At 40.8% G+C, this 139,649-nt stretch overlaps 25 protein-coding genes and 1 pseudogene across 27 annotated transcripts; 16 read left to right on the top strand and 10 right to left on the bottom strand.

Moving 5' to 3' along the window:
• Nucleotides 1-1,050: 1,050 nt before the first annotated feature.
• On the top strand, nt 1,051-4,877 carry LOC116164918 (carbonic anhydrase 2-like). The gene is made up of 5 exons (XM_031479180.1): nt 1,051-1,150; nt 1,200-1,379; nt 3,717-3,964; nt 4,050-4,274; nt 4,556-4,877. The coding sequence occupies exons 1-5, from the start codon at nt 1,123-1,125 to the stop codon at nt 4,748-4,750; spliced, it is 876 nt and encodes a 291-aa protein (XP_031335040.1). The 5' UTR covers nt 1,051-1,122; the 3' UTR covers nt 4,751-4,877.
• Nucleotides 4,878-11,842: 6,965 nt separating this feature from the next.
• On the bottom strand, nt 11,843-17,582 carry LOC116164244 (pre-mRNA-processing factor 17). Its single transcript, XM_031478388.1, has 8 exons — nt 17,336-17,582; nt 16,746-17,283; nt 16,480-16,694; nt 16,322-16,430; nt 13,217-13,371; nt 13,027-13,160; nt 12,758-12,979; nt 11,843-12,084 (listed from the first exon to the last, which is right to left on the bottom strand). Exons 1-8 carry the CDS (start codon nt 17,480-17,482, stop codon nt 11,907-11,909), a joined length of 1,698 nt encoding a protein of 565 aa, XP_031334248.1. The 5' UTR covers nt 17,483-17,582; the 3' UTR covers nt 11,843-11,906.
• Nucleotides 17,583-23,545: 5,963 nt separating this feature from the next.
• Nucleotides 23,546-34,380, top strand: LOC116164180 (G kinase-anchoring protein 1-like). 3 transcript variants are annotated; one of them, XM_031478320.1, is made up of 8 exons: nt 23,546-23,701; nt 23,751-24,001; nt 24,058-24,346; nt 24,402-24,571; nt 24,623-24,749; nt 33,641-33,798; nt 33,877-33,925; nt 34,098-34,380. In XM_031478320.1, exons 2-7 carry the CDS (start codon nt 23,819-23,821, stop codon nt 33,898-33,900), a joined length of 951 nt encoding a protein of 316 aa, XP_031334180.1. In that variant the 5' UTR covers nt 23,546-23,701; nt 23,751-23,818; the 3' UTR covers nt 33,901-33,925; nt 34,098-34,380. The 3 variants fall into 3 exon arrangements, with proteins under 3 accessions (XP_031334180.1, XP_031334181.1, XP_031334179.1); XM_031478321.1 differs by lacking the exon at nt 33,877-33,925; XM_031478319.1 differs by having other exon boundaries at nt 33,877-34,380.
• A 631-nt stretch (nt 34,381-35,011) lies between these two features.
• On the bottom strand, nt 35,012-36,198 carry LOC116163759. Its single transcript, XM_031477862.1, has 3 exons — nt 36,083-36,198; nt 35,572-35,760; nt 35,012-35,398 (listed from the first exon to the last, which is right to left on the bottom strand). Exons 1-3 carry the CDS (start codon nt 36,147-36,149, stop codon nt 35,061-35,063), a joined length of 594 nt encoding a protein of 197 aa, XP_031333722.1. The 5' UTR covers nt 36,150-36,198; the 3' UTR covers nt 35,012-35,060.
• Nucleotides 36,199-36,333: 135 nt separating this feature from the next.
• LOC116163183 lies at nt 36,334-43,936 on the top strand. Its single transcript, XM_031477032.1, has 3 exons — nt 36,334-36,418; nt 38,803-41,302; nt 43,398-43,936. Exons 2-3 carry the CDS (start codon nt 38,806-38,808, stop codon nt 43,934-43,936), a joined length of 3,036 nt encoding a protein of 1,011 aa, XP_031332892.1. The 5' UTR covers nt 36,334-36,418; nt 38,803-38,805.
• A 7,455-nt stretch (nt 43,937-51,391) lies between these two features.
• Nucleotides 51,392-51,966, bottom strand: LOC116162832 (histone H3-like). Its single transcript, XM_031476557.1, has one exon. The coding sequence runs from the start codon at nt 51,964-51,966 to the stop codon at nt 51,457-51,459; it is 510 nt and encodes a 169-aa protein (XP_031332417.1). The 3' UTR covers nt 51,392-51,456.
• Nucleotides 51,967-56,692: 4,726 nt separating this feature from the next.
• LOC116162842 (histone H4) lies at nt 56,693-57,207 on the top strand. The gene has a single exon (XM_031476567.1). It carries the CDS (start codon nt 56,828-56,830, stop codon nt 57,137-57,139), a length of 312 nt encoding a protein of 103 aa, XP_031332427.1. The 5' UTR covers nt 56,693-56,827; the 3' UTR covers nt 57,140-57,207.
• Nucleotides 57,208-57,603: 396 nt separating this feature from the next.
• Nucleotides 57,604-58,187, bottom strand: LOC116162835 (histone H2A-like). The gene has a single exon (XM_031476560.1). It carries the CDS (start codon nt 58,022-58,024, stop codon nt 57,650-57,652), a length of 375 nt encoding a protein of 124 aa, XP_031332420.1. The 5' UTR covers nt 58,025-58,187; the 3' UTR covers nt 57,604-57,649.
• Nucleotides 58,188-58,224: 37 nt separating this feature from the next.
• LOC116162839 (histone H2B) lies at nt 58,225-58,737 on the top strand. The gene has a single exon (XM_031476563.1). It carries the CDS (start codon nt 58,311-58,313, stop codon nt 58,680-58,682), a length of 372 nt encoding a protein of 123 aa, XP_031332423.1. The 5' UTR covers nt 58,225-58,310; the 3' UTR covers nt 58,683-58,737.
• Nucleotides 58,738-61,114: 2,377 nt separating this feature from the next.
• Nucleotides 61,115-62,059, top strand: LOC116162828 (late histone H1-like). The gene has a single exon (XM_031476551.1). The coding sequence runs from the start codon at nt 61,199-61,201 to the stop codon at nt 61,982-61,984; it is 786 nt and encodes a 261-aa protein (XP_031332411.1). The 5' UTR covers nt 61,115-61,198; the 3' UTR covers nt 61,985-62,059.
• A 385-nt stretch (nt 62,060-62,444) lies between these two features.
• On the bottom strand, nt 62,445-63,213 carry LOC116162831 (histone H3-like). The gene has a single exon (XM_031476556.1). The coding sequence runs from the start codon at nt 63,179-63,181 to the stop codon at nt 62,516-62,518; it is 666 nt and encodes a 221-aa protein (XP_031332416.1). The 5' UTR covers nt 63,182-63,213; the 3' UTR covers nt 62,445-62,515.
• LOC116162843 (histone H4) lies at nt 63,123-63,912 on the top strand. Its single transcript, XM_031476568.1, has one exon. It carries the CDS (start codon nt 63,226-63,228, stop codon nt 63,535-63,537), a length of 312 nt encoding a protein of 103 aa, XP_031332428.1. The 5' UTR covers nt 63,123-63,225; the 3' UTR covers nt 63,538-63,912.
• An 85-nt stretch (nt 63,913-63,997) lies between these two features.
• LOC116162833 (histone H2A-like) lies at nt 63,998-64,582 on the bottom strand. The gene has a single exon (XM_031476558.1). The coding sequence runs from the start codon at nt 64,416-64,418 to the stop codon at nt 64,044-64,046; it is 375 nt and encodes a 124-aa protein (XP_031332418.1). The 5' UTR covers nt 64,419-64,582; the 3' UTR covers nt 63,998-64,043.
• A 36-nt stretch (nt 64,583-64,618) lies between these two features.
• Nucleotides 64,619-65,131, top strand: LOC116162838 (histone H2B). The gene has a single exon (XM_031476562.1). The coding sequence runs from the start codon at nt 64,705-64,707 to the stop codon at nt 65,074-65,076; it is 372 nt and encodes a 123-aa protein (XP_031332422.1). The 5' UTR covers nt 64,619-64,704; the 3' UTR covers nt 65,077-65,131.
• A 2,377-nt stretch (nt 65,132-67,508) lies between these two features.
• On the top strand, nt 67,509-68,453 carry LOC116162829 (late histone H1-like). The gene has a single exon (XM_031476552.1). It carries the CDS (start codon nt 67,593-67,595, stop codon nt 68,376-68,378), a length of 786 nt encoding a protein of 261 aa, XP_031332412.1. The 5' UTR covers nt 67,509-67,592; the 3' UTR covers nt 68,379-68,453.
• A 256-nt stretch (nt 68,454-68,709) lies between these two features.
• On the bottom strand, nt 68,710-75,669 carry LOC116163181 (annotated as a pseudogene).
• On the top strand, nt 69,514-70,335 carry LOC116162844 (histone H4). Its single transcript, XM_031476569.1, has one exon. It carries the CDS (start codon nt 69,617-69,619, stop codon nt 69,926-69,928), a length of 312 nt encoding a protein of 103 aa, XP_031332429.1. The 5' UTR covers nt 69,514-69,616; the 3' UTR covers nt 69,929-70,335.
• LOC116162840 (histone H2B) lies at nt 71,026-71,537 on the top strand. The gene has a single exon (XM_031476564.1). It carries the CDS (start codon nt 71,107-71,109, stop codon nt 71,476-71,478), a length of 372 nt encoding a protein of 123 aa, XP_031332424.1. The 5' UTR covers nt 71,026-71,106; the 3' UTR covers nt 71,479-71,537.
• Nucleotides 73,571-74,515, top strand: LOC116162830 (late histone H1-like). Its single transcript, XM_031476555.1, has one exon. The coding sequence runs from the start codon at nt 73,655-73,657 to the stop codon at nt 74,438-74,440; it is 786 nt and encodes a 261-aa protein (XP_031332415.1). The 5' UTR covers nt 73,571-73,654; the 3' UTR covers nt 74,441-74,515.
• LOC116162841 (histone H4) lies at nt 75,579-76,368 on the top strand. Its single transcript, XM_031476566.1, has one exon. The coding sequence runs from the start codon at nt 75,682-75,684 to the stop codon at nt 75,991-75,993; it is 312 nt and encodes a 103-aa protein (XP_031332426.1). The 5' UTR covers nt 75,579-75,681; the 3' UTR covers nt 75,994-76,368.
• An 85-nt stretch (nt 76,369-76,453) lies between these two features.
• On the bottom strand, nt 76,454-76,989 carry LOC116162834 (histone H2A). The gene has a single exon (XM_031476559.1). It carries the CDS (start codon nt 76,872-76,874, stop codon nt 76,500-76,502), a length of 375 nt encoding a protein of 124 aa, XP_031332419.1. The 5' UTR covers nt 76,875-76,989; the 3' UTR covers nt 76,454-76,499.
• A 90-nt stretch (nt 76,990-77,079) lies between these two features.
• On the top strand, nt 77,080-77,591 carry LOC116162836 (histone H2B). Its single transcript, XM_031476561.1, has one exon. The coding sequence runs from the start codon at nt 77,161-77,163 to the stop codon at nt 77,530-77,532; it is 372 nt and encodes a 123-aa protein (XP_031332421.1). The 5' UTR covers nt 77,080-77,160; the 3' UTR covers nt 77,533-77,591.
• A 2,034-nt stretch (nt 77,592-79,625) lies between these two features.
• LOC116164294 (histone H1.3-like) lies at nt 79,626-80,594 on the top strand. Its single transcript, XM_031478443.1, is given in 2 exon segments — nt 79,626-80,182; nt 80,184-80,594. Coding segments are annotated over 2 exon segments (810 nt in total). The 5' UTR covers nt 79,626-79,708; the 3' UTR covers nt 80,520-80,594.
• A 7,175-nt stretch (nt 80,595-87,769) lies between these two features.
• LOC116164435 (D-beta-hydroxybutyrate dehydrogenase, mitochondrial) lies at nt 87,770-109,910 on the bottom strand. Its single transcript, XM_031478618.1, has 4 exons — nt 109,532-109,910; nt 88,625-88,948; nt 88,173-88,568; nt 87,770-88,114 (listed from the first exon to the last, which is right to left on the bottom strand). Exons 1-4 carry the CDS (start codon nt 109,835-109,837, stop codon nt 87,959-87,961), a joined length of 1,182 nt encoding a protein of 393 aa, XP_031334478.1. The 5' UTR covers nt 109,838-109,910; the 3' UTR covers nt 87,770-87,958.
• An 11,523-nt stretch (nt 109,911-121,433) lies between these two features.
• On the bottom strand, nt 121,434-122,639 carry LOC116164513 (DNA fragmentation factor subunit alpha-like). The gene has a single exon (XM_031478707.1). The coding sequence runs from the start codon at nt 122,447-122,449 to the stop codon at nt 121,889-121,891; it is 561 nt and encodes a 186-aa protein (XP_031334567.1). The 5' UTR covers nt 122,450-122,639; the 3' UTR covers nt 121,434-121,888.
• A 5,803-nt stretch (nt 122,640-128,442) lies between these two features.
• Nucleotides 128,443-129,955, top strand: LOC116165069 (protein downstream neighbor of son homolog). Its single transcript, XM_031479347.1, has 2 exons — nt 128,443-129,778; nt 129,828-129,955. The coding sequence occupies exons 1-2, from the start codon at nt 128,546-128,548 to the stop codon at nt 129,831-129,833; spliced, it is 1,239 nt and encodes a 412-aa protein (XP_031335207.1). The 5' UTR covers nt 128,443-128,545; the 3' UTR covers nt 129,834-129,955.
• The last annotated feature ends 9,694 nt before the right edge of the window (nt 129,956-139,649 follow it).

The raw sequence follows: 139,649 nt of genomic DNA, 5'->3' as shown, positions 1-139,649 counted from the left end.
GTATTTTAATATGAAATTTCATTTTTCATACGAGATTTTTGATTTATGCCAATCTGTCAATGATGACATGAGTCATTATAGACATTTAGCAATGTGACGGTGCGGCAGGAAAAGTGACAGGTGCGGCCGGTAATTTGACAGGCGGCAGGAAAAGTAGTCGGGTCTACCTGCGTCATGGAAACTAACATTTTCCTCGCATTTTCCTGACAGAAAGCATGCAAGAAAATAAAGGTTTCATGACGATTTTGGGTAAATGAATAAAATATATGTACAATTGTAAGCTACCTATGTATCTTTCTTCGGTATTAAAACCACCAAGGCGAAACACAGAAAAGAGGAAAAATAAGAGGGACAAGACGCCATTAAAGCTTTCACCATATATATGCTTTCAGCGGCCCTCCGATTGACTTTCGGACAACGTTGCCAAACTTCTCAGCATGGCTTGTAATTATCTTATACTGTATTCATTTTAAGAAGGTAGCGGTAGAAAGCATCGGGACACTTTGACTTTCAGTGTGATTGGTTAAAACACGAGTCAGTATTACACTGAAACATAAAACGAGTAGCGAATTGTCCAAGCTGGTAGTTTCTGTTGCGAACTAATCTGCTGAAATGTCATTAGCTGTTAATGTCAAAGATTTATTTCTGTTTGCAGTGCTGGATATTTCTACGTCTTTACAATAATTTGGGGCCGTTTTATATTTTTCCTGTGTGTGCTCATCTCCAAACACAGCGCCATCTACTACCTTCTTATAATGAATGCAGTATAGATCATACGTATTACCAATAGGCGTTTACGAAAATTGAACCGGTTTAATCGGGTTGGTAAAAATTACCATGGAAACAATTGTCGCAATAATTGTTACCATAGCAAAATCTACCAACTTGGTTAAACCGGTTGAATTTTCGTAAACGCCTAATATTAATTTAAGGTAATGATCTAAGGTAGTGGTAGGTATCCATTATATCATGACATGTGACAAACAAAAATGGACAGACGCTTACTCGTGACTTATAGTGAACGTCTAAAAATGACAGATACCAATTTCTAATGACAATACTATATCGAATATATTATTGTGAAGAATTTGAAAGTTGAAAGTCGAAAACCCTATTTTAGAAATGGAAGATGAGCAAGTGATGGAAGAAGGTAAACAAAGCCTTGTTAACTAAATCTAACGCTCATGCTCCATATACAGAGGAAAATATCGAAGACAAAGCGGAGTGGTTTCAAAAATTAGTAGACAAGGAAGGTCTTCTGGAATCACCAATAAATATATGCCTCTCAATTTGCACACCGCTGGATCTACCATCAATTGATTGGTATTATTTAGACGTTATACCAAAAAAAGTGAAACTGACTAACACAGGTCGAACATGTAAATTTTATTTTGTCACAATGTTTAAACTTCATGTCATTCAAGTGTCCATACTAGTTTGCTAACTTCGGAACCTTATTGATGCAAACTTGACTCACTCACTGCCTGTTATTTAAACCATATATTAACCCATGAGGTCTTGGACGCCTGATGCGAATTATTTGACAAAGATGTGTGTACGCATTTAACATCATATTATATACTATAGCGATATACTTATAAGCAGTAGCAAATTAGCAATCATACAAGAAGCAATAATGTTATTGTCTCTATGTTCAGAATACAGAATCACTCAGCACCCTGGACATTATCATATACCTACTAATTTTCTAATCCACTTTTGTCAAATTATTTCAATTGGGCGAGGCCCACTTCACATACGAGGGTTGTCCGTCAATTAAGGTCTGTAATGCTTTTCCACATAGTAAATATCACATTATTGCAAAACCAATTAGATCCTGAAAGCTTTGACTTTTAGGTTTTTTCAACATAGTCCCCGTCATGTACAATCCATTTTTTTAATCTCTCCGGAAGTAATACCCCGGTCGTACCACTCTCCCACCGACCTACGCAGTAAGAAATAGACAGTTGCCTCTTTGGCGCCGAGATCCGTCGTGGTGTGGGCGTTGTCATGGTGAAACGATCTCCCTTTGTCAGCCGACCCCACTGAACTATGATTATAACATTGAATTTAGTTATAAATTCAATGATTATAATACTGGAACGCGCGCTCCGTCCGCCAGCGCGATTCGAAAGGAAAAGGTCAACGTGTTTATACCGGAGGCGGGCTGCCCAGGATTTTCGGACCCTCTTCAGCCAGAGAACGGAAATGCAAGGATGGGTAAAGTTAAGGATAGGAACGGAGTTAGAGTGCTGCGAGGGAAGAGTATTGCTCCAGCATTCGCATCGTAGGTTTCAACATAATGCTAGCATTATGCGAAGCGGCCGGCGTACGTCTGAGGAAAACTCTCTGAGAAACCCCAGACAGAGCAGTCGGCAGCAGCGTTCGAACCCACAACCTCACAAATAGCAGTCGGCCACCAGCTTTGGTCACGATTCGAAAGAGACGGCCACAAGGGGATCTAGCGCATGCAGGGGTGCGTTTCATCCTACTGTTAAAACTTAAGTACCCGTCAAATTTTAAACCGAGCAAAAAATGCCACAAATAGTTACCAATGTAAATTCTGAACGCCCCAGGCGCGCCCGGTGTGCATCGGGCGTATAACCGAAACTTTAATCTCAACGCATCCCAGACAGTGGCGTCGCTAGAGTACGATGCGCCGGGTAGCAAAACAATTAATGCGCCTTTCTCCAAAAATAAAAAATAAAGATAACTCGCATACACATGCAGGTGCAGGGCAATAATGATAACGTTCAATACTTCGCATCGCATCCTTGCACGTGCACCTCGCATGACTTCATTTAGTTGAAATGTGATATTGTCAAGTTTCGAGATACAATAGGCCTTTATGTTAAATAAAGGTCTTTCTTTTATACATAAGCTTACAGGTTTACTGTATCACAGTTGGATAATTAAATTTAAATCTTGTAAGATTATTTTTGTTGAATTTTTGCTACTCTGATTAATCCCAACCGCGATGTAAATGTAAGTAATATAATAAATAAACCAATAAACGATACTAACCGCGGCGCCTTTCGGTACTTGGCGCCGGGTAGCAATTGCAACCCCTACTACCCCGATAGCTACGCCACTGATCCCAGAGCAGCCTATTGGATACGTTTTGAAAATATTAATGATCAGTTTCTCAATAAGTGAGAGTGACAGAAATCCCCCTTGCACGCTATCTCTCTCGGTGAGCTGTTTCTATGGCAGAGACCGCCCGCGTTTCAGCATAAATATACTTCAGTGACCCACCCCTTTTAAATCTGCAAACAAGAAAGATCCTCAATATTCGAAACTGTGTTGATTGAAACTGAAGGACGCTCCCGGTCGGCCCGTCGTGCACGCTTGTACGACCTTCTGTGAACTTCCTACACCACTTACGCATATATCTTATGCCTATACACTTTTCTCCATACGATACATCGGTCAACTGCCGATGGAATTCAATACGAGTTGACCTCTTAAACCACAGATCACAATTCACACTTGGCGGAAGCGTCTATTTTCCCTCCCATGGTTAAAGGCTGGTGAGCCAAGCCTGTACGTCACACAGAGGTGCGCACTGGCCAGAATAGTGGTGGGGGAAACAAAGAATATGACACTGATGTTCTCTCTCTATCGCGACGGGAGCTCGTAGGAGACCTTAGTTTACGGACAGCCTTCACAGGTTTGTAACTGGCAGGTAGTACTACAAAAAATGTTTTCCTTTACAGTATTAATGAGCATAAACTACATTCATGCACGACCATTTGTATCTAGTGGTCCCTTTTGTGGCAACTTCGAATTCTCACAACTTCATTTCCATTGGGGAGCTAATGATATGAAAGGTAGCGAACATTCCGCAGATGGGGTAACATACCCCTTAGAAATGCACGTTGTATATTTTCGAAGCATGTATGTAACCCACGAAGCTGCTTTAAGACAGAAGGATGGTGTTGCCGTTTTCGTATATTTATTTAAAGTAAGTCTGTATACTAGATATAAACATACTGTGATAATAGGAACCTACAGTAAGTACGTGTCCATCATCAGTATATTTGCATTAGTTACAGGCAGCGATAAATCCTATAATGCAGTTGCTTGTGGAAGCGATACCACGTGTTCAGAAACCTCGTACATCTACACGCTTCAAAAATATCCCGCTTCAATTCTTATTGAAAAAGTTTCAAATGGATTATTTTTTGTATTGGGGTTCTGTGAGGACCAATGCATTCATTCATTTCATTTTCTGGCTAATATGTCGAGAGCCCATTGGAATTACAAGAGAACAGGTATGCACCTAAATCTATCTTAAGTTCAACCATAATGGGACATGTTTAAATGTTTTACCATTTTTAAAATTCTGCTCCAAAATTTGAGTTCTACACACGTAAACGTTGCTGAACTGAAAGCAGTTTAGATAGGGATTTTACCATACCTTTAAATTTACGTACTGTAAGGCTTGCAATTAAAGCAAGTTCTCAAGTATGATGCACAACTCCATTTTTATATGTGTACTCCCTTCTTGTATATCAACTTGCAATTAACAAATAAATCTTTTGTATATTTTTAGATGGAAGCTTTCAGAATGCTTTTAGACAACGATGAAAAGCCACTACTGAGTAACTATAGGCCAATTCAAGAAAAAGGAAAGCGACGTTTGTTTCACGTTTCTTCTGGTACAGTTAAATATGCAACATTACTTCCTATATCACAAGAAAGTGAAGAGTTTTGTCTTCAGCGTGAGATTACTCTTACAAGCGAGTGAATTTCACAATCACAAAAGAACTTGTTAGGATAATAAAGCAGCCCAGTATCAAAAAGCGTTTTAAATTCTATCGTTATTGTATCAGGTACCTAGCTACCTTACTTAGCCTAACCCAATACTGTTATAGTCCAGCATACCGATACGCTGCCAGTATTGAACACGAACACTGATCTGACTACTGCATATGTGATGCGGCACAAGTGGTGAACCAAGTAAATATCAGAATGAAATTTGGTAGATACATTATTATAGTAAATGTTGTGTTTGCTTTGATGGTTTTTAAGAGATTTTAGTTTCCAGGTTGACGATTACAAAAATATAAGGTTCGATATCTTTTTTTCAAAGGCCAACCCAGATAAGTAGTAACAAAAAAATAAGTGTAACAATTAAAAGTGGAGTACTGTGAAATATGAAAATAAAGTTAATGTATGAATAGTATTTTTCTTGTGTTAATATTGCTGCACAATGGCTAATTCAGCAAATTTCAGTAATAGACAAATGACTGACAATTTTCCTCTAAAGATATCTCAGTTTACCGGTAAATAAAAGATATCAAACCCCATATTTTGTAATTGCAAAATATTCTAGGTACTTATATTTTTCTGCTTAAGGGCGGCATACTATTCATGAGAATCAATAGAGGTCGCCACTGACAAATTGCATTGTAAAAATATATCGAACTTTGAGAATGACTCCTGGGCTTATACAATCATTTTTTAGGGTGGTTTTTGAAAATATAAATTCTACATACATTACTCTAGAGCGACTGTATTAAGGTTTTACGAGAAAGACAGTAATTACTACAATATTGCTAAAATAAGACGACACATTTTATTTTTTATTTTAAGCAATTGTTGAATTTTAAAGTACAGTCGCTGTAAAACTGCTCCTCTTCTTGCAATATTGAAAGTTTTGTCATTTAAAATCCAATATTGCGACCAGGAGTCATTCTCAAAGATTTCATTTTTAAAAAGTTACATCAACCGCAATGGCGGCAAGCAGTAGTAGTGCAGCTATTTATTTCTAGATGTCGCTAAGGTACAAGTTAAACTTGGCGCGCGTCTTTAAAAAATATAAGGAACTGCATCCGATTATGATGTCATTAAGGCTGGGATTGCCTGAAAAGAGAAGTACCCATAGTAAAGGACAAAGTTTTTTTCGTTAGAATGTGCTGGTACCTAATAATGAATAGTGTAACTACAGCAGTTTTCTATACAAATATTTAAATCATTATACTCTCTTTAAGTGGGCCCCAAACAACACAGAGGGAACTTTAAAAAAAATGCAATTTGATTTGCATAACCACACGACAAGAAAATACAAAACACAAACGCAAGGTCGTTCACGGCTCCTTACAGACTGCTAGCATAGACAAAATACTATTTTATTTTCCGATATCGGACGCTAAATCGCACCTATGTCGAAACAAAAACCGATTTTTTTGTCAAGTTTCGCGGTCTTTTTCCACTTCCGGTCTGGCCGGAAGTTGTCACTGGCACTTGCAAAAAATAGCAAAAGATAGCCTGGTTACTAACCTTTAATTTAAGCCCTCCCGTGACTCTGGGACTTGTTCCATTCGTCCGCTAGGCTATATAGTGGCGTCGTGCTGATTTCAAGAGTTCGGACTTTCGAAAGCCCAAACTTCAAGGAAGCCGACATGGGAACTCTTGGGACTTTTTATATGTTGTTCAGGGCATCAAATAAAACAACTGTGCCAATTTTCAGATTTACGTTATTTTTCGTAGGGTCAAAACCTAAAATGCCTGGGCTATTATTATAATAGACCGAGAGCCCGCGTACAAAATACCTCGTCATAGGTTACAAAAGGTTTGATGTAACTAGGCCGTAGAATGTCACCGTGTGTTTCCAAAATCGCCCGTCTGCCGGCCCGCGGCGGTCAACTTAGCGTGGGGGCGAATTTTGAAAACTGTTCCAAATCACATAATCAGTCCAATTCTGTAACTAACAAGTTTGCAATATTGCTAACTATAGCAAGATTGCTCACACAAAATTCTAGCAATATTATGAGCAATCATAACAAATTTGCCATTCTCAAACTACCAACTTGAGCAATATTGCTAATATTCCTACACTTCGTCAAATTGCTACGAACTAGTCAGAACTTAGTGACAAAGTGTTGTCATAGGGCCTAAAATTAGACGCATTAGGACCCACTTAACTCTTTATCACCTAACTTCACAACTGTTTAAACTTTTTAATTGTAAGCTTAGGTTTATTTTTGATTTAAGTTTAACCGATTAGGCGCGTTGTGCTTTAAAAGTGACGTGCGATTTGTAATTTGTATTTGCTCGCCATGGAAAATACAGATACCAAACAGCGTGGCGCTAGAACAACATAGGAGCAGCATTCCATAATTGTGGACAATTTAGAAAACACGTAAAAAAGTTTTCGCCCTAAGGGTATTAACTTTAGCGCATTTTCCATGCATTGATCAGTACTCAGTAGTTCCTAAAAGGTCACTGAATGGACATAATGCCGATGCGCAGTGTAATTGTTACGATTTTTCTTGGTTCAGGTGCCCAATACGATTATCTTTCCTAGAAGCATCTGTTATTAAAATTTCTCTAGAAATAAGAAATGCAAATGCGCACATCTGATGTTTACAATATGCGATATGCTTATCTTTACTAGAGACATCTATGTTTAAAATTTCAAAAAAATATCTCTATAAATAGGTAAGTTGACATTGCGCCGTTTAATCGTCAGGATTTTGCTTGACTCAGATGCCAGAGTTATACGCTACCGAATGCAAAAAGAACGAACTAAATATCTTGATCTGTAGGAGTAGTTAAGGCGCCGGACAGACGGACAGAGAAAGTGGCTGCAATAGCGCACCCAACTTCTTTGGAAAATGTGCTAAAAATGTCGTGTTAGTTCATGAAAGAACTGCTCCAAACGATATTAAAAACTAGATGAATAATGGGAAGAATTGAATCTTCAACAGCGTTTAAAAATTCGTATTTAAACCATCCACCTGCCATATTTGAACGGGTGAAATACATTCTTGCTAAGACTTAACAACAGCACTTTACCAACATTGCTAAGTTTGTCAGTACAGAATACCACTTTTAACAAATATTGCTCATCTAGCAATTACCTTCACTATTAGCAAGTTGCTAAGATTATTTTAAGTTACAGAATTGGACTGAATACCTCGTCACTGGTACACGTATGATTTTTTGCAATCTGATTCGGAAATGTGCACCAAATTCATAGTTGCAGCGGCAGACGATTTATTTGGGCGACTTTCCCGAGCAGACGCGTTTAAAAACATTCAAAAATTGTTAAATAGCTCGTCGTAAGGTACACGCTCGAATTATAGCTTAAAATAAAGCTCTTTGAATGTAGAATTTGGGAAAACCATGAAAAACGCGGCAGACGGTCGCATAACTATAACAGACGCCTTTGAAATTTGTAGTTCCATCTTCGTTTAACGCATTACTCTCCGTGCGGTAAAGCGAGAGCGCTGTCACTCAAGCACGCTCTGCTTGTAAAAACAGATCTACAGCTGGAAGTAGGTACCTACACCTAAATTAAATGTAGGCATTCCACAAATAATAAGATTTATGTCACAAAACATAAACACAAATATTAAAAAATATTTCTACACTATACTACACTACATTATTAATGTAAATAACGACTAACACAACATACAAATTACAAAACGCTATAAGAAGAGTTTAGAATGGCAATATAACAAAAAAAACGAATACGCTAGGGGTGCGGGGGTATACAGGGTGATTCCTATAGTACCTGCCACCGTTTGGGAGCGTGTAGGTGGTGCGTAGGGGAGTATTTTGATATAGGATACTTGGGGTCGGAAATCTAAAATAAGGGTGCCAGAGCCAAATTTACCTTCTGGAATTTCGCGCCTGTAGGTAGGCAACCCAACCGGCCGGCGGTGCACACGGAGCGATCTCAGGCGGCGATGTGTGGCTGACACTTGATCAGAATTTTGTTTAAACCCACGAAATCCCGTCTGCAACGACGCGTATCAAGTGAATAAACACTATGGCAATAGTATAATAATAGTTGGCTAGATGTAGGAAGTGCATTGAGAACAACGGTGGCCACGTTGAACACTTGTAAACGTTATTGCTTTTGACTGTCGTTTTCCCTCCTTCCCTCCCATGTCGCTTCCTCGCGCTAACTCGCTCTGCATCGCTCCGCGCGAAACGTCGGTCGGTTGGGTTGCCTACATACAGGCGTGAAATTCCAGAAAATAAATTTGGTTCTGGCGCCCTTATTTTAGATTTCCGACCCCAAGTGTCCTATATCAAAATACTCCCCTAGGCACCCCCTATACGCTCCCAAACTGTGGCAGGTACTATAGGAATCACCCTGTATACTAAAAATCTTCCATTAAATATCCCCATCACTATCTAAATGAAGTTGTTTTTAAAACTTCGTTGTTTCATTTTACCAAAATTGCAAATTACAACCGATGGCTCGTTTTGAAATGAAAGTCTTGTATAAGTATATCGTTACGGCATTTGACATTGTTTTATTATTTTGAATTTTGGCACCATCAATGATTTTTGTAATGTGATTTCATATAATGTCATTAATTTTTATTTTAATATCTAAACAAAATTCACCAGGTGATATTGACTGAAAATTCAGTTTTCATGTTTACCATAGAATAACACATATCTTACGTACTTTATTAGATGTGAAATAAATTAAATGAGATACCTATATTAAATCAAGGGAGTGTGCCAACACCCTCAAACGGACGGTGATACAGACACCGTATAAACGAAGCGTAGCTCAAACTAAAGCGTTTCTCAATTAAAGGTCCCAAATCTAACTTTTTTTCAGATCAAGGAGTGATCGAGTTAAAGAAACCCAATTATTATTCTTAAAACCTTAGCAAGATAAGATCTACGTTCTTTGCAACTGCCATTTACGATAAACGGAAAATAATTCTTGTGTCACCCTCTGCATACGTATACAGTTGAGGCTTTTTGAACTTCCCTATGTATATATATAGCCATCTAAACTATAAAATTTGTAACATACATCTTCTTCTTCACAATTTACCTCGCAATTTACATACCGGGTTGATTTTCCCAAACCGCAGGTCCGTATACTAAAATCGAACATGCAGAATTAACATAAAGCTTTTTGTAGATCGTTGCTCCCCATGTTAACTTGGAGGGTTTATAATGACTCCAATCGAAAGAAGATTTTTTTCTCATCTAATGATGTATGAAATAGTTCATTTTGAGGTGTATTTCTCATTATTTTAGCACAAATTCGGCAATAAATCCAATTATCAAAATCATGGTTAGCCATGACTAGTAAGACAAAAAGCAGATTCCAACGTTATTCAAATCCAAACCAATATTAGTTTCTGATAACTGGCATTAATTTTTTTTGTAAAATGCAGTTCACTGAGGAAAAAGTATTTATAATAAACAACGTTTACAGCGGAAATATTTACTCTTGTACGCGATATTTGTTTTCCGTACATTTTAATGAACGTCCATGGTATAGTTGAGTGTCCCATTCCGTCTGTGTCAAAAGCCACTATGCGATAAAAAATGAGTTGCTGTCGAGTTATCGAGTTACCTTTGGAATTTTTGTTTACATGGGAAATCGTACCTACTTAACTTGAACTTCCAAAGGCGACTCGACAGCAACTCATTTATGATCGCACGTTGTTTCAATTCCTCAGAAAATTTCCATGGCGTAACATGATTTTGTTAATTGGATTTATTTACGGATTTTTGATAAAATAATGAGAAATACACATTGATGGTGCCAAAATTCAAAATAGTAAAATAATGTCAAATGCCGTAACGATACCTATACAAGCTTTCATTTCAAAACGAACCATTGCAATTTTGATAAAATGAATAGATGAAGTTTTAAAAACACCTTCATTTAGATAGTTATGGGGATATTTAATGGAAGATTTCCCTCAGTTTTGGCATTTACCCCCACACCCCTAGCGTACCTATTCTTTTTTTTGTTATATTGCCATTCTAAACACTTTTATAACGGTTTGTATTTCATAAATCCTATTATTTGTGGAATGCCTACATTTAATTTAGGTGGTAGGTACCTACTTCCAGCTGTAGATCCGTTTTTACAAGCAGAGCGTGCTTGAGTGACAGCGCTCTCGCTTTACCGCACGGGGAGTAATGCGTTAAACGAAGATGGAACTACAAATTTCAAAGGCGTCTGCTATAGTTATACGACCGTCTGCCGCGTTTTTCATGGTTTTCCCAAATTCTACATTCAAAGAGCTATAATTCGAGCGTGTACCTTATGACGAGGTATTTAACAATTTTTGAATGTTTTTAAACGCGTCTGCTCGGGAAAGTTGCCCAGATAAATCGTCTGCCGCTGCAACTATGAATTTGGTGCACATTTCCAAATCAGATTGCAAAAAGTCATACGTGTACCAGTGACGAGGTATTATGTGATTTGGAACAGTTTTCAAAATTCGCCCCCACGCTAAGTTGACCGCCGCGGGCCGGCAGACGGGCGATTTTGGAATCACACGGTGACATTCTACGACCTAGTTACATCAAACCTTTTGTACCCTATGACGAGGTATTTTCTATGCGGGCTCTCGGTCTATAAGAATAATAACTCAATAACTCTGGTAATAGTGCATATCGTTTTTTGCGTGTACCTTTAAATGTAATTTAATCTATGTCAACCACCTGTTTTTTATCTCGTTAAAATAAGCAAAGGAATGTGGACAAGGTCATGGAAGCCAACATATAAAAGTAATTTAATTTTGAGTATACACAAACCAATTGTGTAAGTAGATAGTACCACCTACTTGACACGATGTGGCAGCACAATTTATTTACTACAAAGATAATACTTCACTATCTTTCGATTTTAAAACATGCTGCGACCTCTGATATTTAATAGCTGAATCATGGTTGCCTCATTTCATAAATGATTCAATTTTTCAATTCGTATGCCGTCCTTAAACACAAGTCATATAATCAAAACACACACAATTTACTACCTACCAAGTTTCATTTTGATATCTATTAAAACTCGTAGAGACATTTACCTGGTTATTCAATCATAATGTTCAAATGTTTAAAAAAAGTTAAATCTATTTAAACAAATATGTACATAAACATGTTTTTCAATTAAGAACTTAATCCCAATACTTAATTAATCCATCCCAGCCTGCAGTGACAAGTTTGCTCGATTCATGCGGATGCCACAACACACTAATACACACATTGTCATGAGCTTTCCATTTTTTGTACAATTTTGTAGTTTTCCAATCCCATATGTAGCATTTCCCGTCTGCATCTCCAGATACAAGATAACTAAAAATAGGAAACTACAGTTAGGTACATTCCTATGAAAATGATAGGGTTGCCACACTGACCAGGTTAATTCTGGGAACCATCCCTCCATCAACCAATATTGTGACCAGATAAAAATACACCGAATTCAAAAATTTATTCGGTGCCTTGTTTGTAATTTTTGATAATTTTGGTAAAAAATGTTGTTTTTTGTTAGTTTTTTATTGTTATTATATTTAATTCTATTTCATGTGATACCAATTAATCCCATTACATTTTTTTAACGCACAAAATAAAAATAACGCAACAGAAAATTTTTTAATAAAAATACAAAGATACTTTAAATATGTATATCAATCAAATTTAACAAAAGCATGTTTTTCTGGAACAAAAACCAACATATCAAAAAAAAACTGGAGCGTGAATGTTGAATTAGTTTACTGTAACATACGTATTAACGTAGTGGTCATGATCCCACAATTGACGTTTGTAGCTATTTCTTTTGGTTCATGCAGTTTCACCACTAGGTATTTGGGTTTGGTTGGGCAAGTGTACATTTTCAATTTTTATTAAAGACGTTGGGTTATTTTTTCCGGAATTTATATATGAAAAACTGGGATCCGGAACAGTGCAGCTAATTCCGGGACAATCCCGGAAAATCCCAGCCATGTGGCAACCCTAGATATTACACTACCTCATATCTGGAGAAAAATCTAAAGTACACGCATAACCAGCCACCATATGCCCAGTAAAGGCTTTTTTCCTGTTCATTTTGAATCGATTTAAAGCAGAAAAGATAACAATTTTGTTATCCATACTTTGACATGCTAACCATTTGCCATTAGGGGCAGGTGTTACAGCTGGCATCGAGTGCATTGTAGGATCAGCAATATACTTCATGTCAACAGGAATGTCCCTACAGACACCTATTTAACATTGATAGAAAAGTTACAAGATACATACCATTCCCAAACACGCAAACTCTTGTCATCTGAGGTTGTTACGAACCTGCGGCTCTCGTCCACGAATGTAATTGTGTTTACTGCGCCTAAGTGTCGATCATATTCTTGAACTATATCGCCAGACCTTGTATCCCACTAGAACATGTACCTAGTATTAAAAAAACAAAAACGATTTCAACACAAAAACATACGCATATAATTTTTTTATCGGAAGTGCCTGCTACAAATAGATGCTGTTTATTCCGGTCTGGATTAAATTTGACACAGTAAGGAATTTTTCTACTTGTGAATCGAGCCACAACCTGTCCTGTTTCTGTGTCCCACATTTTTATGTAGCGATCATATGCTGTAATTAAATGTAACATTAATCATGAAAAATTGCTTCAATTAAACGAAATCAATGTTTTAAAACATCACCCCCATTATACTCATCCTTAATAAGTGTTCATCATTTGATTCTTTCAAGAATTCCTTAATCGGAATGACAAACAAAAAAACTAGTGTTAATAGAAAATAAGCTAAAAAGGAATACTTATGGCAAAATAGTACATGAAATATAGGGTTAAGTGGTAGAACAGATTGTAGTTTGCACTACATATCTGAACTTCGCCCTTTTGGTATAACGTAATAAATTTAGTTTAATATTCCCTAGAATTATGTATTGTTTCTTTTGTACGTTATCCAATAAATAACTATTATTATTATTATTAAAAGGCACATGTGATCTATTGTAATATTGCTATCTTATGGCGGAACAAAGCAGAATCGCAGGTGTTTACAAGATAATAATATGGTAATAGAGTATTATAAAACATGTTTTTCTATGTAATTCATTATATTTTTTAAATTTTGGGAGTGGTTTTATGCAAAATGAAAATACGAGTTCTTGTTAGTTTTTATACATTGACAGCAGACTGCAGAGTAGATTGATAGCAACCACATCATATTTATTGAAATTCGAATGTTACATAATTTATTTCAATAAAATTGTGAATTTCAAGTTGCTACCCTTTTCTAAGCAATTAGAAGGGAATAATGTGGCTCTTGCAATTTGATTTGAAATTAGCGTATTAGCGAGAATAATCTTCTTTTGGTATTATTTATCAAAATTCCTGTATTGATACATACTGTCTTACTGCTTACCAATGCAAACTATCAAATATATATCACTGATATGACAAAATTTAGGCCTTGCAGTATGACAAAAATGCAAATAATTTATGTCTCAGACGGATATATGAATTTTCGAGATATTGATTTTTCAACCCATGCTTTCTGTCGAAACCGAAACTTGGCATGGCCTTCTCTTAAAAAGACTTGCTACATATTTCATTCAACCGATTCATAGCTTTTACAGGTAAGTATGCAAAACAAGTTCTAAATCAGCATATGCATGATGAAAGTGCGTTTTTGGTAATACAGATCGGTATTTTATTAGCAAAGTTCAAAATTATCGATCTAACTCAAAATAGACCACAGCTTGCTATAGCAGAAAGTAAAAATTTGAAATCTCTGTCTATTGTAATTGCAGAGATCTCAGCCAGACAGCCAGCAATAACGAATATAGTAGCGTTTTTTCAAAAACGCGTTAAAAATGGATGGCAGAGTACAAAACCAAACAAACCGTAAGGTCCAAAATGATTGGTTTAAGAGCTGCAATTCCAAAAGTCTCTAATTTTGCGCTTCTTTTTCAATCTTTTTTTGGCCCACAAAACAGATAGGATGAAAGCTTTGATCTGGACTGCAGTTGGCGTCGTATAATATCTTGTATAAAACTTGTAGCCAACATCTGCAGCGCCATCGCTGGCTATGACTAAAATCTGAACTAAATCTAAGGCGCTAAATATGAAAGGACAAGTATACCTACGCAGAATATTTATACAATAACGATTTAACTTTATACCTGACGAATTAATTTATATAATACATAAATTTGAAGTAGATAAAAAATTTGGATAATGATAACAATAGATAGTGGGATAACTTTTTATTTAACAAATGTTCTAAACAATCTGTTTTAAAGTGTCTTGAACAAAATGTTGAATACTTCTTACAATAACTGCAGGGTTGATTGACCAAAGCAATTTCCCATTGAGCACACAAATTTATATCTGAAGGAAATCTATAAAATAAAATTAGATATTCACAATTATATGTTTTTAAGGTTATAAGCTGCATCACAATTTTTTACAAAACAATTTGTGCGTTCCATTTTTAATGAACTATATAAAAGTAACACAACTAACCAACACAAAATTACATAAAACCCGAGATAAAACCACTATAAAATACTTAAAAGTAAATCTCGTTAAATGTATGTGTGTCACACTTCGTTTCACAAAATGCACAACCGCCTTGTGATGGCGCTGTTGATGTTGGCTTCATAAATTTTGATTTGGCAACCAGTCCAGTTATTTTTTCATCCAAGGATGAAAGTAATATCTTTATACTATGAACCACGTACATTTGTGTACGACTCATTTTTAAAATTGAGTGGTTTAATATTTAGGTGACGTCAGTCGATGGTTAATCAGCGTTTTGTTATAACAATTACCTGTCGATGTCTCCACTGTAATCTTTCAAATTTTTGAAAACTAAAGGCGAATGTCATTATGTTGACAGAACAGTAATAATTTGAGGTGTTATAGTCCAGTCAAATTACGGTTTGGGCTGGATGTTGTCGTTTCACTCAACGAAATGTATTGTATGTAAAAAAATGGTAATGTTTTTCGTGAAAAAATATAAAAAAGTAATGCCAAAAATTAACAATCTATTATTAACTATATAAGTGAAATTCATCCGATCTTTTTAAAAATCCGTATTTGGTCGCTTCTTTTGATAACAAAACAATATGACAAATCCGATCACTATAGGTTTCAGTGATTGATTAATTAAATAAACAGAATTAAAAAAACGATGCTTTGTCTTTTAAACTGGGTGACCCTTAACATAACTTTATCCAAAAATTTTCCTGATGATTCTTGCAAATTGAACGTAATCAATGGCAACAAAGACTTTTTGTACGCTGCCAATGCCAACACACGACGTCTAAAAATGTCATGTTCATGTATTCACTTTTGAAGAAAAAAGGACAAAATGCCTCTAGTACTAGCTTTCATGTACCTATAACATTATTTTGTGGTTGGTGTCTGTAATACTGTGTGTGCATGTCCACGTATTAAAAAATGGTAGGTACAGTCATTTATCTGTAAAATAAGATTGGAAAGAGAACATTGCTTCCTCATATGCGTCATATTATATCTAGAGAGTTGAACATGTCCATAATGCTTACTTACCAGCTGATAAAAATACTTTTCCCGAATTGTTGAAGTTTATATCTCTAACAGCCTGACGATGTCCATGATACGTTCTAATTAATTGCCTATCATTGTAAACATGCCACAACTAAAAAAATAATATCAAATCATCTGTTTGAGACAACTTGGATTTTAACCTTTATCCTACAATCCATACTGGCAGATAACATTAGATGAGCTGTTCTTGGAAACCAACGGATAGCCGCAATCCCCTTCGTATGCCCAGACCATGTGTGAATATGGGCCTTCGGGAGGAAACATCTTTCAGGAGGATTATCAGATTTCAAATTAACCCCCACATCTTGAGGAGGGTGCAAGAATGATCGCCCTTGATAATCCAAAGCGTCTTCAACTAAGCACAATTTTAAGCACACACGATCGTTTAAGTTAACATGAAACTTACTATGCAATATTGTCTTTTCCTCAATCGGAGCTTCATCTGTCGTCTTACCCTTCTTGTTTCTCTTTGCTACCAATTCCTCAAGCTCCACCGCTTCTACATCTGAAGGTTTCACCACTCTCTGCTCATTTTCGTACCCACCCCAAGGACCTAAAAAGTTATCAATATCGCTAGGATCATTGTTTTTTTTTCGTTTCCTTTTATCCGTAGGTCGTAGCTTTGTGCTTTCAAATACTGTTTTACCATACATCTCTTGTGCCAATTCCACAGATCCAATGATCTTATTGCCTTCATCGTTATCATTAACAGCAGGATCTAATGCATATCCGAAACTATTAAATGTGCGTCTCTGATTTTCAAATTGAAATTCGTTGATAAATGCAGGTTCTATATAGCCAGATAACATATTTTTTTCTGCCATCATTTGCTTCGTTTTAAACGGGTTTTCAGGTCCAACAACAGGAGCAAACAAATCTTCATATTTGGGATTGTGTAGCACTTCCGTAGCCATTTGGGGAACGTGTACGCGATCTTCTAAATTCTAAAGAAAGGACACGGTTTCAATGTAACACTAAAAAGAAATGAATACATACTGCGGAAGCAATGATAGGTGCTGCACAGACAGTTAACTGGTTTTTTACAGAAAACTTTTCATTTGTTTCTGTTTGTAAATGCAAAGGTATTGTTTCACTTTTTTCTTTTTCTTCGTCGCTACTACCATAATCTTGTATTGCTAACATTTTCCTCAACAACAAAAACCTAATTAACACAACTTTTAACTTTTACGCATTTGTAAAATTTATTTTAGGTTAAAAATTAAAATAGTAACTGTCGCAGAGACACAGATCTCAGAGTAAAGGTGCGATTCCACGATGAGATTTTTTCATGCGATTTTTGTGTGGATACAAAAATCTCAGCAGCCATGAAATTTATAGTGGAAACGATCGTGAGACACACGAGATGCTAGAGAAATGTCTCATGATACAATTTGCCTCACGCAATTTTATTTTGTCTTTTTTTGTCTCAACGTGTAAACGTGATAGGTATATGACTTCACTCATGACTTTTATATCATCAGCAGCACGTGAGAGTTTTGTTGTACAATCAGCAATTATAGGTATCTCATATCTGTATTAGTAGCTTTTCTGAGGTAATATTGGTCAGCCCAGAATCGAAGTGTCACACCAAGGCCCTCTGCGGCAGGAATTGAATTTGGCATCAATGTAGGCGCTTTCTTTCGGCTACTTCGCGATCATGATTTCAAAATCGTGATTCGTAGGATCACGTTTTACGAAAGAACGCGCGAATTTAAATCAAAGTATGGTTAAGTACATATTTGCACTCGAATTACGTATTTTTGATTGGATTATGAAAATAACTTAAATATAAGTGGAAGTACTTGCACGATTATGCTCCTCTTCAGTTATAAATATTGACTAACCTAACAAATTGATCAAAAATATCCTTGCATTTATAGGTTAGGAATTCGGGATCATAAAACTTTTATGTTCAGTTTGTTCACGATTTTAGCAATCATGATTATAAGATCACACTTCGAAAGAACGTGATTTGACAATCCAAACGCGTTTGGATCAACGAAAGAAAGCGCCTTGTATCAATTCGATTTTTTTGAAAAAGTTACATACAGGGTGACAATTTGAAAACTTACCACCCCCCATATCTTAGTAAATAAACGAGATATTTAAAAAAATCAAAATCCGTTTCGGTAATTCGGAGAGGGAATCACAATGACATAGTTGGCGACGCACCCCCTCACACCCCCTGCGCCCCAGCCACCCCAACTTTTAAATCTTAAATAGTGACCCCCCCATGTGTGATACGTCGTTGGAAAGCTCTGAAAAAATGCTTTCCAACCATACCAAATAGCATTACATTTAGGTTAGTAATTATCGTGCAAATCAAAAAATAAACTAATATGATACATTTGAAATCTGTCGTATTTAAAATTGGAAAGCATTTTTTCAGAGCTTTCCAACGACATATCACACATGGGGGGTCACTATTTAAGATTTAAAAGTTGGGGTGGCTGGGGCGCAGGGGGTTGGAGGGGGTGCGTCGCCAAGTATGTCATTGTGATTCCCCCTCCGAATTACCGAAACGGATTTTGATTTTTTTAAATATCTCGTTTATTTACTAAGATATGGGGGGGTGGTAAGTTTTCAAATTGTCACCCTGTATGCATAAACAGCAGCTTTCCGCTTTTTTGGTCACGGACAAACAATGGACATCCGAATTTGGTTCATGATGATAGTTACTTACGTTCATGTACATAACATGAGCATACATTAACATAACCGCTTCCGTACATAATAACGGCGTGTAGTTCTTGCACACACTGAACATCCATTGGCCGTCCATTATAGGTATGAAAATATATATATATATGTATCTCAAATCTTCTTCCCTTTTAAAGTCGCGATGGCCAAATGGTTAAGAAGGGCAAAAGAAAGAAAAGACAAAAATTAAATTTTTGTGTATTTTGTATATATACTATACACTATATGTATTTTCTTTTCATTATGTATTGTTTCTTTTTGTATACGTATTTAATAATAGATGTTCCTTTTAAATCGATAGTGTATAATTTTTTTGGTACATATTTGGTCCCAGAGTACGTTAGCTTTTGCCCGTTGAACGTACAATGGACGCTCATATCTATGTATAATTCGCAACCCTAAATGGTGCATTACGGATGGTACCTTGGACAGCCAATGTCCAGTAATACTCCATTCTTGTGCCAAATGTATAATCCACTGGATGTCCCCTGGATGATTAGCAGACTAGGTACGTAATTTGGACGTACAGTGGATGTTCAAATTATCCAAATAAGGACATACACTGCATGTCCATTGTATATATAGCTTTGTGTTACTAATTCTCTACTCTATTCACATTAAAGTCTCACGAGACAGGCAATTGAATGACATTTGTCCAAATTTGCCTCGTAGTGGAAACACACCACGAGATAATTGTTTCATGAGACCAAAATCTCAGAGATTTTCGTATCATCGTGGACACTTGCCTTAAGAAATACTCTGAGACACAGACCAGAGACCATCAACAGTTAAAACCAAATGAATAAAGTTAAAACCTTAGACTATGAAGTCTTTCCTTCTCTAAGGATAAAACCTTTGATTATTATAATAATAATCAAATGACAAAACTGAAGACAAGCCATTGATTTTAGGTTCGGTGATTGTATCTACCTGGTAATCAGAAATGATTGCAGTCGGATGGAATAGGGCGCGACCATTGAATTAATAAATTATAAATTCAAAGAGTCTATTAACTGTAACTATTGTTACCAAAAATCCAGTGCCCTAAGAAATTCAAAGATTTACGGCCTATAAGCATACTTCCTACAATGTCTAAAATAGTGGAAACGGTAATTAATTCGCAGCTGAGGTCATATGATGTTCAGTAAAAATATTATTCCCCACCATCAGTCTGGTTTTAGACCGCATCATAGTTGCACTACATCTTTAATAGACATCACGGATGAAATTATCTCCGCCACCGATTCGAAGATGGTATCTGTCCTAGGGCTTTTAGATTTCAGTAAAGCTTTCGATACACTCAATCATGACGTTCTTCACAGTATCCTTGGAAGTGTTGGATTATCAACAGCTGCGGTTAATTTGTTTAGTAGCTATTTAAGTGGACGGAGCCAATGCGTTAAAATTATGTCACGCCGATCTCGTTTCTTACCAACTCTTAGGGGTGTTCCCCAAGGGTCTATTTTAGGCCCTCTTATGTTTATTCTTTACACATCCCGTTTTAGTGAATACATTTCGCATTGCAAAATGAAAATGTTCGCCGATGATACCCAAATCCTACATTCATTTCGCATGGATGAGTCCATAGCTGCTGTTCGTAATATAAATGATGATCTACGTTCAATCGAAGCTGTCTCACGTATGCATTCACTGTTCATAAATCCGGCGAAGTCTTCAATAATATTTTTTGGAAATACTGATAATATCCGAGCCATCAACCAGCATGCAAATTTTTTTTGAACGACACATACCGATTAAAACCGAAGTGAAAAACTTAGGTTTGCACATGGACAATTCGTTTAGATACGATACTCAAATCAATATGTACCTCAAGAAAAGTTTAATCAATTTAAAGTTAATATATCCACATAGGAAATCTTTACCAATAAAAACAAAAGCTTTGTTGTGTAACTCTCTTGTATTATCGCATTTCAATTACTGCTCCGAGCTATATTGGTCGTCTATAAAGCAAGATACGGTACGGTACGACGCATTCAGCGAGTACAGAACAGTTGCATGCGAATGATTTATGGTATACTTAAATTCGAACGCATTTCGCATAAACTGCGTGATTTGAACTGGCTGAATATGAGCAATAGAAGAAGACTTCAGTTTGCAACACTCTGCCACAAAGTACTGACCACAAAGACACCAGCTTATCTCTTTAATAAAATCCGCTTCAGAACAGATGTTCATAATATAAATTTAAGATACCGCGGTTTAATTTCTCCACCAAAGCATTCCACTGGTCTATACGAACGCACCTTTCAGTACCTACCAAATTTATAAAGTCTATAATAACTTATCAGCTGAACTCAAAGCTTCATCTCTTTCTCTCTTCAAAAAAAAAAACTGTTCCGTTCTTTATTACATCTTCAAAATGACGCATAATACCATCATCAATTCATCAGTCACAAAAAGATAAATTACAAATAATTGTTGCAAATTAGTTCCGACGCCGACCTAACATCTAAGAATTTTAGTTTAAGTTAGGTACAATAGGCATAATTTCACCTTGCTATTCTTATCTTTTTTCACGGCTCCAATGGAAGACCAATGGTAGTTTAACTACTAATTTGAATTGGCACCGTGTGATTCCTCATAATACTATACGTACTACTAAATTTCTTCTTCTTCTTTTCCTTTTCTATGTAGTTCTTATCTTGCAATTTGATCATTAATTTAGAAGTTTTTCTTTATTGTTTATGAATAACTATAATCGTTTTTTTATATTTTGATATGTGAAATTTTGATGTGAGACCTATGGGGAATAAAGGCTATTATTATTATTAGTGGAGACGTGACGTCATAATCGACAGCGTAATTCGAATTGCAGGACTTGGTTGTTTTACTGTTAAAGATATTGACCCCTCTTAATTCTTATACTGACCTTATGCGAATGAAATAATCACATCGGCCCCATTATATCAAAACAGTAAACACTGATTACTTAGCTTTAAAACAGTAATAAGTGTGAAATAAAATCAATTGTGTATTTTGGATTGGTTTTAAGTAGTTTTTTATTATACCTAAATCACAATCTCCGTTTTAAACACTCAAATGCGTGCGAAAAAAGACCTTTAAAACACACGTGCTTTAAAGTTGCTAAGTAATGATACCTACTTCAAGTATGACTTTTGAAACTGTCATCTGGGTGAAATAAAAAATCCTCTTAAATTAATAAATTAATCTCGTAATATTGACCTGTGTCAAATTTCGTTTCACAAAACGGACAACTGCCCTGTGATGGCGCTGTAGGTGTTGGCTTCATAAATTTGACTTTGCTAGCAATCCAGTTATTTTTTCATCCAAGCAGTGCCGGATTTACGGCTAGGCCCACAAGGCCCGGGCCTAGGGGCCCCAGTGTGTAACGGACCTTGATATAAATAAACCAGCAAACGGCTGGGCTTGTCTCATCAAAACAGTCGCCAATATTATCCAATCCTAGAGGTTTAAAGCGAAACGAGTGAAACGACGATATTATTCGAGCCTACTGTGATCAAGTGCGACAGAACGATGTCGAATTGGGTGCAGTTATGATTATTAGAGTAATTAAATTCTTTTTTAAAATATACATTTTGTACTGTGTCTTTAATTCCCTGAATTTCTAAAATGACTGCGGGATAAGGGCCAGGGGGCCCCCAAATTTCAAGTGCCTAGGGGTCCTGGATCTTTAAGTCCGGCACTGCATCCAAGACCTTAATACGTTCCGCCGTTCCGTCAACGGTTGCGGGAGGTTGTAATTTGTTTATTATTTCAAACACGGCATTGTTCATCCATCTTATATTTAGGTCAGTCAGTGGCGACTTTAGTATACGGACCGTGAGTGGCGACGACCTGCGCGAAGTGTGAAATGGCCGTGGCTGCTATTTTGACTAGATTATAGTATAGAATACGTGTATTTTACAAATCTTAGGTTAGAAGCATTGTATATTTATTAACAAACTAACTTAGGAGTTTTGTTTCCCATCCAAAGTACTTGTAATCAAGTTTTAACTGCATTAACTAATGTCGCAAACAATACCTACATCCGCAAAATACGCAAATTATAACCATTGTACCGGGTGATTCATTAGAAGTGATGATCGCTTGAATTTCGCGCGTAAGGTTTTAGTATTTTTTGCATTATTAGATTGACGGTTTGAATTTCGTTAGTAATTTTTTTCTGTCATGACTGTCATTTAAGAAACCAGTGTCGCCGTTAATTGTTGTGTGCCATTTGCGGTTTATTACTTTTTCCATTTTGAACAATTTTTAGAGTTGATGCACTAAAATATGTAAGAAACGGGACTGTGTCTAGTGTTAGTTTATAATTTGTGGTAAAACAGAAGCAGTATTTGTAGATTATAAATAAGTAAACGATTTACTGAAAGCATGATGATACACCACTGCAATTAAATAAATGATCATCAGTTAGTGCCAACTTCATAATTTTTTTGATTTGCGGGAAATTCAAATTCTCCTCACTTCTAATGAATCACCCGGTATATGTTATAACGCAAAATGTCCTGAATCACTTCCGATCACCGGGTATACCTTTTAAAAAGCCATGTACTGTAGACACAGTAAGTTGTGTTGTTCCTGTTCACTTTCACTTGACGCTTTGTATTCCACAGTCAACTCCATATTCATTCAATTCAATTCAATTGGTCGACAGCGGTGGTATGTTTTGGGTGGTCGATTCTCCGTTAAATTAATTCTAAACTTTAAGGTGAAATTCAACACCCGTGCGTAAAGTTTAAAACATTTTAGCAATATTCCTACGCTAAGGCATTTGCGATGGACATTGGGGTACCTTCTAGATTTGCTTGCCTAAGAATAGAAGACGATGACCACAGGCAAACTGTTAAATCCAAAGATACAAAAAAGAAAATGGATCCAAAATTATCATCTAAAAAGTCCAGTCCACATACTAAAAGTGATAAGAATGCAAAAAACAAAAAAATTTCCAATAACAAACAGGTACCACCACAAAATGTTCTTTCATAGTTGTATGGTCAGTTTGTGCTTGCTTGTAGGTTGTTCAATCTTCTAAAACTAAAAGTAAGAAAAACGGAAATTCTTTTCAATGGGATGAATGGAAGATAAAGGATGATCAGATTGTCAATGGCAATTATGAACAGGATTTACAAGATGCCATTTTGCTCTCTAAGTTAGATTATGAACATAATAAAGAGATGTACAAGAACGTTAAAGAAATAAATGGTAACGCGACTCAACAACCACCTAATAAGAAAAAGAAAAATAAAACTATGAGTATTAACGAATTTCTTACTTCCGGTAATGAAAAAAAATCCATAGTCAGTGGTAAGTTAATATGCATTGCTTACTGTCTGTTATTGACGTTGAAATCTGCAATTAGATGGCGACACGGATACCCATGCCAAGCCTGAAAATGTGTTAAAGGATGATCGTTTCTTTGACGATGTAAAGAATGCTGCCAAGGAAGAATTTAATAAAGAATTGATCACAGAAAAACGTAAAAAGCGGGAAGCAAGTTTTGATAAAATTACCACCTTAGCTCAGTGTCAGGTAGACCGGTTTGTTTTTTTTCTGTACAATATTGTTGAAATAAATTTACAGGAGAAATTAAAAGAAGAAAAGGCCAAAAATGTTACTCTTCAAGTGGAATTACGTAACGCACGAGCGGAAATTATTATAGTAAAAGAACGGAATAGGGCACTTTGCGGGATTCTTGGCCAAGGTGAAAGTAAGTACACTTTCTTAGAATCTCTTCTATTTATATTCTTGAAAAAAATTTTTATGGGCATGTCTGTCGATGGATGTCCTAAACTTCTTTATAGGGGCTGTAATTTAAAAAGGCTTGTAGCATCGAAATTTCTGGCCCAAATCATATTAATGGAATTTTTTTAATGAATCTGAAACAACCGATTTTTGAAGATTCTCTAATCAGTATTTTAGAAACAAGACAGTTTTCGTTGATGAGTTCACGCAAGCGACTTCTGTAATAATTTCGAGAATAATTTCAAGTATACTATTACTGTTTACCAAATTGTAAACTTCAATTAGTTAAGCTGAGTTTAAACAATGGGTACGTTCAACGAACATAGCAAAAGTTAGCAGCTGATTTAATTTTGCGGTCAGCAAATCAAAATGTAGTGTGTTTAACGCTTAGAGAAGGAAGAGTGAGGAGTGATAATAATGATCATAAAGTGAAGCCCAAATTTGTTTGTTATTTCACCGAAAACTAACCTATAATTTATACCTGTGAAACCATATACTTTCGTGTGTTTTTTGGCACACTCCGTGCACTACAATGTGCCATTGTCCATTAATGTTTTTAATCGCACATTTCGAGACTTAAGCATCGCATAATCACGAAAATGAAAAATTAAACAAACTTTGGCTCCGAAAATATGGCCACCCCAGGTTTCAACACGCAGCATTGCTACATCATGATTTCCTCTGGTTTTTTCCCTCCAAGAAACCTCATCGTAACTGCATAAAGGAGAGGTAGTCATTCGAAAGTGGATCATGCTTTATACAATGTGTAACAGATATTAGAAAACACTAATTTTCGCTGTCCGAAAAAGCGAATGTGTCGATGTTGTCTTCTTCATCGCCGTCCTCGAGGACCTGTGGGCCGTTAAAGTACGCACTTTCACATCTACAAGCTGAAGTGCAGTTGATGCCCGTCTTACGGCACCCACACCTCGGGCCGCATCGAGTTCGAGTTGTGCAGCGGCAGAAGTTAGGAGTTTGGCCGATGCTGGCGAGTCGCTAGTCTTGATGGGGTGGAGCATTGGATCCTCTCCTCTCACCCAACCCCACCGCTGTTGAGGGTAAATCCCGCTTTGCGGATCGAGTTGGCTAGTACGGTCATGTGTATAATTCACATATTTAATCTTGGTGGGTCAAAAACTTAAAAACCGTGGGTTTTTTTAAGAAAGTGTGTAGAATCAAAGTTGTAGCAAATTTAATGAGCTTGTATTTATATGAAAAGAATGTCTTTCTAAGACGCACCGTTTTCCAATTGTAAGTAAAAAAACTTTAAAATGTGACCATCAAAATCGCGGTTTCCCCCCCTCACCCCTCTAGCACACCCGGTAGTCGAGGGACTTTATTATATGTTGATCAGGGAACCTTCTTCTACACATTTCCGAAGGAATTAGTAATACATGATTTAGTTCCCCTATTTGCCATTTTTTGATCTATTCTTACTGGACTATTATAGCGTTTTCGATTGGCAAAACTCATGCTGTATGAGTGCAATTTTTACATTCTATTGGTAATTTTAGGGTAATTTTCTGTGTTCCATTGGCAAATGTGATGCAACAATTACGCACTCAGTGCAAATTTCGACGCATGAGGTCCCAGAGCTCGTAGAACTGTTAGTTAAAATTGTTCAAAACAAATGTGCCACAATTTGAATTTGTTTCTTGCGTTTGCGAGTTTTTTGTCGTCATCTAGCGATAGCGAAGATGATGAACTAGCCATAAAAATTAAATCTCTGCTGGTACACTTACTAATAATTTATTCAATTTTCAGACACATTTTTCGTTGTACTCATAATAAATGTTTTTTTTTAAAATTTTATCCATCTTTTTATCATATGACGGTAATTATAAAATCAGTTCAATGTTACATCATATACATTTACAAATATTTTTAGCTACGCCTGATGATGGCCTGTTAGGCCGAAATCGATTGCGATAAACAGAAAATAAAGTGTTGAATTTCACCCAACCCGCTGGTCTTTTATTAGCCATAACTTCTACTTTACAAAAAGTTGCACTTTCTCATTAAACTAAACGCCAAAAATTGGTCCTTTACAGAAATTTCAAATTTATATTCCTCATCGTTTATCATAAATAATACTAAAATCGTTTCAGTCATTTTTTAGAATAGAGATTTGTTGGTTACCTACTCAGAGTAAGAAATACCTCAGAGTAAGAAATAAAGATAGAGATGCCTTGATGCTTATCTATGCGTGCCATCATCTCGTTTGTCTACTAAAATTGCAGGAGGCTAAGTTGTCACATTTCACGAGATAGTTTTTAAGGGAATAATAATAACATATGCATCTGGAGTAATCTAAATGGATTTTTAGATGCTTATAAGAGTTCAGTACCCCAAACAATTTTAACTTACAATTAAACGGCGTAACAAGAAAAGAAAAGTTATGGTGATTAGTGCACCACATCGGCAACGCTGTAACTTTGTTTTCCGTTGAGAGGTATTTTGTTTATTTCGTTAAAACGTGATTCCTTAATTTTTAGGCGTTTTTATAGTGCAAGACTAATTCGATTTATGGTGTATTAATTTATGGGAGCGCTTTGAAATGGGGAAAAGCTGTATTTGTGGAATTATTGAATTACCTAACATAACCTCTCATCGGTATTTGTTTTGATGTCATAGACGTGCATACGGGAATTTTCGCATTTTAATGTGTTTAGATTTCCTTCTAAGTTCCCACTTTGAAGTATCACCATACCTTATCATAGATCAATAGGGACCTTTCAAACACATACAGCTTTTGATCATAAATATTTAGTGATACGTTATTACCTTTGCACATGTAAACAAAACATAAACTTTGTTGCCCATAAAGATAAATAAACCCTACGCCACTGACTAATGTTTACTTTCGTCCTCTCAAAGGTCAAATTATCTGAGATGTTGGTTCAAAACAAACGTTCACGTTGTTATAGCGTACGCGTACTCTATACTTTTGCGCTCTTGATGTCTGTCTCTGTCTGTCTGAGTCACAAAGGCTCCAGAACTACACCACTTACAGACGTGGTACTGGTGTCATTCGATCAGAAATTAAAAATTATTTCATGTTTGTATTCTCGTTAAAGGCATGAAATGAGTGCACTCTTCGCGCCTTGCTCCCAAGCGGCTTTACGAATTTTTTGTTACATTTCATGGAAATTTGCATGATATTGAATCATTGTGCAAAAATCAAGAATTTTTTGCCTACGCTAAATCCCTTAATGCTGAGATCCTTCAATCGCGGAGATTTTTTAGGGCGTGTAAGATACATATTGAACTTAGGTCTGGGTATACATTAAAACTGAAGTATTTACTTCAAACTTGTAAAAAAAAATTAATTTTGCGTGTCGTGTAAACTCGACTTTGTGAGGCTGTAAAGTATTTATTTGTAATAATTTAGTAATGTAATAGGTATCTACACCTAAGTTGGGGTCTTCTTCAATGATAACTGAAGAAATCATCTAAATTAATGCATTCGTTTGGGCACTGGCCTTTAAAACACATTCTCCGCAAGATGGTGTCATAATTTCAAAGTTAGGTATATTTATTAGACACATTACTCTCGTATTACTGAAAATCATGCAAATATGAGGATAAATTCTGATTCTACTAGTCAAGGAGTCGGTAATAAGCTTTTTTGGGATTTCAATTTTCATTATTAACCATAAAAACAAGGTTGAAACTTGAAACACTTAACACTTACTTTGAAGTAGTAGATAATTTTTGAGATACTTAATACCTTCCCAACTACATGCGAAATTAATTGCCCAAATATCATCTCACAAAAATTGATAATAAATGAGTAAAGTGGTTAAAACTACAGTGACTTTATAGAGACAGTGGCGACAACCAAGGTTAGTAGAGAAAGTAGGTTGCCTCGTAACTTTAGAGAGACGCGTCATCGAGAATCCGGAAGTCCCATTTGATTGGTATTTAAATTTTCGTTGACTTTGACAGTTATATTTGAACTTATGAGCTTACGTTAGTAGATCTGCATCACATCGAAATATTAGCAACAGCGGTCTCTACACTTTCCTTATCATACACTGTTATTACAAGTTATTGACTGCCTTAAGTAATCTGATCTGCATTTCAAGATAAACTGGCTTAAGATCCGTTCCTATACATTTCTTATTTATAAATACCTATGATGGATCGACGGATACAGCGTGTTTAGCCAATACCAATATCGCCCGTTGTTATACTTGAAGGCCGATACCGATAAAATATCGGCGTATCTGCCATTTTTTTCAAAATTTAATATTTTGATTTCAATTGCGTTTCTTACTTCACGACTGGGAACTTGCGAACGGAGCGTCCCCTTTGGCGGCGGGTGTTATCAAGGCTACACATTTTTCATTAACACATGTTGCTATTTCTTTGCTTTGCGAATTTTCGTGTCCTAAACTGCTCAGTTGTGCAGTACTCCTCATCAGGGAATATTTGTTCAAAATGGCTTCAAGTGTTGTGTGAAAGTATTTCACAAAAAATAAACCCCTAAAGCGGATCCAAAAAAAAGCGGCAGAGCACCTCGGCTTGACCCTACGTGGTCATTGGATTTGACCCATTTTCAATAGGCTTGTTGCATGTGGTATATGTGTTAACTGTGCAAAGTTTGAATCGAACCGGTCCAAGCGTCTGGCAGTTATATAGTGTTCACGGACGGACACCATCGACTCCCCTATAAAGCTTACATCGCGTTGCTCTGCCGCTTAATAAAATTTGGAAAGACTGGAAAATCGTCGGGTTCAGTTGGCTGTCCCTCTTATAATAAATATAGTCCTCCACCTGACCCAGACTCTTACTCTTCCCTTGTAATCCCAAGGTTCTTGTATGTTCCTGTCTGCTTTACAGCAAGTTGACGACCCATTAAACAGGGTCGCCTCCTTACTGTGCTGTAAATTGCTCTGTAAGAAGGTTACTTTGTCCATCACTGATGTACTAGGTTCCCTCCTCCTTCAGCGATGGCGACGGTTCCGACCAGAACCGCCACACGAGCCAAAAGCTCGCTGACATCTTTCTCGATCTCTGAGGGCGCCGGAAGCAATCCCGCCGCCTCTTCGAGGTCGATACTGCAGGGTTGAGCCCCCTCCGTCGTAACGGCACTAGGTCCCGCTGCTTCGGTGGAGCGCTCTCCTAGCGCAGCCGGAGCACTCGCTTTCGTCACAAAAGTGACGCGCGAGACCCCCGCGTGCGCCTGAAAGTTCTGCCGCTGAAGTGCCTGATAGGACGTCTCATCGATACCAAACACGAGGGGAACCTTACCAGGCTCCTCCCTGCGGAAGAACGTCCTCCATAGACTCGTCCTGAAACCAGGATTTTGCCCCTGGAGGCGCTTCACGACGGTGGCCGTGTCATCAGGGAGCCCGTACAACACAGCTATCACCTTGGTTACCCTCGGGACGTGCCTCTGAACTTTCAGCGACGCGCCATCCCAGGGCTGGTCCTAGCATTCGGTCACGATGTGGATGTGATACCTTGACTTGGGAGGTTGGTCCGCGGCCGACAAGGCGCTTATAATCGTCACTACCCACACCGAAGCACAAGTCACGTACGATCTGTCTGTATGAGCTTCCCCCTATCCGCCACCCGGGGACGCGGTCGATGGGTGCCTAGCCACAAATGGTGCATTTCTCATTAAATTCCTTGACAATTTCCCGTTCATGAAATTTCTGAAAATTTTTTCGATTATCCCACCTTTTTTTTCATTTATTTATTTATTACTTGTTGGCACCTTGTAATTAAATTAAATGCTGCGAAAATATCTGCCATTGGTGGTATCGGCCGATACATCGGTATCGGTCAGGCGGCCGATATTATTATCAATATCGGTCGATCCCCGATAAATTGTAACATCAGAAGACGTCAGAACAGAATTTTAAAACTTCTGACATGGTGGCTAGGAATCAAGTTAAAATTGTCTCAACAAAATTGGTGCATAAATAACGATTTTGGCATTGTTTGGGTAAAAATATTTTCGTTGCTAGAAGTACACACTTTTTGTGCTTCAAGCAATCGACTTTGGTCCCTTTCCCAAGAAATGGATGCATAAATAACGACATCTTTTGAATAAATATTTTGGTCGTCAAAAATTCGCATTTGTCATTTTCGGCAACAACGTGGTGGGTGTCAAATTAAATTTTTGATAGTTGCACATCTGGAACGCATAACCAAATCGATACGAGGTCTAGAGTGAGGTATAGCGCGGAACGACGGACAAACGGGAGGAAACGTGAGGACATAAGCGCTCTACTTTCGTAGGTTGCGCTATATATGGAAATAATAGGGATATGTGGACTTTTGATCTTGTGGAAACGAAACTTGTGTTTATCGCAACACAATATATTGACCTGGAAAAGCTCTCACATTGGAGCAACTAGCAACTGTCGATAAGCAATAGGCAACCATTGAACCAGTAGCGTACGCAGGATTTTTTTTCGAGAGGGGCTGAAACTCGAGAATTAAGACCAAAGTATGTAAATTTTCACGTATGTCGTACACATTCGCAAGATCAAGTAAGCGAAGGAAAAAGTAAAGTAGTTTTCCAGCAACTGCAACATTTTTATTGTCGCTTGGCATTTAAATAATTATACCATGACTGACAACTTACGGGATGTGTCGCTGAGTAGTTAAGTCGATTATTTCGGGGGGGGGGGGGCTGTAGCCCCTTCAGCCCCCCCTTTGCGTACGCCGGTGCATTGAACCATAAACAATGTAACTGGAAGGGAAACCGGTATAGGCGACAAATGCCTACCATTGAAACTGTGCGTTAGAATGAGTTGGTGGTATTTCAGTCGCTCTCATCGCGCCCAGTTTGTTTATTAGCACGACAGGACTGTATGAATTTAGGTGAAATAGAAAAATTATGGCAATGAATTTAATGTTACGAGTGTGAAAGAGATAAAAATACTACCACTCCTCTGGCTTCACTAATAATATGCTTGTTTTCCTTCCAGTTACGAGTATATAGTTCAATCTACGCAACAACATTTTGACATTATCTGTCACCGAAACAAATATTATAGACTACGCAATATTTATGTCTTTTCAACGTGCTTATCGTTTTACATTTGACGTTGTCATGTATATAAGTTACTCTTGCAGAGACGGAAGCGCGAAAAAGCTATTCTATTTAGTTTGGTGGATTTTTTTAGTGTGAGCATGCCACTGCAATTTTGAATCAATTTGAATTGACATTGAGGAAGGAGTTTAAAGAAATTCTTTGTAAACACGTTTTGTATTTGTCTTGTGCGGGTATCGATTTCGACCTAACTGGTCATCTTCAGGCCGAGCTATAATATATAAGTTATACGATACAAATTATATGTGGTGATATCTTCTTACCGTCATTGATGAAGTGAAAATGACAACATTTTAACGATGTTATATAGCAGTGGTCAGGAATGCTGTAAATGTGGTTAATTAATAAAATGGGAGAGATCAAATACATAAATATAAATAAATAAATATTAAAACTTACAAAAATTAATGTACAAAAGAGTGAGGTTTTGTATTAGAATTTTTAAAATACGCGTGTAACCTGTATAATTGACATCTTTTAGGGATGGTGGCAACTGTGGGTCTTCGAACCATAGAAATTCATATTTGTCATCAGTTAAACTCCATCCTGATGTTTCGGGACTAAATACAATTGGATCCCTATTCCACAAGTGTGCAGTATAATGTGCCCTTCTCATTTGCTCTAAGAAGCTTGGTGTTGCAAGGTGGCAAGCAGGAGGCGTCAGAGTTTTTCAAATTTGTTTTTAAAACGGCGTTAATCAGTATTATAATTGTAATTTGATAATTTCACAAATATCTGACGTTATGGATATTTTTTTTTATGTCTCATGTACATATTATCTGCAAACGAATGCCTCTATTTTTGCAAAAGTACTGTCTATACTTTATATTTTATAAACTAGTGGACTCTTGCTGAAACTCTTCATTTTTTAAGAGTATTTGTAATGAGGGCTGCTTATCTTACCTAAAAACTGTAGGATTGTAATCACGGTAACAGTCAATTTTGACAGTCAAGTCTATTGGTGACGTCAGATGCGACTTAACGAGAACATAGATGTTATATCGGGCGATCCAAAATGAGTGACTGTCGAGTCGCCTTTGGAAGTACAAGTTAAGTACGATTTCCCTTGTAAACAAAATTTCCAAAGGTGACTCGACGGTCACTCATTTTTGATCGCTTTGTATTATATATTACTCTCGCCAGGAAAAATTGCGGGTCACAGCACACCTTGTGTCGATCTACAATCTATGTTTTCCTTAAGACGCGAGCGACTTCCGGAATAGGATCGTGCCAATGTTGAACGAAAAGTCTTTTCGTTTAACATTGATACGATACTATCCCGGAAGTCGCTCACATCTTTAGAAAAACATAGATTGTAGACCAGGATCATGTGTTCTGTGACCGGCAATCTTTTCTGTTGAGAGGTTTAGCATCCTTGGGCGTCACCCTGTTTTAAGGTTACATGTTTAAAAACGTAACAATTGAGTTGAATGAAATAACATCAGATCGTAAAACTCAAACCATAACTGAAATGCGAGAAAGCAGAAAAACGTTCGACAAACCTCGTTAATTTTGTCATGGCGCATTTACCGATTTAATATAGGATGAAAAGTTATCAAAAGAAAAATATTTTAAATATTCTCAACCTTTTTTAAGATCTGAGAAAACACATCCATACACTAGCAGACACACAGAGCGATTGCTAAAAATTCATTTCATGTCCCTATAAAAAAAATCTAATGAGGAGAAAAGATTGTTTTTGGGCTACTAAGAAATTATATATATATAAATAATTTTACACTTTTGTATATAGTGGTCTTATCCATAGTGACTTTTCCTTTCAGTGAAAGATAAGGCGGACGTGTTACTAGAATTGGAAAAGTTATATTCCGAAAAAAATGACTTGACTGAGGAAGTAACAAGGTTACATGTTCAATTGGAACAGGAACGATCTAAAGTAGCAGCCTTAACTTCAGATTCTCACAAGCATACCAAGGATAAAGTATGTATACAAAAGTAATTTGATTTTCTGCATGTGTGTTATTTTTCTTTTATTTGCATTTTTTACCATTAATTTCAGAAACGCAAGCAAAAAGGCACTTAAGGCAGTATAAACCTACATTTTCTAGGTAGTTATTTGTAGTTTATTTTTTGTTCCTTGCAACTTTTCTTTTTGTATCCTTACTTTTTGATTACGATGCTTGAATTTTGAATTTGAGTAATAGTTTGGAATGAAGTTTGAATAGTTGTTTACTCGTCCTCCTAATAGCATATGTATTCACAAACGTGTATATTTTTCAGATCAAGAAGTAACTGGTTTGCGACAATGTTTTCCAATTTATATTTCTTTTCATTGTATCTGTATTTAGTTTTATATTTCTATAGTATGTCTGTTTTTCATGTATTATAAACATGTGATAATGGTTTTTGCCATGCACTCGCCCTAAATACGGCATGGTTTACAAATGACTGATAATGTACTAAACTCTCTTAGTTTATTTAAACATTATGCTTTCTTTATGTAAGAATAACTTTTTATTTAAACTTTATGTATGATGTCAATAAAATTTTCATAAACTAATAATTCTTGACCTCAGTTTGTACCTCTAGTTGCACTAGAGGGGCACAAGATGCAGAAGTGCTGTACATATTTATAGATAACACCAAAGAATTCGCACAGTGGATATTCTTTGTTCAAAATAGATAAGTACCTACCTTGGTTGCTCTTGAGAACTTTTATCACAGTTATTAAGGGGGGGGGTAGTGTTTTACTTGTACTTGATTTTCTAAAATTAAAGGTTCTGGTATGGTACTGTTCAATTTTAATACATTTCGAATGAGAATGAGAAATTCACTAAAAATTATTTATTTATTGTTTGGCCTATCAGAGGTTCTGGTACGTACTGTCGTAAGTCTAGGGCTGATTCTAGTTGTTGGGGTATGCCATGGATTAGTAAATCAAATAGGAGGAATTTTCTTCTCTCCTGTTACAAAATCTAAATTCACGAATAGATCTATTTACCGATATTTGATTATTTAACATCAAGACCACCAATCACGTATGAAGTACCAGTTGACCAGTTGAAATTATAGACTTATGAGATTTATGCCTGTGGTTGAAATAGATGAATAGGTGGTTTAAATCGTTTCAATAAAAATTGGCTATTACATCCATTTTACCGATTTATATCCATATATGTGTAAGTAAAATAATATTCATTGCAGTAAACATCATTTTATCTTTGTATATAAGAGTATAAATATCTAAAAGTTATACTGCAGTTGTATTGCAAACTGTGTCATGTTAAAGGAGATTGACCTAGGTTTCTGAGCAGGAGGTTGAACCATACGCATATTGTTGCTAGTTGTAGCTTCAATTCCATCAGTGGTCGTGGGCTCCTGGGTAGTAGCGTGTTCAGCACTTACTTGCACATTTATGGCTTGTGAAGATTCTTCTGTTGACATTCCTAAGAGACATTCATCACAAGTGCATGAGGATAGTTTTGTATTAGTGTCGTAATCCAAGTAGAGACTAGGCTCACACGTTGCGATATTGCAAAGTAGATGAGTGCACAAGCTTGTACATTCGTCATTCGAACAGTCTGGAAAATGAATCAAAACGTATTAGGTGTGCATTAGGTTGTGGTTAAAATATTTTAGTATCAAACCGAACTATCAAAACTTTCCAAAATTCACACTTATACCTTAGAGCTTGTAAATTTAAGGTTTAGCAATTTTATGTATCTAAGGTCGATTGCACATCACACACTCATACCTGTTAACAGTCTTTCACATTGTTCTTTGCTGAAAACCTGGTCACATACACGTTGATTTTTGTAGTCTAATACTGAGGCTATTGTTTGTCCACATTTGCCACAGAGACAGTAAAGATCCTTGCATTTTGCATACAGACACCCATACTCTTGGCATTTGTTGACACATTGGTCATGGTGACAAACTCCCCCTAGAAAATGCAAATATATGGTGAGTGGTGACAAAGCAATTTACATATAATTGCTATTATCTTCCATGTGAACTACATAGATGGAACCCCTAAAACCGTCATACCTACAGGCAACTAGATAGAAACAGCATCTCATGTTTTTTTAGCAAGTGAAATAGTTTTACTTACATTACGCCATTGAGGGTGTAGTTTCTGCATACGTCATAGGAAGAATGCTATGTTAAGAAGAAAGATATAACTGGAGTAGGTAAGTAATGATTGTAACTACAGAAGTACCATACATCTATGTAGAACGTTTAAATGAGGAGCATCACATACATACAGCTTTCTGTTGAAGCAGCTGGGTATTGCAGAACGATACCAAGAGCAAAAAGGATTAAAGTCACCATGAGCGTGCTTCTTAAGGTAAGTACTTAGTTTGAGTGCAACTGATTTTAGCTTTTATTGTTTCAAAAGTGATAAAATATAATTACCCATAATTATCACGCTTCATTTTGCTCGGTTTTATTACCTGCACATTTGTTGTTACGTTACGGCATCCAGAATTGCCAACACGGACCACTTTAGTATGAACTTGGTGAGTAATTGAAAGTCAACTAAAGGCACACTCATCTTGAAGAACGCGACAAACAGCTCATACGGAATATATGATTCAGAGGTAATACACAAATTATTATTAAGGGTGTTGTCAGAGTTTTGAACTTTTTGAAAATTGTATTACTGTTTCGATCATGTCATAGCACGGGAAAAGGTATAAGCGATAGAAATAATGTGTAAACCTGATTAATGAAAATTTTTTACATGATGTATATAATGATATTTATAGCTTCAATACACCCAACCACAATTACCTAAGAACGGACATAGGAGTACCACTGATATTTGTTTTAAATTGATTGAACTACAGTGGACATTAACGACATTGTATAGGTCTTTCTCTTTGATTTAGAAATTTTTAACCACATTGAAGTTTCCGAATTTGCTAGAAGTTTAATAGATGAGAATTATTTCCACACCAAAAAACCTTATATAGGGATTTCCCAAATTAGAAAAGAATGGCTGCTAAACATCTTATTGATGTGTGCTGTATAATTAGAATCATTTTGATTATACATATAGTGCCTATATTCACACAGCTATTAAAAAATATGTGCTACCTTGCGACTTTCATTCTGACCACAGTCTCTGAAATTATCCATAATCATCAGGGATACAGATTTGGATTTAGTAGAAAAAATACACAATTTTGATAACTAAAAGAGTTACAAGAGTTCTATTAATTGCAAACATTAATACATTCCTTATAGGCTTATACCTCGTCAGAATTAAAACAAATTATAAAATTTTTTATGCGAACAAAAAAATGTGTATGCAGGGTGTTATGACCGCATGTAAAAAAAATTGAGTGATAGGGGCGATCAAGACAAGCACTTTTTCCAAACGTGTTTCGTTTGGGAGCCACCCTCAAAGAAGTGGTGAAATTTGGATTTCTTCTTTCATTCTTTTCTCAGCAACCATAAGAGTTACAAAGATGGGTGGCACGCCTTTGAATAGGTTTTCGGGTATGCCCTATCCGATTTTGAAAATTTTTTTCCAAAATTCCTACCACGAAAGGGCGCACCCCTACTTGGGAGTGAGAAAAAAATTCTGATTTCGACGAAATTTGGTATCTGGGGGTTTTCGGATATGCCCTGTAGTGTACTTAACCCCCAGGTTCTACGCTAACTTCACACTACAACAACACGGAAATAAAATAAACCCGGCAACGTTTAAAAATGGCCACCCGAATGACTATTCCCTCTAAAACTAAACAAGATCCCGCTTAAATTTAAAAAGTGGCACATGAGAAAACATCTAAGGCAGGGCCCCCTTACGTTAGTTGTAGACAACGCTTTGACCTGAAGCACAGTAGGGAAGGAACTTTAAATGAAACACTGAAATTGTGAAAAGTTTGTTTAATAATGATCGTAATTATTATGATTGTGAACACCCGGAAATTTAGTTGATGTACATTAATATAAACAAAACAAACAAAGCCAAAAGGTGTCGTACTCTCGCAAAAGTCACTGCCAAGGATAAAAAGAGTACGACGTAAGAAAAACCTTGCAGTTTGATTAAAACAGTCCAAAAGTTAATTAACAAAATATTTTGTAAAAGTTTTAGCAGTAGTTAACAAAGATAGTAAATGCATATACGCAATGTTGGTTACACTCAAGGTTAAAAACAAGTTTTTGGTGACAATGGGTCAGGTAGGAACAGGTACCAAGATTCTGAGAAAGGGTGAAATACACAGGATGTGATTCATCTTTGGTGCAATAAAATCCTTTTGTTGAAAGCAAGATAGAAAATTACATGGCCTTGTAGGCAAATTTGACTAAAAAAACAAGATATGTGGAAATTATTGAATCGCCACTCATTTAACGCACATAGATTCTAAACTGAAGAGCTTTGATTAGCGTAATCTCGCTCCTGCAAGATGGGTAGTCCGCCCCTGGTTTCGGGGTTTCGAACCTACAGTTGGATGTCGAAGACAGTGCACGGAATTAGGTGCCCTAACACATAATTAGGTATATACTACAGTTTCTTTTTCCACCTTCCCGAGACTGCTTCATTCACGGAGAAAATTGTTAGTAACATACAACAAGTCAGTACATACATCAAACGAATCAGCAATTTCCACATATTAAAATAAAATGAAAACTTACTGTTAGAAATGCAGTATAAAATGTGGGTGGCTTAGTTAAAAAATAATAGACAGTATTCAAATTTTGTAAAAGTCAATCAAATATATTTTATCTATTACTTCTTATTTTCTTTGTTTGCGAAACATTGTGGCGACCGTGACAGGACGTGTGTAAATCTATTGGTGGTTTTGCTGTGTAGTACCGGACTTTGACCGTTTGCACAGTAGTAACAAGATTACATACGCCTAACATCCGACAAGAGATTTGCTGGACAGTTAGTCAGTAATAGTGAGCTTTACGTTGAATTCGTGTTGAACATTCATTGGGTACCAAGTTTAATAGTCATTTCTATTTTTAGAAAATGGAAAGTCTTAGAAATAAACGTGCGGCGTGTCGGAGTGTATTCACACGCGTAGCTAATAATTTGACATCTCTATTAGCAGATTCAAATAGGGACCCAGTAGAGACAGAAGCTGCATGGGAACAACTTCATGTAAAGATGGACTATTTAAGAGAATCTGATGATGAGATAATGGATAAATTATTGGAAGAGGAAACATCAGAAGAAACCATGCTGCAGGAGTTGGAAGGTACCGAAAAATATGTAGCTACATTTACACAGTTAAAGGTGAGATATAGTAGATTTGTTATTAAGCCATCAGAAGAGGTTAATAGCGATGCTAATAGCGATTTTACTAAACGACAACGCAAAATAATGAAACTACCCAAAATTGAATTAAAAAAGTTTGACGGGTCAATACGAGATTGGCTGCCCTTTTGGAGTCAGTTTGAAAAAATTCATACTGATGAGACGATTGCGTTAGAGGATAAGTTTCAATATTTAATTTTCGCGACTGTGCCGAATTCTAAAGCTAGAGACGTCATCGAAGGTTTTCCTCCAACTGCAGGAAATTATTCTGAAGCAGTTAACCGATTGAAAACGCGTTTCGGCAGAGACGATTTACTCATAGAATTTTACGTTCGAGAGTTGTTGAAACTAGTTTTGCGTAATGACGGTACACATTCTAAAAATGAGATCGCCAGTTTGTATGATAAACTAGAGACTCAAATCCGTTCCTTGCAGACTTTAGGCGTGAATATTGATATGTGTGCGGCCATGTTGTATCCGTTGGTAGAATCGTCTCTGCAAGAAGAATTCTTGCGTGCCTGGCAGCGATCGTCAGATTTTGCAGCAGCGTCTAGCAATTCTATGAATTCTAGATTAGATAAGTTAATGAAATTCTTACGTTCAGAAGTGGAGAATGAAGAGAGGATCACTCTAGCCATCGAAGGTTTTTCATTAAGCAATGATGAAAAATTTAAGAAACCCAGAAGTAAAGTCGAAACTAAGACTAGTACAGCCTCCGGTCTTGTTAATTCAGGTATAACCTCTTTTTCTAAGTGCACATTTTGCGATGGGAATCATGCAGCTGAACAATGTTTTAAGTCGCAAAAAATGACATTAGATGAGAGAAAGCAATGTTTAATTGATAAGCGTGCATGTTTTCGTTGTGCAAAAATTGGTCATCAGGGACATAGATGTAAGATCAAGTTAAAATGTGTCTTATGTGGGTCTAGACATATTGTCAATTTGTGCCCTGATCTAGAAAAGCCGAAAAATGAATGTCCAAATACTGTGGTTGAGCCAAAAGTTACTTCTGAAGGTAAAATCATACCTACTCTAGCGAATTGTACAGACACATGTGTATTTCTCCAAACATTAGTGGTTAAAATTTATGGGGATTGCGGAGAAAAATGCGTTCGTGCTCTGATTGATACGGGGTCTCAAAGATCGTATGTGTTGAAATCAGTGGTCAACACATTAAAATATACGCCCAAGAGAATTGAGGCTATTGTACATGCTCTTTTTGGTGGAACCGTTTCAGAAGAACAGGAGCACTGCGTGTATCACTTAAAAGTCGGTAGTTTAGATGACAGTTATATATGTCGTTTTGAGGCACTTGATCAGCAGACGATTTGTAAGAATATCGCTCCGGTCTCTGCAGGCATATGGAATAAAGAGGTAAATCGTCGAAAAATTACTTTAACCGACATCGATAATTATGAACCGATTTCGTTATTAATCGGGGCAGACATAGCGGGCAAGATTTTTACTGGGAAAAACCATATCTTGAAATGTGGGCTTGTAGCTATGCAAACGTTATTGGGATGGGTATTGATGGGTAAAACGCCGATAAGAACGAAGGTACCTAACGTTTCCATGATGGTTACTAATTTGTTAAACGCATCAGCGTCTGTTACTGCTTTATGGCAGCTTGACGTTTTGGGAATCGCAGATTCACGTGAAGCTGACGGCAAGTTACAACAACAAGCTGCTGCACAAGAGTTTTTTAAAGAAACAGTAACCATAAATGAAGAAGGACGTTATGAAATTAAATTTCCTTGGATCGAAGGGCATCCGCCGTTGCCACATAACTACAATATGGCCAAACGACGTTTGAAATTTACTGAAAAGAAACTCAAAACTACGGGGTATCTTAAAGAGTATGACCAAGTATTTTCTGAATGGCAATCTGAAAATATTATAGAACGCGTGCCTGATGTAGAACTAAATATTCAGTCACATTACTTACCTCATCGTCCGGTAATCAAAGATACAAACAGTACGACAAAGATTAGACCCGTTTTTGATGCTTCGGCTAAGGAAAAGAATCAACCATCATTAAACGATTGTTTAGAAAAAGGCGTTAACTTGATTGAACAGATACCCGACCTGTTGTTGAATTTTCGGAAGGAAAAAATTGGGGTTACTTCGGATATAAAAAAGGCCTTCTTACAAATTAGTGTACACCGAAACGATCGAGATTTTCTACGGTTCTTGTGGAAATCAGAAGATGGTAAGGAAATAGTATTTCGACATAGAAGGGTTGTATTTGGAGTGAACAGTAGTCCGTTTCTTTTAGGAGCGACCATTAATTTTCATTTGAATCGGTTATTAACCTGTAAGGATTAAGTTCGCTCAGAGTCCGTCATTCACAAATTACAAGATAGTTTCTATGTAGACAACTGTGTGACAAGTGTAGCTGACAAAGTGACATTAGTACATTTTATACGCGAAGCTACTGATATAATGGCTGACGCAAAATTTGAACTGAGAGGATAGTCTTATACTGGATCAGAAGAGAGCGTAGATGTACCGTTGCTCGGATTAAAGTGGTATACGACGCAGGATGAACTTACGGTGTACGAGATAAAACCACTTACTGATCAGTTGATCACAAAACGAATAATCCTTTCTTGTGCGCAAAGGATATTTGATCCTATTGGATTTTCATCTCCAGCAACGCTGGTTCCCAAATTACTGCTTCAAAAATTGTGGGAAAGTAAGATAGGCTGGGATGCAGAAGTAGACGAAGAAAACAGTTGTGCATTTTTGAAATGGCAGAACGGAGCGTCTTTGTTAGCGGAAATTCGGATTCCTCGATGGATAAATGCGGGATTAGGAGAAGCACAGTGTTTGAGTCTTCACATTTTTAGTGATGCGAGTCAAACTGCTTACAGTGCTGTCGTTTTTCTTAGAGCTGAAGTAGAAAGCAAAGTACGGGTACACTTCATTCAAGCCAAATCGCGTGTAGCGCCGATCAAGAAGTTGTCAATACCTCGATTGGAGTTATTAGGAGCTACAATTGGAGCTCGGTTGTACAGTAGAATTAAGAGCCATTTTGAAGAGAACATGCCGTGCTATTTTTGGACAGATTCGACAACTGTACTTGAATGGATTAAACGACAAGACAATTGGACAACATTCGTATGGAACCGAGTACACGAAATTAGGAATCTCACTAACACTGTCAGTTGGAGACATGTACCGGGAGATTTAAATCCAGGCGATTTACCTTCAAGAGGATGTTCTCCAAAGCAATTAATTACTTCAAAATGGTGGGAGGGACCTGATTGGCTTTTTGAAGCTCCAGAAGTTTGGCCTAAAAATTATCATCGAGTCGACGAAGAAGAAATCTTGAAAGAAATGAGAAAAGGAATAGTTTCCTCCACATTACATGTATTAAATAATGGCAAATTCTATCGATATTTTTCAAAATACAACAGAATCATTCGAATTTCGAATGATTGCCTGGATTTGTAAGTTTTCTTCGAATTGCAAGGATAAAGATAACCGAAGGTTTGGAGAATTGACAACCGAGGAGATTGAACAAGCCGAAAGAAAATTAATCAAAAATGTCCAGGAGGAATCGTTTGTGGAAGATGATAAAAAGCTGTGAACATTGAAGATAATGAGAAATATGGAAGGTATTTTAGTCTTAGAAAGTAAGATTGCCAGAAGAGACGATACAGAAACGTTCAGATATTCTTATGTGTTACCAGGGAAACATCCAGTTGTCAGAGCGTTAATTTATGACACCCATGTCAACAATTGTCATGTGAAGAATGAAGGACTCATTTCAATTTTGAGAGAAAAGTATTGGGTACTCGGTGGGCGTAGATCTGTTAGGTCCGTTACTTCACGTTGTGTACATTGCAGAAGATATGATTCCAAGAAGATGTGTGTAGAAGCACCATTGCTCCCTCCAGATCGAATCCGTGATGCAATCGCTTTCGAAGTGACGGGCATAGATATGGCTGGGCCAGTATTTCTGAGAGATAACCAGAAGGCATGGATTTGCCTGTTTACATGCGCCATATATCGGGCGGTACACTTAGATTTAGTAACATCGCTCTCAACAGCAGTATTTTTACAAGTTTTCCGCAGGTTTGTTGCGCGTAGGGGCAGACCACGTGTTGTGTATACAGATAATGGCACCAACTTCCGTGGCGCTGAGAACATTTTCGCAGACCTAGACTGGGATGAAGTAACAAGGTATGGAACAGAATAACGAATTTGTTGGCGATTCAATCCTCCTTCGGCTCCCTGGTGGGGAGGATGGTGGGAGCGACTGATTGGTATTTTGAAAGTTCTGTTACGTAAAGTGTTAGGTAAAGCCCGTTTAAGCGGCGAAGAGCTTTATACCACATTGTGTGATTGCGAATCTGTAATCAATTCGAGGCCGTTAACGTATGTGTCCAATGACGCCAGTGAATTGATTCCATTGACTCCGGTCATGTTCTTACGCGAACTTGCGAGTAGCGGCGTGCCTGATTGTGACTTTGCAGATAGTGTAGCATTAAATCGTCGAGTAAAGTATGTACAACGATTACGCGAGAATTTGCGTAAGCAGTTTCGTGCAGAGTATTTAGGGCAATTAAGCCAAAAGTTTTTGAACATTTCGTCGCGTGATATTATCGTAGGTGAGATTGTGTTAATCGGTAATGATCACAGTAAACGTCTTGATTGGCCATTAGGAAAAGTCGTTGAAGTAATGAGAGGTCAAGATGCGGGAAGTTGGTGCAGCTTAAAACCCAACACGGATTATTGCTACGACCTATTCAACGCATTTATCCCTTGGAGGCTACGTCAGAAGAGTTTCATATGCAAAAAGCAAAACAAGAAACGAATTCCTCCAGCTGCGAATTAAAAGCGGAACTTTCTCAAGAAGGCGAAGAAGGCAACACGACGGTTACGAAAGCGGAGAATTATACAACGCGTTTCGGACGTAAAATTTGTATTCCTGTTCGTTTTCATGAATGAATGGGCAATTATGTGTGTTCTTTGTTAATGTTTAGTTAGAGACTCTTCGTTTTAGTCTCAAAGGTGGGAGAATGTTAGAAATGCAGTATAAAATGTGGGTGGCTTAGTTAAAAAATAATAGACAGTATTCAAATTTTGTAAAAGTCAATCAAATATATTTTATCTATTACTGAATAAGAACCTGATTTTCTTTGTTTGCGAAACACTTACATGAATGTAACTTCAAGGACAAGACCAAGTAATCAACATCTATAAACATAAATTAAGCAAACATTACACCAAAAACGTAAACAATTACAAACAATAGCATAACGGTATCACACATATGATTGCATTGCGGTTAAACCAAGTAAATTTCAAAAACAAATATTGAAACACACAAAAAAAATATAAAATGCGGCAAACAAAACACAAATACGATATAAAGAAATGCAAAAATTACTACCTGCATTAAATAACACAAAATAACAACAAACATTTATGGAGCGAAACGTTCACGACCGCCATTCGAGACAAGATGCCAAAAACAACCTAGTTCGTGCTTTTTAGGTGGCGCCAGCAGCTTTTTCTCCCCTAGAAATTGCATGGTTGCCAACTCTCAAAAATGTATGTATCGTTGTAAGCTGTATATACAGGGTGGAACCTCTCAGCCCTATCCGATTTTGAAAAAATTTTCCCAAAATTCATGTCCAGATATGATATCACGCGCACGATCTCTTCTGTCTCCGTTCCTCTGCAGACGCCAGCGCGTGACAAACTTTTGGCGCGACTATTATAGTACTAGCGGTATACCAAAAGATACTGCATTTTCTTATACCAAGGTGCCACTTGGTACAGCTGTTCCTTAGAGCCATTTAGACGATTTGGCCCGAAGAACACGTTCATTTTCCGTGTGGGTAGATTTTAGAGGGGTTGGGGGTGATTTACTGTAACATTTAAAAAAAAAACTAAATATGGCCTAGAGACGAGATCTGGGTGTCGATTTCGTATGATTTTAACCCGAGGAATCCAATGGTAGCGCCAGAAATGTAATCCGGATACAGGAAGTCCGTGAAAAGCCGCCATTTTTAGAAAAGACAGACTTTTGATCGAATTATATTACTAAGGCACACCGGGTCGTGTAAGGTGTCTAGAGTTATGTTTTTGGGGTCAGGGAATTCATTTATGATAACAAAAATAACCTACTGGCATCGGAACTGCATGAGAGGCTTCCCTACTGCACTTTTTGAAGACGTCGCACGCGGTGAAATCCAAGATATTCCAAAGTTTTAATACCTATATAAATTTGTAATATTTTATTTAATAAAAATACACATTAACAAAACATAAAATATATTAAAACATGGGGTAAAAAATGTATAAGCCTATGAAGGATCACCAAGTACATCGCTGACCTCCTCTGAGATTGCGTTATCCCCGGTGGTGAAAGAATTTCACATACCGGGTGAATATTTTAAAACCGAACGTAGGAAATTAACATGCGAAAAACGTTTTTTGCCGATCGTTGCTCCCCATGTTAACTTAGAGGATTTGTATTGACACCAATCAAAAGAAGATTTTTTTCTCATCTAATGATATACGAATTAGCTTATTTTCAGGTGCATTTCTCATTATTTTATCCAAAATTCGACAATAAATCCAATTAGCAAAATCATGTTAAGCCATGGAAATTTCCTAACGAATTGAAATAGGTTTTCACATGCACGGAAAACAAAATACTGTTTTTCACTTCTAGCGTCTGATGACATGATTATTAACCTTTTTTCCACTTGTAAAGTAGGCTTTCTTGGCATTTGTTCAAAGTGGTTAATAATGTGGACATTATTAACTAGTAGTCAATAATGAGAACTGTCACGCTGTCACTTTTAGAAAATACAACCCGAAATTTCGCTCAATAAACGTTTAGACAAGTTCTCTAAAATGAATAATTGCCACCATCCGCCATTTCCAGAGAAATTACATACCTAAAATTATCACATTTTGAAAAAGTTCGAACGAAATTACTGTTTGAAAATATCTCAATGACAGAACAAGATCCGGCCTGTTTGACTTGTACTTCGCTACACACTTGATTGTCATGTTAAATTAATAAACAAAAAATTCTGTCCAACCCCGTTCACTTTCCTATCAATATAATATGTTAAGTTAGAGGACTTCAAGTGCTAGTAGTGAAAAAAATAGTATATATACCACGGTAGAGAAGTCTATTATTGCCTTCGCACCTTACACCCCTCGGCGCAAGCGTCTCGTGATGTAATCTTGGTGCTTAGGCAATAATACTGTACTTCTCTACCTTGATATACAGGGTGTCCCTAAAAGGTCTGTACAACGCGCTACCAGGGGTTCTTGGTATCAAAATAGGACGATTTAACCCTACTTACCTCTATCCAAAAGTGCTTCGTTAAGGCGCTGTCTACCGCCAAAGATTCAAAAAACAAATCGATATTTTTATTTTATCGGAAAATGGTTTTGCCGATTAAAATGAAAGTTCGGGATGTGAATGTCTAATGTAAAAAGGGTCTTTGTGATATCATCGTTTTGATTGTAGTTGCTATGTAGGTGGTAAAATACTGACCATCCACATCTGAAGAGGTCTAAAACTTTTTAACTACTATTTTGACGGTTCTGAATTTTTAGACACTGATAGACAGTTTACTTGCAAGCATTTTTTGTCTCTTGATGAATATCGCTATCTGTGATGGTTTACGAAAAAAAAATAAATTTAGGCATGATGAATGGCATGCACCATACATGCGATTGTTCCTCAAAAACCATAAGTGCAAGCAAGAAGTAGGCTATGAAACCGTAGTGCAAGCAAGTAATGTAGAATAAACGAACACATCAGAGTAAGTCAATGTAATGTATTAATTTAAACGTACTAAATGTTCAAAGTAACCACCATTTTCACGCATACAAAGCATTATACGACGTAATAAATTAAACTGTGCCCTTTGCAACATTGGTACGTTATTTTTTAAAGTTTTAAGTCTTCAAGCAAAACGTAAATTGTTAAAGTTTAAGAAACAACAAACAAACGTTACGCCACTCTAAGGTTTAACAGCCGACATCTTCCGATTTTTTGAGGAACAATCGCATGTATGGTGCATGCCATTCATCATGCCTAAATTTATTTTTTTTTCGTAAACCATCACAGATAGCGATATTCATCAAGAGACAAAAAATGCTTGCAAGTAAACTGTTTTTCAGTATCTAAAAATTCAGAACCGTCAAAATAGTAGTTAAAAAGTTTTAGACCTCTTCAGATGTGGATGGTCAGTATTTTACCACCTACATAGCAACTACAATCAAAACGATGATATATCACAAAGACCCTTTTTACATTAGACATTCACATCCCGACTTTCATTTTAATCGGCAAAACCATTTTCCGATAAAATAAAAATAACGATTTGTTTTTTGAATCTTTGGCGGTCGATAGCGCCTTACCGAAGCACTTTTGGATAGAGGTAAGTTGGGTTAAATCGTCCTATTTTCATACCAAGAACACCTGGTAGCGCGTTGTACAGACCTTTTAGGGACACCCTGTATAATGTACATTTCCTCAGTGAACCGCATTTTACAAATTTTAAAATGGCAGGCGTAAACTGATATTGATTTCGATGTTTGAATCTTTTTGTCTTAGTCATGGCTTAACATGATTTTGGTAAGTGGATTTCTCGAGTTTTTGATAATATAGTGAGAAATACACCTGAAAATGAACTAATTCGTATATCATTAGACGAGGAAAAAAATCTTCTTTCGATTGGTGTCATGATCAACCCTCTAAGTTAACATGGGGAGCAACTATCTACAAAAACCCCTTTTCCCATGTTAATTCCCTATGTTCGTTTTGGGAATATTCACTCGGTATAAATATTAAAGGTTCGGTAGTAAATTAGGTATATCGCGATGGCACCACTGATTTGCTTACAAGCGCCAGTTTTTAGTTATCCAATTTCTTGGCTTTAAAGTTCAAAAAATTAAAAGCCATAGTATGCATGGATTCATAATTTTTTTCTCTACAAAAAACCTAAATAGACTTTATCTCTAACATAATTAGGGAAGCCCATAATCAGAAATGAAAAAATTACTATTGAATTTCCTATACAGGGTGTTTTTTTGGGAGCTTTAGTTAAAAGTTTCTGGAAAAGTAAAATAGGTAGGTTTTTGAAAATTTGTACTTAGGGGTTACTCTGAAGGCCGAATCGATGTAAAATATTTTCAAAATGGCCGCATTTCCGGAAACACCGGAAGTAGATAGTAACTTCGTTATTTTAAATGGCAACCCCTATTTTTTATTGCATTTTTGGATTCTACGTGAAATTTCAGTTCTTTTGATACTCACCATGTCGATATTTACCACGTATGGTTTTTAAGTTATTTTGACTTTAAGAAAAAAAATGGCGGATGCAGATGGTACCTTGATAATTGATTACTTGAAAAAGGTTATAGTCATGGCAACCCATTTTTATCAGTGCATAGAGAATGAATGGGGCTTTCTTTTACTGTACTTAAAACAAAGTTAAGTTGCGTACAACCGCACCTATGGAGATCCAAATTTAAGAAACTTCAAAGTCTATAAACTCAGTTTTTTAAATGGAATGACCATGTTCTTAATATTGCATGAGATAGAGAATCGAAATTGGCATATTTTGATATTACACGTTTCTATAGCTATCTTTAACAGTTTCTGATTTATTCCCATTTCATTGAATTGATCTCGGAATTGATGCCATTTTTTTTCGCATTTTTTTTTAGTAGTTGGCCATGATTTTATAACAATCGAATTTTAAACAAATCAAGGAATGGATTCTTTAATACCATTGATTCTAGTTCTAGTCTAAATAATTCATGAATAAATAACTCATTTATTAAGGATATAGGACGGAAAATTTTTGAAAAATCTAAACAGAGTCGTTCAACTGAATTTCTTAAACAACTTATAAGTCTGGAAATTCAGAAAGGTAATGCGATATCTGTTCTAGCAACAATTCCATACCAAAAATGTTTCAACGAAGTTTTTTATATTTTGCATTGAATTTATTTTGTTAATCTTGTATTTGCAATTCAATTCATTTTCTTAAATATTCTCTTGTAGAGCTTATTTGTATCACTGGTGCTTCAACGGTTTGTAGTGCATTTGGGGGTACAAAATTTCCAAAAATTCATACAATTTCGTTCCAGTTTTCGAATGAATGTACGGAAAGCACGCGCCGCGATTCTGCCCATTTCACCATAAATAACAATTAAATTCCAAAATAGGTGAAACCACTGCGAGTCATTTTTCGATTTTTGAAAAACTTATGTTAACCTATAAACAGTGGGTGATGGATTAGTGTCACTAGATTTGTTTAAAATTCAATTGTTATAGAATCATGGCCGACTACTAAAAAGAAAATCCTAAAAAAATAGTGTCAATTCAATAAAATGGGAATAAGTCAGATACTGTTAAAGATAGCTATAGGAACATGTATTGTCAAAATATGCCCATTTCGATTCTCTATCTCATGGAATAGTAAGAACATGGTCATTCCATTAAAAAAAAACTGAGTTTTTAGTCTTTGAAGTTTCATAAATTTGGATATCCATAGGGGCGGTCGTACGCAACTTAACTTTTTTTAAGTGCACTAAAAGAAAGCCCTATTCATTCTCTATGCACTGATAAAAATGGGTTGCCATGACTATAACCTTTTTCAAGTAATCAATTATCAAGGTCCCATCTGCATCCGCCATTTTTTTTCTTAAAGTCAAAATAACTTAAAAACCATAAATGGCAGATATCGACATATGGGTATCAAAAGAACTGAAATTTCACATAGAATCGAAAAATGCAAAAATAGGGGTTGCCATTTAAGATAACGAAGTTACTATCTACTTCCGGTGTTTCCGGAAGTGCGGCCATTTTGAAAATATTTTACATCGATTCAGCCTTCAGAGTAACTCCTAAGTACAAATTTTCAAAAACCTACCTATTTTACTTTCCCAGAAACTTTTAACTAAAGCTCCCAAAAAAACACCCTGTAGTGCGTTGTTCAAGTCACCCACCACCCGGTATAATATGCCTGCGATCCTGCACTCTGCTCCGAACAAAATTACCGAAAAAGTTCTTAAAATAGCAATTTTCCTATTTTAAAGATAGTTGCAAATCTTTTATCACAAGAAAACTTTAGTGCCATTGAAGGGACACCCCACATTTTACACAGAACTTAAATTCTCCGTGAACTAAGTATACGTCTCTACATAAGGATTTTTTTTGTATTCCTCAGTTTCAAAAGGAAAAATTTTCCATAGCTTTCTAATTATGTATGTTCCTGACCTTACGAATGCGGGAAAACCTAATTCGAAGTAGCCGGCAGAATACTCGAAACTGATCTAAGGAAATTCTTACCTCGGCCCAGGTTCGAACACCCGACCTCCGTCTGTATAAGCCCAACGCTCTACCTCTGAGCAAAGGAAACGACATAAGTTTTGCAGTGGGCGGCTACCTGCGAATGGTTTTATACTAGAAGACCTATACCTAGTTATAAGAATCAAATGATAACAAATCTTGATGCGAACAGTTTTAGAACGATTGCGGCGTTCTCCAAAACCGGCAAAGATCCTAATCTTTACAAGAAAAAATAGTTATATTTGTCAACTCCAACTTCCAAGAGCTATACCAGAGGCAGTAGGTTTTTGAGCCTATTTTTTGGAGAAATTTTCTAGTTCTTATTAGAGTTTGGGATACTCCTGAAAATATCAAATCTAAAGTGCAGTTTACTTTATGTGATTTTGCTTACGATTTCCCGTACGATGTTTCATACGATAATTCTTTCGAGTTTTGTTAGGAGGGGTTGCTTTGGTGGTTTTCTGTTTACATTATCGGGTTTGCTACCAACAGTTACGAATAAGTATAATGGGACCCGAAAACATTGCAACTCGCAAGAGAAATCCTAAGCAAAATCACATAACGTAAATTGCACTTAAATGTAAATGCCTAAAATTGTTTTGATAGGCAATTTTCGCGCCATCAGTTCGGAGAGGTGAGGTTAGGTTGGGTTAGGTGTGGGTACAAACCGAACAGGGGGTGAGAGAGTGAGTTTAGATATTGAACGGGATAAGTATTAATGTTCTCGAAATATCACCGACACGGTGTCTACTCCTACACGTAGATCGTTTCACGGGAGCGATAATCGCAATCGGCTCGGACCGTCGAAAAAAAAACGGCGCGGGGGATTTAGTTACCACGCCAAACGAGACGGCTGCCCCTCCTAACGGAATAAGGAAAATCAAAAGTCAACATGCGGATCAGGGGATGCAAGTATACGAGTAGGTTCTCTTTTTTCTTATCGCATCAAGTCGGTGGTTCTTAAAAGAACCGTTTTTTTTGTTTTCTGAAATATCGTCCGGGAAGACCTTTCCTCCTATTTAGGCGCGCTCGCCGCGAATGCGTCTCGCCAGTTGGATGTCCTTGGGCATGATGGTGACTCGTTTCGCGTGAATGGCGCAAAGGTTGTTGTCTTCGAAAAGACCCACCAAGTACGCCTCGCTCGCCTCCTGTAACGCCATCACCGCGGAACTCTGGAAACGAAGGTCGGTTTTGAAGTCCTGGGCGATCTCGCGCACCAATCTCTGGAAGGGGAGCTTGCGAATGAGCAACTCGGTGCTCTTCTGATAACGGCGAATTTCGCGTAGCGCCACCGTACCGGGACGGTACCTATGGGGCTTCTTGACGCCGCCCGTGGCGGTAGCGCTTTTGCGGGCGGCCTTGGTCGCCAACTGCTTACGGGGCGCCTTGCCGCCGGTGGACTTGCGAGCGGTCTGCTTTGTTCTGGCCATGGCCGATAATAATAGTACAGAAACGGCGAATGAAGGAAAGTAGTGCGACGCGACTAACGAAAGGCGGCTAGTGCACTGACGGGGGAAGCGTCGGTGCATCGGGCTGGGTTGTCACCCTGATTTCAGCGTGAGCCTGTTATTGGCTTTGGCTGTTGCAGCTGATTAATTCTTCACATTCTTTTCGTTAATTCAGGATGCTCCTGGGCCGCTTTTTGATGATTTGTTGAGTGCCGGCTATAGGGGCGACTGCTTGGATGTGGTCTACGTCGGAATTGTCAATGTCGCTGTACGTTTTTTTCCGCCAGCTGTCTCACGTGGTCTCTCAAGGTGGAGATGGCCAGGTCCGCCCTTAGCGTCTCGTTCCGCACGAACCAGGGTGCTTTGACTATAGTGCGCTGGGCCTTTGTCTGCGCCGTTTCTAGTTTCCTTACGTTCGTGTCCGATACGTACGTCATCCAGCCAGCGGATGCGTACGTTAGGATCGGCCTTATGTAACTTTTATACAGCATGATTTTGGTGTTCAGCGGTAACGCTTCTGCTGCCAGCAGCGGGTACAGGGCCATTCTGGCGTTGTGGCTCTTGTTGATGGTGGTTTCCACATGTTTGTTAAACGTTAGCCGCCTGTCCAGGGTTACGCCAAGATACGTGATGTGTGGCTGCCAGTCTACGTCGTGGCCGGAGATCCTGATCTTTGGTAGCCGGTTGTGAGGGCGATTTCCGAATATGATGGCTTGGGTCTTCTGTGGATTAAATTTGAGCCGCCAGCGGTCGGTCCACAGAAGCAATTCCCTGATCGCCGCCTGTATCTTCCGGATGGCCACCTCCCGTCCCCTGTGGTTGCCGTATATCAGGAGGTCGTCGGCGTAGAGTGCGTAGTTCACGTTAGGTGGCTTGGGCGCATCGTTTATGAATGTGTTAAAGAGGATGGGGGATAAACATCCTCCCTGCGGGACGCCAGCGTCTGCAGTTTTCCTTTGTGAGAGGTGGTCCTGCACTCTCACTCTGAATGTTCTGCCGTCGAGGTAGCTGTGCAGCAGTTGGATGGTTGCCGGTGGTATTTCCTGCGTTCGGTGTAGTTTGACCAGCAAACTCACCTTCCACACTTTGTCGAAAGCCCTTTCGTTGTCCAGCGAAAGGGCGACAGAAGTTTTTCCCCTGTTGGCGGCCTCGACGACTTGGTCTATCAGTTTTATAATTTGTAGCGTGGTTGAATGTCCGGGTCTGAATCCGAACTGCTCGTCGCGCATCGTGATCCTCGGGAGTAGTCTCGCCAGCAAGGCTCTCTCGAAGATTTTGGCCATGGTGGGAAGAAGTGATATTGGCCTGTAGCTGCTGGGATTGGTCAGGTTTTTCCCGGGTTTCGGCAGCATGATTATAACGGACTCCTTCCACGACTCCGGAAAGTGTTTGAGGTACAGGATGGCGTTATATATTCTTGTGAGGTAGGCCAGCGCCGTCCTCGTTATGTTTTGAAGAGCGCGGTACGAGATTTGGTCATGCCCTGGAGCCCGTCTGGGGTGTTGTTGTAAGATTATCCGCTTAATTTCTTTGGGGGACATGTAGTTTAGCTCGTTCGGGTCTGGGATCTCTAGTATCTGTCGCATTTCATCCTCTACTTGACGGTTGTGTTCCTCGTCGACGGCTGGGTATGGTGTAAACACCTGTTGTAGCGTTGAGGCGAAGACTTCTGCTTTTTCAGCGGCGTCGTATTTGTCCCCGTCGGGAGTCTTCAGGGGGTAGGCGGGTGCTTTTTTCTTTGTGAGAACTTTGCCGATTTTAAAGACGTGGCCTGTTTTTTCTAGGGTTCTGTCGATGTGAGCTGCCCACTCTTCATTGTTGTGCCGCCGAAGTGCCTCCTTTAAGGCGGCCTGTTTGGCGTTCACTTGGCGTTTGACAGCAGGGTCCCTGGTAATTTGCCAGAGCCTTACCAGGCGTCTTTTCTCCCTGATCTCGTTTCTCAGGTATTGCGGCGTTCTTTTGCCTTGTTTGAACGGCTTCGTTTTTGTGTTGTCATTGAGCGCTGTTTGAAGAGCCTCCGTCAGCGTTCGCACGCCTTCTTCTAGCTCTTCTGGGTTTCTAATCGTGGGGTTGCCTGTGGTGATGGTACGCTGGAGCTGTTCGTTGTACTTTTTCCAGTTCGTCGTGGTTTTCTTATTGATTCGTGCTGCACTCGCCGGGTTTGCGTGTACCGTCATGATGATTGGCAGATGGTCGGAGGCTCCACTGTATATTGCTTAGATTTCGTATGGAAACGGTAGGGCTTGTAGCACCGTGACGTCTATTATGTCGGGTTCGTGGTCAGGGTTGTAGGGGATGTGCGTGGGGTTGTTCGGGCCCACTACTTCGAACGTTCTTTGTTGCGAGTGCAGTTGGAGTGTGTTGCCGGCTGGGTTGGTGGATCTGGAGCCCCAGTGCGGGTGTTTGGCGTTCAGATCGCCTGCCATTATTGTGGGGTCTTTTAGTGACAGGATGTCGTCGATGTCTTCCATCCTGAGCGGAACCCTGGGGCTTCTGTATACTGCGACGATATTGGAAGGTACGCCCCCGATTTTAACTTCCACCCCCGTGGCTTCCATGTTGTTGTTAGGAAGGTTCACGGTTTGATGCACCACTCGCTTGTGTACCATTATCGCCGTACCGCCTCTTGCTGGAGCTCCATTTGTCAACGGCCGGTCTGTTCTGTATACCGTGTAGTTTGGCATACTGAACATCGTGTGGCTGGCGAGGTGGGTTTCGCCAATCATGGCTACGTCCACATTGTTGTCAGACAGGATATGTTGGAGGACGATTTTCTTGTCTCTGACGCCGTTGACGTTCCACTGCAGGATGGTGATTTTTGTCGGGTGTTGGTGACGTTATCCATGACACGGGCGGCAAATGTCGGTAATAGCTATATAGTATTAGCGAGATGGATAGTTCGTCCGCTACGTATGCTTGTAGTAGCTTCGTTACCCATAACTGTATCAGGTCGGTGTGGACCTCGTACCCGAGGAGCTTGATGGTCTGGGCCGGCTGCTCTCTGGCGAAACTGGAGGCGGGTGCCGGACTGTCGGTTCGTTGATGTGTTCCCGCAGGGAAAGTTACGGTTGGTGTTTTTGGTTTCGGGACCGTACCGGTTTTGCCGCTGGTTTGCGGATGTGTTCTCGTGCGGTTGCAGTGGCGGGTCTTGCGGTTTCCCCGGTGACGGTTTCGTTTAGTTGTAAGACTGTGTCCTGTGGTTTGACACCGTTATGCTTCCTGGTGGCGTTTCTCCTCTTCTTGCGAGTGGTGGCCTTCTCCCATCTTTCGTCTTCAGAGGAGGATGCGGTGTCACTTGTCGGAGCCGGTGGTTGGGGCCGAAAGCTCGTTGCGGGGGTTGCAAGTAGAGGGACGTGCGTTCGTTCGTGTACACGCTGTTTTTTGTTCAGCTCGGCGGCGTATGCTGGACACCCTCTGTAGTTGGCCGGATGTTCCCCGGTGCAGTTGGCACAGGTAGGCTTGTCTTCCCGCGGCTTGGGGCAGTCTGCGGCTTTGTGCGGTCTTGCACAGCGGACGCATCGGGGCGAGTACCCGCAGTTAACGCTTGAGTGCCCGAAACGCTGACACGCGAAGCACTGCGGGATTTCCCTCTGGGGTCTGAAGGCTTCAATTTTGACGCCGTAACAGTACAGCATGTTGGTTATGCTGTATATTGCACTGGCGCCGGGCAGGTTCTTGATGGTGGCAAGGAACACGTTGCTGTCTTCGCGACCGCTTGCCTGAAGCTTCCTCACGTACGAGGGCTGGAAACCTCGGCTCTTCAACTCTTCGGCGATTTCTTCGGGGCTGAGGCAGGAAGCGAGTCCCTTTATCGCCACCTTGATCTCACGTTCGGTGGAAAGGGTGAACGTGTGGAACTCGATCGCGTTCCGACGTAGGTAGTCTTGAACCATGCGAAATTGGTTGGCGCTTTCCGCGTGGATTCTGGCGCCCTTGCCTGCAGCTCGGATGTTTACTGGCTTACCGGCAATTGCTTCCAGTCCTCTCGCATGGGCCACGAAGTTGTCCAGGCTAGGAATGAAGACTGGTGGTATTCTTGGTTGGTTGGTGGCGGTGCTGGTTGTTGTGTTGGTAGGTGCGTGGGTTGACGGCGCGGGGTCGGTACGGCGGGTGTTGGCGTTTTTGGCGCTTGCGGCACCTGCGTAGCTTGCCGGTCCAGCGCAGTCCGTTTCCGAGGGGTTTGACTCGGATTCCGTGCGGTGGGTTTCTTTTTGTCGTTTGCTCCGCTTGATCGCGGGGGTAGCAGGTGGTGGTGGTGGTGGTATTTCCGCCAGATCCATCGCGACGGCATTGTCCTCGTCCGGAAGTGGCGCGGCTGCTAGCGTGGTAGGTGTTGGCGGTGAGGTGGATGCTGGTGGTATGGTGGAGGCTCGTGGCGCGGTGGGTGTTGATGGCGTGGTGGATGCTGGTTTCATGGTGGATGCTGGTATCGTCGCGTTGGTGCGGTACGGGTTGTTGCTGTTCATGGTGGCTGCTGGCGTCGGAGAGTTGTTCGCGACGGTTGCCCTGTTGGGCACTGCTCTGAGAAGAGCACCTTATCCGCTGACGTCTTTCTCTCTTCTGCTTGCGGTTGAGAGCGGGCTGCTTCCTGAAGTGGCGATCCGCTCCGAGTGGTATCGGAACGGCACGACTGGTTTCGGCTGCTTACTCTTGACGTTGGACTCTGAAGAGCGCTGGTGATGGTTACACGACCGGTGTCTGCAGAGAACTCTCGGGGGGGGGGGGGGGAAGCGATTTTCGCTCGGCATTTTATGACCGCGCCACGCATCGCGATTGGCGAACGCAAAGTTCGAGGGGACGGGCCGACTTTTAGAGCATAAAAGCAATCGTCGCGGCTGCGGGGCGGGTAGTGATCGCTTCGCATTCGTGTAGGGAGGACGACATATCGCCCTATACATTTTCAATATATTTGCCTTTCAATCGATAATCGCAATATTCAATAATGACCGGACGCGGCAAGGGTGGTAAAGGTCTCGGCAAGGGAGGCGCAAAACGTCATCGCAAGGTGCTCCGCGATAACATTCAGGGAATAACGAAACCCGCCATCCGACGTCTGGCTCGACGAGGAGGGGTCAAGCGCATCTCCGGTCTGATTTACGAAGAGACGCGAGGAGTTCTCAAGGTCTTCCTGGAGAACGTCATTCGCGACGCGGTCACCTACACGGAGCACGCCAAGCGGAAGACCGTCACCGCAATGGACGTCGTATACGCGTTGAAGAGACAGGGTCGCACGCTATACGGCTTCGGCGGTTAAATTCGACCATCCCAGAGCGGACGTGGTGGGACATTCGCAAAAAAAAAAAACGGTTCTTTTCAGAACCACCAAAAGATTTTACATGAGAAAATTTGAGAAGGAGGCGTAACGGAAATAATATTAATTTATCTCGCGACCCCAATCCTCGGCGTGTCAGAGATAAGTCTCGACGTTTAATAAGGGCGAGTGTCGGTGACAAACTCCCCATTTGAGACGCTGCGCTATTCAGTATATTCCATTAAACCGGAAATTACCATATTTATTTCGTTTGTTCAATAAACGATAACGCGAGAAACAGAAAAGTTAACCGGCGAAATAGGTAATCGCAGATGCGAGTTACATAAGCAAAAACGTGTTCTCTCTCTCTCTCGTACACAAGCCACCATTAAAGAGTCGGATGATTATAGATAACATTTTATGTTTTTATCGCATTTCTTTTTGTTCCTATTTTGAATTCAAAGTGGTGGCCCTGAGAAGGGCCGATTGATTTTTACGGGGTCGTCGAACTTCTTACGCCTTTTTTTCCGTCTTCTTTGGCAAGAGGACGGCCTGAATGTTCGGGAGAACGCCACCCTGGGCGATGGTGACGCCCGAGAGGAGCTTGTTTAATTCCTCGTCGTTTCTGATCGCGAGTTGCAGATGGCGCGGTATGATACGCGTCTTTTTGTTATCTCTAGCGGCGTTGCCGGCCAATTCGAGAACTTCGGCGGCCAGGAACTCCATGACGGCGGCGAGGTAGACGGGAGCGCCGGCACCGACTCGCTCCGCGTAGTTTCCCTTCCTCAGCAGTCTGTGAATTCTCCCGACGGGGAATTGAAGTCCCGCCCTGCTCGATCTAGACTTCGCCTTTCCCTTAACTTTACCGCCCTTGCCGCGACCGGACATTGTGAAATGTTATCAAGTAAAAACGAAATAGATTACGCGAGTGAATATGTCAACGTATCGAGTAACGCTCGCTTGCGATCGTCGATGTGAACTGCCGGCGTAAATTGTGCCGCGAGCGCTTATGTAGGCAATTTTATCGTCCAATGGGATGAGCGGGGCGTGCTTTAGAGTACTGCGCGAAGCCGTTAAGTAGGTAAGCGGTATCTTCGCATCGATCAGTTTTCGCCTAGCGCCGGTGGGGTACGGTTGAAATTTTAACTCTTTTACATCGCGCAATTTGCAAAATATGCCACCGAAAACTAGCGGAAAGGCCGCCAAGAAGGCGGGAAAGGCCCAGAAGAACATTTCGAAGTCCGATAAGAAGAAAAAGCGAAGGAGGAAGGAGAGCTACGCCATCTACATCTACAAGGTCCTGAAGCAGGTGCATCCCGATACCGGTATCAGCAGTAAGGCGATGAGCATCATGAACAGCTTCGTCAACGATATTTTCGAGCGTATCGCGGCGGAGGCCTCCCGTCTCGCGCATTACAACAAGCGTTCGACGATAACGAGTCGGGAAATTCAGACCGCCGTCAGACTCCTATTGCCCGGCGAGCTCGCCAAGCACGCTGTCAGCGAAGGCACCAAGGCGGTGACCAAGTACACGAGCTCCAAGTAAGAGGCCGCCTTTGTCGTTTGCTGGAACAAAAAAAAAACGGTTCTTTTCAGAACCACGACTCCATTTTCACGAGAGGAAATAAAGAATTTTGGTGCGAGTTTAAGAACTATAGGTATATATTTTTGGGGGTATGTCGGCAACTCATTTTTGATCGCATAGTAGTAATTTAGGTTGTTTACATTTTTACTAATCGGAACAGCGGGTAACCGGAAATGCTCCTATGGTTTTTGTTCCATTAGTTGATGAGGTGCTAGCTAGCTCCGAATTTTCCCGTCTCTAACTAGGTAGACCTGCGGTTTGTTTATCTTGTACGTAATTTCAATTTTGACTTTGTACGGCCGCCGGTTACCCAATACGGATGTTTAAACGCTTACGGAAGATCCGGCCTTATCGATAATACCGTTTTAATATCATTGATGGTCAAAGAACGGTTAACCGTACATTATGCGCGCGTGTGGGGCGTAAGTTTAAAAATAAAGGTATCGGTGATTAAAATGCCAAAGTAATGGATTACATTTATAATCGGTAATCGAATACAAATTTTCTGAAGCAATTATATATACACTTGAAATCAGGAGTCTGCGGCCCTGCGTCATTGATTTGTGAATCAATTTTGGACATATGCAGACATACGTTAAAACACTGTAACCAGCTATCAAGTGTGCGAAATCGATAAAAAAGCGTGTCTGAAATTGATTCACAAATCAATGACGCAGGGCCACAGACTCCTGATTACGACTGTACCTAAGTTACCGTCGTTGGATATGCACTTTTACGACAATGCGTGTTATTTGTAATCGGCATTCCATTACTTTTTTTTTTAATCATCCGAGCCGTGCATAACAACCTCCGAATCGGCGGCGCAGTAGCGTTCTGCCTAGTGGACCCTTCGAGCGGAGGAAAGGGGGGGCGATTGCCTAACAACCGATTAAATCAATTTTCGTTTGTTGTCGCGAAATTTGCGAAATAATAAACGAGGGGAACATTTTTAAGTTCGGCGTTGGCAGATCGAGTGACCCGTTCATCGCAAATTGTACGAAACGGAAAGCCCTCCTAATGCTTTTGCGGCGCTATTTTCCTTCGGTAATCCACAGAACGTAGAGAAAGTGCAGAGATGGATTTTATCGTTTTTTGCTCGCCGTTTGTTTCACATATTATAGAGAGGAGCCGCAAGCAAACGGAAATATCAATTTCATTTCCGGAGGTTGTATAATTCAAAAGCTGCTGCAGAGTCGGCATCGCGCTTCCGCTTACATCTACCTCTCGCTCTCGTCAATGGTGATTAATACGACTCGCGAAGTCGCGACACCTAGCTGTGCGCCTTTCCGTGTTGAAAGATGGGCGCCGATAATATCTTTGTTCGAATTGAGTTTTATTTATCATATTTAATAACGTCCATTAGGAAATCGGACCCGGAAGTTGAGAGCAATCGCTTTCGCGACACGCTTACGATACGCTTTCTTATCTGAGAAAAATGAGAGACTTGCAGAATTGCACATCTACGCGATAACGTGGACCCAAGGCCGGGCGGGCGCCAACGTTCGCGTCTCCGATTGCAAGGACGTGTCGTTAATCGGGAGGAAAATTGGCGATCCGCACTTTCCGATTCGCAATAAGCGGGTTTATCAATCCGGAGGCGATACGAAAAGGTGGCGCTTCGGCTTATCGCCTTTAAGACATCCGAACCTTAATGCTACCATCTAATTTCTGGGTAAGTGGCCGATTTGACTGTCACCGCTCGACCGTCCTAAATCGGAGAAGGCAAATTGAAGCGTCGGGATGTGTTCGTTTCGGCAACGCGGGTATCCGTTAGTTAATATCGTCGGAATGAGAGATCGCGAATTTTCTTCCTCGTCCGATTACGGCGGCCGAAGGTCGTCCCGCGTGCCGTACCATTTTCGTTTCTTCGACGACGTGGAATATCGGGAAGACTACCTTTACGCGAAGTTGTTACGGGAGGCGCATCGTCGCGCCACCGTGCAGTGCGAACGTCGGCGAGCGGTGCGATTACGACGAGGGACCTACGGGACCTTCGTCGTTTCGTCTAGATAGATCTGGGCGTCGGAGGGAAGCGTACTTCTAGGACGCCCGGTTTTCGCCGGCGTCTCGACGACTCGGCGAAGGTAGGTCGGCGCTTTTTCGACTCGCCGCCTTCGTCGCTTAAGGCGCGCGCCGGAGGCGCGGGCCGCCCGGCAGCGCGTCGCGAATCGAGGGGTCGAGAGATCGGTCCTTCGGCAGGTGCGACGCGGCGGGCGGACGTCGAAACGGCGGTCGGTACGGCGTCGCGGTCGTCGAAACGGAAGCATCTCGAGCAAGAGAACCGTTGAAGGAGAAGACAGACCGCGCGCCGCGGTTCGCGGGAATTCCGTAAGCGGTCCGAGCGCTTCGAGGGGGTTACCGAGATTCGAACGCGGCTCTCATACAAACGCACGTTCTAACTCGGCGCGGTATCCTCGGCGACGTTTTATCATCTATTATAACATTTCACGATCTTATCAACCCCGACGAGCGTAATCATGGCAGACACGGCGGTCGCGAATCAGACGTCCGAAGCGTCTACCGGCGGCGGGGGAGCCTCTCCTCCCGCCGCCGCCAAGAAGGCTCTCGCGAGCTCCTCGCAGCAGCAGAAGAAGGGAACAAAGGGGGGCGCCCGCTCTAAGCCGTCCCATCCTCCGACGGCCGACATGGTCAACGGGGCGATCAAGAGTCTCAAGGAGCGCGGCGGATCGTCGCTTCAGGCGATCAAGAAGTACCTCGTGACGACGTACAAGATCGACGCCGAAAAGATGGCGCCGTTCATTAAGAAGTACATCAAGGGAGCGGTCGCCTCCGGCGCCCTAATCCAGACGAAGGGCAAAGGCGCGTCGGGATCCTTCAAGTTGGCGGCCGACGCGGCATCTCCCTCTTCCGGCGGTTCGGCGGCAAAGGGAAAGAAGAAGAAGGTCGCGGCGGCGGCGGCCTCCACGCGACGCCAGAAGGCCGCCTCTCCCGCGAAGAAGGCGTCCCCCGCGGCGTCGGTAAAGAAACAGTCGTCGAAGTCGTCCCCGAAGAAAAAGAAGGCGCCGGCGACCGCATCTCCCCAGAGGAAGGTGGCAAAGGCGGCGGCCGCGAAGAAGAGGGCCGGCGCGTCGGCGTCTTCCGCTCCGGAAACGCAGGCGGCGGCCTCCTCTCCGTCGAAGCCGAAATCTCCCTCGAAGGCGAAAAAGACGACGAAGGTGCCCACGAAAAAGCCGAAGGCCCCCAAACCGAAGAAGGCGAAGCAGACGAAGAAACCGGCGACCGGCTCGCCCAAGAAGAAATAATTTCGCGGCGAGGAGACGACATCCCTCTTCTCTCGAACATAAATAAATGGCCCTTTTCAGGGCCACAATAAGACATTTACACGAAAGAAAGTACCGTTCTAGGGCTAAACTAACTAACGAACAATTCGCGCGATCAGTTCGGAGAGGTGAGGTTAGGTTGGGTTAGGTGTGGGTACAAACCGAACAGGGGGTGAGAGAGTGAGTTTAGATATTGAACGGGATAAGTATTAATGTTCTCGAAATATCACCGACACGGTGTCTACTCCTCCACACGTAGATCGTTTCACGGGAGCGATAATCGCAATCGGCTCGGACCGTCGAAAAAAAAAACGGCGCGGGGGATTTAGTTACCACGCCAAACGAGACGGCTGTCCCTCCTAACGGAATAAGGAAAAGTCAACATGCGGATCAGGGGATGCAAGTATACGAGTAGGTTCTCTTTTTTCTTATCGCATCAAGTCGGTGGTTCTTAAAAGAACCGTTTTTTTTTTTGTTTTCTGAAATATCGTCCGGGAAGACCTTTCCTCCTATTTAGGCGCGTTCGCCGCGAATGCGTCTCGCCAGTTGGATGTCCTTGGGCATGATGGTGACTCGTTTCGCGTGAATGGCGCAAAGGTTGGTGTCTTCGAAAAGACCCACCAAGTACGCCTCGCTCGCCTCCTGTAACGCCATCACCGCGGAACTCTGGAAACGAAGGTCGGTTTTGAAGTCCTGGGCGATCTCGCGCACCAATCTCTGGAAGGGGAGCTTGCGAATGAGCAACTCGGTGCTCTTCTGATAACGGCGAATTTCGCGTAGCGCCACCGTACCGGGACGGTACCTATGGGGCTTCTTGACGCCGCCCGTGGCGGGAGCGCTTTTGCGGGCGGCCTTGGTCGCCAACTGCTTACGGGGCGCCTTGCCGCCGGTGGACTTGCGAGCGGTCTGCTTTGTTCTGGCCATGGCCGATAATAATAGTACAGAAACGGCGAATGAAGGAAAGTAGTGCGACGCGACTAACGAAAGGCGGCTAGTGCACTGACGGGTGAAGCGATTTTCGCTCGGCATTTTATGACCGCGCCACGCATCGCGATTGGCGAACGCAAAGTTCGAGGGGACGGGCCGACTTTTAGAGCATAAAAGCAATCGTCGCGGCTGCGGGGCGGGTAGTGATCGCTTCGCATTCGTGTAGGGAGGACGACATATCGCCCTATACATTTTCAATATATTTGCCTTTCAATCGATAATCGCAATATTCAATAATGACCGGACGCGGCAAGGGTGGTAAAGGTCTCGGCAAGGGAGGCGCAAAACGTCATCGCAAGGTGCTCCGCGATAACATTCAGGGAATAACGAAACCCGCCATCCGACGTCTGGCTCGACGAGGAGGGGTCAAGCGCATCTCCGGTCTGATTTACGAAGAGACGCGAGGAGTTCTCAAGGTCTTCCTGGAGAACGTCATTCGCGACGCGGTCACCTACACGGAGCACGCCAAGCGGAAGACCGTCACCGCAATGGACGTCGTATACGCGTTGAAGAGACAGGGTCGCACGCTATACGGCTTCGGCGGTTAAATTCGACCATCCCAGAGCGGACGTGGTGGGACATTCGCAAAAAAAAAACGGTTCTTTTCAGAACCACCAAAAGATTTTACATGAGAAAATTTGAGAAGGAGGCGTAACGGAAATAATATTAATTTATCTCGCGACCCCAATCCTCGGCGTGTCAGAGATAAGTCTCGACGTTTAATAAGGGCGAGTGTCGGTGACAAACTCCCCATTTGAGACGCTGCGCTATTCAGTATATTCCATTAAACCGGAAATTACCATATTTATTTCGTTTGTTCAATAAACGATAACGCGAGAAACAGAAAAGTTAACCGGCGAAATAGGTAATCGCAGATGCGAGTTACATAAGCAAAAACGTGTTCTCTCTCTCTCGTACACAAGCCACCATTAAAGAGTCGGATGATTATAGATAACATTTTATGTTTTTATCGCATTTCTTTTTGTTCCTATTTTGAATTCAAAGTGGTGGCCCTGAGAAGGGCCGATTGATTTTTACGGGGTCGTCGAACTTCTTACGCCTTTTTTTCCGTCTTCTTTGGCAAGAGGACGGCCTGAATGTTCGGGAGAACGCCACCCTGGGCGATGGTGACGCCCGAGAGGAGCTTGTTTAATTCCTCGTCGTTTCTGATCGCGAGTTGCAGATGGCGCGGTATGATACGCGTCTTTTTGTTATCTCTAGCGGCGTTGCCGGCCAATTCGAGAACTTCGGCGGCCAGGAACTCCATGACGGCGGCGAGGTAGACGGGAGCGCCGGCACCGACTCGCTCCGCGTAGTTTCCCTTCCTCAGCAGTCTGTGAATTCTCCCGACGGGGAATTGAAGTCCCGCCCTGCTCGATCTAGACTTCGCCTTTCCCTTAACTTTACCGCCCTTGCCGCGACCGGACATTGTGAAATGTTATCAAGTAAAAACGAAATAGATTACGCGAGTGAATATGTCAACGTATCGAGTAACGCTCGCTTGCGATCGTCGATGTGAACTGCCGGCGTAAATTGTGCCGCGAGCGCTTATGTAGGCAATTTTATCGTCCAATGGGATGAGCGGGGCGTGCTTTAGAGTACTGCGCGAAGCCGTTAAGTAGGTAAGCGGTATCTTCGCATCGATCAGTTTTCGCCTAGCGCCGGTGGGGTACGGTTGAAATTTTAACTCTTTTACATCGCGCAATTTGCAAAATATGCCACCGAAAACTAGCGGAAAGGCCGCCAAGAAGGCGGGAAAGGCCCAGAAGAACATTTCGAAGTCCGATAAGAAGAAAAAGCGAAGGAGGAAGGAGAGCTACGCCATCTACATCTACAAGGTCCTGAAGCAGGTGCATCCCGATACCGGTATCAGCAGTAAGGCGATGAGCATCATGAACAGCTTCGTCAACGATATTTTCGAGCGTATCGCGGCGGAGGCCTCCCGTCTCGCGCATTACAACAAGCGTTCGACGATAACGAGTCGGGAAATTCAGACCGCCGTCAGACTCCTATTGCCCGGCGAGCTCGCCAAGCACGCTGTCAGCGAAGGCACCAAGGCGGTGACCAAGTACACGAGCTCCAAGTAAGAGGCCGCCTTTGTCGTTTGCTGGAACAAAAAAAAAACGGTTCTTTTCAGAACCACGACTCCATTTTCACGAGAGGAAATAAAGAATTTTGGTGCGAGTTTAAGAACTATAGGTATATATTTTTGGGGGTATGTCGGCAACTCATTTTTGATCGCATAGTAGTAATTTAGGTTGTTTACATTTTTACTAATCGGAACAGCGGGTAACCGGAAATGCTCCTATGGTTTTTGTTCCATTAGTTGATGAGGTGCTAGCTAGCTCCGAATTTTCCCGTCTCTAACTAGGTAGACCTGCGGTTTGTTTATCTTGTACGTAATTTCAATTTTGACTTTGTACGGCCGCCGGTTACCCAATACGGATGTTTAAACGCTTACGGAAGATCCGGCCTTATCGATAATACCGTTTTAATATCATTGATGGTCAAAGAACGGTTAACCGTACATTATGCGCGCGTGTGGGGCGTAAGTTTAAAAATAAAGGTATCGGTGATTAAAATGCCAAAGTAATGGATTACATTTATAATCGGTAATCGAATACAAATTTTCTGAAGCAATTATATATACACTTGAAATCAGGAGTCTGCGGCCCTGCGTCATTGATTTGTGAATCAATTTTGGACATATGCAGACATACGTTAAAACACTGTAACCAGCTATCAAGTGTGCGAAATCGATAAAAAAGCGTGTCTGAAATTGATTCACAAATCAATGACGCAGGGCCACAGACTCCTGATTACGACTGTACCTAAGTTACCGTCGTTGGATATGCACTTTTACGACAATGCGTGTTATTTGTAATCGGCATTCCATTACTTTTTTTTTTAATCATCCGAGCCGTGCATAACAACCTCCGAATCGGCGGCGCAGTAGCGTTCTGCCTAGTGGACCCTTCGAGCGGAGGAAAGGGGTGGCGATTGCCTAACAACCGATTAAATCAATTTTCGTTTGTTGTCGCGAAATTTGCGAAATAATAAACGAGGGGAACATTTTTAAGTTCGGCGTTGCCAGATCGAGTGACCCGTTCATCGCAAATTGTACGAAACGGAAAGCCCTCCTAATGCTTTTGCGGCGCTATTTTCCTTCGGTAATCCACAGAACGTAGAGAAAGTGCAGAGATGGATTTTATCGTTTTTTGCTCGCCGTTTGTTTCACATATTATATAGAGGAGCCGCAAGCAAACGGAAATATCAATTTCATTTCCGGAGGTTGTATAATTCAAAAGCTGCTGCAGAGTCGGCATCGCGCTTCCGCTTACATCTACCTCTCGCTCTCGTCAATGGTGATTAATACGACTCGCGAAGTCGCGACACCTAGCTGTGCGCCTTTCCGTGTTGAAAGATGGGCGCCGATAATATCTTTGTTCGAATTGAGTTTTATTTATCATATTTAATAACGTCCATTAGGAAATCGGACCCGGAAGTTGAGAGCAATCGCTTTCGCGACACGCTTACGATACGCTTTCTTATCTGAGAAAAATGAGAGACTTGCAGAATTGCACATCTACGCGATAACGTGGACCCAAGGCCGGGCGGGCGCCAACGTTCGCGTCTCCGATTGCAAGGACGTGTCGTTAATCGGGAGGAAAATTGGCGATCCGCACTTTCCGATTCGCAATAAGCGGGTTTATCAATCCGGAGGCGATACGAAAAGGTGGCGCTTCGGCTTATCGCCTTTAAGACATCCGAACCTTAATGCTACCATCTAATTTCTGGGTAAGTGGCCGATTTGACTGTCACCGCTCGACCGTCCTAAATCGGAGAAGGCAAATTGAAGCGTCGGGATGTGTTCGTTTCGGCAACGCGGGTATCCGTTAGTTAATATCGTCGGAATGAGAGATCGCGAATTTTCTTCCTCGTCCGATTACGGCGGCCGAAGGTCGTCCCGCGTGCCGTACCATTTTCGTTTCTTCGACGACGTGGAATATCGGGAAGACTACCTTTACGCGAAGTTGTTACGGGAGGCGCATCGTCGCGCCACCGTGCAGTGCGAACGTCGGCGAGCGGTGCGATTACGACGAGGGACCTACGGGACCTTCGTCGTTTCGTCTAGATAGATCTGGGCGTCGGAGGGAAGCGTACTTCTAGGACGCCCGGTTTTCGCCGGCGTCTCGACGACTCGGCGAAGGTAGGTCGGCGCTTTTTCGACTCGCCGCCTTCGTCGCTTAAGGCGCGCGCCGGAGGCGCGGGCCGCCCGGCAGCGCGTCGCGAATCGAGGGGTCGAGAGATCGGTCCTTCGGCAGGTGCGACGCGGCGGGCGGACGTCGAAACGGCGGTCGGTACGGCGTCGCGGTCGTCGAAACGGAAGCATCTCGAGCAAGAGAACCGTTGAAGGAGAAGACAGACCGCGCGCCGCGGTTCGCGGGAATTCCGTAAGCGGTCCGAGCGCTTCGAGGGGGTTACCGAGATTCGAACGCGGCTCTCATACAAACGCACGTTCTAACTCGGCGCGGTATCCTCGGCGACGTTTTATCATCTATTATAACATTTCACGATCTTATCAACCCCGACGAGCGTAATCATGGCAGACACGGCGGTCGCGAATCAGACGTCCGAAGCGTCTACCGGCGGCGGGGGAGCCTCTCCTCCCGCCGCCGCCAAGAAGGCTCTCGCGAGCTCCTCGCAGCAGCAGAAGAAGGGAACAAAGGGGGGCGCCCGCTCTAAGCCGTCCCATCCTCCGACGGCCGACATGGTCAACGGGGCGATCAAGAGTCTCAAGGAGCGCGGCGGATCGTCGCTTCAGGCGATCAAGAAGTACCTCGTGACGACGTACAAGATCGACGCCGAAAAGATGGCGCCGTTCATTAAGAAGTACATCAAGGGAGCGGTCGCCTCCGGCGCCCTAATCCAGACGAAGGGCAAAGGCGCGTCGGGATCCTTCAAGTTGGCGGCCGACGCGGCATCTCCCTCTTCCGGCGGTTCGGCGGCAAAGGGAAAGAAGAAGAAGGTCGCGGCGGCGGCGGCCTCCACGCGACGCCAGAAGGCCGCCTCTCCCGCGAAGAAGGCGTCCCCCGCGGCGTCGGTAAAGAAACAGTCGTCGAAGTCGTCCCCGAAGAAAAAGAAGGCGCCGGCGACCGCATCTCCCCAGAGGAAGGTGGCAAAGGCGGCGGCCGCGAAGAAGAGGGCCGGCGCGTCGGCGTCTTCCGCTCCGGAAACGCAGGCGGCGGCCTCCTCTCCGTCGAAGCCGAAATCTCCCTCGAAGGCGAAAAAGACGACGAAGGTGCCCACGAAAAAGCCGAAGGCCCCCAAACCGAAGAAGGCGAAGCAGACGAAGAAACCGGCGACCGGCTCGCCCAAGAAGAAATAATTTCGCGGCGAGGAGACGACATCCCTCTTCTCTCGAACATAAATAAATGGCCCTTTTCAGGGCCACAATAAGACATTTACACGAAAGAAAGTACCGTTCTAGGGCTAAACTAACTAACGAACAATTCGCGCCATCAGTTCGGAGAGGTGAGGTTAGGTTGGGTTAGGTGTGGGTACAAACCGAACAGGGGGCGAGAGAGTGAGTTTAGATATTGAACGGGATAAGTATTAATGTTCTCGAAATATCACCGACACGGTGTCTACTCCTACACGTAGATCGTTTCACGGGAGCGATAATCGCAATCGGCTCGGACCGTCGAAAAAAAAACGGCGCGGGGGATTTAGTTACCACGCCAAACGAGACGGCTGTCCCTCCTAACGGAATAAGGAAAAGTCAACATGCGGATCAGGGGATGCAAGTATACGAGTAGGTTCTCTTTTTTCTTATCGCATCAAGTCGGTGGTTCTTAAAAGAACCGTTTTTTTTTTTGTTTTCTGAAATATCGTCCGGGAAGACCTTTCCTCCTATTTAGGCGCGTTCGCCGCGAATGCGTCTCGCCAGTTGGATGTCCTTGGGCATGATGGTGACTCGTTTCGCGTGAATGGCGCAAAGGTTGGTGTCTTCGAAAAGACCCACCAAGTACGCCTCGCTCGCCTCCTGTAACGCCATCACCGCGGAACTCTGGAAACGAAGGTCGGTTTTGAAGTCCTGGGCGATCTCGCGCACCAATCTCTGGAAGGGGAGCTTGCGAATGAGCAACTCGGTGCTCTTCTGATAACGGCGAATTTCGCGTAGCGCCACCGTACCGGGACGGTACCTATGGGGCTTCTTGACGCCGCCCGTGGCGGGAGCGCTTTTGCGGGCGGCCTTGGTCGCCAACTGCTTACGGGGCGCCTTGCCGCCGGTGGACTTGCGAGCGGTCTGCTTTGTTCTGGCCATGGCCGATAATAATAGTACAGAAACGGCGAATGAAGGAAAGTAGTGCGACGCGACTAACGAAAGGCGGCTAGTGCACTGACGGGTGAAGCGATTTTCGCTCGGCATTTTATGACCGCGCCACGCATCGCGATTGGCGAACGCAAAGTTCGAGGGGACGGGCCGACTTTTAGAGCATAAAAGCAATCGTCGCGGCTGCGGGGCGGGTAGTGATCGCTTCGCATTCGTGTAGGGAGGACGACATATCGCCCTATACATTTTCAATATATTTGCCTTTCAATCGATAATCGCAATATTCAATAATGACCGGACGCGGCAAGGGTGGTAAAGGTCTCGGCAAGGGAGGCGCAAAACGTCATCGCAAGGTGCTCCGCGATAACATTCAGGGAATAACGAAACCCGCCATCCGACGTCTGGCTCGACGAGGAGGGGTCAAGCGCATCTCCGGTCTGATTTACGAAGAGACGCGAGGAGTTCTCAAGGTCTTCCTGGAGAACGTCATTCGCGACGCGGTCACCTACACGGAGCACGCCAAGCGGAAGACCGTCACCGCAATGGACGTCGTATACGCGTTGAAGAGACAGGGTCGCACGCTATACGGCTTCGGCGGTTAAATTCGACCATCCCAGAGCGGACGTGGTGGGACATTCGCAAAAAAAAAACGGTTCTTTTCAGAACCACCAAAAGATTTTACATGAGAAAATTTGAGAAGGAGGCGTAACGGAAATAATATTAATTTATCTCGCGACCCCAATCCTCGGCGTGTCAGAGATAAGTCTCGACGTTTAATAAGGGCGAGTGTCGGTGACAAACTCCCCATTTGAGACGCTGCGCTATTCAGTATATTCCATTAAACCGGAAATTACCATATTTATTTCGTTTGTTCAATAAACGATAACGCGAGAAACAGAAAAGTTAACCGGCGAAATAGGTAATCGCAGATGCGAGTTACATAAGCAAAAACGTGTTCTCTCTCTCTCGTACACAAGCCACCATTAAAGAGTCGGATGATTATAGATAACATTTTATGTTTTTATCGCATTTCTTTTTGTTCCCATTTTGAATTCAAAGTGGTGGCCCTGAGAAGGGCCGATTGATTTTTACGGGGTCGTCGAACTTCTTACGCCTTTTTTTCCGTCTTCTGTGCACGAGGACGGCCTGATGTTCGGGAGAACGCCACGCTGGCGCTGGTGGACGCCCGAGAGGAGCTGTTTAATCTCTGCGTCGTTTCTGACGCGAGTTGCAGATGGCGCGGATATGAAAAAAAAAGATATTCGCGTCTTTTTGTTATTCTCTTAGCGGCGTTTGCAGGCATTCGAGAACTTCGGCGGCCAGGTACTCCATGACGGCGGCGAGGTAGACGGGAGCGCCGGCACCGACTCGCTCCGCGTAGTTTCCCTTCCTCAGCAGTCTGTGAATTCTCCCGACGGGGAATTGAAGTCCCGCCCTGCTCGATCTAGACTTCGCCTTTCCCTTAACTTTACCGCCCTTGCCGCGACCGGACATTGTGAAATGTTATCAAGTAAAAACGAAATAGATTACGCGAGTGAATATGTCAACGTATCGAGTAACGCTCGCTTGCGATCGTCGATGTGAACTGCCGGCGTAAATTGTGCCGCGAGCGCTTATGTAGGCAATTTTATCGTCCAATGGGATGAGCGGGGCGTGCTTTAGAGTAGTGCGCGAAGCCGTTAAGTAGGTAAGCGGTATCATCGCATCGATCAGTTTTCGCCTAGCGCCGGTGGGGTACGGTTGAAATTTTAACTCTTTTACATCGCGCAATTTGCAAAATATGCCACCGAAAACTAGCGGAAAGGCCGCCAAGAAGGCGGGAAAGGCCCAGAAGAACATTTCGAAGTCCGATAAGAAGAAAAAGCGAAGGAGGAAGGAGAGCTACGCCATCTACATCTACAAGGTCCTGAAGCAGGTGCATCCCGATACCGGTATCAGCAGTAAGGCGATGAGCATCATGAACAGCTTCGTCAACGATATTTTCGAGCGTATCGCGGCGGAGGCCTCCCGTCTCGCGCATTACAACAAGCGTTCGACGATAACGAGTCGGGAAATTCAGACCGCCGTCAGACTCCTATTGCCCGGCGAGCTCGCCAAGCACGCTGTCAGCGAAGGCACCAAGGCGGTGACCAAGTACACGAGCTCCAAGTAAGAGGCCGCCTTTGTCGTTTGCTGGAAAAAAAAAAAAAACGGTTCTTTTCAGAACCACGACTCCATTTTCACGAGAGGAAATAAAGAATTTTGGTGCGAGTTTAAGAACTATAGGTATATATTTTTGGGGGTATGTCGGCAACTCATTTTTGATCGCATAGTAGTAATTTAGGTTGTTTACATTTTTACTAATCGGAACAGCGGGTAACCGGAAATGCTCCTATGGTTTTTGTTCCATTAGTTGATGAGGTGCTAGCTAGCTCCGAATTTTCCCGTCTCTAACTAGGTAGACCTGCGGTTTGTTTATCTTGTACGTAATTTCAATTTTGACTTTGTACGGCCGCCGGTTACCCAATACGGATGTTTAAACGCTTACGGAAGATCCGGCCTTATCGATAATACCGTTTTAATATCATTGATGGTCAAAGAACGGTTAACCGTACATTATGCGCGCGTGTGGGGCGTAAGTTTAAAAATAAAGGTATCGGTGATTAAAATGCCAAAGTAATGGATTACATTTATAATCGGTAATCGAATACGAATTTTCTGAAGCAATTATATATACCTAAGTTACCGTCGTTGGATATGCACTTTTACGACAATGCGTGTTATTTGTAATCGGCATTCCATTACTTTTTTTTTTAATCATCCGAGCCGTGCATAACAACCTCCGAATCGGCGGCGCGGTAGCGTTCTGCCTAGTGGACCCTTCGAGCGGAGGAAAGGGGTGGCGATTGCCTAACAACCGATTAAATCAATTTTCGTTTGTTGTCGCGAAATTTGCGAAATAATAAACGAGGGGAACATTTTTAAGTTCGGCGTTGCCAGATCGAGTGACCCGTTCATCGCAAATTGTACGAAACGGAAAGCCCTCCTAATGCTTTTGCGGCGCTATTTTCCTTCGGTAATCCACAGAACGTAGAGAAAGTGCAGAGATGGATTTTATCGTTTTTTGCTCGCCGTTTGTTTCACATATTATATAGAGGAGCCGCAAGCAAACGGAAATATCAATTTCATTTCCGGAGGTTGTATAATTCAAAAGCTGCTGCAGAGTCGGCATCGCGCTTCCGCTTACATCTACCTCTCGCTCTCGTCAATGGTGATTAATACGACTCGCGAAGTCGCGACACCTAGCTGTGCGCCTTTCCGTGTTGAAAGATGGGCGCCGATAATATCTTTGTTCGAATTGAGTTTTATTTATCATATTTAATAACGTCCATTAGGAAATCGGACCCGGAAGTTGAGAGCAATCGCTTTCGCGACACGCTTACGATACGCTTTCTTATCTGAGAAAAATGAGAGACTTGCAGAATTGCACATCTACGCGATAACGTGGACCCAAGGCCGGGCGGGCGCCAACGTTCGCGTCTCCGATTGCAAGGACGTGTCGTTAATCGGGAGGAAAATTGGCGATCCGCACTTTCCGATTGAAGCGTCGGGATGTGTTCGTTTCGGCAACGCGGGTATCCGTTAGTTAATATCGTCGGAATGAGAGATCGCGAATTTTCTTCCTCGTCCGATTACGGCGGCCGAAGGTCGTCCCGCGTGCCGTACCATTTTCGTTTCTTCGACGACGTGGAATATCGGGAAGACTACCTTTACGCGAAGTTGTTACGGGAGGCGCATCGTCGCGCCACCGTGCAGTGCGAACGTCGGCGAGCGGTGCGATTACGACGAGGGACCTACGGGACCTTCGTCGTTTCGTCTAGATAGATCTGGGCGTCGGAGGGAAGCGTACTTCTAGGACGCCCGGTTTTCGCCGGCGTCTCGACGACTCGGCGAAGGTAGGTCGGCGCTTTTTCGACTCGCCGCCTTCGTCGCTTAAGGCGCGCGCCGGAGGCGCGGGCCGCCCGGCAGCGCGTCGCGAATCGAGGGGTCGAGAGATCGGTCCTTCGGCAGGTGCGACGCGGCGGGCGGACGTCGAAACGGCGGTCGGTACGGCGTCGCGGTCGTCGAAACGGAAGCATCTCGAGCAAGAGAACCGTTGAAGGAGAAGACAGACCGCGCGCCGCGGTTCGCGGGAATTCCGTAAGCGGTCCGAGCGCTTCGAGGGGGTTACCGAGATTCGAACGCGGCTCTCATACAAACGCACGTTCTAACTCGGCGCGGTATCCTCGGCGACGTTTTATCATCTATTATAACATTTCACGATCTTATCAACCCCGACGAGCGTAATCATGGCAGACACGGCGGTCGCGAATCAGACGTCCGAAGCGTCTACCGGCGGCGGGGGAGCCTCTCCTCCCGCCGCCGCCAAGAAGGCTCTCGCGAGCTCCTCGCAGCAGCAGAAGAAGGGAACAAAGGGGGGCGCCCGCTCTAAGCCGTCCCATCCTCCGACGGCCGACATGGTCAACGGGGCGATCAAGAGTCTCAAGGAGCGCGGCGGATCCTCGCTTCAGGCGATCAAGAAGTACCTCGTGACGACGTACAAGATCGACGCCGAAAAGATGGCGCCGTTCATTAAGAAGTACATCAAGGGAGCGGTCGCCTCCGGCGCCCTAATCCAGACGAAGGGCAAAGGCGCGTCGGGATCCTTCAAGTTGGCGGCCGACGCGGCATCTCCCTCTTCCGGCGGTTCGGCGGCAAAGGGAAAGAAGAAGAAGGTCGCGGCGGCGGCGGCCTCCACGCGACGCCAGAAGGCCGCCTCTCCCGCGAAGAAGGCGTCCCCCGCGGCGTCGGTAAAGAAACAGTCGTCGAAGTCGTCCCCGAAGAAAAAGAAGGCGCCGGCGACCGCATCTCCCCAGAGGAAGGTGGCAAAGGCGGCGGCCGCGAAGAAGAGGGCCGGCGCGTCGGCGTCTTCCGCTCCGGAAACGCAGGCGGCGGCCTCCTCTCCGTCGAAGCCGAAATCTCCCTCGAAGGCGAAAAAGACGACGAAGGTGCCCACGAAAAAGCCGAAGGCCCCCAAACCGAAGAAGGCGAAGCAGACGAAGAAACCGGCGACCGGCTCGCCCAAGAAGAAATAATTTCGCGGCGAGGAGACGACATCCCTCTTCTCTCGAACATAAATAAATGGCCCTTTTCAGGGCCACAATAAGACATTTACACGAAAGAAAGTACCGTTCTAGGGCTAAACTAACTAACGAACAATTCGCGCCATCAGTTCGGAGAGGTGAGGTTAGGTTGGGTTAGGTGTGGGTACAAACCGAACAGGGGGCGAGAGAGTGAGTTTAGATATTGAACGGGATAAGTATTAATGTTCTCGAAATATCACCGACACGGTGTCTACTCCTCCACACGTAGATCGTTTCACGGGAGCGATAATCGCAATCGGCTCGGACCGTCGAAAAAAAAAACGGCGCGGGGGATTTAGTTACCACGCCAAACGAGACGGCTGTCCCTCCTAACGGAATAAGGAAAAGTCAACATGCGGATCAGGGGATGCAAGTATACGAGTAGGTTCTCTTTTTTCTTATCGCATCAAGTCGGTGGTTCTTAAAAGAACCGTTTTTTTTTTTGTTTTCTGAAATATCGTCCGGGAAGACCTTTCCTCCTATTTAGGCGCGTTCGCCGCGAATGCGTCTCGCCAGTTGGATGTCCTTGGGCATGATGGTGACTCGTTTCGCGTGAATGGCGCAAAGGTTGGTGTCTTCGAAAAGACCCACCAAGTACGCCTCGCTCGCCTCCTGTAACGCCATCACCGCGGAACTCTGGAAACGAAGGTCGGTTTTGAAGTCCTGGGCGATCTCGCGCACCAATCTCTGGAAGGGGAGCTTGCGAATGAGCAACTCGGTGCTCTTCTGATAACGGCGAATTTCGCGTAGCGCCACCGTACCGGGACGGTACCTATGGGGCTTCTTGACGCCGCCCGTGGCGGGAGCGCTTTTGCGGGCGGCCTTGGTCGCCAACTGCTTACGGGGCGCCTTGCCGCCGGTGGACTTGCGAGCGGTCTGCTTTGTTCTGGCCATGGCCGATAATAATAGTACAGAAACGGCGAATGAAGGAAAGTAGTGCGACGCGACTAACGAAAGGCGGCTAGTGCACTGACGGGTGAAGCGATTTTCGCTCGGCATTTTATGACCGCGCCACGCATCGCGATTGGCGAACGCAAAGTTCGAGGGGACGGGCCGACTTTTAGAGCATAAAAGCAATCGTCGCGGCTGCGGGGCGGGTAGTGATCGCTTCGCATTCGTGTAGGGAGGACGACATATCGCCCTATACATTTTCAATATATTTGCCTTTCAATCGATAATCGCAATATTCAATAATGACCGGACGCGGCAAGGGTGGTAAAGGTCTCGGCAAGGGAGGCGCAAAACGTCATCGCAAGGTGCTCCGCGATAACATTCAGGGAATAACGAAACCCGCCATCCGACGTCTGGCTCGACGAGGAGGGGTCAAGCGCATCTCCGGTCTGATTTACGAAGAGACGCGAGGAGTTCTCAAGGTCTTCCTGGAGAACGTCATTCGCGACGCGGTCACCTACACGGAGCACGCCAAGCGGAAGACCGTCACCGCAATGGACGTCGTATACGCGTTGAAGAGACAGGGTCGCACGCTATACGGCTTCGGCGGTTAAATTCGACCATCCCAGAGCGGACGTGGTGGGACATTCGCAAAAAAAAAACGGTTCTTTTCAGAACCACCAAAAGATTTTACATGAGAAAATTTGAGAAGGAGGCGTAACGGAAATAATATTAATTTATCTCGCGACCCCAATCCTCGGCGTGTCAGAGATAAGTCTCGACGTTTAATAAGGGCGAGTGTCGGTGACAAACTCCCCATTTGAGACGCTGCGCTATTCAGTATATTCCATTAAACCGGAAATTACCATATTTATTTCGTTTGTTCAATAAACGATAACGCGAGAAACAGAAAAGTTAACCGGCGAAATAGGTAATCGCAGATGCGAGTTACATAAGCAAAAACGTGTTCTCTCTCTCTCGTACACAAGCCACCATTAAAGAGTCGGATGATTATAGATAACATTTTATGTTTTTATCGCATTTCTTTTTGTTCCTATTTTGAATTCAAAGTGGTGGCCCTGAGAAGGGCCGATTGATTTTTACGGGGTCGTCGAACTTCTTACGCCTTTTTTTCCGTCTTCTTTGGCAAGAGGACGGCCTGAATGTTCGGGAGAACGCCACCCTGGGCGATGGTGACGCCCGAGAGGAGCTTGTTTAATTCCTCGTCGTTTCTGATCGCGAGTTGCAGATGGCGCGGTATGATACGCGTCTTTTTGTTATCTCTAGCGGCGTTGCCGGCCAATTCGAGAACTTCGGCGGCCAGGTACTCCATGACGGCGGCGAGGTAGACGGGAGCGCCGGCACCGACTCGCTCCGCGTAGTTTCCCTTCCTCAGCAGTCTGTGAATTCTCCCGACGGGGAATTGAAGTCCCGCCCTGCTCGATCTAGACTTCGCCTTTCCCTTAACTTTACCGCCCTTGCCGCGACCGGACATTGTGAAATGTTATCAAGTAAAAACGAAATAGATTACGCGAGTGAATATGTCAACGTATCGAGTAACGCTCGCTTGCGATCGTCGATGTGAACTGCCGGCGTAAATTGTGCCGCGAGCGCTTATGTAGGCAATTTTATCGTCCAATGGGATGAGCGGGGCGTGCTTTAGAGTAGTGCGCGAAGCCGTTAAGTAGGTAAGCGGTATCATCGCATCGATCAGTTTTCGCCTAGCGCCGGTGGGGTACGGTTGAAATTTTAACTCTTTTACATCGCGCAATTTGCAAAATATGCCACCGAAAACTAGCGGAAAGGCCGCCAAGAAGGCGGGAAAGGCCCAGAAGAACATTTCGAAGTCCGATAAGAAGAAAAAGCGAAGGAGGAAGGAGAGCTACGCCATCTACATCTACAAGGTCCTGAAGCAGGTGCATCCCGATACCGGTATCAGCAGTAAGGCGATGAGCATCATGAACAGCTTCGTCAACGATATTTTCGAGCGTATCGCGGCGGAGGCCTCCCGTCTCGCGCATTACAACAAGCGTTCGACGATAACGAGTCGGGAAATTCAGACCGCCGTCAGACTCCTATTGCCCGGCGAGCTCGCCAAGCACGCTGTCAGCGAAGGCACCAAGGCGGTGACCAAGTACACGAGCTCCAAGTAAGAGGCCGCCTTTGTCGTTTGCTGGAAAAAAAAAAAAAACGGTTCTTTTCAGAACCACGACTCCATTTTCACGAGAGGAAATAAAGAATTTTGGTGCGAGTTTAAGAACTATAGGTATATATTTTTGGGGGTATGTCGGCAACTCATTTTTGATCGCATAGTAGTAATTTAGGTTGTTTACATTTTTACTAATCGGAACAGCGGGTAACCGGAAATGCTCCTATGGTTTTTGTTCCATTAGTTGATGAGGTGCTAGCTAGCTCCGAATTTTCCCGTCTCTAACTAGGTAGACCTGCGGTTTGTTTATCTTGTACGTAATTTCAATTTTGACTTTGTACGGCCGCCGGTTACCCAATACGGATGTTTAAACGCTTACGGAAGATCCGGCCTTATCGATAATACCGTTTTAATATCATTGATGGTCAAAGAACGGTTAACCGTACATTATGCGCGCGTGTGGGGCGTAAGTTTAAAAATAAAGGTATCGGTGATTAAAATGCCAAAGTAATGGATTACATTTATAATCGGTAATCGAATACGAATTTTCTGAAGCAATTATATATACCTAAGTTACCGTCGTTGGATATGCACTTTTACGACAATGCGTGTTATTTGTAATCGGCATTCCATTACTTTTTTTTTTAATCATCCGAGCCGTGCATAACAACCTCCGAATCGGCGGCGCGGTAGCGTTCTGCCTAGTGGACCCTTCGAGCGGAGGAAAGGGGTGGCGATTGCCTAACAACCGATTAAATCAATTTTCGTTTGTTGTCGCGAAATTTGCGAAATAATAAACGAGGGGAACATTTTTAAGTTCGGCGTTGCCAGATCGAGTGACCCGTTCATCGCAAATTGTACGAAACGGAAAGCCCTCCTAATGCTTTTGCGGCGCTATTTTCCTTCGGTAATCCACAGAACGTAGAGAAAGTGCAGAGATGGATTTTATCGTTTTTTGCTCGCCGTTTGTTTCACATATTATATAGAGGAGCCGCAAGCAAACGGAAATATCAATTTCATTTCCGGAGGTTGTATAATTCAAAAGCTGCTGCAGAGTCGGCATCGCGCTTCCGCTTACATCTTCCTCTCGCTCTCGTCAATGGTGATTAATACGACTCGCGAAGTCGCGACACCTAGCTGTGCGCCTTTCCGTGTTGAAAGATGGGCGCCGATAATATCTTTGTTCGAATTGAGTTTTATTTATCATATTTAATAACGTCCATTAGGAAATCGGACCCGGAAGTTGAGAGCAATCGCTTTCGCGACACGCTTACGATACGCTTTCTTATCTGAGAAAAATGAGAGACTTGCAGAATTGCACATCTACGCGATAACGTGGACCCAAGGCCGGGCGGGCGCCAACGTTCGCGTCTCCGATTGCAAGGACGTGTCGTTAATCGGGAGGAAAATTGGCGATCCGCACTTTCCGATTGAAGCGTCGGGATGTGTTCGTTTCGGCAACGCGGGTATCCGTTAGTTAATATCGTCGGAATGAGAGATCGCGAATTTTCTTCCTCGTCCGATTACGGCGGCCGAAGGTCGTCCCGCGTGCCGTACCATTTTCGTTTCTTCGACGACGTGGAATATCGGGAAGACTACCTTTACGCGAAGTTGTTACGGGAGGCGCATCGTCGCGCCACCGTGCAGTGCGAACGTCGGCGAGCGGTGCGATTACGACGAGGGACCTACGGGACCTTCGTCGTTTCGTCTAGATAGATCTGGGCGTCGGAGGGAAGCGTACTTCTAGGACGCCCGGTTTTCGCCGGCGTCTCGACGACTCGGCGAAGGTAGGTCGGCGCTTTTTCGACTCGCCGCCTTCGTCGCTTAAGGCGCGCGCCGGAGGCGCGGGCCGCCCGGCAGCGCGTCGCGAATCGAGGGGTCGAGAGATCGGTCCTTCGGCAGGTGCGACGCGGCGGGCGGACGTCGAAACGGCGGTCGGTACGGCGTCGCGGTCGTCGAAACGGAAGCATCTCGAGCAAGAGAACCGTTGAAGGAGAAGACAGACCGCGCGCCGCGGTTCGCGGGAATTCCGTAAGCGGTCCGAGCGCTTCGAGGGGGTTACCGAGATTCGAACGCGGCTCTCATACAAACGCACGTTCTAACTCGGCGCGGTATCCTCGGCGACGTTTTATCATCTATTATAACATTTCACGATCTTATCAACCCCGACGAGCGTAATCATGGCAGACACGGCGGTCGCGAATCAGACGTCCGAAGCGTCTACCGGCGGCGGGGGAGCCTCTCCTCCCGCCGCCGCCAAGAAGGCTCTCGCGAGCTCCTCGCAGCAGCAGAAGAAGGGAACAAAGGGGGGCGCCCGCTCTAAGCCGTCCCATCCTCCGACGGCCGACATGGTCAACGGGGCGATCAAGAGTCTCAAGGAGCGCGGCGGATCGTCGCTTCAGGCGATCAAGAAGTACCTCGTGACGACGTACAAGATCGACGCCGAAAAGATGGCGCCGTTCATTAAGAAGTACATCAAGGGAGCGGTCGCCTCCGGCGCCCTAATCCAGACGAAGGGCAAAGGCGCGTCGGGATCCTTCAAGTTGGCGGCCGACGCGGCATCTCCCTCTTCCGGCGGTTCGGCGGCAAAGGGAAAGAAGAAGAAGGTCGCGGCGGCGGCGGCCTCCACGCGACGCCAGAAGGCCGCCTCTCCCGCGACGCCAGAAGGCCGCCTCTCCCGCGAAGAAGGCGTCCCCCGCGGCGTCGGTAAAGAAACAGTCGTCGAAGTCGTCCCCGAAGAAAAAGAAGGCGCCGGCGACCGCATCTCCCCAGAGGAAGGTGGCAAAGGCGGCGGCCGCGAAGAAGAGGGCCGGCGCGTCGGCGTCTTCCGCTCCGGAAACGCAGGCGGCGGCCTCCTCTCCGTCGAAGCCGAAATCTCCCTCGAAGGCGAAAAAGACGACGAAGGTGCCCACGAAAAAGCCGAAGGCCCCCAAACCGAAGAAGGCGAAGCAGACGAAGAAACCGGCGACCGGCTCGCCCAAGAAGAAATAATTTCGCGGCGAGGAGACGACATCCCTCTTCTCTCGAACATAAATAAATGGCCCTTTTCAGGGCCACAATAAGACATTTACACGAAAGAAAGTACCGTTCTAGGGCTAAACTAACTAACGAACAATTCGCGCGATCAGTTCGGAGAGGTGAGGTTAGGTTGGGTTAGGTGTGGGTACAAACCGAACAGGGGGTGAGAGAGTGAGTTTAGATATTGAACGGGATAAGTATTAATGTTCTCGAAATATCACCGACACGGTGTCTACTCCTCCACACGTAGATCGTTTCACGGGAGCGATAATCGCAATCGGCTCGGACCGTCGAAAAAAAAAACGGCGCGGGGGATTTAGTTACCACGCCAAACGAGACGGCTGTCCCTCCTAACGGAATAAGGAAAAGTCAACATGCGGATCAGGGGATGCAAGTATACGAGTAGGTTCTCTTTTTTCTTATCGCATCAAGTCGGTGGTTCTTAAAAGAACCGTTTTTTTTTTTGTTTTCTGAAATATCGTCCGGGAAGACCTTTCCTCCTATTTAGGCGCGTTCGCCGCGAATGCGTCTCGCCAGTTGGATGTCCTTGGGCATGATGGTGACTCGTTTCGCGTGAATGGCGCAAAGGTTGGTGTCTTCGAAAAGACCCACCAAGTACGCCTCGCTCGCCAAAAAGAGGGGGAAAAAAAAAGAGGGGGAAAAAAAAAGAGGGGGGAAAAAAAAAGAGGGGGAAAAAAAAAGAGGGGGAAAAAAAAAAGAGGGGGAAAAATATATGATACATTCGGATTGGGTAGGTACTGTGACAGCCAGCCTCAACTGCCATCGCCAGTACAGTACCGGGAAAAAGGCAAAAGTAATAATGGGAAAAGCAAATGGATTTGAATCACTGCCGATGTGCAGCCTCACACACCGCGATTTTGTAGGCTTTGAAACAGTGATGTAATTCGGATTAGGGAGGTACTGTGACAGCCAGCCTCAACTGTCAACTATTTTAGGCTTGGAACAGTACCGAGGAACATAATAGGACAAGCACAAAATATCAATATTACATACCATTTTGTTCAGTTTGTCCCCCCGATTTGCTTGGATCTTTCTTTGGCAGTATGCTGGAAATCCTACATACCACCGAGTGGTGCCCGCAGTATCTTGCACCGCAATGACTCCATCGGTGTGGCACCTACGGCGGCAACGGGGTTGGTTGCCCCTTCGAGGCAAATCCTGCTCTGAAAAGAGCACCTTTTACGCCAGTGATACCTGTTCTCTTGGTCGGATGCGACCAAACTCCATAAAGTTGCCGGAGATGGTCGTCGGTCAAGGTGGAACTGTGGAAGTTGTGTTCGGAACGGCTACTCGAAGCACTATGAAATAATTGTTTTTTCTACTGGGATTTTATAACTTCTCCCTACCTATGCGTGTTTTCATTAGCCGCGCCCTCAATCTAATCGTGTACGCGGATTGGTAATTCTCAAAGCGTATATAAGTCTCGCCCAAGGTATTTTCGTTCAGTTATGTCTCGCGTAATGACATAAACACAACGAAGAAGATAAGGTGGATGTGCTGTTTCCTGGCCCTGCGCTTTCTAAGAACAAGTAGACCTGGACACTTTAAGTAATAGGTCTCTTGAGTACGTCTTCACATCCTGCATTACTAAACGCCATGTTTTAGTATCATCGTTCGACGGCGGCCCAGGTAGTGATCATCCTTTTATCGGCTAATGCAATTAGAAATCTGCTTTTTTCAAAGTGAGCTTTTCGTATTTCATTAACATTATTAAGGATAATTGACACCCTTAATCTTTGCTCGAGGTGCGAGACCGGTCGTTGATCCCTACATTATTCGGGGTTGGTCCGCAAGGTGATGCATTATTAAATTCGCCAACTATGCACATGAACATTGTTATGATTATGAATCACCATTACCGCCACACTACACCTCGCAGACAAATTGGGCTTTAAATATCTCCTTTTGATAACCTAGAGATAATTTGCGGTTCATTCATCTACTTGTTCTATACGATACGATGCTAAATACGCGATGAGGTGTAGACCACTGACAAAGGTGAAGGTCTTTAAATTTACTTTGCGACAGCTAGTTCAGTTTCTTGTACAGAACGGTAGCTGTCTGAGAAATTGGAGACTGCTGAGATCGTAAAGCTACGCCTAACCGTTGAGTGAAGGATATTCAATTACACAATGGCCTAACCATGGGAAACTTATGCCGTTTTTAGAGGGCACACGATTCGTCGTTATCCCTTACAACCGTCAACCGGACACTGAATAAAAATAGTGTTTTTAATCAATCATATAACACAACAATTTACCTGCAAATTAGAGTTCGGCGAAGGATTAGGGACTCCAAATGTAATTCAAAATAATGCACATTGAATAAATCATGATTGAACTAGAAATAATGTCGGTTTCAAATTCAAGACTTATGCACATTCCCCTATCTCCTGAATAGATTGTATCTACCGGATGTTGACTGAGAGACAAAACTGCATGAGTCAACTGGAATGTGACCTTTTTACTTTGGCGATAGTACTAGTCGGCTTCAATCTTTGCCTGTCTGCTCCTAATTTCCACGAAAGTTTATCAATAGGTACACTAGGTACGATAATACTACACTCTCCTTGGTCTAGTCTACACATTTTTCACTTTTATTCGAGAAACTATCAAGTTAATTTGAGAAAGTATCAATTGTATTTGAGAATAGTCAAATGTATTTGAGAAAACAACAAATGTAGTTCAGAATAGTGATTTGTATTTGAGAAGGCATCAAATGAATTTGAGAGTAGTAAATTGTATTCAAGAAATGGTAAAATTAAGTATTTGAGAATCAATTGAAAATGAGAAAAACAAAATCACATGTATAACATAGCCTGATGCTGCTGCTGCTGCTGTTGCGGGACTACATACAGTAGCGGAATTATAAAAATTTGATTCTTAATTATAATTCATTAGGAATAATATTACATTCTGAAACACAATAAAATTAAATGATACTTTCTCAAATACAATTGACTATTCTCAAATACATTTGATGTTTTCTCAAATCCAACTGACTATTCGCATCTACTTTGACGTGTTCTCAAATACAATTTACAACTTCTCGAATAAAAGTGGAAAAGGTGTAGATGCTTTAGCTAGATATAGGCACCGCTCCTTGTACAAATTTTGCATTCTCAAACTTAGTCGGCTCTATCCGCAGAGGCAAGAAGCGATATTGCAAAAGGTCTGTTAACTTGCCCCCCCCCCCCCCCACCGAGAGATTTGATAGTCGTATTATTTTAAAATGAATGCGCTCGTTATGCGCTCATATGCGCCACCGATAAACTCTTGCGCAATTATCGTTTTTTAGAAATCCGCAAAAACATTTGGGAAGGGCCAGTGTACGTAGCCACCCCCCCCCCCTACGTATTTCGTCGCTTGTAACTAGGTCATCTGATACATTTGGTTATGTGCTCAATTGCGCCACTTGAATTAAAGCTAGCGCCATCATTGTTAAGGCATGAAAAATTTTCAAAAAGTGGGGGGGGGGCACCTCAACGTTTTTCAAAGTTACTTTTTTTAAACATCTTCATACGAAATTGTAGTCTCAGGTATGCGCTAAAATGTGCCGTAAAAATGTATCTTTGCGCCATTCTTGTATTTTGGTTATCCTTAAATATATTTCGGAGGTTCCAAGTGAACGGAACCCCCCACAAAAGTGAGAGGGGGGGGAGCTAACTTAACGTTTTCCAAAGTTACGTTTTTTAACATGTTTTTTCTACTACATTGTACCTTTCATCATGGGCTAAAATGCGCCGTAAACAAAAATCTTTGCGCTATTATAGTGTTTTAGAAATACTATATAGTATACAGTGTCCAAGATAAGGATGCCTATCATGAGAATCTCGGAAACCATAAAATATACGACGATGGTCAAATTAGCGAAAAGTTGTGCAATGAAAAAGTTATTATCTCACTTAAAGAAATCCATAAATGCCGATTACTTTCGAAGATATACCAGAAAAACCGAAATTTGCGCCGATTTTGTTTTAATCTTTTTGATGTTATTTGAACAGGTATAAAAAATAAACAAGTATAAATTGTGCACAACTCTTGTGCAGATAAAGCGCATTTTTTTAACCGAAATAGCTTTTGTTTTGACATCACCAATGGATATATTTCTTGCAGACGTCTCAATCGCCCTTTGTCAGTACCCTCTTCCGACAACCCGTTCCTGAGGTATAAGGGAATAACCCGATCACGATAAGAGGTCGAGGAGGACTATGGTTGCCGGTTGGTAGAAATTATTTCCTTTCGTCGAGACCTTTCAGTAGAGTACCATGATGGATAAAACTAGTTCCATTCCAACCCTCTCTCTCCTCCCCGTACTTTGATAAGAGGACAGAAAGAAGTGCAGTAGTTAGTAGAAAACGGTTCCTTTCGTTGAGACACTTTTAGAGCTTTACAAAACACCATTGAGAGATTTTCAATACAACGTCTCGTTTCAGAGAAATCATCATCAACTTTACAATAGTACTTTGTGTACCAAGGCGGGAAAGTGGTTGTTTTCCGGGGCGAAGGAAGATATGGCCAGGCGAGGCGCAGCCGAGGCTGGCCACTTCCTGAGGCCCGGAAAACAACTTTCGTGCCGTGGTGCACACAATATTTTTTATCCTATACACTTACATTTAAAATTAATCCCTCAACAACGTCCGATCGCAAGCGCTTGAATTTGGATTTGCTTTAACGCGTCAACGTGCACGTTCCTAAATATGATGTAAATACTAATTCTTTGGCATATTTTATGACGCAAAGCAAAGACCTTTCGTCAATATTTATATTTTGTTTTTTTGTAAATTTTATGTATATGTGTGTTGTTTATACCAAACTTTCATTGTGACCATGTCTATGTCAATAACGTTGATCAGAGACAATAAATTATTATTATTATTATTATGGTCAGGCCTAGTCTGGTTAACTAATCGCACGGATTATTAAAATCAAGTAACGATTAGTGTCTGTGTCTGGTGAAGTTATGTTGGATCCTAAAAAAAAAATTCACACACGCACATTGGAAATCTAGGGATAGTACCTATGTAAATCATACTTACCAACATACCTATTGATGGGCACAATAGCCAACGCTATCAGGAAAGAGGAAAACAAAACAAAAAAAATAATTATAATAATTCCTGTAAGTAAATAATCGATCAGCGCTTTAAGATACCTTGGTAGGTGTTTTAATCGATACATCGAATTTTTTAATCATTTAATGACCGAATTAATTCCAAATAACAAAATATCGACTCAAACCGTTAATCTTTTGTTTTTGCGACATTGTCAACCAACACATGCGAAATTATGGCTTACTAGTAGGCTTGGGACACTTCGCGACCCGAAGGACCAACATTCAAATGAGTATAACTTTTGTTTGAAAAGTTATTTTAAAAAACTGTTCGACAGTTTTGTTCCTTAACTCGTTTAGTATGTACACAACAAATTTCGTGGAATTATCTCTATTTTCGTTGTCCCGCCAAGAATTGCAGTGGAACTTTTTTTTTCGAATTTTCAAAAACTAATTTCAGATTCGTGATTTTCATGTTAAAAAAACCCCAGATACCAAATTTCGTCGAAATCAGAATTTTTTTTTGCACCCTAGTTTAGGGGTGCGCCCTTTAGGGGTAGGAATTTTGAAAAAAAAATTGCAAAATCGGAAAGAGCATACCCAAAAACCTATTCAAAGACATGCCACCCGACTTTGTAACTCTTATGGTTGCTGAGAAAAAAATTAAAGAAGAAATGCAGATTTCAACACTCTTTGGGGGGTGGCTCCCAAACGAAACACGTTGGACCCTCGGTTTATTTGGAAAAAGTGCTTGTTTTGATGCCCTCTACAACCCGATTTTTTTTTTTCGAACGGTCGTGTAACACCCTGTATATACCACAACTGACTGGTCCACCATTTTGGAGCCCACTGACAATTGACGCTTGCAAAACACGTGCTTCTCATGACAGTAAGTTACCTTGGCAATATAACACAATTATAAGGATCAAACAACACAGCGTTATATCTGACAGACTGTTAGTGGGCTCCAAAATGGCGGACGAGTCTGCTTTCTTAATCAAGTGCTGTAGTGTAGCCTGAATATGTGTATAGCCTTAGACTAGAAAAGAGAGAGGACAGGTAATACTTTCAAAAAAACTGTGACCATTTGTCACCAAGGCATGCCTGCCAGTGTCGTAATATACAAACAGCATTGTTGGGTGATAAAAATTATTCCTTTTATAGGACGAAGACGAATGTATATAAAATTTATTAAAACAGTAGTATAATTAATTATTTTACTAATTGTAATAGTTGAGAATTATATATTCAAAATAATTCAAATTGGCCAATAGAAAGCCTTTAGAACGACGCGGTACAATCCCTGCTCCGAGAAAGTTCCATTATGTGATTTCAAATGATGAAAACTATTGACAACTTATTTTGCTACATATCATGTAAAGCAAGTACTGAATAAAAACGCAAAACGTAAAAATTATGAAAAATACGGTTTACTCTAAAATTTACCAAACATATTTTTGCCTTTGAAACAAAATTCCGGCGCTATGGCATTGGACTGCAAGACATTAGGACGCGGACATTGGACCGCAAAACAGTAGACTGCAAAGGGAATAGACCGCAGACGATAGGCCGTGGACATTAGGACGCAGACATTGAAACCAATGTTATTGTACTTATTTCATCTGTGTATGCGTTACAACGTCTAGTCCTAGCCTAGGATCTGTATCCTAATGTCCGCGCCCCATCAGTGTCTGCGTCCCAATGTCTGCGTCCTAATGTCCTAGTCCAAATGCCTGCGCCCTAATGTTCGTTTTTATGTTCGGCGGTGTTTTGCCCCCCACCTTCGTTCGACAACGGGAGTTGGCACTCATCAGGCCACTTTGACCACTGCCACAACACTTTTCATTAATGGAGACATACTCTTAGATTGTTTCCATTCTAATTATACTTGTATTTGCTTCTGTAACTTATGTAACGGGGAGGTCGACTATTGACTTTCAATATGCGAGAAAAAATGTGGACGAAATTTGATATCTGGGTTTTTCACCTTGATAATAGGTACCCAATCCAAAATTAAATCAATCAATTATAATCATTTTCCAATATTTATTTTGAGTAATTACACGCATCAAAATTATTTCAATCCAAATATGTTGAAAAAACGACAGATAGGTATGATATGCTCATTTACTTACAGCGAATTTTCTAACTAAGAGTAAAGATTCTGCATTTTATTGAAATCTAGGTTACAAAGGGTAGGGAGAACATTTTCTCATCAATACATTTTGAATTTTCTAAGGCTACTTACACTGCAATTCTCCGAAAATGATTTGCGAAATGAAGTATAGTGTAGCTTCTATATAAATGCTCAATTTTTACTTTTTAGTTCGCAGCAGGACTTAAGAATAAATGATATCATAAACTGATCTTGGGAAATAAGATGCGATGATAGCTTGTAGTTTTTCTTGTCTGCTAATTGGAGTATATCTTTGTAAGGGGAAGGTTCTTATCACAGAGTCAGAGAGCGCTCGTAAAGCTGGTGATAAATCGGCATCCTGAAAATAAATCATATGTTAAAAATAATATAAAATGTTGCTGCTTCATATAGTCAACCTTAGATTTTGTGTATTTCTCCAAGCTTCTCACAGCTGCCTCAAAATATTCCTCGCCGTATTCAAGTCTTTGTTCTTCCATTAAATTCTCCCACATTTCACGAGCTTGTTCGCGAATACTTTCTTCGGTAAGCCAAGAGCTTCCAGATGAATATTCTCCGGGTGCTACTACAATTACATCCACACCTCTCGGTTTCAATTCCTGTCTCAAACACACAGCTTCGGCTTCCAGTGCCGCTTGCAGTGCGCAATGAACGCCCCGCACTGGGGACGCTACACGGGAAAGACCTGACGTCACAAGTACGATGCGTCCTTTTGCACGTCTGACTAATGGTAGCATTACTTGCATTAAACGAGTTGCTCCTAGAAAGTTTGTGTCTGTCGCTTTTCTAATTACCTAAAATACACAAACAATTGCAAGTTCATCCGCGATACCTGCCGACAAAACAATACTTCAACTGGAATCCACTCTATTTCACCCAAGGCAATCCAAGAAGCGGCATGAATTACTGCCCATAGTCCATCCGCCCCATCTGGTAAGTGAGCAGTCGCGTATAAAGAAGCTGCAAGTATTTGAGTTTCAGACGATACATCCAACTGCAGAATGTGAAGACGACCCGAGGATTCTTCTTTCAGTTCGTCCGCTACTGGGTTATCTACAGCATTTTGAAATCCAGCGAAAACCGTGAATCCAAGATCATCGAGAACTCGAGCTAAGGCACTTCCTATTCTTGAGTCACAGCCCGTTATTAATACTGCTTTTCCCACTATCGAGATCTGTAACATATATAAAATATATAAAACTACGCGTTACATGTCTGTGTAAAAGCGATGCAAGCTTTATAGGGGAGTCGATGGTGTCCGTCTGTCCGTGAACACGATAACTCTCAAACGCTTGGACCGATTTCGTTCAAACTTTGCACAGTTGACCTATCTGCCATTTCTAATAAGCGTATTGAAAATGGGTCAAATCCAATGACCCCGTGGGGTCACGCTTCTCTGTCCCCGCCAAACGCTTGAATCTATTCGGTTGAAACTTTGCACAGTAGACTTATATGCCACATGTAACAAGTCTATTGAAAATGAGTCATCAGTTAACCATAACTCGGCCGTTGCTCAGGTTTGTACAGTTATTTAAGTATCAGTATGTTAGTGTGTAAATACCGAATATCCCTTTTCAATTCAAAAGTCAGTTTTTGCACCGCCTCGCGCCTCTTCAGTTAAATTCTGTTAAACTTGGCAGACAAATAATCTCCATGAAACCAAATGTATTCATATTCACATTCATGGAAGTTATCTGTCAGTTAAATTCAAAGGTTAAATAATTAATGTAGGTGAAGGCGGTGGAAACTGGCTCTCATTCCTGACAGATACCTTCCATTGAGAGGATTTTGAGAGAACATTAAATAAAAATTCACAGATTTCACAATCCTTGCAATCATCGGAGACATTGGAAATGATAACCGTATAACGTCATATGTAAAACACAAATAACCCTTATTCACACGTAATCACTTACTTACGTAAATTTTCTGAATAATAAGCGCCGTAAACTCGTAACATATGCTTGTAATACTATCACGGGCGATGTGCGAGAATTTTTAATTCGAATTAATAAAATCCCTAGTACCGTATCGACAGTATTCACGACTTTTCCTGAATCTACCGATTGTAGTCGTGTACGGGACGGGGACAATCATCACTTGATGCGACACCACTGTCTTCTTTTCTACTAGCGAAACCGGTAACTTTATACCCATTCAAAACATAGAAACATCAATTTATCGTAGGGCGACCGACGGTTCAGCCCCCCTCCCCCTCACATATTTTCTGTATAAATAAAAATCCGATACAACTGAATACCGAACGATCCTCGAGATATTCACACATACATATGATTTGTACAATACACCTTATAGTGCAGCGGAGAGCTGGCGCTAACTCGCTTATTAGAGGTAGTTTTTTTTCGGAGTAGAAAGAATTGAGACCCATACCATTTTGTTCAGAAATGTTTGAACCTTCAGAATCTCGCTTTACGACATTTTCTCTTGGTCCTGACAAAAGTTATAGGCCGCTAAAGTTGAACTTTACTCATTTTCGCGCGCGCCACTAGACCACCGAAAGTACCTATTTTATTTTCTCAGCAGCTAAGCGATATACATCAATAATTCATTTTTGCACTCTTTCGTTCTAAATCGCGTTTTCCCAATAAAACACGAACGTCGGGAACGTCAATTTTACAATTGACTATCTACTTTCGCGCACTAGTGCCTAAAAATTCAAAGAAATTATCTATTTAGTGCGGATCATAAACTAATAAGTAGGTAGTATGATGGAAGTGTAAAAAAGAAAATATAAATACACTTTACATCATTCCCTGTAGTACAAGGGCAAAAATAAGCTTAAACCAGAAGTTTTGAACAATAAATTGACATTTTAAATTTCTAGATTTCTACTTTATCGGCAAAGAGGACTTGATTTTTTCAAAAGAATTATAATGTCCCAAAAATCTCGCGAAAAGGATTTGAATTTATATCAATTCGATTTAACTAATCCGTGCAAAAAATAGAATACATGTTACGTGCGTGAACAGTATTTGCTTGATTCGCGCGACAAAACTTCGCGCTCATCTGCAAAATAACTGTTCCCGCACTAATAATGTAAATAACTATTGTAAAATGAAAGTACATTTATAGCAGAATCTAAAGCATTCATATTTACCTACCTTGTTATGCACAGTTTTTAGAAAAATGACCGTAAACTTCCAAAATTCGTGTAGCAGATGAAAAGTGCGCACTTTGAACTATCATAACTTTTTATTTCACGATATCGATTTTCAATATTTATAGCTCATTCGATGCTCCAAAGCATTGTGATTATTTTATTTTCTAAGTATAACATTACCGTGAATTTTTCATAATAAAAAAGTTACGGTCATTTAAGTAAAAACCTACCGACCTCGCCGAGTCGGGAGTCGCGAGTAGAGATGAAAAGGGAAGGATAGTCAGCAGCGTTCGCGCAACAAGGAGCGATGCGAAAGAGGTTCTACTCTACTAAAAATTTCTCTCCGAATAGTTTACCAAACTTCGTGGAATTCTCTCCATTTTCGTTGTCCGGCCAAGAATTGCAGTAGAATTATTTTTTTCGAATTTTCAAAAACTAATTTCAAATTCGTGATTTTTATATTCAAAAACCACCAGATACCAAATTTCGTCGAAATCAACATTTTTTCGCACCCCTATTTAGGGGTGTGTCCTTTTGTGGTAGGAATTTAAAAAAAATTATTTACAAAACCGGAAAGGGCATACAGCAAAACCTATTCAAAGACTTACCACCAGTCTCTGTAACTGTTATATGTATGGTTGCTGAGAAAAAAATTAAAGGAGAAATGGAAACTTTACCACTTTTTTTAGAGTGGCTCCTAAACGAAATACGTTGGACCCTCGGTTTATTTTGAAAAAATGCTTGTTTTTGACCCCTTTACCAGTTACCACCCAAATTTTTTACATACTTATATGTAACATCCTGCATATTTCACAAATGAGCTGATATATTACATGGAGGTAATGAATTGTTTGAGATTTGACGAGTACAATGCAACTCGGCGGAATGCATTTATGAACTGCCTATATGGCTAGTTTTGGTAAACTATTCGGAGAGAAATTTTTAGTAGAGTAGAACCTCTTTCGCATCGCTCCTTGTTGCGCAAACGCTGCTGACTACCCGTCCCTCACCGTCTCACTCGCGACTCCCGAGTCCCGACTCGGCTAGGTCGGTAGGTATGACCGTAACTTTTTTATTATGAAAAATTCACGGTAATGTTATAGAAAATAAAATAATCACAATGCTTTGGAGCATCGAGTGAGCTATCAATATTGGAAATCGATATCGTGAAATAAAAAGTTATGATAGTTCAAAGTGCGCAATTTTCATCTGCTACACGAATTTTGGAAGTTGACGGTCGATTTCCAAAAACTGTGCATAACAAGGTAGGTAAATATGAATGCTTTAGATTCTGCTATAAATGTACTTTCATTTTACAACAGGAATTATTGATGTATCTCGCTTAGTTACTGAGAAAATAAATACTTTCGGTGGTCTAGTCGCGCGCGCGAAAATGAGTAAAGTTCAACTTTTGTGGCCTATAACTTTTGTCAGGAACAAGAGAAAATGTCGTAAAGCGAGATTCTGAAGGTTCAAACAATTCTGAACAAAATGGTGTGGGTCCCAATTCTTTCTACTCCGAAAAAAATTTTTGAACGATTTCGCGGGTCTCTCCGCTGCACTACTAAGAGGTTGATTCTGTCTCACCAGATCAACATAGCATGTAAAACAAATTTTTTGATATCGGCATTCCAACGATGTGTAACAAGTATGGGGTTGCAATTTAGGATTTTTGAAGAGGGGGGCTGGGGGGTTAACGGGGGTGGGGAATTGTCACTCATAACGTCATTCTGGTTCCCCCTCGATACCACCGAAACGGTTTTGCGCGACTTTCAATATCTTTTTTAGTTTGGAAAATATGGCCGACTGCAAGTTTTAAAATTGACACCCTGTATATCTTACCAAACTTAAAAAAACCAACTCCGCATGCGCAACACAAATTTTTTGATTCGGCATTAGTTTTACTTTTATTCGAAGTGCATACATACAAAATTTCATTTAAATATCTTAACAAATAAAAAAATTGGTATTGCGCAAATACAAAAATAGTAATGCGCATGCGCAGTGCTTTTTGCATCTGCGTAGTTGTCTGAAGTTTAAGGAATATTTACTAATACAGAAAACCGGACATTCATATGTTCTTTGTAACAAGAGTTATAAAAGAAACCCTTTTTGGAGGTTTGGGCAGTTTTTGGGCTGTAACTTTTAGGCCCGTTGGTCTACGTAACCGAAAAACAATAGCGACCTTTCATATATCCTGAAGAACATGTGTAGGTATCAATTTTCAAAGCGATCGGACGTTTCTACACAAAGTTATCGTGCACACTGACAGACAGACGGACAGACAGGCGGGCGGACAGACAGACGGACAGACAGACAGCAATACAAAATTATAAACGATCTCGAAGATCGTTAATAAATACAAACTAATTATGGGCGTAATACTTGAGTTACCTATTCTGGAAATAATAAAAACGATCGTTGAAGCGGTCACGTGCATTTGGACTGGAATGACTGTTAATTTATGACGATGAATGATGAAGTTGATGCAGAAGTTGCGTGATAAAGCCCTGCGTAGATTTAGAGTCACTAATAATCCAAATAATTGGGAATACTACAAACAATTGCGTAACCTAACAAATAACGCTGTTAAAGCAGAAAAAAAAAGTTACTTCAACTATGTTCAAAAACATCACTCTTCAAAGGAGTTGTGGAAGATATTGAAGACTACTAATGTTTATAGTACTCCTAAGACAGGTGATGTTCCCACTGAATTGCAGGATGTAAATGAGATAAATAAATATTTTATTAACTCGGTGACGGCACTTGATAACGATTATAGCGAAGTTCTGCAATATTACTCAGAGAACGTACGCACTTTTGAGAGCCAATTTACCTTCTCGGAAGTAGATGAGAGCAATGTTTATAAAATCATCAACAGTATTTCCTCAAAATCATACGGATCTGATGGAATCAGCATAGATTTCGTGAAACTCTGCTGTCCTTTTTTGCTACCGTATCTCACTCACATCATCAATTCCTCCATTGTTTGTAGTTATTTTCCATCTGCATGGAAGCAAGCCATTATACGGCCTTTATGTAAAATTAGTAATCCAAAAAATTATAAAGACTTGAGACCGATTAGTATATTACCGGCCATGTCGAAGGTCTTGGAGAAAGTGATGGCAGCACAGTTGCGTGGTTACTTGGAATGTAATGGCATCTTGCCAATAACACAATCAGGATTTCGGCCTGGATTTTCTTGTGTTACTCATATCCTTGACGATATGACTGCGATAGACTGTGGTAAGCTCACTGTACTGGTGCTGCTAGACTACTCCAAGGCATTTGACTTGATAAATCATAACATCTTGCTAGCAATCTTAGACCATATAGGCGTAGGTGCATCCGCTATCTTACTGCTTACAGATTACTTGCAAAATAGGTGTCAGAAGGTAATGTTAGAAGGGAATTCATCTAATAGCATGCACTTGTCAAAAGGTGTACCTCAAGGATCTATATTGGGCCCACTTCTTTTTACACTATACACCTTCAATTTCTCATCTGTAATTCAACATTGTAACACTCATTATTACGCGGATGACACGCAACTCTATTACTCATTTCACCACTCAAATGTTGAAGAGGCAATAAATCTTATTAATAATGACTTACAAAAGTTACTTAATATTTCTACACAGCACGGCTTACTTATGAATCCAAGTAAATCATCGGTTATCATATTTGGAACTCAAAAAAAAAGCGAGACCTAATACATGGAAAGATGAAAATTACGCTAGATAATCAATTAATACCCGTTAAAGATTGTGTACGAAATCTAGGCTTACTATAATTGACAACAAACTTACTTTTACGCAACATATAAATGCTGTATTATCTAGATGTTACGCGAAATTGAGATTTTTGTACCCTAATCGTCACACTCTATAAGCACCAAACTGAAAACTGTACTGTGATTCTATTGTCCTCTCACAGTTAACCTACTGTGACACTGTGTATGGGGCATATTTAAAATCGGTTGACATACGCCGGGTACAAAAAGTCCAGAACGCATGTCTTCGCTTTATATTTGGATTACGAAAGTATGATCATGTATCGCATAAAAGAAAAACAATTAAGTGGCTAAACATGGCAAAGCGCAGATCTCTTCACTGTGCGTGTTTTTATTTTAAATTGCTCCGTACTCAGCATCCGCAGTACCTTTACAGTAAAATTAGCTTTAGAACAGACGTACACCACTTGAATTTAAGACACAGAGGCCTACTCACAGTTCCGAAATTCAGTACCAGTTTTTTCAAAAAATCATTTAAATATTCTGTATGCAAGTGGCTCAATACGTGCAAGCTTAATATCACCTCGATAAAATTTCAAAATTTTAAGTTCAATTATAAAAAAGCACTATTGGATGAGCAGGACGGTTGAATTTATGAGGTTTTCGGTAGAGGGTTTCCATTACATGCACTATGCGCAATTGTGTCTGTGAGAGTTAGGGTGTTTGTGTGTGGGAGGTAAATTTAAAACTTCTTAAAAAGACTGGTAGGGGAAAAGCTAAAGTGCTCTACTACTGTGTATTCTGTTGTATTGTATTATGTGATGTATTGTTGGGTACATGTGGAAGATCAGCTGTGGCTGAACATGTTACCCTTTGGGCTTGTACCAATAAACGTATTATTATTATTATTATATGAACTGCCAGCTAAATGGGCGCGGTTACTTACAATTTTACAAACAACTGTAATTTTGATCTTAAAATGTTAACTTGAACTAATTCAAAATGAGAAGAGATAGAATTGAATTTTATAGAAGTAAACGAAATGCGAGGGAATGGCAAGAAGGGTAGTTGGAAGCGTACCCGGCTACCCCCCCCCCCCCTCCCACAGATTTCGAGAATACTGGAAAATGTATGCTATTTTAAACTAAACATGAAACATAACTCTAGTGTGAGAGCTTTAGGAGTAAGTACCGACATTCTCTTTTCAGCGATATAATAGTACACGAAACTAGCTAGGTGAAAAAAGTAGGGAGTTTATTTATGATTTAAGAATTCGGTAGATGTTGCAGACTCAAGAATTCTAAAAATAACTTAAAATAAATTTGGCATAAACACAAACACAAATTCTAATTCTTTCTGTGAAGTAACTAGAATTCTTACATAGTCGTTCTGAGCAGAACATTAAACGCCCGAAAAAGCCCCTCCAATCAAATGCCCGTCCTGTAGAAATTGATTCATATTATTGGGCTTATATTTTCAAAGTTTCAGTTTTTTCTTGTAATAAAAGTACCTACCTAACATTTTTGCACGCACATTTAAGGCTGGGATCCTTCAATGTATTCTTTACGTCATATGATTTTCAAATTAGACCAGCTCCTAAACGAATGCATCAATCGCGGAGATTTTTTAGAACGTGTAAGATACATATTGAACTTAGGTCTGGGTGTTCATTAAAACTGAACTATTTACTTCAAACTTGTAAAAAAAAAAAAAAATAATTTTGCGTGTCCCGTAAACTCGACTTTGTGAGACTATAAAGTGTTTATTTCTAATAATTTAGTAATGTAGTAGGTATCCACACCTAAGTTGGGGTCTTCTTCAATGATAACCGAAGAAATCATCTAAATTAATGCATTCGTTTGGGCATAACACGATTTAGTATATCTATTTTGTAACTGCTAAACGTTAACTAAAATTGATTTTGCTATTTTTTACCAGAGGCATCACTTATACTCTACGTACGTAAGGTTGAAAATGGAACAATTTTAACGTCTCCTTCCCCACTTCCGTTTTGCCTGGAAACTAATTCTAATGAACTTAGTCATTTAACTTCCCATTCCTATGATTAACAAATATAACAAGAAAAGTAAAGGCCATTCAAGGTGGAGATTGGCACTTTTACTAATAGTGCCTTTTAGTTCTCTGTGTTTATTCACTCGCTCTAATATAGAAAACAATATCTAAGTAACAAAATTCACTAAATTTGATGTTTGACAGAAAATATTAAAATTCTTGGCACTATTGCAATGGTGGGCAGTAGCCATTAAGCGATACCTAGTCTAAAAGGATATCTCAAGAACAAATAAATGTCTGAGAATCAGGTTGATCCTAATGTTTTATTGTTAATTTTTATGGTTTTTTTTATGTTTGAATTTTGAATCTAAAAAAATCATGTAGCCGCATCTTACGGTGAGCTCAATTGAAGTTAAAAAACTGTTACTTACTATACCCAAGACTATAGTCCCTGAATAGGTAATAAATCATAAATTAGTGTGATGCAGTACGAGTAGGTACCTACTAATTTTTCTAGATGTGCATGTCTATATTTAGAGAAATTATAAAAGATACACAGCACGTTTGCCGCCTCTAACTTAACTGAGATATGCTTGCTCTGAAATTACGTCCCAAACAATGCTGTTCTGTTACCTGCCATGGATTAGATTAGGTAGGTACTGTGCAAAAAACCGCTATAGACGTGAATTTTCTACAGAACGGTTTTCTCACTGTCGAGTTTCGGCTATATTTGAACAAAATTGCTCAATATTTTTGTACCCTACACATGGTTTTTCAAAGGGTATTATACGCACTTAGGATACATTACCATTTGTTTATTTACAGAAATCACTTTTAATACGCACAAAGGAAAATCTAAAACCATTTTAATTTGAAATGAATTTTCTCATGTTATTTATCTATTTTTCATGGAATTAATAGGAAAATGCTATTTTAATTAGGTACCTAATCCTTAACAAACTCATTTTTTTAGACTAACTAAAACATCTTATATAGTTCAGTAAATGCTATGCCTTACTATCTTATTTTTTCATTACTTAACTTATTTTGCTAAATAAAGTTATTAGAAAATGCGTTGAATGAATATGATATACCTAATAAATGAAATTGAGTCTTAAACATATCATATTCACAGTACGCCACTGGCAGGAGAGCGAAATCAAGGCAATTAATGATGCTAATGAACTTTATTTTCTACCATAGTTTTTAGTGCATTTTTAAGAATTAAAAAAATGTGTTATTGTTTGCGTTTTGTCCGTCTGTCCGTGCGGACCCACTTCTACCGTTTTGAACTACTTCTAGGGGAATGGTCCTAGAATCCTGGAATGTTTTGCAGTAGGTAGCCTATGCCTTGAAGGAACCGTTTTCTACCAATTATTGTCCCTCTTTCTGTTTTCTTATCAAAGTACGGGGCGGAGGGGGGAGGGAGTGGAACTAGTTTTATCCTTCATGGTACTCTAATGAAAGGTCTTAACGAAAGGAATTAATTTCTACCAACCATAGCCCTCCTCCTCGACCTTTTATCGTGATCGGGTATGTTCCCTTATACCTCAAGAACGGATTGTCGGAAGATGGTACTCACAAAGGGAGATTCAGACGTGTGCAAGAAATATATCCATTGGTGATGTCCAAACAAAATCTATTTCGGTTTTAAAAAATGCGGTTTATCTGCACAGGACTTGTGCACAATTTATATTTGTTTTATTGTGTATTCGCAAGTAAGAAATCTACAGGATGTTCCAAAAAAATTGTAGGTGTAATTTCTTGTTTGGAAGCTCTATCTATCTGTCTGTAAAATGTCTAAAATAAGGGGTGTCGCAAGAGGGTACCTTACCGAACAAATTGTAACGGAGACAACTTACAATTGAAATTCGAGAGTGAGTATCGACAAAATAAATAGATTCGTTTTTGCTACAAGGTGGCGTATGTTGTTGCTCCATTCCAGATAAAAAATTATTTAAGGAAATTTGACAACCGCCGATTGTTAAGCAGTTAAATATCTCTTTAATTAGAAGATATATGAACGTTTCTCATTTTGATAGGAAAAATGCAAAATTAAATGGCGCGGTATGGAATATCATCTCTACAATCAAATTATTTGGTTTTTTTACTTTAGAAACATTTCGTCCTTGAACTTTCACTTTTCTTCGCGAGTACTTTCCTCCAACTTCACATTCAGGGTGTCCCAGATATAGTGAAATAGCATGGTAACATTGTTATTCGTGGTGTTTAGATTAGGTTAACGTGTAAATTTTGCAGCTCGCACCTAATTAAAATTTATTATAAAAACGAAAGGGCGTTTTCTAAAAAATCTAAATGATAAATGTTATGAGAAAAAGTTTTCTAATTTTGATATTTGACAAGATAAACACAAAAATGACGTTTAAATATGGAATCAAAGATAGCGATTGACACATAAACATAGCCTTTCTTTTGTTAAATGGAAGTGATATTTGAAAAGTAAAGTGTATTTTCTTTTCTTTTCAATAATGTAAGGCTAGTTAAATTTACGTTTCAATCGAGGAATTTTGTTTAATTTCATAGTCAAAGATAGTGTAGTGAATATTTCAGAAATCCCGATAGACATCGAGGCGTCATTAAAGATTAGTCATCAGTGATATAAAAACCGAAGGCGGATGTGTCGCAATTTTTCCGGAAAATATGATATGAGTTGTCCTAGAAAGTTCGAGAACATTCGGCAGCACTGGAGTTTGCTATATTGGTAAGCGCAGCGAATTGCGTTTCAATTTAATTCCAATTTCAACGCCAAAGTAATTTTACTCTTTATTTATTTGTAGCGGCAACGCCCTCGAACTGTCTCAAGTAGGCGGGCCACGGTGATTTTCCATCGAATGTCGGTGGCTTAACCCGAACGCTCGTCCTACCAATATTTTCACAAGGTTCGGGGGCTTCTTTGCGGGACTATTGTGGTACAGCAAGTAGAGAGAATGGTTATATTGAATTGTTACATACTTGAGTTATTGGAAATGTTGATTTCTATTATATTGAACCCGCAGTGTTTCCTGTTCACGATTCACTCAAGCTAGCTTCCTGAAAATCAATAGCGTTCTATCTTAATGGCCAAAGTACCCATATGCCAAATGCACGATCGGTCACTTCTAAAAAGAGTTGTAACGCACACGAACAAACGGACAACAATACAAATCTATAAAGGATCTGAGGATCCTTAATAATGCAGTATACAGGATGTTTCACGCAAACCGTTACCTAACAGTGTTCAGGCTCTCATTAATAATTTCAATCTAAGTATTTGTATACCAACATAGCTTTCATGATCTCAAGTCACACAGACAGCTGTTGATGCGATCTGAAAGTGTCTGTACCTTGGGAGTACCACCCATACGATACGACACGATACGATGATCTATCGAAATTAGAAAACATTATCATGATCGTTTCACTTCCGATTTTACAGGATGTCAGGATGTGGATACCAACTTTCTTATTTTAAATTAAATTATTTAAATTGCGTTTTCGAAATCTACATTAAAATCTACACCGTTTCTGTGCAACTTTTAAGGTTTAGAATTCTTAAAACTGACCATTAGTTTTAAAACACCCTATAGACGGGCGATCAAAATTTAAACCATTCTCATGTAGAATCAAGTCAGTATTGTTGATTTTGGAAGACCTTTTGAAATTCAATCAACGGAGCCAGTGGCGTAGCTAGGGTTGAAGCATTGGGGTTGGGGGAATTTGAAGTTTAATGATAAAGGTCATTATTATACTGTTTTCGGTGTCATAATGAAGGCATTATGATATCAAAGTAGAAAAAAAGTCGTGCGATTCCGCACAAAGGACAATCTAGGGAAAATTGGAAATGTACCTGCCGATTGCTGCCTCTTCCTCTTTTATTTATTTATTTATTATTCCTCTTTTGTTCAGAGCCCTCAACAGGCTTGCGCCCAATTACAGAGTGACCCGCATAATGCTTTTTAGAGGTGCCCCTGCAGAAGGTTTTAAGTTGCTCTGTAGTACTCCGGTATTTACCTTACGAACTAGGAAAACGTAATTTGGAGTAGCCGGCAGAATGCTCGAAACAGGTCTAAGGAAACTTCCATTTCTGTGACAGATGAAAAATTCTTACCTCAACCCAGGTTCGAACACCCAACCTCCGGATTTATAGCTCAACGCTCTACCATTGAACTACAAAGTCAAAGCTGTAGACTGTAGAGTTTACGACGCGACGCCGACCGAAATGTCTCTATTGCCACCGTTACCATTTTTAGCACCAAGTTCACACTTGTTTTATTGCTTTACCACTTGTAGCATTGGAACTAGCAGATTTACTTGAATTGCCATGTTTCTTAGTTCAGGGTTGCTTTTCGTAATTAACCAATTTAATACACTCATCGCTGAATAAGTATATTTACAATCAGTTTGTAGGTTAGATTCACGTTTTTCTTGCACGCTAATTCTACATACACCCATACAGAAACCAAAATGCAAACGCAGTGACTCGAGTGACTACGACCACGGAGGTGCGGAGAGCCACCGACTGGCAGACCTACGCGCACAGTGCGTCGCATCGAGCAGTAAACAGAGACGGAAAAGGAATGCACGGCCCCCGCTTCGTTTGGTGAGCTGGATGGCCGCAGGCCATCCATATTTCAGCAGCCCTAGCTATTTAGCTTTTACTGCTTGCTGGTTAGTTGTTCATGTCGTCTTGTTTCCTCTTTTGTTGTTTCTGAGGGTGTGCGTGTTGCTCTTGGAGCGATGTCCTATTTCCATCTCTGTTCCACCAGTGAGGATTGTTAGGCAAGGGTTCCAACGGGCTGCGTCACCTCTTGCTGACGCGGTTGGTGGGAACTAGAGTGGTTGAGGATTATTCGTTTTCCTGCAGCACCCTCCTTGGCCGCTTGTACCAGCCACAGGAGCGATGTCTTTGATGTGCTGGAGGTCAGAGTTGTCCATTCGTTGGTATACTTTTTCGGCCAGCGATCGAGTGTGTTCGGCGAGGGTGTCCATTTGCAGGTCCTGCCTGATGGTGGTGTTCGAAACAAAGTAGGGGGCTCTGGTAATCGCGCGCAGCGCGGTGGATTGTACCGCTTCCAATGCGGTGGAGTTGGTCTTCGAGAACATACGCCTTCCAGCCTGCAGAGGCGTATGTCAGCACGGGGCGAACGTAGCTCTTGACCAGGTGTACCTTCGTTGTTGGCGCCAGCGCTGGTGATGATAGTAGGGGGTACAACCTGGATCTTGCCCTCCGTCCTTTGGCGATCGTGTCTGCTGCGTGTTGCGTGAAATTTAGTCGCCGGTCGATTAGGACTCCGAGGTACCGGATGGTGCCCGCCCATTCCAGTCTCTCTCCGTTCATCCGTAGCTTCGTGAACTCGGTCGTCCGACGACCGGTAAACATTATGGCCTGGGTCTTGGAGGGGTTTAGTCTAAGCCGCCAGCGGCCTGTCCAACGTAGCGTTTGGTCAATGGCCGTCTGAACTCGTCTCGTTGCCGTGTCCGGGAGTCTTGAACTCGAGAAGACGAGGAGATCGTCCGCATATAGGGCGACGTTGACGTTGGGGGCTTGGGGGATGTCGTTCACGTACATGTTGAACAGTGCTGGCGATAGGCGATAGGCATCCTCCTTGTAGCACTCCCGCGGGTTTAACGCCGCGATAGCGTTAGGACACTCCTAACGCTATCGCGGCGTTAAACACTCTCGTGATGTAGGCGAGCGTTGGGCGTGTGATGTTCTGTAGGGCTCTATATGTTATGCCGTCGGCTCCGGGCGCTTTTCGAGATCTTTGTTTGAGGATGATGGTGCGGACATCCGTCGGAGGTACGAACGCAAGTTCGTTTTCCGCGCGGGCGGCGAGGAGTCTTTCGAGCTCTTCTTCCACTTGTCTGTTGTGTTCTTCGTCCTCGACGGGGAACGGGGTGAAGTTCGCTCGAAGGGTTTCGGCGAAGATCTCTGCCTTTTCCTTTGCGCCGTAGCGGTGTCCGTTGGGGCCCTTCAGGGGGTACGCCGGGGGTTTTCTGGAGGTAAGCGCACGACCGATTTGGAAGACGTTTCCGCATCGGGTCATGGTTTCCTCGACGTGCTCGTTCCAGGATTTGTTGTTGAAGTCCTGGATGGCACTTTTGAGGGCGGCTTGTTTGGCATTGACCTGTCTCTTTATGTTAGGGTCTCGGGTGAGTTGCCATCGCCGAACGAGTCTCCTTTTCTCTCTAATCTCCTCCTTGAGATACTGAGGGAGCTGATTCGCCTTCTTGGGCGGGACTTGTTTGGTGGCCGCGGCCAGCGCCTGTTGAAGTTTGGTCGTCAGGATCTGCACTTTTTCGTCTAGGTCGGCCGGGGTGCGGATGTCGGGGTTCCCGGACGGTATGCTTCTCTGGAGATGTTCGTTAAACTTCTTCCAGTTGGTGATCTTCCTGGTGTTCGGGGGTATGGTGACGGACGGCTTCGTGTGAAGGGTCATGACGATGGGAAGGTGATCGGAACTCCAGTCCTGGACGATGTCGAACTCGTACGGGTACGGAATCGCCTGCAATACCGTTACGTCGAGTACGTCTGGTTGGTGTGCGGGGTCGCCCGGTATGTGTGTTGGATGATCGGGAGCGATGATTTCGTACCCCTTCCTTTCGGAATGGGCGTAAAGCGATCGTCCGGAGGTATTGGTCGTGGTGGAGCCCCAGCTGGGATGCTTAGAGTTTAGATCTCCGGCAAGGATGGTATGGTCCGCGAGTGCCATGACGTCGTCCAGGTCTTGCAGGACGATGTTGTTGCGCGGACTGCGGTAGACCACTACGACGTTGCCGGTAAGGTCGCCCAGCTTTGTTTCGATGCCGGTGGCCTCGAGTGAGTTGGTAGGTAGGTCGATCGGCCTGTGCACCACTCGTCGGTGAACTATCAGAGCGGTGCCTCCGGCTGCCTGCTGCCCTGCTGCTAACGGTCGATCTCGTCTGTAGATGGTGTAGTTGGGGATGTGGAGTGATGTTTTGTCGGACAGGTGTGTTTCCCCGATCATGGCGATGTCGACGTTGTAGGTTCGAAGGATGTGTTTGAGTTGTACGGTTTTTGTGCGTAGGCCGTTGATGTTCCATTGCAGCAGGGTGGTAGTGGTCTTCCTTGTCCTCGTCTTATCCATGTTGGGGCGTGAAAATCTCGCCGAATGCCGCAAACAGCAGCGGGATTATGCTGTGTCCGGCTGAGTGTGCGGAGGCAATCCGCTCGATCCATCCCTGGATTTTGTGGAGGTGGATGTTGTAGCCCATAGCGGAGATGGTGTGGTGTGGCGTAGGGTGGTTGTGCTGTGGTGCTTGGGGAGCGGTGACGGTGTATGTCGGTGCTGGTGCGATGGGTGCTGATTTCGTCGGTTTGCCGAGGCGGACCGGTGGTGCAGGTGGTGTGCTTGGTGGGGAGATCGGTGTCGGGGTTGGGCGCGCGCTTCCGGTGGCGGTTGGTGCCGGTTGCTGCTGTCGGGTGTCGGGTGTGTTTCTCTTCTTCCTCCTGGACTTCTTCCCTCTTTTCTTCACTGGCTGCCAATCGGGGTCGTCGTCTTCGGATGTAGAGGGGTCGGGGCCGGGCGATCTGTCGACGCGTGGGGCGACGGTAGGGACTGCCTGCACGGGTGCTGTTGTCTCGGTGGCCAAAAGTGGTTCCTCGGTGCGCCTGTTGCGTTTGTTCGCCGCTGCGAGGTAGGAGGGGCATCCCCGGTAGTTGGCGGGATGGGTTCCGGAGCAGTTCGCACAGGTGGGCCTCTCCTCTTGGCTTCTTCTGCAGTCCGACGCCAGGTGGTTTTTGGCGCAACGGACGCATCGGGGCGTGTAACCGCAGTTGACGCTCGAGTGGCCGAACCTTTGGCAGGCGAAGCACTGCGGAACTTGGCGGCTGGTGCGGAAGGCTTCAACTTTCAGGCGACAGCAGTACAGCATCTCCGTGATCTCGTACACCTTGGACGCGCCCGGCAGGTTTTTCAGGGTGACGAGGAAAGTGTTGCTGTGCTCTCTACCTTTGCCCTGGATCTTGGTCACGTAGGTAGGGCTGAATCCGCGGTCGGTGAGCTCTTCGGCGATCTCGTCGGGGGTGATGGTGGTTGCCAGACCTCGGATTGCGACTTTGAGTTCCCTTTCCGATGGTAGGGCGTATGTGTGGAATTCCAGCAAGCTTTTCCGCAAGTAATCTTGGATCGCGCGGAACTCGTCCGGGCTATCGGCGACGATGCGGGCTCCTTTCCCCACGGCGACAATGTTGACGGTCTTCCGGAGGATGACCTTTAGGTTGCGCGCGTGGGTGATGAAGTTCCGGATCTCTTCGACGTAGATCGGCGGGATCCTTGGCTTCTTCGGGGTTGCTTGTTGTGGTCGCTGCGGGGCGGCGGCGGTTGGGGCTGTTGGGGCGGCGATGCTCGAGTACGTACGGACGCTGGTGGTGGTCTCGTTGCCGGTGTCCATGTCCGATGATTCATCGGGATCGGTCGTCCTCTTGCGCCTCTTCTTCTGTTGCTGGCCTTTCGGTGGAGGTGGTGCTGGTCGAAGGAGGGATGTTTCCTTCGTTGACGGTGCCGGAGGCGGCGTCGGAGCTGATGAGGGGAGGATGAGGGCGGTGCGCTGGACGTCCGCGACGGTGGTTTGCATCGCTGTGGCGGCGGCGGCAACGGGTTTGGGGTTGGTTGTCCCACCAGGGGACATCCTGCTCTGAAAAGAGCACCTTTCCGTTACTTCGTGCCTCTTCGGTCTGGTCGTGGGCGTTCCTTCTCTCTCTCGATCGCTTCACTGCCTCTCGCGGTCGGAAGATGAACCGATCCGAAGTCGGTTCGTCGGTTGAAATCGCGTGTGCGGTTAAAGCCGATGCAGGTGGTCTGGTCTGAACGAGTGCTCAGAGTCAGATGACGGTCCCCGATATCGAAAGGGATATATATAGGGCGCCACACTTGCAGCCCTGCAGCGCATACAACTGCACAATGTATAATGTATTGCGGTTGTCAGCAATTTACCATTAAGAACATTAAGCGCACCGAAAGACGCTTATAATAAAAACTTTGAAATACACTGAGGATTACATTTTTAGTGGTCTTCCGCACTGATTTTTCACAAAATTCAAGACTTCAGCAATTCCTTTTGTAGTTTCTTGTTGAAACTATTAGAGCAATAAACTGAAAACATGTATATTGTATAATTATGACAGATGAACTAACTATTTATCGTATCATAGTTACAATAAATTAAATAGGTAACTATATTTATTTCAACATTCCCTCCTAAATTGTTAGTTTATATTATATCAATGGTTTACACATTTGTAGTAAGCCCTAGCAAACTTCTCATCCTTTCAAAACGTTTTGTTGGAAGTGGTTTCGTTAAAATGTCACCTAATTGATCCTCACTGATAAGACTTTCTCTTCAACTTTCTCTCTAATAAAATGGTATCTAACATCTATGTGTTTAGACCTCTGATGCATAATCGGATTCTTGGTAAATTTTACTGCACTCATGTTATCAATAAATAATGTCGGTATCTTTGTTAGAGTTAGGGGTGAAATTTCCTTAAAGATTCGGTACAGCCATATACCGTCCTTGGCGGCTTCACTAGCTGCGATGTATTCGGCTTCCATGGTAGATAAGGATACGCATCTCTGTTTCTTGCTTGACCAAGTGATTACTCCGCTACTAAATTGTGAACATACTCCGCTTACTGATTTTCTCGACACATCATTAGCGTAATCTGCATCGCTGTAAATTTTTAATTCTTTGCATTCCGTAGCTGTGTATTTAATGCCCATATTTAGAGTACCTTTGATATATTTAAAAATTCTCTTCACAATTTCCCAATGTCGTCTATTAGGTTGTTCAACAAATTGTGAAATATAATTGACAGCAAAGGTTATGTCAGGTCTTGACACAACTGAAAGATACATTAAGCAACCTACTGCTTCTCTAAATGGAGCATCCGTAGGTTTAAACTTTGGTATTTCCTTGAAAGCTTCTTCCATCTGACATCTTTCTAAAGGAGTCTTGACCGGTTTTGCCTCTTCTATGTTAAAACGCTGTAAAAGACGTTCTGCGTATGATCTTTGATTCAAGAAAATTGAACCATCTATATTTCTGCAGATCAAAACGTTCAAAAAACTTTCAACATTTTTACAAACAGTAATTTGAAATTCTGCTTGCAGTTTTGTCAAGAATTGCTGTATTGTCTGCTTTTTGGTAGCTAATATAAGTCCATCATCCACGTATAGTACTACTAGCAGCTTGTCATTCTCAATATTACTGTAATACAAGCATGGATCAGCAGTGCTTTCGGTAAGATGAAATTTCTTAAGCAATCCTTTAAATCTCTGATTCCAGCAACGTGGGCTTTGTTTGCAACCATATAAACTTTTCAAAAGTTTACAAACATGACTTGTGCTGTCTTCAAATCCTTGCGGTTGGTACATGTAAATATCACGATCGATGAATCCATTTAAGAAGGCTGTCTTAACATCAAATTGAGCCATTTCCAAACTCTCCTGTGCTGCAATGCTCAGAACCGTTCTAATGGTGTCAAATCGGGCTACGGGACTAAATGTATCATCGTAATCTATTCCTTCTTTCTGACTAAACCCTCTCACTACCAATCTGGCCTTATATCGATCAATACTTCCATCTACTTTCCTTTTGTACTTAAATGTCCATCGGTTTGTGATGGCTTTTCGATTTTCTGGTAAATCTACCAAAATCCAGGTGTGATTTTGTATCAATGATTGCATCTCTTCCTCCATTGCTTGTTTCCAATGTCTACTTTCTGGTGATTCAACTGCCTCTTGATAGGACTTTGGTTCATCTACTTCAGCAATCATCGTTTCAATTAATCGTTTTGTGCAATGAAGATTTCTTCGATTTCTAAAGTTATATCTTGGTTGATGCTGTCCATTTTCTTCTTCCGATTCTTGCAATTCGTTGTCAACATCAATATTTTCATGATTCTGTCCATCTTCTTCCGATTCTTGCAATTCATTATCAGGTGTGTAAAGCGATGGGGTATACAAGAGGGAATTTTTTGTAAATATTGATTTATGACAAAAATTTATTCTTTATGATATTTTTTGCTTGCTTTGAAAGTACCAATAACGTTTCGATTGTTTGTGGTTTGATAGCAATAAGCCGCGTACAGACCGGATTCCAACGCCAAGCCAATGAATCCAAGCACGTGACGTTGGCGTTTGTCGTTGGAAACGATTGGAATGCCCTCGTCCACACCAAAATTTAAGATTTGAGTTGGACTTGGTGGGACCGTGTTGGGTAAAGTTCGGTAACCGGTGCTGCTGGTCTGTCAAACAATGTCAAGCGACGAGGACGATTTACTGCTGGCGAGTGCGGGGTTTTTAATAATGAATTCTTTAATTTCAAAGAAAAAGAAGAAAAAACGGCCTAGGCGTTGGTGGGTAACAACACCATTTAAAAATAGGAGTTTGTATAGTGGCAGTCACTTACTAGAGGAACTTCAAAATGAAGATGGTGGACATTTTAAAAACGCAGACAAACGACTAAAAACTAAAATCGCAACAAATCCTGCCCAGACCACATCAAATTTCCCACAGGCTTGCGTTGGAAACTTTCAATAAAAAAAAATTAATTTTATTATTTTTCCAGATTTCTATAAATAAATTTTAGATTATCGAAACGTTATTGGTACTTTCAAAGCAAGCAAAAAATATCATGAAGAATAAATTTTTTTCATAAATCAATATTTAAAAAAAAATTCCCTCTTGTATACCCCATCGCTTTACACACTGTATATAAAGGGGGGATGGATACAGAATTGGGGGGGCTGCAGCCCCCCCCCCCTAAAAAGGCCTAGCTACGCCACTGAACGGAGCCATAGGTAGATATGTACTTACACGAGGAAGAGGAAGGCAGTTAAACGTCACCAATTTTGAAAAATCTTGAATAACTTGAAAACCTTTGATGCTGGATATAGGGAAAATGTGGTATCAAACGATGTAGATTTTCATGTAGATTTCAAAAATGCCATAAAATACAGGATGTTCTGTTTAAAATAAGAAATTTGCTATGCACATCCGGTAAAACCGGAAGTGAAACGATCATGGTAAATAATATTTTCTTTAGATAGATCATAAAAAAATTTATTGGTATACTAAATTTTTAGAATTTTCAGACTAAAATTATCAGTGAATACCTTTAAGTAGTCGTTTGCATGGAACAGCCTGTATAAGATATAAATTCATGGCATTAATTACTTTCTTTAAGTTTTCATCTCCTTACTTACGCATTTTTCAGCTTTAGAAACGTGACAAATTAAAAAGAAATGTTACGAATGTATAAATAGATTAGGGCCACTACTCTATTTTTTTTAGAATGTGCAATTTATTTAGAATAATTGGACGCAATTCGAGGTCATATACTGCGTCTGGCGAAGCACTAAACACCGCTCAGTATAAATTTGAATTTAGTTTTCAACTTGATCTTAACGCGAAATTGAAAATATGTTACACTTGTAATAAGATTATAGATAATTTTATATTGTTGGCAATAGAACATAATTTTAATGACGTTGTTTTTTGGAATTTGAAATAAGAAGACATATTAATAGAAAATTAAAATTAGTAAGGAAATCCAAATATATGTAATTTTTGGCAAACGACACTACTTGTAACAATTTTTAGGTGAATTTTAATAACCGGCATTTGCGTAAACCCTTTTTTGCCTAATATAAAATTACCACATCAAACACACTTTACCTATATTTAGATTTGTAATAGGTACATTGAGACATTATTATTTGACCTGATTAAAAAAATAGCAAGTGTTAAAAAAGCGTGTGAAATATATGTTGGTACGGTTAGTTTGTTATATCATTTTGTCCTAGATATCAAAAATAAACTTGAGATAGGTTAGAAATTGAGATTGGTTAGTTTATTCAAATTTACCTTTAAATTATGATAAAACAGAACCACCCCCAGCATTACTATCGTGAACCATATAAATAAAGAAAACGCCGTCACTTGCCATATTCGTAAGACACTTAAGGTATAACTAATAACTACGGCCGATGCGTGGCAAAAAAGGACTGGAACAAAACAGCGTTCCAGCAAATCCCAGGGCACGTCTTGTTGGACTTGAGGGATTGGTGCTAAAGCTGTGACGGATGAGCGTCTTCTTGTTGCTGCAGATTTCACTAAACCCAAAGCAACGGGCTTCTTTAGAGAAGCGCGTCTTTTAAACGGTCCACTCATGCTCGGCAATAAATATGCCTCTACAAACTGTTCTTTGTGAAACACGTGCAATACTGAACTCGGACAGTCCCGGTAAGGATGCCAAATAGTTCTACTTTCGGCGGCTGAGGCTTATTTTAGATCAGTGCGAAATTGCTATACCTTTTTTTTTAAATTTAAAGACATATGTATAACATTGACATTGTTTGTAATTAACCAATTGTTACGGGTATGGTGACCTATTAGTTAGAGGTGTGTTCTGATCATAGGTACAATACATTAAAAGAAATGTATGTATTCAAGTTTTTGACAACTATTTGACAAGTATACGGCAGCTGATGGTGACGATAACGTTAGTTTATAATAACTTATATAAATATATCTACGTATATGATTTCATCTTACGAAAGGAATGTTCACTCATACACACTGTATACGTCTATTCTTTCATTTCTAGAAAAATAAGTTTTCTTTCTTATCACAACCGTAAGAAAACCTACAGAAAGAGTCAACGCCATTCATTTGCACTTCCAATAACACCCCTCCAAGCATCATGCGGCGCCTTTCAAATTCCTTTCTCAGTTCCTGTACCGTCACTCCTGCTCCAGCCAACTTCCCAATCATGGTTTTTGAAACCCCAGCAACATCGTGAAGCTTCATTAAGTCTTTTCGAGTTCAGTCCCTTCTTTCTGTTAAAAACTTGTCTCTTCATAAAATTAGATGTAAGTCAGGCGCAGGATGGAGGCACTGAGAGCAGCAAGCTGGTCCAGAAATTGCTGCGCAGCTACAACAAGAAGTGTCAAAATTTCAAGAGCAGTGTGCTGTGGACCAATATCCCTCAGATGATCTTTAGTCCAGTTGCAGCAGAAGTATACGGGTTCATCTTGGATATATCTTAAAAACCAATCCATAGAATAAAAAATCCAATGACATATCATTAAACTTCACTATAACGCATAGAGCACACTTCCATAGCATATTCGTATTAAAGAAACCTCGTACTAAGATAACTAGACCTCCCCCCCCATGGTGGGATGATCAATGTACACATACTATTCAATGCCGAAAAATTGCTCTAAAAAATTACAAGACGAATCCAACTTTTGATAATTTTATTACATGTCAAGAAACTATTGCCTACTCTAAAAGATTTTTAAAATCCAAGAAACGGCAAGGCTTCAGGAAGTTATGTAATAACCTGAATACAAAAACCTCCCCGAAGAAACTGTGGAATATCATAAGGAAATTTAAGAGATGTCCTACTGATAACTGCACATCAGAGGCATGGATAGAGGAATTTGCAGCCAATTTAGCCCCGGCTTTTGTTAGTACAGAAAGCATTCATCTTAAAACTAGGGAAACAGGTCATTTTTTGCACCAACCCTTTTCCATGGAAGAGCTTGTCAAGGCTACCAAGTCAGCTAATAACACGGTCCCAGGTTTCGATCATATCACATACCCATTGATAAATAATTTACCCTCGGTGGGAAAGGAATTACTACTAGCGGCATTTAATAGAATATGGGTACATGGCGACTGTGTTCCAAGTTTTAAAACAATAATTATTGTTCCAATTCTTAAACCTAGTAAAAATCCAAATGAGGCAAAATCGTACAGACCTATATCTCTCCTATCGTGCTTATTTAAATCCCTAGAGAGAATGATTAAAAATAGGATCGAATGGTGGCTGGAAAGTAACAAAAAACTTCTCCCAACTCAGTTTGGTTTCAAACGGGCACCATTGATGCGTTAACGAAACTGGTATCTGACATCCAAATATGTTTTGCTAAAAAAGAAACCCTAGGGGCTGTTTTTCTCGATTTTAAGGATGCGTACGGTAGTGTTAAATTAGATATTCTAAAGAATAAACTTATAAAACAGGGGTTTCCTAAAGAGGTAGTTCAGAATCTCATTGGTTTGTACACCCAGCGAGAGATGTATACAAGAACTGGTAAAGGACAGTTTATAGGACCCAGATTCATCTATGAAAGTCTCCCTCAGGGGTCAATAAATAGCCCAATTCTGTTCAACTTGTACACGTATGACTTCGCGGATACATTGGACGATTGTATTAATGTTATACAGTACGCAGACGATTTAATTATTTACACTGCACACAAAAATGAGAGGGTTGTAAAAGATCGTCTCAGTAAAGCCATTGGAAAAGTCAAGATATGGATGCGTCAGCGGTAATTTTTTTTTCGCGTAAGAGACAGTATAATTTGAACCAAATTTCATTGGATAACACTCAGTTTTCGGTTGTAAAAAGTGTAAAGTATTTAGGGCTCATATTGGATTATAAATTAAATTGGTCAGAACATACAGGGTTACCCGACATTCGCCGCAGCATACGAAAACGCCGTTAGCTGCGTGCAAATATGAATTACAATACGGCGTACACCTATATAGTAATGCAGGTTTCGACGCAGCATTGGTCAACGAGTTAGCGATGGTACTAGGATTCGTCACTGCTTGTCATTACTCATCGGATAATTCCTGTCACAATTTTGACGCTCAACATGCATGAACCCTCTCGATTTCTTCTACTGGGGTCACCTGGATTCCATTTATGCACGTGGACCGTTTCCTAACACTGCTGCTTTGGAAGATGCCATCCGTGAATGTTCTGCGGGTATCACTCATACCCAACTCATGTCTGTGACTGGAGAATTTGAAAACCGATTGCATTACACGATTCCTACTGGCGGGGACTTATTTGAACACTTAGATACTATAACGGCAGATGCGACGCAATTCCTTTTCTTAGACTGCTCTGTTCTTTTTTTTTGTGTTACCGAAGGCTGTTTCTTCTTTAATGTAACCGAAGGATGTATTTTTTTCTTTCGTTATGTTTCCTTGTGCTCATCCTGCATGATCACTTCCCTTTTCCATGGAATTTCTAACGTGTCGGCCGATGCTGCGTCGAAACCTGCATTACTATATAAGTGTACGCCGTATTGTAATTCATATTTGCACGCAGCTAACGGCATTTTCGTATGCTGCGACGAATGTCGGGTAACCCTGTATACACCTGGTAGCCAAAAAATGTGAGAAATCACTGAACGTCTTACGTTTGATGACGAGAGTGGGGTGGGGAATGGACCTGCCAACCGCGTGAAAGGTATATAAAGCGCATACGAGATGCTTAATAGAGTATGGACTTCAATTATACGGGTCAGCTAGCGAAGCAGCATTGCAACGAATTAGAGTCGTCCAAAATAAAGCGTTAAGACATTGTATTGGGGCAATGAAATCTACACCTGTGGAGGCGCTGTATGTGGAAGCTCGCGACCACCACTCAACTTCCGAATTAAATACTTGGCCGTAAAATACGTCACTAAGGTTAAAACATTAAATCTGGTCGATATTCACAACACCCTCTATAAGTTAATGTCCTTTGATCGAGTTTTTGGTCGAAAACGAAATCGCCGCCACTCGCAGTTGCCTGTGTTTACGTTCACGATATAAACATGCCCCCTTGCGTACAAGAGAAACCGGAGGCGTCATACCATGATTTCTACACTAGGATCCTCCAGACGTACTTTCCAAGGTATATGGGAAATTTAATCATCGATATACAGCAGTACTATAACATCTTAGAAGACCTAAAAGGGTGGAAGGTTATATTTACAGACGGCTCAAAAAGCAAGAAGGGAGTTGGTTGTGCATTCTACCAGCTTTCGAACAAGGTGTCCAAGTTATTTAAACTTGGAGAAATCGTATCCATTTTTACAGCGGAAGCAATAGCAATACTCGAAGCATTAAAATACTTTAAGATCCACAGGGTAACTAAGAACCTTGCTATTATGTCAGACAGCAGGAGTGTTTTGGCCGGAATCAATCAGAGGAAGCATTACTTTCACACCCACCCGATAATTACAGCAATCATCGCGGAGTCTAAAATTATTCAGAAAGGTCATATGGTCAAATTTTTCTGGATCAAGGCCCATTCCGGGATACATGCTAATGAAATGGTAGACGGATTAGCGAAACAGGCAGCGCAAGATGGGGTTAAACTCAGTTATGATACCCCAAAGTCCGACCTCCTCAACTTCTTTAAAGGCAAGATGTTAGACGAGTGGGATAATAATCATTGGAAAGAGTACTATGAAGAACGGAGAACGCAGTATAGTACAATTGAGCCCACGGTGAAATTCAAACCATGGTACATCAAACATCATATCCCAAAAAAATACTACGTCTCAATTGCACGTCTTAAATTCGGACATGGACGATTTCTTTCTCATCTCCACAGAATTGGGGTGGTTGACTCGCCAATGTGTATGTGCGGGGCGGAGATTGGCGACTTGAATCACATATTTTTTAATTGCGCGTTGAGGATGCCGTTCATTAATCATATGTATTCTCGGTTAATCGAAAGAGGAACACAATTGCCGTTGAACATCGCTACGCTCATGTGTGCTAACTCTAAATCCACATATGACATAGTCATAGAATATCTTGGGCTAAATATTTAAAGATCAAAGAATTACCCCCCTAATGGACTCCTAAGTATCTAACCTTTGTTTAACCGTTCTTCCTATCTATCCAAGGTCGCAACCTGTGATGTCTACATGAAAGGCCATGACAGACCTCTTGGCGAGAAGTGTGTGCCCCTGCCTTTAAGTCCCGTGCCCCTGCCTTTAAGTCCCGTTAATTTATGACATTAGGTTTCCTTTCATTATCGTGGCTAAATGGGCATTGATCCCGAGAAAAGCCAAAAAAAAAAAAAAAAAAACTCTTATTCTACCATGCTTACAACTTTCATTTCATCGCACAATTTCAACTTTCATTTCAACCAAGTTTGATTACAAAATGGCGGGAAATAGAAATCAGATGTACTAAGTACTTTAAAGGCGAGTTTATATGAACACAAAAAGTAACAAGTTTAAAAAGTCATTATGCACACATAAATGACGAGAGCGTATTTTCCTCCTAATAATATGCTATAGGCTAGGACCAGGAAAGAATACCGGTAGGCACGAGATCTTTACCCCATTCTCTTTCAAATGAACCGCCTATCGTCGAAGTGTGCGTTTACCATGAACGTATACGTAAGAAATACATAAAACGTAAAAATTTCGCAAAGTTGAACTGTATAGAAACATACGAAGGTGTTTACAATGAACGTAATTTTTGTACGTATGTATATGTAAGCGATATGTCTTGCGCATAGTCGCAAACATGGCCTAATAAGAGTATTAGGCCATGGTCGCAAAGGTTGAAAATGTTTCAAAGTTACGTACGGTCAAATATCATACTACTTGTAGTATGATCTTTGGTTTATTGTAAACAGCGAAGTAAATTTACGGAAACGATACGGATATGTACGAGTTACGGTTTATGAAATATTTACGTATACGTTCAATTGTAAACGCACACGAAATCTATACAGTTTAATGAAAAATAGTGGAGCGTATACAAATACAAAAAATTTTGAAATGGGCATTACCTAGTGTGCATTAGGTGGATCAATTGAATCACTAAACAATAATCACCATTAATTAATTTAAAAAAATTAATTTAACAAGCTCAGTTGCACGTTTTGGTTGATGTATTCCAATATCTATTCCAACGTTGCTCGAGGGATAGTCATGCTAATCACCGTAAAATGTATTTCAGTTGCCCCCATACAATAGAACTATCAACGTATTCTCATCATTGAACGTCATCGAAACTGTATGAAAACATTCCGATATCTTTGTGTAAAATTTTGTGCCACGTATTATGCAATAAGTCTATAAAAACAACAAATAGAGATGTTATCGTTCACATTGTTATACTCACCGCTTCATTAGAGAATTTTCGAAGACGATTTTTTGGGGTTAGGTACGTTTTTTTACATCTTCGACAACTTTCACAAACATGGTAGGTAGCAGATCTTTCGTTGAATTGCAGTAAGCACATAACCGAGTCGAATATGAGCATCCTCTAGGTTCGTTATGGTGTCGAGGCTTGCACCAAGGAAGGAATTTTTTCTGCGTTTATTGCTAAAAAAGTTATTGTAAAAAAACCAACATACCGCTTTTTACATGTTCCATAATTTTACACTTTTGACGTTTATTAACGATCCTAGAGATCGTTCATAATTTTGTATTGCTGTCTGTCGTCTGTCTGTTGGTATGTCCGTCTGTTCCTTTGTCTGTCTGTCCCTCTATCTGTCCGTGTGAACGATAACTTTGTTTAGAAATGTCCGATTGCTTTGACATCTCCGTTAGTTATGAACTGAATTGCATGAAATTCAATATGGGCATAGCTTGGCCACGAATTTCAACATTCTCGAGGGCATCGTTAAGGATATTGAAAATGAAACCACGAATATAAATAAAGAATTAATCGCGTACGTTGCCTTCGGAATATTTTCAATTCAGGCGGGATACCTTTGGAACACTTCGCCGTGAAGGACCAAGTTCAGCACATTCCTTGAACAGTTGAAGAATTTTGAATGGGCTATAAGTTAACCTTAACAGCAACTAGATATACGAGTAGAAAGTAAAGTACCCACCACAAGGTGGATTCCAATGAATAAAGGTGGATTCATACCACGAACTTATAAATTAAGATGAACTGCTAATCAAACAGTTGCATAGAGGTAGAAATGGCCCTAGCATGGGCGCCGCCATGATGTGCACATTTTAGTTATTTTCTAGGGGAATTTTCCTAGTGCTCAAGGTTTGAGACTATTGCGGCCATTGGTTGCGGCCTTGGAAAATGACATGTGTCACGGTAATGAAAACTTGAGGTTAATGTTGGGTTAATGCTTGTTTATTAGTTGATTTGAATTTCGCGCCATGTGAGTGCACATCATGGCGGCCCCCATGTAGGTGTCATTTGTTAATTCAGCAATAGCAGTCCATCCTTAGATCATAACCTACGAGTAAAAAATAAAAGGAGAGAACCTTGCATTAAAAGGGGACTTGACGGAAATGGACAAAAAGGAAGTTTTTTTATATATATAAAGGCTTTTCGGGGTCATGCCCATTTTGCCTACGATGTACTGTAGTTACCTCAAACCAACTCAAACTAGGGATAGACAGTGGTTTTAACATTTCACGCACAGGGGCCGATCAGTGCGACTTTGTACCACACGAGGTACCACACATAGGATGGCCACGGAAGGTTCAAATACATGTAAGGATATGGACACAGAACGGTTACAATACTATGGACGCACATAAAGTTACAGTTTTAGTCTAATTGCTTTTACATAATCAATGATAACATCGTAGATTGGTTTACGGCAGCTATGTAGTAAGGTCGTGATATTTGTGGGAAAGGCCTTTTTCGCTTAGCTTTTCTAATAGGTTTCTAATTTTGGCCTCACGCTTAACACAACTAAAAAACAGATGATTCAAGTCGCCCTGGAGATCTCCGCAATCGCAGTTTGAGGATACCAATTTTAAACAAATGGGCCGGATATTTACCGTGCCCAAACTTTAACCTTGCTAATTGCTATGGTAGAATATAATAGAATCTAGAAATCTGAATGTTTTTGTACCAGTGCTCTTTAACAAGGTTAGGAGGAATGATGGAGTAGTGTGTTTTTTTATTGAGTAAGCGGCTTTCCAGTAATTTTCCCATTGGAGATAAACAGTGTTTAATTTAATTAGTCGTACGACGTCAGACTTGGAGAGAACATTCGTCATGCATCGTCCATTTTCCACGCTATCTTTTGCTAAGGCATCAGCTGTCTCGTTGTGTTGAATGCCCACATGCCCCTTTACCCAGTATAGCTGTATTATGCTCGACATTTTTCGAAGGTGAATGATCTGCAGTGTAATCTCTTGTAACATAGGATCTAGTTTGTCATAGCTCGTCTTCGCCTTTAGTGCTTGGAGGACTCCAAGGGAGTCTGAAAATATTATCGCATGCTTGATCTTCCTTTCCACAGAATATTTAAGGGCTTCTAATATTGCGAACGCTTCAACGGTGAATATGGAGCATGACTTGCTTAGTTGAAATTTAGCCGAGTATGAATTTCGGCTGTCATAAAAAGCACAGCCGCAACCTTTCACAGTTTTTGAACCGTCGGCAAAAATCAAGGTAGCTCGCGACAATTCATTTGTTATATTGTTAAACAGTTGCCTATCATGTTGAGCTATGCCATTGAATGGAGGATATATTATCTCAATTTCTTGCATAAAGTCCAGAAAACTAAAGTTATGTGGAATTGATGGTGATCGAAGGTTATTTGGGGTTTCCTTTAGTAAGGCTGCTGTGAGAGGAGGAGATGCAGGCTTTTTTCGCCAGTAGTCTGCAGTTTGGTCAAGGACGAGCAAATTGGATATCTTGACGATTATGTGGTTTAAATTGTTAGTTTTAAGTTTGATTATGTATTTCTCAGCAAGGAACTGTCTCCGGATATATAATAGACCGGGAGATGGTGACACTTTTTGTGGTGTGATTTGCTACAAGTATGGCGACCATTCAAAGGTTTAATTAAGTACTCCTCAAAACGAAAATGGTGCTAACTCTCTGGGAGTGGGGCCGTTATTGCGTGACGATTGTTTAAACATGTCGGAAAATTTAATGATTTTGGACAATTTGCTACACAAAATTCTTTGGATTTTCTGGTAGTCGGTGACAAAACAAATGACGGAAACGAAATGCCATACTTTTCCGGTGGGCCTTATAGCCCGCCATACTCATTTGAACGTGTCGATTGTTTGTTTTTTTTTGGGTGATTTGCTACAATCTCATTTTTTTATGAGCATCAAGTCCTCAACCAGTCATGCACGAAAATCAACCTGCCATACCGCAGCGACGGGCCCGCATAGCCGCCATACCGGCACAAAGATGTCATCTTTGTTAATAATTTTGGGCGATTTGCTACACCCTATAAATTTTTCCACCAGTTATTTTTATAGTCAGAAATAGAAATTTCGATACGCCATACCTGTGGCATGCGCCAATTATGTATAATATTTTTTCAAAAATGTAAAAATTTTTGGAAAATTTGGGCGATTTTCTACAGTATGGCACCAATTTTTCGTGACAGTTTGAGGTGTAATTAAAGTAAATATCAAGTTTCAAACATGAATCCCGAGCCAATCTTGTTTTATCACGAGATATTATGTCGCTTAATATTCTCCGCCCCACTCGAACCTCTTAGTCAAGTTGTAGAGGTCCCGGTCGGGGTCGTTGTGTTCTGCATTGCATTCAATGGATCGGAAGTAGTAGGTAGCAGCTGCCGTTAAGTTTATACTACCCGCCATAAGTATCTGAACACCCAGTGTACTTTGATCAATTAATAAAAATAATAATAAATGTTTAAACAAATATAGCAAACGAGCTCCTGGGTATGGCTATAGCATGTGCAAAACTAAATTTTGCACCTGTTGTTACATTTTCATTTATTCTAAGTGCATATATGTATCTAATTTAATTTGAATCCCTACATAAATGAGAAAGTTGGCACTGCGCATGCGCAAAACCAAATTTTGAAACTGGCGTTAGATTTGCTTTTATCCCAACTGCCTACGTACAAATTTTATTTTTAACTACCTTCATCCACTCGTTTTCGGGATATCGTTTGTAACGGACAGACGGACAGACTGGATTGTTTTACCAATTTTTAATAATAAAAGCATTTTTCTGAAATTCGGGAGAAGATCGTTTTCAAGGTTCCTTGCTTATTCAAGTTATAGCACAAAGATGTTTTAGGAAAACAGATTTTCGAGTATGGCGCCATCTTTAGCATTCATGACGAGTATGGCACATATATCATGGGTCAATGTGGAGCATGAACTTTCGGAAAATCCAAATGCCATACTGTAGCAAATCGCCCAAAATTATTAACAAAAATGACATCTTTGTGCCGGTATGGCGGCTATCGGGGCCCGTCGGTGCGGTATGGCAGGTTGATTTTCGTGAATTACTGGTTGAGGACTTGATGCTCATAAAAAAATGAGCTTGTAGCAAATCACCCAAAAATCAAAAAAAAACAAACAATCGACACGTTCAAATGAGTATGGCGGGCTATAAGGCCCACCGGAAAAGTATGGCATTTCGTTTCCGTCATTTATTTTGTGACCGACTACCAGAAAATCCAAAGAATTTTGTGTAGCAAATTGTCCAAAATCATAAATTTTCCGACATGTTTAAACAATCGTCACGCAATAACGGCCCCACTCCCAGAGAGTTAGCACCATTTTGTATTGAGGAGTACTTAATTAAACCTTTGAATGGTCACCATACTTGTAGCAAATCACACCACAAAAAGTGTCACCAGCTCCCGGTCTATAAGGGAGGCTCGTTTGCTTCAACTTGCATTGCTAGCGTCGGTGTTGATATCATTGCTCCCGTACATGTCCTTAGAACTTTGTTTTGAATTATATCTAGACGTTTTAGTTGAGATTTGGGAGCGTTCCCATATAAAAGGCAACCATAATCAAGATGTGCTCTGATGTAACTTTTATAGATTAAAAGCGCTGTATGAATATCACAACCCCATCCCACCTTTGTTAACACTTTGAGTATGTTCAATGACTTTTCGCATTTTATTGTGAGGTAATTAATGTGTTCGTTCCATTTTTTATAAAAGTGCGAGCGAGAATAGGGATAAACCCGTCATTATTGGCAGTGGTGTAATAAAATAAAACTGACATCGTCTCTTCTGTTTTATGATAAGTCAAGTCGACATAACTGACCAGCGCAAAGGAAGTGATATTTTGACGACTTCCGTCGCGTGTTATGCTATTTTTCCCACCACCGTTATATTCTCTCCTCTTATTTTTTACTCGTAGTTTATTTTACGTTATCCGTCTTTTTCAAGACGCATATAGCTTGGATCTACGATCTGATGATGAAGGTATGTAATTCCCTTAATATGTTTTTAAATTTTGCATCAGAATGTACGGTCTAAATTAGCGCCCTCGGACACGCCCTGTCAGGGACTTTCTGAGCGTGGTGGCGCTGTATGTATGTAATTTTATTGATGGACCCTGTGAATAAAGAGATTGTACTCTGTAGATACAGTGTTGCCTTCACTCATCCTGATTGCTTGTCATGCGCAACATCGCAATCAATCAAGTAATTTGACACTTGCGTTATTCCAGCCGAAGTAGAAATACTCTTCAAATTATCGATTTCTCAGAGTTACGGTGTTTCTGCAAGTAAGTGGTAAAATTACTAAATTAATTAATGTTTAATATTTATTGTATTTAGGTAATATTCAGTATTCAGTGCGAGTGTGTAGTGTAGTGTGCCGCGCCCTTTTTTGATTGTGTCGTATTTTGTGAACGTACAGCACGATAGGCCTTTCGGACACGGCTCTTATGGACATGGTGGTTTCTAACCTGCAACAACAGCGCGCTGTAACGGAGCAGCTGCGCCGTGAAGCTATAATTAAACGAGTTCCTGTATCACAGGCGGTTGCAGATATTGTCAAGTTTATTCAGGAACATGAACAAGACGACTGCTTGCTTGTTGGATTTAGCAGCCAACGTGTAAATCCATTTCGAGAAAAAAGCTCCTGCAGCGTTCTATAACTTATGTTTTGTCATTAAAGTTGCTGTTTTCATGGTGTTCCCGTAACTTGTTTTTGTAATGTCGTACTATTTGTCACACCTTTATTATTATGATTTACATTACTAGAAATAAAGTAGAAATCTTTATCTAGAAACAACTGTTTATTATGAAATAATAAAAATTGTATACAATGGTTTGTAAAAGGGCACAATAACAGGTTACTGCCTAAGGTACATTATATAAAAAAGCAACAAATCACTAAACTAGTTCTAATTGCTATTGACTACATAATTTGATAAATTGTAAGTAAAATACATTCCACTAACAACTCAAAAGAGTAATGAATAGTGACAGGAACTTATCACAGCTAAGACAACATTAATTATATACTGTCAAATTTGAGAAAAAATTGTAGTGCATGTAAAAAAACTGCTAGGTTTCCGTAACATAAGACTGTTTCAAAAGAATTTTTATGAAGCTGAAGATTACATTATTGGTGTTACCACATAAACTATTAGTGCAAGCTTGAGCATTAATTATATAAAGAGCACAACTACAAATCAAAATCAGTCTTATTTAGATCAACTACGAAAAAAAAAGGCTTTACTGAGCCTCACCTTCAGTTTCTTGTTCGTGATATAAGCGTAGAAGTTCCATGGCATCTTGAGCTTGTCTTTTTTCACTTAGGTACCTCCCTGATGCTTCCTTCAATTGTTCTAAGAAAATCTTATCGGGGAATGTAATGTCAACCAAAGAATCAGGATCCATGTCGCTTAACATTTCTAGTTCAGTGCCGCCAAGAAGAGAAACATGACACAGATTCTGTTTTATCTTTCCAACTAAACCAGCAAGCTCAGGACTTGCTTTCCCATCATCGACAGCGTCAACTGATAGGCGACAAGGAGGTATCGGAGGAATCCATTTTTGCTCCTCTTTAAGAATCATAAGGTTTGTGTGCGGCTCTAAAGTTGCGAAATATTCGTCGTCGTCGATCTCAGTGCCATCAACTTCCAATACAACAGTAATAGGGCCATCAATTAAAAGCTTTTCAGATACTTTAGAGGTTAGATCTTGTAAGGAAGTAGCGACCACACCTTTACGTATTTCGCGTGTTAAATCAGTGATCTTGAAAGGCTTACCAGCTGATTGTTCGTTTTCTTCCATTTGAATAAAACTGAGGTAAAATTATGGCAGTAGAATTTTGTTGACATCAAAAATAATCATTACATTGAGTTCTTAGTAGGGAATTACAAGAGGTCGAAAGTGCCTCGCGCGCAAAGCAAACAAATGACAGTTAGGCCTTTGGCGTACCTTCAGATGTCAACACAGAACATCACCATTGTCAACAAAGTAACTTAACCTCACATACTTTTGTGCTCGCCTATATTATACAGGGTGGTGCCTAGCGCAACGCAGCATAGGGATTTCCTTTGATTATATACTATCAAATAGGATTTCAATGGTAATTTCTTTATAGTCAATGACTAGCTCCCCTAATTATTTTAGAGCAAAAGTCTAAATATGTTTTTTTAGAGAAAAAAATACTGCATCTGTTCATACTTTTAGTTATAATTTTCCATTTTTCAAAACCGTAAAAATCGACAAAATAAAAAATTACATTTTTCTATTTCGGTGTTACAATGAGAATTTTGTGCAACTGTTTTCGGCAAAAACAGTGTTTCAATGAGTTCCATTGTAACATTGTTTTTGATAACTTTTCATCTCTAAGCACAACCGTCTATAATTACAAGCCGTGCTGAGAATTATGGCAACACTGCATGGTAGGCCGATTTCCTAATTCAACTTGACAGATTTCAGGTGTATTTTATATGTGTTTTGGGTGTAATATTCCTATTTACTTGTTTTAACAGAGCGAGATTGCGTAAATTTGTGTTACTCCGTATGGAATCAACAGAAATTATTATTCAGGTAAGTTGCTAAACGAAATATATCGATTTGTTGTCATAACCTCTAAAGCAGACTACTGCTGGACCCTTTACAAGCACTTGTATTTGTTCAAAGTACCTGTACAAGCTCAAATATGACCTACACACTACATGGTACGTAAGTACGGTAAGTGTTTATCGTGAAAAAACACAATTAGTTTGTATTTCAGGTATTCTAGCACGGACATGTCAAGTCGATTTTCTGAAGGAACCGTCCCAGGAGTTCACGGTACGGGAATTTGAAGTCTACGGTGCTCCCCTGTTTAAAAGCTTCGTACCTAGACCCACTGGAGTAGCGACTGGCTTAAAGTCTGCCATTCAGAATCATACCTGGTCGTTGATAAAACCTCGCTGATGCAGAGCGATTTACTGTCCTTTTGCCGAAATTAAGTGCTCAAGCGTGTGCTTTACCTCGACCTCTTTCGACAGAAGTTCACCAATTTCGTAGATCTCGATGGAAAACACATTATAATGCATTTACCAATTTACAGCGTTCCGAATTTTAAAGTCAAATAAAAATGTTATTATCCATTTTTGTAAATAAATAAAATATATGTACAATTGTAAGCTGCCTAAGTATCTTTCTTCTGTATTAAAACCACCAAGGCGAAACACAGGAGAGAGGAAAAATGCCATTTTTCAAGAGAAACAAGACGCCATTAAAACTTGAATCGGCCACAGCCGTCTATAATTACAAGCCATGCTGAGAAGTTTGGCAACATTGTTCGAAAGTCAATCGGTGGGCCGATTCAAGTTTTAATGGCGTCTTGTTTCTCTTGAAAAATGGCATAACCTACCCTGATGGTTAGGCAACACACATTTACATCCGAAACAAAAATATAATATGCTCTGTATATAACCAACGACCGTTTTGCGCAGATGCCGAATACTAGGGGATTTTGGTAACGAAGCTAGGAGAGAATGGAGAGAAGATGGCGACGAGGCCGACGGAAGGCACACGCTTTCCCGGTTTTTTTATTATTCTTGATTATTTTTGGTGATGGTGTTTTGAAGCTGTATTTACAGGTAGTAACCATTTTATTCTTTCTTGTACTAGATATTTAATCATTGAATTTCTTGCCACAATGTGATATTTACATTTTGCTGATTTTGCATAAACTACGATATCTGAATCATGGCGTACTCCATGCCTTTGTTTCGTGTACCGTTAGATGAATCATGTTTGTGTCATATTGTACAGATGATTATGCCATTATTTTGTTTAATTAAGTAATTTACTTCTGTTATTCATCAGGAGTTGATTATCGGTGTGATGTTGCTCTGTTCGATTGACCCGTAACAATTCCGTGTTCGCTGTATCTGTTACTTTCTGTTTCGTGGCTCGCTACAGTTTTTGTGCGTTAGCTATACGAAGGGGGGCTCTTTTATTTGATGTTTTGATGTTTGTGTGTGCGAGTGGGTATTTCTGTCTCCGTGGAGTAGGTACCTAATGCAGTTAGATCGTTCGCTGTATCTGTTGCTTACTCGTCTCGTGCGGATTGTAGTTCTTAACATCTTAGCAATACGAGTGGGGGCCCTCTCATTTACATTTCCTCTATTTAAAATATGTTCTGCTTGAGCGATAATCGATTTTCACATGAATACTTGCTATTTGACCAATGGCATTCTCACATGTACTTTTCGTGTTAAATTAAATTATGTTAACTGAAGGATGGAGTAGAGCCACACCATTTACATGTTTCCTATGTACATGCAATTTGTTTATTTGACGAGCTGTGTTATTTCTATTGATCGTACAGGTATTTTGATGTGTTTTTGTACTGAATTGATTTATCATGTTTTCCACTGCATTTATGATGTCTTGTGTATTTTGTTTTTATGAACTTGTTTAATTGCATTTGATTTGATTATCTGATTTTTATCATACCATTTGAGATGTCTTATTTATGTGTATTTTCTCTTGCATTTTATTGCTGTAGGTGATTTATTTTATGTATTTGTATGTCCTATGCCAGGGTTTTAGTCCCGGAGAAGGTTTCCCTGGCATGGTCTTGTGTGTGCGTTAATATATTTATTTGATCTTGTCATTTCTTACGCACAAAAGTTCTGTCTTTTATTTAATTCCCTTCCCGATTATGTCTCACGTCCCAACACATAAAAGAACCGATTACACAACGTAGGAGTCCATTCGTGCCACCCATATCGAGCCGACTGTCATCCAAATTCAAAAGTGCCGCGAGACTACCATCGTTTCGACTTGAAAGGTAGGTGGCTCTGCTTGTAGTTTTTACCAGAGTTGCCAACCGTAAGTATAGGGTAAGTCAACGTTTTCCGTGTCGGCTTGATAGACCCCCTAGGAACATTACAACTCCTTCAAGCTTATAAGCAAAATTGAACACGCCCAGCACACACCGCAACTTAACTTTGCTATAAAAATGTGTTATACTTATAAACTTATATTATAAGGAAAAATGGCCGTCTAACATAACGGAAAATGCTGTCCGCAACCTGGCTATTACCCGTGGCTCGTTATCTTAATGACTTGATCCGATCCTCTAACAAATAAATCGCGGTCACAGTGCTGACAATTATAAACACATAATCCCAACGTAAATAGTTTAAAAGATTTCGTAATGAATTATAACTACCGTAAGTGGTGCCCTACCATGGAGTACACTTTGTCGTGGTGTAGGGCTCAGTAGTCACATTTTTCTGTGGCACAGCTAAGTATCCCAGGCGGGTAAATCTGCTTCCAAGGATGCTGTATCATTCAAATGCTTCATGGTGTAGAGAAATCCAAAAGGGTTTTCGACGATTGCTCATTAAACGTAATATAGAAAACTATATTGACATGAGTAGCACATTTTTCACGTACGTTAACTCCTGAGGCGTGCGGTAGACGACAATTTGGACAAATTCCGAACCCGATTGAGGCATTTGCCGATAGAGTTTCGAATAATCGGACTAGATCATGACTTGTTAAACGTGATAAAGGATCGACACTAGTACTCCTTTGGACTCTGAGGGGTTGTAAAAGTAACTTGATGGTAGCGAAAAGAAAATAATTGTTTTCTTCGTCGACAACTAAGGAAACTGCATATAGCTTTGCGTGAACCGTATGTTGCGGGCAAATTTTGACTTTACTGTGAATAAGTTGCCAAAGTCTTCTGTTCGACTGCACCCAATAAGGTAGTTTCACATTTGTACACTTTTGTATTGCGCAATATTTAAACTTGCGCAACTTCGTTATTTCAGCGTGTGAACTGCGCTGCAACGTCGAAAACTTGTGCCATCTTTTAAGCTGCGTGCAATTTTCTAACTTGCATATATTTCAGAAATTGATACGTGTGACTACCCAAATGCAATAAAATGTCGTTACAACAAAGTGGACCGTTTTGTCGGTTATATAAAGTGGCGCAATTTACGTTTAGTCTGGCACGAGTACTACTGCTTAGTAGATGATGATGGGCTTCTCGCGTACTAAAATCAAGTAAAATGGACTTCGGAAAATACGTTTCTGTTACTTTTTTCTAATAAGTAGTCAAAATCCGATACCGACATCTGTAAACAAGTATACATTGTGCACAGCTCTTGTGCAGATAAAGCACCTTTTGTAAAAACGAAATAGCTTTTGTTTTGACAACACCAATGGATATATTTTTTGCAGACGTCTCAATCACTATTTGTGAGTACCCTCTTACGACAATCCGTTCTTGAGGTATAAGGGAATATACCCGGTCATTATAAGAGGTCGAGGAGGAGGGATATGGTTCGTAGAAATTAATTCGTTTCGTTGAGACCTTTCATTAGAGTACCATGAAGTTCCACCCCCCCTCCCCCTCACCACCTCGTACTTTGATAAGAGGACAGAAAGAAGGGCAGTAGTTGGTAGAAAACGTTTCCTTTCGTTGAGACCTTTAATTAGAATACAATGAGAGATAAGATTAATTTCCCCCCCCCCTCCCCCAGACCCCGTCGCTCAATGATCTCGAAAGGATCGCACGTGTAATTCGTGGGGGAAGGGGGGGGGGGCTTTTTCGCGAAAGTTGATGGCCGTCTCGCACATCGCTTCGTCTTCAGAATACATATTAGTATTCACAAATTTGTTTGCCAAGATAAACTATAAACAGCAGCCACTCGCACTACTCCCACTATACCAATTCTACCGCGCCCGGTTAATCGTGCAATAAAATTGAAGACGTGGAGAAGAAATGTGAACATCTTCGCAACTTAAAAAAATTGCATCCACATTTTGATATTGCGCCACACTAAATGTTGCAAGTTATTTGCAATTTTTGCGTTCAATGTGAACACCATGCGCCATTTAGTTGCGCAATATTGAAAAGTTGCGCCACAATAGTGTACAAGTGTGATACTACCTAAGGTTCTGTAAGAGTGCGCGCCATAAAAACTGTTTTTCCCAAAAAAATTTGTTTTAAGAATTACTTTATAAATTTAGACCTTTATCTACAAAATGTTCGTAACAGAAAACTCTTAAAGTGGACATAGCTTACTGAATCATCTCCATTTGATAGCTTCGATGACCTAAAAACAAAGCATCTTAAGTACACATTCCTCTTAAATAACTACATTTCTTGTAAAAAATCTAAGTTTGACTTAAAAACCTACAAGACTTATGGCAGTTTTCTGATGAACAAAAATCTGTGTTTGATGCATAAGAAATATTCCTAACATCATTTCATCAATGTTTGGCAGATTTGCTGCTATCAGCTTTCGTATACTCACTTTCAATTCTTATCTGGTTTTAAAAACTAAACTTTAGGATCATATAATCACTATAAAATGGAACAAGCATAAATTTAAAAATGTCGACAAACTCTACAAACGCACAGAGGATTAGGATAATGACGTCACGCGCTCTGATTGGCGTTTGATATCACGTGACAAATGTCGTTATTTTTTAATTTTAGTTTTACTAAAATATAATATAATAGTTTCTCGTGTACATGACCAAAGAAAGTTATTTTGCGATACCCTGACACCTTACACTATCTTATGAAACAAAAATTTATTTATTCTTTTTCCACGGTCATGTACCCTATTAGCAGTCCATGTACTATATGGTCTAAGCTTCTTATAATGAATGAAGTATAGTGACTTTATTGTGAGTCGTGTCCTCGCCATCTATACGTGATGTCCAAAATTAAATGACCGTTGTCCTACTTCAATGCCTACTTGTAACACTGAGAAGCGTTTATTTTGCCACGGAAGCGCACGTAGACACAGAAGTTCATAATTTTAAAGGTTATGTAAGTGTTTATAATATCGGTTTATCATTTGTATTTTTAAAATAATGAAAACTGTAAAGTGAAATCTCTATTAGATTAACAGAATGTCCACATCGAATGAATCCATTGAAGAGTCATCAAAGTGGTTACATCCCAACCAATTATTAAAGTTACAACGATTAAAAGTGAAAAGAAGACAATTGCAGGCTCGGATCAATAACAGTGAAGTAAATGTACCTAATGACGGTTTTAATGCTAATCTTAATAATATATCAGTATGTGGAAAACGACCAAATCCATTCGTAAAACCTTTAGGAGACTGTAAACGCACTAAACTTAATGTAAATGAATCGAGTGATGGAACCTTGTTTGGCCTCTTGCATTCCAATGATGCTATAGAGAGACCACATGCTTTAATCTCTTTTAATAAAACTATATCGGTCCCTAATGATTTGTGTTTGAATAAAGCTGACATTGTGCCGCCTATAAAAGCCCAACATTCGTGGGTACCTATCGATTGGACACTAAATTGTAAGCTGCGGTTATTATCATCTAAACCCTTTAGTTGGAGTCATAAACTGAAAATAAGTGAGGAAGCATCTGGTATTACTGCATTTGTCAGATGTCTAAATTATAACTCTGAAACCACACTTGATACATCTCCAAATGCCAAATTTCACCAATGCTGTCTTTACTGGCAACAACCACATTTTCCTTGGCTTAGTGTATTTCCTCGCACGCAAGCACAATCTTCTTCAGGCCCAAGTTTTGTTACAACGGCTGCAATGCGTGACAATTTACATATGGCATGGTCTGATGGTTTGCGTTCATTATTTCAATTGTTACGAACCCGACAATGTCCATTTTTCTATGTTTGTACCAATACTTTTACAGTATTATTTAGGGCTGCTGGAATATGTGGCCATGCAGAAATGGTTGCGTTAATAACTCCTACAACGTATGGATTTAGACAGTTGCTAAGGCAAGAGGAAATTGAATTTTCAATGCCTTTAAAAGTAAAGTCTGGCACGAAAGATAAAGGTGACGGTTCTGATGATGAAGGATCTGAAGAGAAGTGGCTTGCAAGTATGGGCATAAATGCAGAGGATAGAAAACAAATAAGTTATACTGAAAAACAACGTCATCGTAAAACAGAATGTGAGGTAGATAATAGTGAAGGAAGTTTAGTTCTAATACAAGGGATGGAAGTTCATGGTCTATATAATTTTCTTATTAATTGCAAAAGTGCTACAAGTATCACCGGTTCTTTAGCAGGTATCCCTCCGACTCTTCTGTCACCAATTGCCTTTCAAGGTGCAACCTTATCAACTTTGAAAGTAAAAGAAACCAAAATATTAATCGATAATGTGTCTTATTTTTCTTTAGAGTTAAATGGACCTATTCTACCACATATTATACATAATTTGTCTGAATTAAACCCACAAGACCAAAGCTTTACTGCTACTTTCGGACATATTACCTCTTCAATGGCGTTTAGTAAATTAGGGGAAACTGAAAAAATAGAAACTGATAGCAATACTTCTGGATTTTCAGTTTTCAGCAAAGAGAACCTATCTGATTGTGGTCTCACATCTACCATTCTAAAACACTTTTGTTCATCAGAAAAGGGGTTGATACAAAATGTAGACAGTCTCAAGTATAATCCAGAAATTAAATCATACACATGGTTGTAAAAGGTATCGTATTTTGTTTAATAAAGACATTATTTATATTGCTTTGTGTACATCACTTATTACGCGTGACCAGGATTAAGATTTTTGTTATACCTACCCATTAAAAAAGAATCTTCTATTGCCTTCCCTTCTTTTAAAATAATTTTGTATTTCAGTCAACATTTTGCATATGGCATAAAAATTCGACAAAAAGAAATGAGACAGAGGCAAATACATAGTAACGAAGGTCGTAGTAGTTAAGTAGGCTGGGATCATCTTTAATGAGTATAAACCATATGTGAAATCTATTAGCTAAGTTTTATCTCACTTTCATCAATTCTCTTCGGCAGGGTGCTACTGGTACTGGTATACCTATATAGGTACTTGAAAAATTTTAAATTTAAATGGAATGATGGATTGCGTACTCGTTTGAGGAATGAATTACAATTAACAATCTTGTGATGTGGCGTTGTTGTAGGCCTTAGATCATACATGTTATATGATAAAAGGGTATATCTACCTTACGAAGAGTATACAGGGTGGTGACTTGCGTCACGCATCATAGGGATTTCAATGTAAAATTAATAACATGCCGTTATTGGCTCCCCAAATTATTTTAGAGCAAAAATGTAAAAAGGTTTTTTTGTAGAAAAAAATTTTTTACGTCAATCAACCGTATTAGTTTTCAATTTGTTGCATAATAAAGACGGAAAATTGGAAAAATAAAACCCGCATCTTTTTCAATAATCTGTGATGCCATGGAATTTTATAATACAAAAACTACGCCAATATCCGTCATACCATGGAATGTCTGCTACAAAACAAATCAATTTCTATCAAAAAGTATTATTGTTAAAACAGCGCATTAAACATAAAGAAATTACTAAAAACGGTTTCCTAATATAACAATTTACAATATATGTTCGAATAAGTCACCATTAACTCTAATACAGTAACCAAGTCGATCATAAAATCAATTTCGAACTGCTGCTATAATTGATATATCTTTTTGTTTTAGAAAATTCCATGGCATAGAATTTGATTTGTTTTATAGCAGACATTCCATATGGCATGACGGATATTGGCGTAGTTTTTGTATTATAAAATTCCATGGCATCACAGATTATTGAAAAAGATGCGGGTTTTATTTTTCCAATTTTCCCTGTTTATATGAAAAATATATTTTTAGGCTATCATCACAAAAGCGTTGATTTTATGGTCGCTTTTGCGGCCATAAAGTTTCACTTTATTGTACGCTTCTGTCAAACTTTACTTATTTGAAACTGATGTGGGAGAAACAGTAATCTGTTTGATACAAAGCGTCTATCTGGTCTCGCCCCATCAAGGATTGAGCCATCCACGTGCGTTTTTTTCATTTTCGGACTTGTAGGAATGTTTCACACCATTTTGCATAATCACAATGTTCACATTTAAAATTATAGTTTGACGTTTTGCTGCTTGCAGACCTTTTTGAAGTGTAGAACCAAAACATGAGGAAGATGTTATTGCTTACATTATTATACGAAGAATCACCAGCAATAATCAGGTTTCTAATAATTGTACAGCATGTTAACTATAAGGTCTTGGAAGCCACAGTTACGAAGGACCTATTGCATTTGACATTATTAAAATCTTGTGCAGCGGAGGAAGTTAGCGATTGTACTTTTACTCTCAAACGCCTGCTCTTATATCATACCTATTACTTAGGGTCGCAACGCTTGCAGCTTCCAAAATTTCATTTTGGGTATCTGAACTGTCGCTATCACCCATTTTGATACGCACAACACACGCAAAGATGCTAATTATAATTTATTACATATGACAGGAAATGCTTGGTTTTAATTGTCTAAGATAGCTATGATTTTCAGAAAAAATATGTTTTTCTCCAACCACCTGAATAAGACGCTATTTTGTGACAGTGTTCGGTACCTAAAATTGACGTTTTGCGGATTAATCGCTTTCACCATGGCAACTGTACAAAAAGTGGATACTTTTGGTCCTAGTACCAAAAAGAAATTGACCTTGAAAGTTGGCCAATTAAAAAATTACAATCACGGAGATATGTCACATTGACATCGTTTTACATTGCAGGTTGTAAGATATTTCTATACATACAAATCAAATATTTTTGCAGATTCAATGCAAATAATGATGTTACCTATACGAATGTACATGTATTGAAAATTATTCCGTGAACGTAATTTTAATACGTAGACAACCCGCCGTCGCGCGTAACGCCATCTACTTCAGACCAATTGCACTATTAACTGTCATTTTGAATTCAAAATTTGAAAAAGTTAATTGCAATTAATTTTAATTAAAAAACTGTATGGTAAGTTTTTTATTTCAATACAAAATATAACAATATTAATTGTGTATACAATAAAATGACTGAAACTGATAGCGACATGGATTGCACTCCGCCAGAGATTATAGAAACGGCAGAACATGCTACCTCAAGATTTGCTCCCTACAAAGTCGCGAGAGGTGAGAAGTAAGAGGTAAAAACGAATAGGTTATAAGTTAACCTAAAAACTAGAGTGGCATGACACGTGAGGACAAGAAAGCAGAAGTTCTTATACTATAGTAGTGAAACGGTAACTGAATCTAAATTCGAATATAATTTGAAGTAAAGGGCGTTGGAGAAAAAATTTTATGTTTTATTCGTACAAAAAATGCGTTTTCGGGACTCGGAACTCTCTTCCTCGTCCCGAAAACTGACATTTTTTGTACTAATGAAACAAATAACTATTATGAGCAAATTTTTGAATTCTTTTTTGATGATTGCCTAAAAAATGTTGTGTGCGCCTTGGCCAAAAGTGATTTGTTAGGCCTCATCTGAATTGCGGCCTCGGCTACCGCCTCGGCCACAAACAGCAGCTTCGGCCAAAAAAGATCACTTTTACGGCCTTGGTACACAAATAACTATTATATTATATTTTATTCACTACTAGCATTCCAATGTATAATTAGTAGGCTAGTATTCGATGCTAGATTTTATTTTTCTCTACCTATACTGTATCATAGAGTAAAATTTACTCTATGGTTGAGGTGAATTTTTCATCTGTTCAGAGATGTGAATTACCTTAGACCAGTTTCGAGCATTCTGCCGGCTACTCCGAATTAGGTTTTCCTAATTTGTAAGGTAAATACCGGAGTAGTAAGGACAACTTAAGACCTTCTGCAGAGGCACCTCTAAAAAGCATTATGCGGGTCACTCTGTAATTGGCCTGTTGAGGGCCCGGAACAAGAGATGGATAATAAATAAATAAAAAAATAAGTAAATAAATTATCATGCGGTTTTTTATACGTGAGCTCTTGGTCTATAACCTACGTTGTTCGTAATCCAAGGTACGTACCAACAGCCCCAAATACCTCGGATTATAGAGACATGAAACCTTGCTTAATGTCAGATATTACATTAGAAATATTTTATCTATCTAGCAAGGTAAATAAATTGTTAGTAGGCATTAGGCTCTTGGGATTTAGAGACCGGGACATTTCGCCGAATGCCCACAACGCCAACACGATTTTTTGAAGGTCCATATCGCCGACTAGGGACACTACGCCGACCGTGCCCACATCGTCGACAAGTGTGCAAGGGACACAACGCCGACCATGCCCACTTCGCCGACCGTGCCCACATCGCCGACAAGTGAACAAGGGACACTACGCCGAACGTGACCATAACGTCGACTCATACAACACTTCTTAATCAAGCTGGACGGTGTGCAACACCAAGTAGCTTTTGACGTTAGGTTATTGTAGGTTCAGAATATTTTTTTAAACTTTTTTCGAACTACAGACTCATACGAAAATTCTTAATCAAACTGGACGGAGTGTGAAGCAAAGCAGCTTTGGATTGTAGGTTTAGGACATGTTTTTTAAACTTTTTAAAATTCATACACTGGACAGAGTATGAGGGGCCTGGATTTTCGAACAGTCGGCCTTGTGGTCACGTTCGGCTTAGTGTCCCTTGCACACGTTTCGGCAATGTGGGCACGATCGGCGTAGTGTCCGTCGGCGAAGTGGGCATGGTCGGCGTTGTGTCCCTTGCATACTTGTCGACGATGTGGGCACGGTCGGCGTAGTGTCCGTCGGCGTAGTGTCCCTAGTCGGCGATATGGACCTTCAAAAAATCGTGTCGGCGTTGTGGGCATTCGGCGAAGTGTCCTAAACCCAGCACCGGCATTGCCAAATGGCAACAAGTTTGAGAAAAGACCTGGAGAATTATTATCTAATTTATGGAACTCTCGTGTGGTATTCGATAGATTATTTTTTGACGTTACAATCAAAATCACTTTTAAGATTTTCTTTATAGTCTTCTCCATTCTGTTTCTTCGCATATTAAACCCATTAGTCCTTCAAAATAATGACTAGTTTTGTTTTTTCTTCCAATTTATAGCCCCTCATTTCGTCGCAAAATAATTGGAATTGTTTCCAAACAGACGCGTTGCTTATTAGGGTAGTGTACATACAGGGTGACAATTTGAAAACTTACCACCCCCCATATCTTAGTAAATAAACGAAATATTTAAAAAAATCAAAATCCGTTTTGGTAATTCGGAGGGGGAATCACAATGACATAGTTGGCGACGCACCCCCTCACACCCCCTGCGCCCCAGCCACCCCAACTTTTAAATCTTAAATAGTGACCCCCCATGTGTGATACGTCGTTGGAAAGCTCTGAAAAAATGCTTTCCAACCATACCAAATAGCATTACATTTAGGTTAGTAATTATCGTGCAAATCAAAAAATAAACTAATATGATACATTTGAAATCTGTCGTATTTAAAACGCAACCGGCGAACATAGACGAACTAAGACAGAATAATTCAAGAATGTCGAAATATTGCAAAACCAACATTTGAAAAGGTTCGACAAGAGTTTGAGAATAGATTATAACTGGCGATCAAAAATGAGTTGCTGTCGAGTCGGCTTTGGAAGTTCAAGTTAGCTACGATTTTCCATGTTTATTTTTTGATTTGCACGATAATTACCAACCTAAATGTAATGCTATTTGGTATGGTTGGAAAGCATTTTTTCAGAGCTTTCCAACGACGTATCACACATGGGGGGTCACTATTTAAGATTTAAAAGTTGGGGTGGCTGGGGCGCAGGGGGTGTGAGGGGGTGCGTCGCCAACTATGTCATTGTGATTCCCCCTCCGAATTACCGAAACAGATTTTGATTTTTTTAAATATCTCGTTTATTTACTAAGATATGGGGGGTGGTAAGTTTTCAAATTGTCACCCTGTACATATACTTAAATGCACTTACATTTACTTACAATGATTATATTACATATTTCATCGACTGATGATTCACTAAAACGTTTGCGATTCATTTTACGAGCTTCTTGAAAATTTATGACAGACGCGTCAGATCAAGAAAATTAGTTGCCATATGGTTGTCATTCAATAAAAACAATGTACATTGAAAAATTCTCGCTGGGAATTTGTAAGTAGATTATTCCCAAGGTTATATTGTTTCAAAGGTTACCTGGTAACTATGTGGGCGGAAGCAGGAGGGACGGAATGTATACGTCATCGAGAATTCTGACATTGACGTTCAACGTTGTTTGTAGTCGCGCGGGTGCTTATTTTTCTTGAGTTATAGTTTATTTGTTTAAAATTTGTTGAATTTTGAAGTGCATAAGGACATATTTTAGCTGTAGATACCTGTTTGGTGGAATATAAAGACATTTAGTTTGTGAATTTTGTGGGTTTTCATAGCCGTGATTGAAAGGTTAGTTAATCAATTATATGCACTTTTGTATGTTATAATTAAGTATTTTTTTAGATGAGTGGCGGTGACACTAAAATTCTTCATCCTGGTGTAAATAAAATCTCGGTTTTTACGTTTCCAAAGGACCCTACCGTTCTTAAAGAATGGGTAAGAAAATGTTTCACATCCGGCAGCAAACTAAAACGTGCGGCGCCCTCATTGGTCAAAACGACCAACCGATGAAAGCGTATAGCGTCCCTGGCCGCAAACGTTTAAAACCAGAGCCACGAACTCTGCAAAGTGCATCGCAATTTCTGCTTCGACTGCACTTCAAGAAACAAAAAGCTTTCCACCTGCAGAACCAGGTCGCCTTTCCAACTCGACCTCGCGCCACACTCCATAAATCAGAAGACCTGCATCTGGGCTCACCCCAACGACAGAGCTCGCCGTGTGCACTTCGGTTACTATTTTGTACATACTATAATAGTTATTTATGTATTAAGGGCATAATAGTGATGTTTATATTCTCGAGGGCGACGAGTTAAAAAGCTCGAGGGCCTATGGCCCGAGAGCTTTTTAGTCGCCCGAGAGTATAAACATCAATTTATGCCCGTGGTACATACACAATTTTATGTTTTCAAATAGTTTTCTTCGTCAAAATTCGTTTACAAAATAATTCATTATGTTTGATCGAGTATGCGTGGTTCGAATTTGTTAATGTGACTGAAACCATCCAAACGCCAAATGTAATTTTAAATAATTCAATTCATCGTGAATGAGCAAGAAGTTCCAGAAACTATACGAAATAAGGCCAATCTTGTGATTTAGTAGGTATTGGCAATTAATAATTGACGTTTCTAATTTTCAATGACCTGCAAATATTTGTTTGTTTTCTCATTAAGTATAAATGAGTTACTATGGTGATACTTAATGCCCTAGGGCATAAAGTGGTACTTTATGCCCGCGTATCACAGATATAAAATGTGCTATGATAGGTTAGTAAGACATAAATATACATATTCCATAAAACGCAACAGCATTTTATTTGGCGTCATCCGCTAAAGAATGTTTAGAGTTTTAAATCCCAAAGGCTAGGTATTGGTACATAGGGGTGGTTCCTATTTTGTAGAACGCGGAATTTTATCCATTTCCACCTCTAAAATTAATTTGATTACATTTTCACAAGTCCTCGTGCAATGTAAAACAGCTTACGCACCACACTCATTTTTGCAATACTTTGATTGCTTTAAAAGGTGGAAGTCGATAAACTTCCAAGATTTCCAATATAAAAACCACCCCCATATACATATACCCATATAAATCCAAAAATATACTGCAAAAACTAAATTTTTTACCCCTTTTATTAGCATTGTAACCTATGAGCAATTTTAAATGTGAATTCTGGATGACGTTTTCCCGCCTTCAAAATGCAAGCATTCTATTGGTTTAGAGTTACCAGACAACCTTTCTAATAAAACAACCTTGGATTATTCCCACTATAATAATGTTTTGATTGGCTAGAACGTATTAGAATGACTGAAATTGATTTCTATTGGTTTCGAGAAACGTCAAAAAATAATCACTATAATTGATTCAAAATGTTCTGCCGTAATCAGATATTTAAATTATATTTATTATGTTTCCAATAATTTATACAAAGCAGTTAGACAATTATGTTTTTTTACATCATTACATGAAGTAAATATTGTACATTACTATAAAATGTAAGGAGTAATTTGGTCTTCTAAATTCCGATATGAAAAGAATTCTATCATCACTCTTGCATCTAAGCATATCACAGACTGTGTAAACCTTTGTGTTTGGTACACACATTTACTTTTAACAACGCTATTAATAAAATATTTTCTATATACCAAAATTAAATTAACTTTGAAGAATTCACTCTTAACATGTACCTACCTATAAAGACATGCTGTTACCTAATAATTAAGAAATATGAGAGCGGTGAAAGCTTTTACATACATTTTCAAACATGATAGTATGCAGTTTACTTTTTATCTTTAATGATACATATTCCAATTTGATCTTTGTTGAAAGCAAACATTTGCTGGATGGTTTTTGCGAATAGTTGCGAGTTCTACCTGAAACTATCTACATCCCACATAATAATAAGATTCAGGACAAAATGTAAAAATTAAGAGAAGAACAAAATCCTTTTACTACAAAAATAGAAATCAGGTAACTGTAGAATCTCACGCAAAAGTGAAACAAAAACACCAATAAACACAATAAAACATAAAAATTTCGAACGCGTTTCAACAGCAAGGCTGTCATCATCAGCCAACAACTGCTGTTGTTGTTCACTAATGATGACAGCCTTGTTGTTGTTGAAATGCGTTCGAGGTTTTAATAAATTATTGTGGTTTATTGGTGTTTTTGTTCACTTTTGCAAGCTCAACGGCCACAAGTAGTGCTTCCAGTTACTGTAGAATCTCATATTAATAATCACTCCTACAGGTTGTAAACTGTGTCAAACATTAAGTGGCTGTAATGGCATTGTATTTTGTTCATTAAGTTTATTAATGTGTCATATCAATGTTCAAAGTGATAATTTCGGCTTTAACATTGTTTCCTATCTAACCTGTTGAATAAGAATACCTAGCTAATCTGCTCTATTAAAACAACTCTAATTGACTGGTCAAATTTAGGTGACAGATCCTCAAGATGCCTCAATTCTTAAAAGCAAACTTGTCACATTTCACAAGATGATTTTTAAAAATTTATACGAATTGTGAAAAACAAACAACTATAAGTCGAAATTAAACAGCTTAATATGAAAATTTAGTTAGTTAGTTAGTATGTCACGACGGCAACGCTGTAGCATTTTTGAGAGTATTTCTGTTTATTTCTACAAATGTGATTTCTGCATTTTTTTTATTGACAATTTATTTGGAGGTACATCAACCTTTGTTTTTAGCACCTTAAAACTAAATTATTATTTTAATTATTTACAGTTTACAGTTTTAGCTCATTTTGTAGTTTAAAACTTATTCAATTGGGTTTAATAATTTGCCCTTTTGAAATGGGAAAAAGTAGTGCACTAATATTTACCTTTCGGCCTCTCACTGTCAAACGTAGAGGTTAAGTTGGTGCAAAACAAACATTCACGTTATTGTAGCGTATGCGTCCTCTGTCTTTATATCTTGTTCCGAGGACAGACCACATATTATACCAAAAAGACCTATTAAACAATTGCAGTTCACTAGTACAGCGATTGGATCATATTTTATTTCCCAAAATTGATATTTTTAATTATTTTATGCATTGTATACTGAGTATAAGCAATATGTAATTGTAACTATGACTTCATGAACCATTTGAGGAACCTTCAGTTTAAGCTATGCATACTGAATATGGTTACTATTGGAAATGTGGATTTGAAAGACATTTTATTCAGACTAATTAATAAAATAATTATTTCTTATTACCACACTTTTATTTATTATGGGAGGCCATAGAGGCGAGCCTCAATTTCAAAAGCAATTAGGATTCAAACTAAAGCTATCATTTTTGTTGCAAATTCTGTAAAAGTTGAACTTGATCTAACCTTTGTATTTTGCTTTGATCACTCAAATGTCAAAGCGCAGCAGTGTTGCCACAGTGTAAAAAGCGCATGCTACTAGGACGCGCCTATTAAGCGCGGTTTAGACGCTACGATAAATTGTAACAATTTATCGTAACGATCGAATCGTTACGATTTATCGTTGCGCGTGAACAGAGGATTGTAGCGATTTATCGGAATTGGAATTGGATTGGATGGTTGATGGCGGCCGGCTTCAATTTCTG

Source organism: Photinus pyralis, unplaced genomic scaffold (assembly GCF_008802855.1).
Source record: "Photinus pyralis isolate 1611_PpyrPB1 unplaced genomic scaffold, Ppyr1.3 Ppyr1.4_LG2, whole genome shotgun sequence".
NCBI classification, from domain to species: Eukaryota; Metazoa; Arthropoda; class Insecta; order Coleoptera; family Lampyridae; genus Photinus; species Photinus pyralis.
This window is presented reverse-complemented; position numbering and strand designations above follow the sequence as displayed.

Excerpts from the sequence above, each read along its gene's own strand:
- LOC116164918 (XM_031479180.1), top strand. The coding sequence starts at position 1,123 with ATGGAAGATGAGCAAGTGATGGAAGAAG. Across the intron at positions 3,965-4,049 it reads TTTTCGTATATTTATTTAAA|TTACAGGCAGCGATAAATCC; the intron begins GTAAGTCTGTAT and ends TATTTGCATTAG. Across the intron at positions 4,275-4,555 it reads TTGGAATTACAAGAGAACAG|ATGGAAGCTTTCAGAATGCT; the intron begins GTATGCACCTAA and ends GTATATTTTTAG.
- LOC116164244 (XM_031478388.1), bottom strand. The coding sequence starts at position 17,482 with ATGTTAGCAATACAAGATTATGGTAGTAGCGACGAAGAAAAAGAAAAA. Across the intron at positions 17,284-17,335 it reads CACCTATCATTGCTTCCGCA|AATTTAGAAGATCGCGTACA; the intron begins GTATGTATTCAT and ends TCCTTTCTTTAG. Across the intron at positions 12,085-12,757 it reads GATTTTTCTCCAGATATGAG|TTATCTTGTATCTGGAGATG; the intron begins GTAGTGTAATAT and ends TCCTATTTTTAG.
- LOC116164180 (XM_031478320.1), top strand. The coding sequence starts at position 23,819 with ATGGACATTGGGGTACCTTCTAGATTTGCTTGCCTAAGAATAGAAGAC. Across the intron at positions 24,572-24,622 it reads CCACCTTAGCTCAGTGTCAG|GAGAAATTAAAAGAAGAAAA; the intron begins GTAGACCGGTTT and ends ATAAATTTACAG. Across the intron at positions 33,799-33,876 it reads ACAAGCATACCAAGGATAAA|AAACGCAAGCAAAAAGGCAC; the intron begins GTATGTATACAA and ends CATTAATTTCAG.
- LOC116163759 (XM_031477862.1), bottom strand. The coding sequence starts at position 36,149 with ATGGTGACTTTAATCCTTTTTGCTCTTGGTATCGTTCTGCAATACCCA. Across the intron at positions 35,761-36,082 it reads AGCTGCTTCAACAGAAAGCT|GGGGAGTTTGTCACCATGAC; the intron begins GTATGTATGTGA and ends TGCATTTTCTAG. Across the intron at positions 35,399-35,571 it reads ATGTGAAAGACTGTTAACAG|ACTGTTCGAATGACGAATGT; the intron begins GTATGAGTGTGT and ends TTCATTTTCCAG.
- LOC116163183 (XM_031477032.1), top strand. The coding sequence starts at position 38,806 with ATGGAAAGTCTTAGAAATAAACGTGCGGCGTGTCGGAGTGTATTCACA. Across the intron at positions 41,303-43,397 it reads CTTGTGGAAATCAGAAGATG|GTAAAGCCCGTTTAAGCGGC; the intron begins GTAAGGAAATAG and ends GTAAAGTGTTAG.
- LOC116162832 (XM_031476557.1), bottom strand. The coding sequence starts at position 51,966 with ATGCACCGACGCTTCCCCCGTCAGTGCACTAGCCGCCTTTCGTTAGTC.
- LOC116162842 (XM_031476567.1), top strand. The coding sequence starts at position 56,828 with ATGACCGGACGCGGCAAGGGTGGTAAAGGTCTCGGCAAGGGAGGCGCA.
- LOC116162835 (XM_031476560.1), bottom strand. The coding sequence starts at position 58,024 with ATGTCCGGTCGCGGCAAGGGCGGTAAAGTTAAGGGAAAGGCGAAGTCT.
- LOC116162839 (XM_031476563.1), top strand. The coding sequence starts at position 58,311 with ATGCCACCGAAAACTAGCGGAAAGGCCGCCAAGAAGGCGGGAAAGGCC.
- LOC116162828 (XM_031476551.1), top strand. The coding sequence starts at position 61,199 with ATGGCAGACACGGCGGTCGCGAATCAGACGTCCGAAGCGTCTACCGGC.
- LOC116162831 (XM_031476556.1), bottom strand. The coding sequence starts at position 63,181 with ATGTATAGGGCGATATGTCGTCCTCCCTACACGAATGCGAAGCGATCA.
- LOC116162843 (XM_031476568.1), top strand. The coding sequence starts at position 63,226 with ATGACCGGACGCGGCAAGGGTGGTAAAGGTCTCGGCAAGGGAGGCGCA.
- LOC116162833 (XM_031476558.1), bottom strand. The coding sequence starts at position 64,418 with ATGTCCGGTCGCGGCAAGGGCGGTAAAGTTAAGGGAAAGGCGAAGTCT.
- LOC116162838 (XM_031476562.1), top strand. The coding sequence starts at position 64,705 with ATGCCACCGAAAACTAGCGGAAAGGCCGCCAAGAAGGCGGGAAAGGCC.
- LOC116162829 (XM_031476552.1), top strand. The coding sequence starts at position 67,593 with ATGGCAGACACGGCGGTCGCGAATCAGACGTCCGAAGCGTCTACCGGC.
- LOC116162844 (XM_031476569.1), top strand. The coding sequence starts at position 69,617 with ATGACCGGACGCGGCAAGGGTGGTAAAGGTCTCGGCAAGGGAGGCGCA.
- LOC116162840 (XM_031476564.1), top strand. The coding sequence starts at position 71,107 with ATGCCACCGAAAACTAGCGGAAAGGCCGCCAAGAAGGCGGGAAAGGCC.
- LOC116162830 (XM_031476555.1), top strand. The coding sequence starts at position 73,655 with ATGGCAGACACGGCGGTCGCGAATCAGACGTCCGAAGCGTCTACCGGC.
- LOC116162841 (XM_031476566.1), top strand. The coding sequence starts at position 75,682 with ATGACCGGACGCGGCAAGGGTGGTAAAGGTCTCGGCAAGGGAGGCGCA.
- LOC116162834 (XM_031476559.1), bottom strand. The coding sequence starts at position 76,874 with ATGTCCGGTCGCGGCAAGGGCGGTAAAGTTAAGGGAAAGGCGAAGTCT.
- LOC116162836 (XM_031476561.1), top strand. The coding sequence starts at position 77,161 with ATGCCACCGAAAACTAGCGGAAAGGCCGCCAAGAAGGCGGGAAAGGCC.
- LOC116164435 (XM_031478618.1), bottom strand. The coding sequence starts at position 109,837 with ATGAGTGGACCGTTTAAAAGACGCGCTTCTCTAAAGAAGCCCGTTGCT. Across the intron at positions 88,569-88,624 it reads TAGAGTGGATTCCAGTTGAA|GTAATTAGAAAAGCGACAGA; the intron begins GTATTGTTTTGT and ends TGTGTATTTTAG. Across the intron at positions 88,115-88,172 it reads AGAAATACACAAAATCTAAG|GATGCCGATTTATCACCAGC; the intron begins GTTGACTATATG and ends ATTTATTTTCAG.
- LOC116164513 (XM_031478707.1), bottom strand. The coding sequence starts at position 122,449 with ATGGAAGAAAACGAACAATCAGCTGGTAAGCCTTTCAAGATCACTGAT.
- LOC116165069 (XM_031479347.1), top strand. The coding sequence starts at position 128,546 with ATGTCCACATCGAATGAATCCATTGAAGAGTCATCAAAGTGGTTACAT.